Source organism: Rattus norvegicus, chromosome X (genome assembly GCF_021556685.1).
Source record: "Rattus norvegicus strain SHRSP/BbbUtx chromosome X, alternate assembly SHRSP_T2T, whole genome shotgun sequence".
NCBI lineage: Eukaryota > Metazoa > Chordata > Mammalia > Rodentia > Muridae > Rattus > Rattus norvegicus.
This window is the reverse complement of record NC_141554.1, coordinates 7,243,258-7,374,141: the sequence shown is the minus strand read 5'-3', so window position 1 is coordinate 7,374,141 and position 130,884 is coordinate 7,243,258. Positions and strand designations below refer to the sequence as shown.

The following is a 130,884-nucleotide window of genomic DNA, read 5'->3' as shown; positions in this document are numbered from 1 at the left end:
CATTGGATTGTGGCAAAGGGTATTTTAGCCCATGTGTTAGTTTCTAGACCTAGAAACACTATGCAGACCCAGAACTTCTCTGAATGAAGGGATGGCCAAGTTCCCCTCAGGAAGGACCTTGGTAAAATACCTAAATGTTTTACAATTAGCTTTTCCCCAGTCTTTCCTCAGAGGGGCCTACAGCCTTTTACATTATGGGAACTGTACACTTTGGGAGAAGTAACAAGCAGACTTTCTTGGGGCTATTAGATACTGGCTCTGAATTGATACTGATTTTAGGAGACCCCAAGAAACATAATGTTCCTCCCGTTAATGTAGGGGCTTATGGAGGTCAAGTGATTAATGGAGCTTTGGTTAAAGTCCTACTCACAGTTAGTTCATTTGGATTGTTGAACTCATCTTGTGGTATGTCCCAGAGTGTACAACTGGGATAAATATATTTAGAAGTTGGCAGAATTCACACATTTGTTCCCTGATGGCTATTTGGTTGGAAAGGCTAAATGGAAGCCTCTAGAGTTACCTTTGGCAAAGGAAATAGTGAATAAAAAATAGTACTGCATCCCTAGAGGAATTCTAGAAATTAGTGCCACCATCAAGGACTTGAAAGATGCAGGGGTAGTGGTTCCCACATCTCCCTTTAACTCTCCTATATTGATAATGCAGAAGACAATGGATTATGAAAATGACAGTTGACTATTGGAGACTTAATCACCTAGTAACTCTGATTGTAGTTCCTGTACCAGATGTAGTGTCCTTACTGGAACAAATTGACACATCTGGAACATGGATGGTATGCAGCTATTGATCTAGCAAATTTCCTTTTCTCAATACCTGTTCACAAAGCAATTTGCTTTTAGTCAGCAAGGCTAGCAATATTCCTTTATAGTTTTACTTCTTCAGCCCCGTGTCAGAAGGCATCATCATTGTCTCTTCTACAAAATATTGGTCCACTATATTGATGACAATATGCTGATTGGAACAAGTGGGCAAGAGGTAGCAACCACCTTAGACTCATTGTTGATATACATGTGTACCAGAGGATGGGAAATAAAACTAAAATTCAAGGGCCTTCTCCCTCAGTGAGTTTCTTAGGAGTGTTGTGGGGGCATGCAGAGATATTCCTTCTAACGTTAAATTATTGCACCTGATTGCTCCTACCACCAAGAAAGAAGCACATTTAGTGAGCCTGTTTGTATTCTACCAACATCACATTCCTCACTTGAGTGTGTTACTTCAGCCTTCATACCAAGGCTCTTCAACAGGTTCAGGCTGGCCTACCACTTGGAAAATATAAACCTGCAGACTCTACGGTACTTCAGGGTGTCAGTGACAGATGTGTATGATGTTTGGAGCCTTTAGCAGGCTCTGATAGATGAATCGTAGAAGAGACTTTTGAGATTTTGGAGCAAGACTCTACCATCATCTGCAGACAACTATTCTTTTTTGGAAAGATAGTTCTTAGCCTTCTATCGGGCCTTAGTGGAAACAAAATTTGACAGTGGGCCATCAAGTTACCATGTAACCTGAACTGCCCATCATGAACTGGGTGTTTTCTTATCCAACAAATAATATAGTATATGACATGTACAGCACCAATCTATTATCAAACGATACATGATCATGTCTGAGCAGGTTGTGAAGGTACCAAAAGTTACATGAAGGAGTTACCTAAATGTCTATGGTTTCTACTCTTGTTACAATGGCATCTGCTGCCAACCATGTACCTATAGCTTCATGTGGTGTGCCCTATGATTGGTCGATTGAGGAAGATAAGACTAGGGCCTGGTTTACAGATGGTTATGTATGTTATTCAGGCACTATCCAGAAGTGGAGAGCTGTAACATTATAACTCTTTTGATCAACCGTGTAGGGCACTGATGGAGGGAAATCTTCATAGTGGGAAGAACTTCAGGAAGTATACAAGACCATATATTTTTGTTTGGAAGGAGACATAGATGTGCTATTGTTCACTTATTCATGGGCTGTAGCCAGTGAGTGGTCAGGGACTTGGAAAAAGCAAGATTTTAAAATTGGTGAGAGACATTTGGGGAAGAAGTATGTGTTCAGATCTCTCCACATGGGCAAAGGATGTGAAGATAATTGTGTCTTGTGTAAATGTTCATCAAAAGGTGATTTCAGATGAGGAGTTGAATAATCAAGTAGATAGAATGGCCTATTCTATGGATAGTCAGCCTCTTTCCCCAGCCATGTCTGCCATTGCCCAACAGGTCCATGAACAAAGTGGCCAGGGTGCCAGAGATGGAGTGTTATAAATGGGCTTGGCAACATAGATTTACACTTACCAGGGCTCACCTGGCTATAGTTGCTGCTAAGTGCCAGATCTGTCAACAGCAGAGATTGGACCACTTCTTCCTTGAAAAGTACAATGCTTTGTCCTTGCTGGAATAGGTACTTCTTCTTGTTATGGAATTGCCTTTCTTGCAGATAATGATTCTTCCAAAACTACCATCTGTGGACTTAGAGAATGCCTTATTCGCCATCATACAATAAAACAATTGCTTCTGACCAAGGGACTTATTAGCCAGAGAAATATGACTTTGGGCCCATGATCCTAGAATCCACTGCCCTTACCATGTTCCCTACCATCCAAAAGCAGCTTGCCTGATAGAAAGATGGAATGACATTTTGAAGATACAGCTCCAGTGCCAATTAGGTAACAGTAGCTTAGAGAGCTAGGAAAGGCAGGGTTCTCAGTTTCTCTCATAACCAGGATCCACAGGTCCAGGAATCAAGGGGTGGAAAAGTAAACAAAAATAAATCACTGTCACCCCTAATAGCTCACTAGGAAAAATTTTGCTTTCTGTTCCTACAACCTTATGTTCTGCTGGTCTAGAAGTTTTGGTTCCAGATGAGGAAGCATTTCTGTAAGAAGCCACAACAAACATTCAATTAAACAGGAAGTTCAGACTTTCCTTGGCCACTCTGGGCTTCTATTGCCCTTAAACCAACAGGCTAAGAAAGGAATAACAGTGTTAGGAAGGGTGATAGATCCAAATTACCATGGGGAAATTGGATTACCTCTCCACAATGGAGGTAAGAAGAATTATGTCTGGAGTGCAGGGGATCCTTTAGAGTGTCTCTTGGTGCTACCATGTCCTGGGATTAAAGTCAGTGGGAAACTACAACAGTTTAATACAGTTAGGGCGACAAAGGGCACAAACCCATGAAGAATGAAGGAATGAGTCACTTCTCTAGGAAAAGAGCTAAGACCTGCTGAGGTACTTATAGAGTGCAGAGAAACACAGAATTGGTAGTGGAGGAAGGTAGTTATAAATACCAGTTAAGGCCAGAAATGAGGATTATAGTTGACATAAATGTTTCTCTTGTGTATTATTAAGCATGTATTTGTACCCCCATGGCAATGGGCAAACAAAAACTTTGTTCGTGGTATTGTTCTCATATCAGTCAGGGGAAGAGCAGATGGCAATCCTTTGTTCATCCTAGCTTGCTGGCCATAGCTGTTTCATGTATAGGGCACATAAAAAGTGTATTTGTAAAGGTATTTGTGGTTTTGTCCTCAATTTCTTTATTAGGTGATATAACATAAATTAAGAGAATGTCAACAACTATCATATTTAATTTTGAGATGCTAAAAATATCACTTGATCAAGCCAGCTCAGTCAGTCAACAGAGTATCAAAGGAGGGAACGAGAATTGAAAAGAAAAAAGACAATTAGACATTATAAAAGGACTTCAGCCAGTGCTGAGGCTGAAGTGTGTTTATTTTTTTCATTCTGCTTTTATACTGTTCTATGTACATGCAAAGAGTATAGTCAGTCCTAAGGCATAAACAGAGTAGTTAAGGAATAAGTGAAGCATAAACAAAGGTTCCATAATTACTGTCTTCAGAATCTTAACAAAACCCATCAAGATACAAAGAATACATTCCTCAGCTCTAATCATGAGCCTGCTTCCTAGTCCTAGCCCAATGTCAAATTCTTGCCTGAGCCTACTTCTGTGTCCTAGCCCACTGCCAAATTCCAGTTCTCAAAGCTCTCCACAATTCCTCAAGGGACATTGCCATCCATTCTAAATTTATAATGCATTTGCCTCATACAAATGTATGAGGGAAAGAAGGCTAGGGCAATTATTCCAGTACAGATGATAAAGTGCACAGGCCCATGAGGAATGAAGGTATAACATTGGTTATAATTATGACTTGGTTAAATATGTAATACAATTACAATTATATGTGGAATAGTTATGTTTAGGCATTTTATGAACCAGTTATTGTTTTCATTTGGAAATTAAGCATGACATAAAGAGATATGATTGAGTATCATGGGTGTCCATGCATGGAGGCTCAGAGTGGTTTTTGTACCAAGTTGTGAAGGTGAATCCTGGATTGTTTTGGAGACTCCAAGATATTGGAAATTCCTGAGTCATGGGATACCTGCCAAGGAAAGCTGCCAACAAGGTATAGACTTAGCCTGTGATGGAGGGAGGGAGGGTGGGAGGGAGGGAGGGAGGGAGAGAGAGAGAGAGAGAGAGAGAGAGAGAGAGAGAGAGAGAGAGAGAGAGAGAGAGACGTGATGCAGTCAACAAAGCTGGAAGGAGTTGGAAATCTGAAAACTATGTTGTTATAAGGCATAGAGATGCAGCAGGAGTTTGCTCTGCTGACTTTTAGACTAGCTTGGTCCAGTGTATCCTTACTATGCTCCTCCATACCCCTTTTGGGAATAGTAATATATATTCTATGCCATTGCATGTTAGAACTATGTGATTTGTTTTTTATTTTGATTTTACAGAGAGTCACAGTTAAATGATTACCATAAGTCTCAGAAGAGACTTTGAATATTTTTTCTTTTATTGGATAAATATATATATATATTTACATTTCAAATGATATCCCCTTTCCTGGTTTCCCATCCAGAAACCCCTTCATCCCATGCCCGCAACCCCTGCCTCCATGGGGGTGCTCCCCCACCCACCCACCCACCCACTCCCTACCACTTCCCTGCCCTGGCATTCCTCTATACTGAGGTACCAAGCCTTCACAGGACCAAGGGCTTTTCCTCCCATTGATGCCCAACAAGGCCCATCCTCTGTTACATAGGTGGCTGGAGCCATGGGTTTTGGAGTGGTGGTTTAGTCGCTGGGAGCTCTGGGGTGTCTGGTTGATTGATATTGTTGTTCTTCCTATGGGGTTGCAAACCCTCTCAGTTACCTCAGTCCTTTCTCTAACTCCTCCATTGGGGACCCCGTTCTCAGTCCAATGGTTGGCTGCTAGTATCTGCCTCTGTATTTGTCATGCTCTGGCTGAGCCTCTCAGGAGACAGCTATATCAGGCTCCTGTCAGCATGCACCTCTTGGCATCCACAATATTGCCTGGGTTTGGTGTCTGTATATGGGATGGATCCCCCAGGTGGGGCAGTCTCTGGATGGTCTTTCCTTCAGTCTCTGCTACAAATTTTTTTCTCCATATTTCCTCCTGTGAGTATTTTTGTTCCCCCTTCTAAGAAGGACTGAAGCATCCACACTTTTGTCTTTCTTCTTGAGCTGTATGTGGTCTTTAAATTGTATCTGGGGTATTTTGAGCGTTTGAGCTAATATCCACTTATCAGTGAGTGCATACCATTTTTTTTTTGTGATTGGGTTACCTCACTCAGGATGATATTTTCTAGTTCCATCCATTTGCCTATGGATTTCATGAAGTCATTGATTTTGGTAGCTAAGCAGTACTCCATTGTGTAGATGTACCACATTTTCTGTATCCATTCCTCTGTTGAAGGGCATCTGGGTTCTTTCCAGCTTCTGGCTATTATAAATAAGGCTGCTATGAACATAGTGGAGCACGTGTCTCTTTTATATGTTGGAGCATCATTTGAGTATATGCCCAGGAGAGGTATAGCTAGGTCTTCAGGTAATTCAATGTCCAATTTTCTGAGGAAACTCCAGACTGATTTCCAGAGTGGTTTTCCAGCTTGCAATCCCACCAGTAAGGAAGAAGTGTTCCTCTTTCTTTAGGTGCTTCTAGGCTATTTGATATTCCTCAGTTGAGAATTCTTTGTTTAGCTCTGTAGCCCATTTTTAATAGGGTTATTTGGCTCTCTGGAGTCTAACTTCTTGAGTCCTTTGTACATTTTGGATATTAGCCTTCTTTCTATCTGATGTAGGATTGGTAAAGATCTTTTCCTAATCTGTTGGTTGCCCTTTTGTCCTATTGAAAATGTCCTTGCCTTACAGAAGTTTTGCAATTCTATAAGGTCACATTTGTTGATCCTTGATCTTAGAGAATAAGCCATTGGTGTTCTGTTCAGGAAAACTTCCGCTGTGCCCATGAGGCACTTCCCCACTTTCTCTTCTATTAGTTTCAGTGTATCTGGTTTTATGTGGAGGTCCTTAATCCATTTGGACTTTAGCTTTGTACAAGGAGATAAATATGGATTGATTTGTAAGGATATGTCCCTCTTAAAGTCCTCTAACATCAACATAAGATGTGATTTTAAATTAGAATCTTGCTTTTCTGTTGTGTTGGGGTATCCAGGACTTGCTGTGGTAGAACTCAGTTCTGATGATGCCAAGTGGTGTTGCTTTTTTGTTGTTTGGATTCTTGCACTTGCCTCTGAAGAAATAAAGTTTCATAGATTCTGAAACAAGGTTCTGAAAATGTAAAAACAAAGTTTTAGTAGTCAGAATGACCAGGCAACTCTGACCAAGGCCAAGCTAAATTAAGACAAAATAATAACTGTTCTCAGAGAACCTCCCTACCCCTCCCTGTGGTAAATCCCAAGAAGAACCACAAGATGTCATCCTGACCCTGTCTGACCACCTAGTTCCTCCCCCACTTCTAAGAGACTTTCCAACTCAGTCCTTTCCCAGTGATTTTCTAAGGCCAGGTGCAGGGCTGGATGAGGAAAGTGACTAAGCCAAGAACAGCCCTTTGAGCAGGCCAGCCAATACCTGACAAAATCCTTTGTCCTGTGTTCCACCAATGAAAATAAGCCAGCTAGCCCTGTTGCTGAAGTCTGCCCTCTGTAAAGCATAAAAGTTGTGTGCTTTTTGAGTTTGGGGTTGCCTCTCCCTGCGTGGATGAGCAACCCCACGTATGTAGATCATTAAACCTCTTGCCATTGCATTGGCCCATTGTCAAATTGTGTTCTGTGGGTTGTGCACCTGAGCTAAGACCACCTCGAAGGTCTTACACCTCTAACCATCTGCTTATCTCTGGTGTATCAGCACACATGGGAGACTAGCTAACTCCCAGCGGGATTTGGATATTGAGAGCTGTGGCACAGGGTCAGCTCAGGGCGAAGATGGAAACCGTAAGGATCCTGTCTCAGACTGTCCCTCAGTTCCTGTGTCCTGAGGGCTTTTGGCAGGTCCTTCTGAACAGAAGTGGTGGTCTCACCTGTGCTCTCATGTGTGTCAGCACTCCTGAGAGACCAGCTCTCTCCTGGCGGGATCTGGGTCCAGAGAGCTGTGGCACAGGGTCAGCTCCGGGTGCAACAAGGGTGCACTTTCACTAGCAATGAATAAGTGATCTCCGTACTCTACATTCTTGAAAGCATGAACATCTACTTGTTATTTTTTCTTAGCTATTCTGACAGGTATAAGATGGAATCTCAAATCAGTTTTGATTTTTATTTCACTGTTGGCTAAGGGTGTTTAACATGTGACTCAGCTCTTCGTATTTACTTTATTGTGAATTATCTGTTTAGAAATGTACCCCATTTTTAATTGGGTTATTTGATTTCTTTATATCTAGTTCCTTCAGTTCTTTATATATTTTGGATATTAACTGTCTATTGGAGTTGTTGTTGGGAAAAATCTTTTCTATTCCATAGGCTTTCACTTTGTCCAAATGATGGTATCCTTTGTTGTATTTTGTTGTACAGAAATTTCTCATTTTCATGAGGTGCTCTTTATTAGTTGTGGACCTTAGTGTTCTGTTGAACAGAATACCTAATGTTGTTCTCTTCAGGAAGTTGTCTCCCGTGCTAATAATTTCAAGGCTATTTCCCAATATCTCTTATATCAGGTCCAGTGTAACTGGTTTTACATTAAAGTCTTTGATCTCTTTGGAGTTTGAGATAAGTATGAATCTGTTTAGATTCTTCTAAATTTAGCCATCCACTTTCACTAGCACCATTTGTTGAAGATGCTATTTTTTTTCTCTAGTGTGTATTTCCAGGCACTTTATTTTAAAAATCAGGTGTCCATAGGTATGTGGGTCTTCATAGGTTTATAGGTCTGGGTCTTCAATTCTATTCCATTGATCAACATATCTGTTTTTATGCCAATATCTTGCTGTTTTTTTTATTATATTTGAAATCAGGTATAGTGATACCTCCGGCAGTTCTTTTATTATTTAAGAGTCTTTTAGCTATCCTGGGCTCTCTGTGTTTACGTACAAAGCTGAAAAGTGTCCTTTCAAGGTCTGTGATAAATTGTGTTGCAATTTTGATGGGCACTGCATTGAATATGTAGATTCATCTTGCCAGAATGGCCATTTTTTACTATGTTAATCCTATTGATCCAGGACCATAAGAGATTTCTCAATCTTATGATCTCTTCAGTTTCTTTCTTTAAAGGCTAAGTTGTTTTTTTTTTGTTGTTTGTTTGTTTTTTTTTTATCATACAAGGGGTTCATTTTGCATGGATACTCCAAGGTAGTTTATATTATTCGAGGCTATTGTGAATGGTATTATTTCCATGATTTCTTTCTCAGAAATTTATCATTTGCATATAGGAGAACTGCTGATTTTTGCTGGTTCATTTTGCGGAAAGTGTTTAGCAGATCTAGGTCTTCATCCTGAAGATAGAATGAGCCAGGGAACGAGAAAGAGCCAGAAGATTAGAACAGATTGCCAAATGCAATCTGAAAAGTCAGTGGAATTTTAGGGCCACTATCATATCATCTGCAAATAAAGATACTTTAACTTCTTCCTTTCCAAATTGTAGCCCTTTTATCTCCTTCAGTTGTGCTACTGATCTAACTAAAACATAATGTACTACATTGAATAGGTATGGAGAGAGTAGAAAACCTTGTCTTATTCTTGATTTTAATGGATTGCTTTGAGTTTTTCTCCATTAACTTGATATTAGTTATGGCCTTGCTGTGTGTTGCATGATATTTGATAACACTCTGAACCCTGTGGTTGTGTTATTTACTGAAAAAATCTGTTCCTACTTGTGGTGTGGCTCAGCCTTAGCACACACTTTTAATTCCTTTGGTTGGGATCCAGATATGTCCTTAATACATACTTTAATCCCAAACATTGAAGGTAAAGTTTTGTTTGTAGAAGGAAGCACCCGTATTTGAAAGTGATGTCTAATTGAGTGGCAAACAAAGTGATGAATCGGAGAAAAAATTGACAGAATAGGATATGCCCAACTCACATGAGAGGAGAGAGGAAAGGAAAGCTACTTAAATGGCAGTGCAGAGAAGGAGGCAGTTTAATCAGGAGCATTTTAGAGACAGGTTGAAGTGAGAGAACAAGTGAGACACAGGTGAAGACAGAATGAACCAGGTAATGAAAAAGAGCCAGAAGATTAGAACAGATTGCCAAATGCAATCTGAAAAGTTATAGTCTGAGAGAGAAGCCAGATTGAATCAGTTAGAGTGGAGAGGAGTTTTGAGCCAGAACAGCTGAACTGACCATTCAGAGCTCAGAAAGAATAGGAAATTATTCAGCAGCAAGTCTCAGAGGCTGAGAACATTCTAGGCCTAGATTAGATTATATGGAGATTATTAGTTTCCAGGACTAGGCCTAGGTTAACAGAGACAGAAAATCTTGGAGATGACATTTACTTCAGGCAAATAAAAGATATGTTTACAACTGTGAATTGCCTTTATTATGTTTAGATATGTCCCTTGTATCTCTAATCTCTCCAGGACTTTTAATCATGCAAGGATGTTGCATTTTCTCAAAGACCTTTTCTACATCTAATGGTATGATCATGTGATTTTTTTTCCTTTTTGTTTGTTCATATGATGGGTTACATTTATAGATTTATGTATGTTGAAACCTGTCTCTATCTCTGGGATGAACTCTACTTGATCATGGTAGATGATTTTCTTGTTGTGTTTTTCTATCCAGATTGCACATATTTAAATGAATATTTTTGCATCTATGTTCTAATGGGAAATTGGTTTACAATTCTCCCTTTTGGGGGGGTCTTTTATGAGTTTTGGGTATTGTGGCAACTGTGGTCTTGTTAAATGAATTTGGCAGTGTTCCTTCTGCTTCTATTTCATGGAATGATTTGCTGAACGTTGGAATAAACTTTACTTGAAAGTCTGGTAGAATTCTGTGCTAAAACTATCTGCCCCCAGGATTTTTTGTTTGGTGGACTTTTAATGATTTACTTCTATTTCACTAAGAGTTATAGGTCTTTTTAAATTGCTTATCTGATCTTGACTTAACTTTGGAAATTTGTACCTATCAACTTTCTCTTACATATTCTAATTTGGTGGAGTATAGGTTTTCAAAGTACGTCCTTATGACTCCCTGGATTTCCTCAGTGTCTGTTTTTTGTCTCCCATTTCACTTTTGATTTTGTTAATTTGGATAATGTGTATACACCTTTTAGTTATTTTAGGTAAGTTTTTTTTCTCACTGATTTTCCCAAGTAACCAGCTCTTTGTTTCATTCTTTATATTGTTTTCTTTGTTTCTATTTTATTGATTTATTTGATTATTTATTGCAATTTACTCCTTTTTGGTGTGATTTCTTCTATAGTTTCCAGGTGTATTGTTACATTGTTAATATGAGATCTTTCCAGGTTTTTAAATGTATGCATTTAGTGATACTTGCTTTTTAGAACAGCATTCCTTGTGTTCCATAAATTTGTGCATACTGTGTATTTATTTTCATTCAACTCTAGAAAGTCTTCGACTTCTTTATTTCTGTATTAACTCATTTTTCATCAGTGGAGAGTTCATCAGTTTTCATAAGTTTGTAAGCTTTTTATTGTCTTTGTTTTTGGTGGTATCCAACTTTAATCCGTGATTTATAGGATGTAGGGAGTTCTTTCAATTTATTTGTTTCTGTTGAGTCTTGCTTTGTCTTTCAAATGGTCTGTTTTGGAGAACATTCTATGAAGTGCTGAGAAGAAGGTATATTCTTTTGTGTGTGGGCGAAATGTTCTGTTAAATAACTGTTAGGTTCTGTTATACCTGTTATAATAGCTTGTAACTCCTGCCAGATCCTGTCTTTCTCTGTTCAGTTTTATTTCTGGATGAACTGTTATTAATGAAATAGGATATTGAAGTCTCCCATAGTCACTGTGTGAAGGTCAATATATGATTTAAGCTGTAGCAGCTTTTATTTGTGTTTTAGAAATTAGATTGCTCTTGTGTTTGGGGCATAGATGTTAAGATTTGCAATGTCCTCTTCGTGTATTTTTTCTTTGATAAGTATGTAGTGTTTTTTTTTTTTTTTAAATCTCTCTCTTACGATCAGTTTTGGTGTGAAGTTTGTTTTGTCAGATATTAAAATGGCTACACCAGCTTGTTTTTTAGGGCCATTTGCTTGCAACACCTCTTTACAACCATTTATCCTGAGGTGTGTTTCTTGGATGCAGAAGAATGGATTTTGTTTCACATCCATTTGTTTATCTGTCTTTTCACTGGAAAATTGAAACTACTGATGTTGACAGATATCAGTGATCAACAGTTGTTGATTCCTATTATGTGTGCGTGTGCGTGTGCTTGTGTGTGTTTGTATATGTATGTATTTATTCCCTTCTTTTTCTGGACTGAGATTATTAATGATCTGTGTTTTCTTGTATATAGTTAACCTCTTTAGGTGGAGTTTACCTTTTAGCACCTTCTGCAATGCTAAATTTGTCAATACATGTCTTAAATTTGGTTTTATTATGGAATGTCTCATTTTTTCATATATAGTGATTTATAGCTTTTCTGGGCTGGCATTTGTGATCTCTTAAAGCCTGCAGCACATTTTTTCCAGGCTCTTCTGGCCTTTTGTATATCCACTGAGAAGTCAGGTATAATTCTTTACATGTTACCTGGTCTTTTTTTGTATACAAATTTTAATGTTTTGTCTTTGTTTTGTGTTCTTACTGATTTGATTATTTTGTGGTATGGGACTTTCTTTTTTGGTCCAGTCTATTTGGTTTTCTATATGCTTCTTGTGCTTTCTTAGGTATCTCCTTTTTTAGGTTAGAAATTTTTTTACAATTTTGTTGACAATATTTTTCTGCATCTTTGAGCTGGGATTCTTCTCCTTCTTCTATTCTTATGTTTGGTCTTTCATAGTGTTCCAGATTTTCAGGATATTTTGTGTCAGGAATTTTTTAAGAGTTACCATTCCCTTTTCTTTGACAGATGTATCTATATCTTCTATCTTATCTTTAATTCCTGAGATTATATCTTTCATGTCTTGTATTCTTCTGGTGAAGCTTGCCCCTGTGGTTCCTGTTCAAATTCCTAAAGATTTCATTTCCAGAATCATTTTAGTTTGTGGTTTCTTTATTTCTTTTCTTTTTTCTTTTTTTTTTTTGATGCAATACGCAGAGGTGAGGTTTATTATGGAGAGCTCTGGGTCGACACGTATACCACACAGGAGACAGAGGGATCCCTGAGTGATTGGGAGAAGGGCTATCTAAAGGAAGAAGTCACAAGTCCCAGGAGATGAGGGGATGTCAAAAGGAAATACCAAAAATGTCACAAGGGGAAACTCGGTTTCTTTATTTCTTATGAGGGCTATTTTCATTCAAACCACAATATCCATAGGGGCTGTTTTAAGCTCACTTTTTGTGCTTCGAATCTGTTGGAATATTCAGAACCTGTTGTGGTAGGATTGCTGGATACAAAATAAGACATTTTGTACTGTCTGTAATTTTGTTTTTGTGTTGGCATCTTGGATCGGGAAGATTGTAATTCTAGGTGCTGATACTCTGTTGGATGTGTGTTTTGTTCTTTAGTTTCTGTTTCTCTCTGGTTCTTAGGAGAGTATAGAAGCTATGGAAAAAATCTTCTGATGCCTTTATTGGCATGGAAGTTCCAGGGAAAATGTGCTTCTGGGTATTAAAACCTGAAACTTAGGAATTAGGATGTGCTGGGGATGGCATGGGGCTTTGCAATAGAGAGGAAAACTGAGTATTACATGGTGATCTGCTTAGTTAGTTCCCTGAGAATAGGGTCAGGTAGTAAGGAGAAAAGCAAAGCAAAAGGTCTGCTGAAACCTGGGGATAATATTGGGGGATTGCACTTAGAGGAGCGGAAGGTGACATGAGGAGCTTCAGTGAGTCTACCTGCTTCCTTGGGAGGAGAAGCCTGTGGGTTCCCAGGAGTTGGCAGTTGGGAAAAGGTAAGTAGTGGGGGAGGGAGGTCAGAAGAGGATGGTCTGTGAAATCAGTTGGAGGTGGGTGCAGGAAAGGGGGATGTAGCAGATACTCTGTTAGAGAGCTAGGGATGAAACTGGAGGATTTGATTTGGAGGAGCAGAATGAGAAGTGAAGGTTTGCAGTTAGTCTACCTGCTTCCCTGGCCAGAATGGTCTGTTTTTCTCATTTTGATTTTCTTTTCTTTCAGGTAGTGCCTGCTAGAGTTGTCGGTGAATGGAGTAAAGGAAAGAGTTGGGAGAGATGGATTAAAATGGGAAAATCTGTGGTATTTACTAGAGATGAGGCACAGAGCTGCTGTGGGTGCTCTGCCGATTTCTTGACAATTTGATAAGCAATTGTATTTGTTAGGGATTTAGTTTATAACCAGTTAATTGTGTGTGGGTGCATGCATGTGAGGATGCACCCTTATGGAGGTTAAAGGACAACTTGTAGGACTCTGTTCTCTCCTTCCACCATTTGAGTTCCAGGGATTAAATTAGGTTTTTAGGCTTGCTAGCAAGAGCTTTTACCCAGTGAGCTATCTTGCTGGCCCCTAGTGAAAACATTTTTTACTAACATGTATTAGTTGTAAATGATAACAGAGTTCATTAGGTATTTATATTCATGCACATAATATTCACTCATCAAATTCACATTCTTCTTAATCTCTAGTCATCCTTATTCTGCTTTCTAATTAACTTTTTAAGCTTAAGAATTTTGATTGTATCAATCATGAGCATCCCTGTTTTAATGCTGGCTCTTAGGTGTTATATCGAAGTGAGATTTAAATGGGCCTCAACAGGTGTGGTTCATTGCCTTATGTGATTTCCCACCATGGACAGTAACCAAGACCAGCACTAATCCAGAGCTCCCTGAGACAGGGCTTGGTGGACTCTGGATTAAGTCATCATGGTGCATGCCATCAGAGTATGTCATTTTGTATGTTTACTCTGGCATTCTGCAAGTAGCTGAACTCTTTGGTCAGCTAGTGTTTTCTGTTGAGTTGACACAGGAACTTATGAGACCTTATAACCACCCATTCAAAGTCATAGAAATCCCCACTAACAAGGCAGAGCAGACTATGTTCCAAATCCTCATTGGGGTAGTCTTTTTCCCTTTTGTAGATTGGCCAGAATGCTGTACTGTGGCTGGTACTATCCTCACCTGTGTTGTGGCAGCTCTGTCTGGTCTTTGAAGTGGGTCGAGCACCAAACTGTGAGTGGCTTCTGGTAAGAAGCAGTCTTTTTTTTTTTATATTTTTTTTTTATTAACTTGAGTATTTCTTATATACATTTCAAGTGTTATTCCCTTTCCCGGTATCCAGGCAAACATCCCCCTCCCCCTCCCCTTCCTTATGGGTGTTCCCCTCCCAACCCTCCCCCCATTGCCGCCCTCCCCCCACCAGTCTAGTTCACTGGGGGTTCAGTCTTAGCAGGACCCAGGGCTTTCCCTTCCACTGGTGCTCTTACTAGGATATTCATTGCTACCTATGAGGTCAGAGTCCAGGGTCAGTCCATGTATAGTCTTTGGGTAGGGGCTTAGTCCCTGGAAGCTCTGGTTGCTTGGCATTGTTGTACATATGGAGTCTCGAGCCCCTTCAAGCTCTTCCAGTGGTAAGAAGCAGTCTTAAGGCTCAGTATCCATCTCCTAGTTGAATGTAATAGGATACTCACTTCCATGAGTCCTTGAGTGGGCAGAAGTATAAGATCCCTTGAATCTAGTCTAGTTCATTAGCTGCATAACCCAAGTGTGTGATCTTGATAACTTACCGGGAGGTCCTCAAAAACATGATAAATAACTGAATGCTACAATAATTGTGGCTAGGTATGTATTGGTCAGGGCTTAGCCTAACAACTCTGCCTTACCAGCTCAGCTACCTTCCATTATGGTTCATAGGGACAGATATTCTTTCTTCTCCCAGTCCTCTATATCAGTGATCCTCCACACAGAGCTCTTTCTAGTATAGTCTGCTCTATGGTCAGGGTAGACCGCCCTCCAGGTTGGCATGTTGCCCCTCTCATGTTCATACCACAGGTCTCACAAGGTCCAGAACTAATATAATTGAAATTAAATGGGAGGCTAACCTTTTTCAGGTAGTTGGATACCTCAGACATCTAGCAACAAATCCTTATTGAGTGTGGATAGTAATGCCAGGAAGCTTGGTGGGTAGAGCTGGTTGAGACCCAGGAACTTGGTGGGCACATACTTGGGACCTAGGTGACTCCCCACTCCCTGCTAGATTCCTGGCCTGGAACACATGCCATGCTTCCTATGTTGGTCATGTAGCCAAAATCAGAGTTCTTCATGTTAGTAAGCTACCTAGAGGTCCTGAGGGCTTCCCATCCCAGATATTCCTCCCTTCAAAAGATATTTAATGTCAGGTCCACCCTGAGAGGTATTTGTATGCATCCATTTTCTGCCACGAATAGTCAATAAATAGTTTAGAACCATGGACTGTCTCTTCCAGCTACCACCACCATGGGGGAACATGCAGCATTGTTTACAGAGCCACAGCTTAAATCTCTCAAAGAAGGTCTAGAGGCCAGTCTTCAGCCTGCAGCCCCAACTCTATTCTCAGCTTTTCTGTGACTCCCAGTGGTGCCTGGATGTTTAAGAGTCAGAGAAACCAAAAGTCCTGTCCTCACTGCAGGTCCAGCATCCCTGAACCAGCCTGGATTTGCTCCTCATCTCAGATTGCATTTCCTACTCCTGGGGCAGCATCTTAGTGTTCCCCTGAAGTGCAGCATTGGGACACACAGTCAAACACTTCCAATGTTCTGCTACCCCAAGAGTGCCCAGTGGCTGGGCATATGCAGATCAATAACTGAGTGCTTTCACCCACATACTTGTCTTACTGGTTGACTGTTCTAGTGATATACAGAGGGAGTCCATAAAAATGGAGTGCAGCATGGTACATAAAAATGCCATGCTAACCTGCTACAGTAGTATTCTTAATTCTATTACCCTTTGAGTCTGTTTATTATCAACTTGCCAATTATTTAATGAACTGCATAGACCCCGTGCTACCAAAAATGCATCCTTGGGTGTTTGGCTTTCCACTGCAGAATAATCAACTTACCAGAGGCTAAACTCTTAAAAGAAAATAGACTTTCACTCTTTTGGTAGCTATCAACTGCCAATGGCTCCTCAGCTAGGCATGGGACATTATGCCTACTTCCTCTCTCCATGTTGGAATTTAGTTTTAAAAACCAATATAAGTTCTTATGTGCAACTGTCCTGCTGTATCAAGAAGTCACTGTTTCTTTGTTGTTATCTATGGCTCATTCTTCAGTGGAAGCCCACGCAGCCAAGAATATATGAAATTATCAAAGTACATTGTACAAAATTCTGTTAGAACTAGTGAAAAATTCAAAACAAAACATCTGTATGCAGTGTCTAGTGAATTTGAGGATTTCTAGCTGGTCAACCAAGAAATGTGATCTTGAGATATCAGTATTGCACAGGAAGTGTTTATTCCAGTTTTAATCAGATGCCCTTGATTTGTATATCATGCATTTCTAATACATTCATAATTTAAATATTTTAACACAAGAGTGACTTACAATAACAGAAATTGCCTGATTTTATTGCACTGGACGTAGACAAATGTCCCTGTGATTGGCTGGGCCTTTTTTATTTTGAGACAAGTCTCTCTACATAGCTGTTCTAGAATTCACCAGGTTGGTCCTGATCTCATGGAGATCCATGTGCTTCTGCCTCCTGAGTGCTGTAATTAAAGACATGTGCCACCATGGGAAGCTGGGCTTTTATTTATGATCTTCTACTTACTAAGTGACTAACTGGTAGAAGCTAATAACATGGAAATGTTTGATAAAGAGAAGGTTTATAGGATGGAGTAAAGTCTGATGCTGCTCAGAATAGTACTCAATTTAAAACAGTGCTTCTGGAACTTTCCATTTAATGTTTTCAGAACAGAGATGACAACTGAAAGAAATCTTAGGCTTGGTAAAAGGGACTATTGTATCCTGGTATAGCATAGGCACAACTACTCTCTTGTATTCTTCTTTGCATGCTTATCTTTCTCCATTTTGCCTACCTTTGCCTGCCTCTCATAGTTAAGACATCTACTTATCTTGGACACTGACGACAAGGCGTACAGTAGTAAAAACATTATCAGAGGAGCCGATATATGGGCCTTAGCTACTTTTTTGATATATGATGTTTTGACGCATGCTAAGTATAACCCACAAGGACATGGAGCACAGAGCTGACCTTCACTGAACACTGAGTTCAGAGTCCAAGTTGTTCCCATCTCACATACCTGTGTTCATGGTGGGGTACTTGGTTCTCACTTGGTTCTAGCATTACCCAAGACCATGTACCATAGATCCTTGTTACCTATGAGTACTCATCATTATTTCACTCCAGTGGTCTGCTTACTTTGATGACCCCATCAGTTTTCCTCTTTTCACTCACCTGTGTGGTTCTCTACTCAACTGCATCTAGCAGGATTATCGGTTATACCTCAACTTCTCTCACTTCCAATACAATCTTCTCTGTGCATTCACCCTCAAATCCACCCATGTTTATTTATGCTTATGTTCATGTAGTCTCAAGTACTCCACTGGATATTTCATATTTCCCCCCTTTCCCCTATTCAATCCCCAACTCTGCCCTTTACTGCCCCATAGACCCAAACTTATTGCTTTATTAGCCTTCTCTCTTTCCCTCTAAATTCAGCACATTTGCATCCTGTGGTTCATCCTCACACAATCCTCTTCAGCCTATGTCTCTGTCACTTCAGTTTGCCACATGCAGCTGGAACAAGTTGCCATCTGGTGCACAGGAAGGTGTCCCAAGATTCACAGGAAAGACACAATCTGAGCTCTCACCTTACTGCAAATTAACTTTAAATGGAGCTGATTTTCTATTGGTAAAAAGATCAAATAACTATTTCTGGTTCCCTTGGGTATCTTTAATGAAGACTGCACCAGGTATAAGCTAGCAGGCCCTATATTTTCTCTCCCTGGAAATGGATATATATATCTTATGGAGTCCCAAAATAAAGTGAAGATGCAGCAGAACATGGGAGCATTTCACATTTGCAAAGCCCCATGTTTGACCTACAGCATTAAAACATTGCTTCCTCCATCCTGAGCCTATTGCTCACATTTTCCCCCAGGATTAAAGCATAAAAACAGGCTTGAAAGATGGCTTAGACATTAAGAGAGCTTTTACAGAGGACCCAACTTTAAACAAGGTAAATACTTATACATTAAATATTGTTTGTCTCTGAAAGAGAGAATTATTGAGAGCAATTGTATTAAACTTTCTAAATATAATTTAGAAATCTATATAAAAGCAATTTAACTTCTTAGATTTGATCCTGGAAAACAAATATGAACATACACAGACAAAAAAGTTGGATTGTGACTCTCTGGGCCTCAACACACATATATACGTACATGAGTACATGAACACACACACACACACACACACACACACACACAGAGACCACATGCACACACTTAAAAATAGGTGGTCTAATCCCATGTAATCCCATGGGGAAGAGAGTTGAACCTTCAGTAGTATGGACACTCCAGAGAACTCAGAGTAAACAAGTACTTTCTGCCCATATTAATGACCCAAGAGGAAATTGCCTAGTGCCATTTGTGCCCTCTGGACACAGGGACCTAGGAGCAGTCAGGGGCAGGACCCTTCAGGTTTCTGCCTGCATCTAGAGTTGAAAGCCATTTGCCAAGATTGTCTACATACTTGAGAGCAGAGTTATCTATTCCCAGATATGTCTGGAAGAAAACAGGTGTACAAGAGTGCTGATACACAGGCGTCCAGGAGGGCCAAGCCACTTTCAGAGACACCAAGACAAGCTAACACCAGAGACAGCCTGATGGTAAGAGGTAAGCACAGGAACTCAAGCAACAGAAACCAAGACAACTTGGCAGCATCAGGGCCCAGTTCTCCCACCAAAGCAAATACTGGATAGCCAAACACACCAGAAAAGCAAGATTTGGATTTAAAACCACATTTTATGATGATGATGGAGGACTTTAAGAAGGACACAAATAACTCCCTTAAAGAAATACAGACAACACAAGTAAACAAGTAGAAGCCCTAAAGGAAGAAACACAAAAGTCCCTTAAAGAATTACAGGAAAACACAACCAAACAGGTGAAGGAAATGGATAAAATCATCCAGGATTTAAAAATGGAAATAGAGTAGTGTCAACTGAAAAAAAAAACAGGAAATAGAAACAATAAAGAAAGCATAAAGAGAGAAAACCCTGGAGATAGAAAACCTAGGGAAGAGATCAGGAGTCATAGATGCAAGCATCAACAACAAAATACAAGACATAGAAGAGAGGATCTCAGGGTCAGAAGATACCATAGAAAACATCGACACAACCATCAAACATAATGTAAAATGCAAAAAGCTCCTAGCCTAAAACATCCAGGAAATCCAGGACACAATGAAAAGATGAAACCTAAGGATAATAGGTATAACAGAGAGGGAAGACTCCCAACTTAAAGGGCCAGTAAATATCTTCAACAAAATCATAGAAGAAAACTTCCTAAACCTAAAGAAAGAAATGCCCATAAACATACAAGAAGCCTAAAGAACTCCAAATAAATTGGACCAGAAAAGAAATTCCTCCTGTCACATAATAGTCAAAACACCAAATGCACAAAACAAATAAAGGATATTAAAAGCAATAAGGGGAAAAGGTCAAGTAACATATAAAGGCAGACATATCAGAATTATACCAAATGTCTCACCAGAGACTATGAAAGCCAGATGATCCTGGGAAGATGTCATACGGACCCAAAGAGAACACAAATGCCAGCCCAGGTTACTATATCCAGCAAAACTCTCAATTAACATAGATGGATAAACAAAGATATTCCATGACAAAACCAAATTTATGCAATATCTTTTTACAAATCCAGCTTTACAAAGGATAACAGATGGAAAACTCCAACACAAGTAGGGAAACTACAAACTAGAAAAAGCAAGAAAGTAATTTCCTTACAATGACACCAAAAGAAGAGAGAGACACAAACATAATTCCACATATAACAACAAAAATAACAGGAAGCAATGATCACTATTCCTTAATATGGGTTAACATCAATGGACTCAATTCCCCAGTAAAAAGACATAGATTAACAGACTGAATACGAAAAGAGGACCCAGCATTTTGTGGCTTACAGGAAACACACCTCGGAGATAAAGACAGACACTACCTCAGAGTAAAAGACTGGAAAACAGTTTTCCAAGCAAATGGTCCAAAGAAACAAGCTGGAGTAGCCATTCTAATATCCAATAAAATAGACTTTCAAACAAAAGTTATCAAAAAAGATAAGGAAGGAAACTTCATAGTCATCAAAGGAAAAATCCACCAAGATGAACTCTCAATCTTAAATATCTATGCTCCAAATGCAAGGGCTCCTACATTCATAAAAGAAACCTGCACCTCACACAATAATAGTAGGAGATTTCAATACCCCACTGTCATCAATGGACAGATCATGGAAACAGAAATTAAACAGAGGCATAGAGAGACTAACAGAAGTTATGAATCAAATGGATTTAACAGATATTTATAGAACATTTTATTGTAAAACAGAAAAGTATACCTTTTTCTCAGTACCTCATGGTACCTTTTGAAAAACTGACCATATAATCGGTCACAAAACAGGCTGCAACAGATACAGGTAGATTGAAATAATCCCATGCATCCTATCAGATTACCACGGACTAAGGCTGGTCTTCAATAACAACAAAAACCGCAGAAAGCCCACATATACCTGGAAGACGAACAACGGTTTACTCAGTGATAAATTGGTCAAAGAAGACATAAATTAAAGCCTTTTTAGAATTTAGTGAAAATGATAGTACAACATACCCAAACTTATGGGACACAATGAATGCTGTGCTAAGAAGAAAACACATAGCTCTGAGTGCCTGTAGAAAGAAACAGGAGAGAGTATATATCAGCAGCTTGACAGCACACCTAAAAGCTCTAAAACAAAAAGAAATAAATACACCCAAGAGGAGTAGAAGGCAGGAAATAATGAAACTCGGGCTTGAAATCAACCAAGTAGAAACAAAAAGGGTCATACAAAGAATCAAATAAACCAGAAGCTGATTCTTTGAGAAAATCAACAAGATAAACTCTTAGCCAGACTAACCAGAGGGCACAGAGAGTGTATCCAAATTAACAACATTAGAAATGAAAAGTGAAACAAAACAACAGATTCTGAGGAAACTCAAAAAAATCATCAGATCTTACTGCAAAAGCCTATATTCAACAAAACTGGAAAATCTGGAGGAAATGGACAATTTCCTAGAAAAATACCAGGTACCAAAGTTAAATCATTATCAAATAAACCATCTAAACAATCCCATAACTCCTAAAGAAATAGAAGCATTTATTAAAAGTCTCCCAACCAAAAAGAGCCCAGGATCAGATGGGTTTACTGTAGAATTTATCAGACCTTCATAGAAGACCTCATACCAATACTGTCCAAAGTATTCCACAAAATAGAAACAGAAGGAGCAGTACCCAATTCTTTCTATGAAGCCTCAATTATGCTTACACCTAAATTACACAAAGACCCAACAAAGAAAGAAAACTTCAGACCAATTTCATTTATGAATATCGATGCAAAAATAACACAATAAAATTCTTGAAAACTGAGTCAAAGAACACTTTGAAACAATCATCCATCATGACCAAGTAGACTTCATCCCAGTGATGTAGGGATGGTTCAATATATGGAAATCCATCAAACTAAGCCACTATGTAAACAAACTCAAAGATAAAATCGACATGGTCATTTCATTGGGTGCTGAGAAAGCATTTGTCAAAATTCAACATCCCTTCATGTTAACAGTCCTGGAAAGATCAGGAATTCAAGGCCCATACCTAAACATAGTAAAAGCCATATACAGCCAACCAGTAGCAAACATCAAACATAATGGAGAGAAACTTGAATCAATTCCACTAAAATCAGGGACTAGACAAAGTTTGCCCACTTCTCCCTACTTATTCAATATAGAACTCGAAGTCCTAGCAAGAGCAATTAGACAATGAAAGGAGGTCAAAGGGATACAAATTGGAAAGTAAGAAGTCAAAATGTCACTATTTGCAGATGATATGGTATTATACTTAAGTGACCCCAAAAGTTCCACCAGAGAATTACTAAACCTGATAAACAATTTCAGCAAAGTGGCTGAGTATAAAATGAACTCAAACAAATCAGTAACCTCTCTCTACTCAAAGGGTAAATAGGCTGAGAAATAGAAAAATGACACCATTCACAATATTCCCAAATAATATAAAATACCTTGGTATGACTTTAACCAATCAAGTGAAAGATCTGTATGATAAGAACTTCAAGTCTCTGAAGAAAGAAATTGAAGAAGATCTCAGAAGATGGAAAGATCTTCCATGCTCATGGATTGGCAGGATTAATATAGTAAAAATGGCTATTTTGCCAAAAGCAATCCACAGATTCAATGCAATCCCCATCAAAATTCCAACTCAATTCTTCATAAACTTAGAAAGAGCAATTTGCAAATTCATTTGCAATAACAAAAAAACCAAAGATAGTGAAAACTATACTCAACAATAAAAGAACATCTGGGGGAATCACCGTCCCTGACCTTAAGCAGTATTACAGAGCAATAGTGATAAAAACTGTATGGTATTGGTACAAAGACATTCAGGAAGATCAATAGAATAGAATTGAAGACCCAGAAATGAACCCAGAAACCTATGGTCACTTGATTTTTACAAAGAAGCTAAAACCATCCAGTAGAAATAAGATAGTATTTTCAACAAGTGTTGTTGGTTCACCAGGAGGTCAGCATGTAGAAGAATGCAAGTTGACCCATTCTTATTGCCCTGTATAAAGCTCAAGTGGATCAAGGACCTCGACATCAAACCAGATATACTCAAATAGAAGGAAAAGTGGGGAAGAGTCTCAAACACATGGGCACTGGGGAACATTTCCTGAAAAATACACTAATGGCTTATGCTCTAAGATCAAGAACCAACAAACGGGACTGCATAAAACTGCAAAGCTTCTTTAAGGCAAAGGACACTGTCATTTGGACAAAATGGCAACCAAGAGATTGGAAAAACATCTCTACCAATCCTACATCCGATAGAGGGCTGATATCCAGAATATACAAAGAACTCAAGAAGTTAGACTCTAGAGAGCCAAATAACCCTATTAACAAATGGGGTAGAGAGCTAAACAGAATTCTCAGCCAAGGAATATCGAATGGCTGAGAAGTACCTAAAGAAATGCTCAACTTCCTTAGTCATCATAGAAATGCAAATTGAAACCTTGAGATTTCACCTCACACCAGTCAGAATGGCTAAGATCAAAAACTCAGGTAACAACAGATGCTGGAGACAATCTCACACTCCTCCATTGTTGGTGGGATTGCAAAGTGGTACAACTACTCTGGAAATCAGTTTGAAGATTTCTCAGAAAACTGGACTTTGCTATACCACTTGTGGGCATATACTCAAAAGATGCTCCAACATACAACAAAGACACATGCTCCACTATGTTCATAGCAGCCTTATTTATAATAGCCAGAAGGTGGAAAGAACCCAGATGCCCTTTAACAGAGGGATGGATACAGAAAATGTGGTACACAATGGAATACTACTCAGCTATCAAAAACAATGACTTCATGAAATTCATAGGCAAATGGATGGAACTAGACAACATCATCCTGAGTGAGGTAATCCAATCACAGAAAACCACACATGGTATGTGCTCACTGATAAGTGGATATTAGCCCAAAAGCTTGAATTACCCAAGATAAAATCCACAGACCACATGAAGCTCAAGAAGAAGGATGACCAAAATGTGAATGCTTCCACTCCTTCTTAAAAGGGATAACAAAAATTTCCATAGGAGGGGATAGGGAGGCAAAGTTTGGACCAGAGACTGAAGGAAGGGCCATTCAGTGCCTGCACCACACATGCTCCATAAATATACAGCCACCAAAACTTGATAAGATTGATGACGCTAAAAAATGCATGTGGTAAGGGACCGGATATAGATCTCTCCTTAGAGACACATCCAGAGCATGTCAAATAGAGACAAATGCTAGCAGCAAACCATTGAACTGAGAACAGGACCCCTGTTGGAGGAATTAGTAAAAGGATTGAAAGGTGAAGGGACTTGCAACCCCATAAGAACAACAATGCCAATCAGCCCGAGCTCCCAGGGACTAAACCACTACCCAAAGATTATACATGGACTGACCCATGGCTCCAGCTGCATATGTAGCAGAGGATGGCCTTGTTGGGCAACTAATGAAAGAGAAGCCATTGGTTCTGCCAAAGTTGGAAGCCCAGTGTAAGGGAATGTCAGGAGAAGTTGGGGAGAGGTTGGATGTGGTGGGGGAACAGCCTTATAGAAGTGGAGGGGCCTTATGGACTGGAAACCAGGAAGGCAATAACATTTGAAATATAAATAAAAATATCCAATAAAAAGGTTGTCTAGAAAGGCAAAAACCGAGTCAATTCTAATTCATCTGTTTTGATAAGTATACAACCAGCTGACCTCCAGTTTTCACAGTTTTGTATTGCCTATTAGTGCTAGACAAGAATACATGTCACCTGCAGAAGAGTGTTATTTGTAGGATGTTACTCTACCTCCTGTTGAATTGGTATTTTATAATTCTTGTAAAAATGCAGCAATTCAAAATCATTTTAAGACTTGAAAATATTTAAATGGATTTTAATAAAGTAACTTCCCACGGGTGTAATTGTGCATTCTAAATATGAAATATATTCTAGTTTTTGTTATTTTAGGCTTATGTAATATGGCATTTCCCACCTGTCTCACTGTGTACCCTAAATTGGAAATATGTTCAAGATTTTGTTATTTTAGACATATGTAATATGGTCCCAGGTGACCCCAGATTCACTTAAGGATTGGGAAAAATGTCTACATATCTTAGGAATTGATTGAATATTTTTGTTTCTCTGGTCGCCTAGTAATAACCCACTGAATTTGCTCACTGAAAATAAATTAAACTCTATTGCACTTACATACATTAATTCTTATGAATTTTGTATCTAGATTGACAATTAAAAGAATAAAATACAATTTTAAAGATTTATTTTTCAAACTGGTAGTACAACTTTCCAAAGGTATGAAAGAATACAAAGTTGTCTCCAAGTTTCATCTCCCTAGTCACCTACTGCCCTATTTCCTTTTGTAAAGTAGTAATAGTAATCACATTTTTATATTCCTTTCCAGAAACAGCTTATACATACAATCCATTCTGTACTTACAATTTTCCCCTTTTTATATACAAAGAGTAAAACATAATACTCACTTTGCTGTGCCTTGCTTTTCCTATCTAATGATGTAACTTGGAGATCACCTTAAATCACTAGTGATATCCATGTTTTGTTCCTTTTTGTCTCTGAGGAGTCTGCTGTAAGAACGTTATCAGTTTCAGGAGGCAGAATCCATGTGATGCAATTTCAATAGCTTCTAATCTTTAGTTTTCAAACAATACATCAACAAATACCTCTTTGTTTTGAGTATTTTACAAACATACCAGTATATGTATTTCTAGAAGTGGAAATGTATTTGTGGTTTTGATTACTTTTAAATGCTTTTATTTTGATGAGAAAAGTCATTTCTGGACTTGCTATTTTCCAAAAGTTCTTGTGAGGAACATACCATGATATCAGTTTTTTAAACAACTGAGACACCCCTTAACATATGTTAGTTCTTTCAGACTTTACTTTCTCTAAATCAGTAAACAAGGCCCAATCTCCCTCACCTCCAGCTGTTCCTCAAATCTGTCAGATTACTTTCTGTAAATGCAAGGTTTTTCTGCTCGTTTCTCCCCAGACCTCACATGATCTTTGTCATAGCTGTCTGTGGTCATGCACCTTAGAGTACAACTGAACCCTCAACAGAGCCCTTAACACTGCTGCCTCACTTCTGAAGCCCTTAAATCTCCTGCACTGGTGCTCGATTGCCGCTTCCTCTGGTAGCCCTATGATTCCAGTGGTTTCAAAGAAATTACACATCTAATTCTTTTTCAATTTGCATTAGGGTGAAAAAGATGAAAGGAAATGGTCTTTATCCCAATGATTAGGCTAGAATCCAAGTCATAGTTTTTAAACATTAAATGAATAGATTTTCCTTTGGAATGTATGAAAGACACTACTGCATAGTGGGCTTTGACTTGTGAGTGTGGCCTCTTCCATGGGCTTTCTTTCCTGTATGGGTCCTCTGATGTACAATAAGGTTGGATTTCTGGGTAAAGGCTTTCCCACATTCTGTACACTTATAGGGCTTCTCTCCAGTGTGAGTTCTTTGATGTACAGTGAATGTTGATTTTTCCCTGAATGCTTTGCCACATTCTGTGCATTCATAGGGCTTTTCTCCTGTGTGTGTTCTCTGATGGATAATGAGCTGTGACTTCTGGCTGAAAGCTTTCCAGCACACAAGGCATTCATAGGGTTTCTCTCCTGTGTGGATCCTCTGATGGATAATGAGTTTTGACTTTTCTCGAAAGGCCTTTCCACATTCATTACATTTGTAAGGTTTTTCTTCTGTATGGGTTCTTTGATGTATAATGAGATAGGACTTCTGGGAAAATGCCTTCTCACATTCATTGCATTCATAGGGCTTCTCACCAGTGTGGCCTCGTTGATGTAGCATGAGGTAGGATTTCTGAGAGAAGGCTTTTTCACATTCATTACACTCAAATGGTTTCTCTCCTGAATGAGTTCTTTGATGCACACCCAGATTTGATTTTTGGGTGAAAGTTTTCCCACATACATCACATTCATAGGGCTTCTCACCAGTGTGAGTTCTTTGGTGCACAATGAGGGTTGATTTCTCATTGAAAGACTTCCCACATTCAATACACTTATGAGGTTTCTCTCCAGTGTGAGTTCTCTGATGTATAACAAGGGTTGACTTATCACTGAATGTTTTCTTACACTCATTACATTCATGAGGCTTCTTTCCTGTGTGAGTACTATGGTGTATAATTAGGTCAAGTTTCTGTATGAAAGATTCCCCACACTTGGTACACTCATAGGTTTTTTCTCCTGTGTGGGTTTTTTGATGGACAATGAGGTTTGATTTCTGTGTAAAGGCTTTCCCACATTCATTACATTCATAAGGCTTCTCTCCTGTATGAGTTCTATAATGTATGATGACAGTTGACTTTTCTCTAAAGGCTTTGCCACATTCTGGACATGCAAAGGGTCTTTCTCCTGTATGAGTTCTGAGGTGTATAATGAGCTGAGACTTTTGGCTAAAGGCTTTTCCACACTCAGAACATTCAAATGGTTTTTCTCCTGTATGAGTTCTCCAATGGACAATGAGATGTGACTTTTTGCTGAAGGTTTTCTGACATGCAGTACATTCAAAAGGCCTCTCTCCATTTTTAATTCGTTGATGAAGGCTAAGGCCTTTCTTTTGCCTGAGGGTTTTTTCATATTCTTTATATCCATAGGGTTTCATCATGAAATTAGGATTTGCATATTCTGTATGGAAGAAAAATTTTGCACACCCAGTATCATGTTTATTTTCTGTAGAGCTTCTAGTAAGTAAGTTGAAATTGTCTACCATGTTATTTCCAAATGATTCAAATTGATGGGATCTTTGCATTGGAACAACAAGACTTGTGCTCACATGAAATGCATTTCCAAATTCAGTATGGTTCTGGCCACTCTTGGTAATTATTTTGTCATTAGGGAATCCAACTTGCATCAACAGATACTTATCTTGTTTATCTTGATGTTGCCTCTCAAATTGTTCATTAACTTGGCAGACTTCTAGAAAAAAATGCAATAAATTATGTTTATACTTTGTCAGTATGGAGAATAGAACTGCTGTGACCTCAACTGTTATTGCCATATTACTACTAACCACCAGAGATGCAGATCTAGCAGATCCTAGGTAGTGTTTGGCTCTTTCTAAGTGATGTGAGCCAGATGAGGTAATCGCATCATTTTATCAGAGTGGCAAGGGAGAGATAGGAACTTTTAGTATACACTCATGTTCTGCCAGTTTTATGACCAAGTTCTTAGTTAAAAGAACTTTTTTTTGACACAGGGTCTCACTATGTAGACCTGGCTGGCCTGGAATTTGTTACATAGAGTAGGCTAACTGATAGAGATCCATCTGCCTTAGCCTCCTGAGTGCATGTGTAGGAATGCTGATTCCTGTCTTAGCTATATGAACTTCTGACTACACATGATTTATATAGTATTTCCCTCTAGGGAAAAATGTAGCGCTGTGCTTCCTAAACTCAATATTAATAATCCAGGATCCACATGACAGAAAATCTATAATAATGAGCTCAACAAAATCAAAATTTACTCAATCTGCATTCACAAGTGTATCTCCTTAACACATATACAGCTTTTCAACACCACTGTTTCTGCTGTCTACTTTATTTCCCTTACAAACTGTGCATAGTTTAACTCAATGACTTTTATGATATTTCATTATCTATATTACCCTCCCTTCTTTTATATTTTGCTATATTCCAAATCTATATGACTTTTAAAAGGCAGTTGTATCATTTTACAAAAAGCTTATTCTGACCTTCCTATATACTTTAAATTTTGATTAACATCTAATGTGCTTAATGTTAATAATCTGTACTACTTACTTAGACAATTAAACTACAAACTTGTCTTTAATTTCATATTTCATTCTCTATAAAATATTTCATATTTTAACAACTCTAAATCCAAATATAGCTTAAAATCAATGCTGCCAATATGCCATAACTTAATTAGTGGCAATATTTGGTGGCACAACTTAAAATAAATGGTGTCTTGAATCTAACCAAATACAACTCTATTATGCACATAAATATAAATTGTTTTTTTAGTTTACTTAAATATGAATTATTTTTTAGTTTACTTAAATATTTTAGATTTAATCATTTTATGTATATAAGGTGTTTTGCTTGCATGTATGTTGCCTGGTACCCATAGATGTCAGAATAGGGAGCCATACCCCTGGAACTAGGATGGTTGTGAAGTACCATGTCAATGTTGAGAACTGAACCCAGGTCTTTTACAAGAGCAATACAAGCACTCTTTTTTTTTTTTTGGTTCTTTTTTTCGGAGGTGGGGACCGAACCCAGCGCCTTGCGCTTCCTAGGTAAGCGCTCTACCACTGAGCTAAATCCCCAGCCCCACAAGCACTCTTAACCATTGAACTACCTCTAAAGTCTCTGTAATTTCTAAGATTGTATTATGAAAATCTTCAAGCATAGAGAAAAGATGAGACAAGTAGACTACAACTACTACTCAAGTTTCTAATTGGATTTCATAGCGTAGGATTTACTATAGTAGCGATGAATTTTAAAATAGGTCCTATGGTTGTGGTTTCCCTTTCTGTGACTTCCTTTCTCTAGATAGAAAAGCACGAGTTCTTAGCAAGAGATGAACACTGAGTCATAAGAAGAGGACCCCCCAGTGCAGGGGAATGTGGGGGGGCAGTAAGGGAGATGGATGGGGGGGGGAACACCCGTATGGGGGAGGGGGAGATGGTGGGGGTCTTATGGACAGGAAACCGGGAAAGGGAATAACACTTGAAATGTAAGTAAAGAAATATATCTAATTAAAAAAAAAAGAAGAGGTCTCACAAGTTGCATTTAAAAAGAGTCAAACCACATCTAGGATCTGCTAACTCTGAACCTCCTTAGGTGGTCAGAAGTAGTAAAATGTCTGTGGTTTAGGTCATGTGGATTATCTAGACCAGGAGTAAATCATGACTCAGCTTTTCACTTGATCTAATCTATTTGTATTATAAAATAAGAAGCAATACTGTACTCAGGTACATAAAATAAAAAAAAAGGAATCTTAAGGAAAAGGAATAATGAGTTTATATACACAAATATATATTTGTTATGTTCTCAGAAAGTGAAAAGGGACAAAAATGTGCATAGGAGCCAAGTTTGGTGGTTCACATCTTTAATCTCAGCATTTCAGAAGCATATGCAGGAGAGGAGATTTCTGTGACTTAAAAGGCCATATTGGTCTACATTGTGAGTCCCAGGCCAGCCAAGGCTAAACAATTGGACCCTGTCTCAAAAACCAAATCAAACCAAGCCAAGCCAAACCAAACCAAACCAAACCAAGCCAAACCAAACCAAACCAAACCATAGTACATAGCAGAGTAAAATTTTAAAGAATTAGATCAATGTTTAAATGTTAATATAGGGTTATGATGTAAGAAACCAATGAGAAGATAAACCTTTAAATTCCACAAATGGTTGCCCGTGAGAAAAAGAAGACAAGAAAGGGAAAGGGAAGATGCTAGGCTGATATTTTTACATTTTACATTTATTTATTTATTTTGTATGTTATGTGAGCTCACATACCATAGCACATATGTGGTGGCCAGAGGACAACTTGTAGGAGTCAGTTCTCACCCTCTACCCTGTGGGTTTCAGGAACTGAATTCAGGTCAACAGACTTGGCAATAAACATTTTATCTCCAGAGTTGCTTCCTCAGCCCTGAGCTGTTCTTAGTAACCTGGTTTTCTAGATTTCATTTCAGAACCATGACATCTTATAAAATCATCAGCAAAACTGAATAAAAAATTTCCCTAATATTGGTAGATACCTTGTCATTTCTATTTCCCAATGAGAAGTTTCAATTTTCAGAGATACCAACATCATTGCTTCATTTGACTCCATACACTCTGTGTGCGTAGCAGACTCAGAATGATACTTTCAGATGAAAAATGAATCAAAACATGACCTTAAACTATCCATGACCTTAGTTTAATCTAGGGATCTGCAAGGTAAAAGAAATGAGGGGACCCAGCCTTGTAAAATTTCTTTTGACTATCAAACAAATGCTGGGGCATTCATGCATGTGCATCTAAGAACACATACACAAATGTACACTAAAATCTAATAAAATAAAAACTACTAGAATTTGATGTAGAAATATCAATTTGAAGACATAGGTCTTTCCTTTAAAGAATTTTATACATAATCTCTACCACCTATGAATGAAAATGTTTAAAAGTGATTTAATAATTAATCAATTTGTGGCACCTTTTATAATGGCCTGAAATAATATCAAAAACCTTAGGATAACTCTAATCAACAAATGAAAGCCTTATATGATAAAAACTTTGAGAAATTATAGAAGCTACCACAAAACGGAAATATCTCTGATGCATGTGGACCATTAGGATTAATAGAGTAAAAATGGCCATCCTACCAAAAGCAATTCCCATGAGAATTACAACATAATTCTTCACAATCTTCAGCTTCATGTGTAAACACAACAAACTCAGGATAGCTAAAACAGTCCTGAATAATAAACAAACTGCTAGAGGTCTTATGCTTTTCAATTTTAAATTGTACTACAGAGCTATAGAAACATAAACAGCATGGTATTGGCACAAAAACAGACACATTAACCAATGAAATTTAATTGAAGACCAGGCATAAATCCACATATCTATAGACACCTGATTTTTGATATTGAAGCCAGAAATGCATGTTGGAAAAAAGACAGCATCTTTGACAAATGGTGTTGGTGAAACTGGATGTCACCATATAGATCCATACTTATCATGCTGCACAAACTTAAGCTGAAATGGATCAAAGACCTGAACATAAAACCAGATACTGAGAAGGGCAAGTAAGTGGTGGAGAAATGGAAGAGAAAGAGAAATAAGGATGTAGGCACAATGAAGACAGGTAGAACTGGAGACTCAAGGGTAGTAAGGAGCAGCCTGATGGGAATAGATACCACCTGGAACCATGGTGGGGTCCTGGCCTGTGCTGACATCTGAGCTGTTGCTCAGGGACACTAATGCCTGAGGGCTGTGCAGAAATGGCCCCACCCCTTACCTGGGAGTGCTGGCCCTAGAGGCATGAAAGCAGGAAAGCTGACCCCTTAGCCAGCTGCAGTACTCAGGACAGTGGCCTACACCCTGTGGAAGTTGCAGGTGAGCCAGCCCTACCCCTTGTTTCCCTGTGGTGGTGTGGGCAAGGGAGAGATAACCTCTTCCCACATCGCCCTCACCATCTCTGGCAAACAGGAGATCTGGACCTGGGGTCATGAGAACAGGGAAGATGGGCATAGTATTCACCAGCTGCAGCACTTGGAAGAGCAGGCCCAACACATCACCTAAACAATATCATAGAGCTGTCCATTGATGTGTGAGTTACAAATGAGCCATCCCAAAGAGTGTGAGTATGGGAGAACCAGCCCTACCTCTTGTCTGCTAAGTGATGGCTTTGGTAAGGGATAGATCCCCTCCCTTCCCTTTTGCTCTTGCCACTGGAGGCAGACAGAGGAGCTGGCCTGATGGGGTCATGAGAGCAGGAGAGCTAGTCCTTCCCCTCACATGCTGCAGCATTTGGGAGAGCAGGTGCTGTACCTTACCTGGGCAGCAAAGTAGAACTAACCAAGATGGCAGCAGGGGTGTAGGTGAACTGGTCCCAAGGGTGTGAGTGCAGGAGAGCTGGCCCTGCCTCTTGTCTGCTAGGTGGTGGCATTGACAAGGGAGAAATACCCTCCTCCCCTCCCTCATCCCTCACCATCTATGGCAGACTGGAGAAGTGGCCCTGAGATTATGAGAGTAGGAGAACTGGCTGTGTCCCTTACTGGCCACAGTACTTGGGAGAGCAGGCCTGGGACCCTACCTGGGCAGCAGGGTAAAGCTGGTTGTGGTTGTGGGGGTTGTAGGTGAGCAGTCCCCAAGTGGGAGAGAATGTGAGAGCCTGTGGGCTGATCATCTCTGGGCTTTGGATTGGCCCACCCTAATATCTACCACCATTGATAGACTGAAATATATGAAGGAACATGCTTTCCAGGATCTCCATGGCTCATGGCAAAACTAGGGTATCTGAGAGGAATCTCAGTTCGGTTCCAGTATTGATAGAGTAGTATAAGACAGAGGCCTAGTACCAGACCAAGACATCATTGCAATGAACATTTTCAAGCAAAGAATTATGGACAAAAGTGAATACTTTGGGACCCATTATGATATACAAAAGCTTCCATAACAAGATTTTTTTCTCTGTGTGTATGTGGGGAGGGGTGGGAGGGGTTTGCAAGGATGGAGGGTGGGTATGAGGGTAGGGAGAGAGGAATGGGATTGGAGTGCATGATGTGAAATTCACAAAGAACCAATAAAAACTTTTAAAAAAATCAGGTATACTGAACCTTATAGAAGAGAAACTGGGGAGTAGCCTTGAACTCATTAACACAGGAAAAGATCTTCTGATAGCACAGATACAAAGATTAACAATTAATAAATAGAACCATATGAAACTAACAAATTTCTGTACAACAAAAGGATACTGTCATTTGGAAAAAGTGACAGCCTACAGAATGGGAAAACATTTTTTACCAACCATACAACTGACAGAGTGATAATTCCAAAATATAGTGGAGCAGAGACTGAAGGAAAGGTCATCCCGAGACTGCCCCACTTGGGGATCCATTCCATATGCAGTCACCAAATCCAGTCACTACTGGGGATGCCAAGAAGTGCATGCTGACAGGAGACTGATATAGCTGTCTCCTGAGAGGCTCTGCCAGAGTCTTACCAATACAGAAGCAGATGGTTATAGCCAACCATCGGACTGAGCGGGGAGGGGGGGACCTCAATGGAGGAGTTAGGGGAAGGACTGTATGAGCTGAAGGGGTTTGCAACTCCATAGGAAGAACAACAACATCAACCAACCAGACACCCTAGAGTTCCCAGAGACTAAACCACCAACCAAAGAATAAACATGGAGGAACCTATGGCTCCAGCTGTATATGTAGCAGAGGATGGACTTATCTGGCCTTAACAGGAGGGGAGGCCCTAGGTCCTGTGAAGATTCATTTCTCCCAGTGTAGGGGAATGCTACGGTGGTGAGGCAGGAGTGGGGGGTGGGTGGGTATGGAAGAACCCTCATAGAAGCAGGAGGAGGGGGAATGGGGGATGTGATAGGGGGTTTGTATAGGGGAAACTGGGATGGGGACAATATTTGAAATACAAATAAATAGAATAACCAATAAAAATAAAAAAGAATTCAAGAAACAGATATCAAGAAAACAAATAAAATGGGCTACAAATCTAAACAGAGAATTCTCAATTGAGAAAACTCTTAAAGAAATATTCAGCATCCTTAGCCACCAAGGAACTACTTTGAGATTTCATCTTATACCTGTCAGAATGGCAATGTCTAAGGTCCAAAAAAAAAAAAAAAAAAAAAAAAACCAACCAACCAACCAACCAACCAAACAAACAAACAAACAAAAAACCCACCCAAATCCCCAAACCACAATTGACAGCTCATGCTGGTGAGGATGTAAAGCAAGGGAACATTTCTACATTGGTGGGAATGTAAACTTGTACTACTTCTATGGAAATCAGCATGGCACTTCCCTGGGAAGAGGGTAATTGATCTATGTCAAGAACCAGCTGTATCACTTTTAGGCATATACCCAACTGATGCTTTATCCTACCCCAGCAACACTAGCTCAATCATATTCATTGCTGTTCTATTCATAATAGTTAGAAACTGGAAACAACCAAGATACCCCTCAACAGAAGAATGGATAAAGAAAATGTGGTACATTTATTTATACAATGGAGTACTACTCAGTTTAAAAAACGAAATCATGAAATTACAAGTAAATAGATATAACTAGAAAAACAATCATCCTGAGTAAGGTAACACAGATCCAGAAATATTGATATATATTTGCTGATTACATGATTATTAGCTGTTACATAAAGGTGTAGTCTGTAGAACTATGGAGGTCAGTTATGGAGTGTGTGTGTGTGTGTGTGTGTGTGCGCGTGCGCACGCGTGTGTGCATGTAGATCTCTCTAGGAATGGGAAATAGAATAGATAGTTATGGATGGATGGTGGAGGGGTGGGGAAGACTGGAACAGGGGGATCAATTGGAGGGGTGAAGAAGAGAGAGAGGAGAGGAAATATGGAGAGACAGTTAAAATTAAGGTCCATTTGAAGGGTAGTATGGAAATCTAATACAGTAGAAGCTTCCTAAAATACATGAAAGTAATCTAAATGAAATCACCAAATTATGGGGGGAGACAGCCTCAACTGACCATCTTTTATTATCAAATGAAGCTTCTACTACTGGGATTGGATTATAATTGAGTTGTTGGCCAAATAGGTTCTATGGGAAACCCCAAACAATTCAGCCTGTTGCCAAGACTATATGTAGTTCTCCACAAATGGACTTGCTGAAGACAATACCTACACAATTTATCAAACATGGAGAATTCCAGCTGGTGCCTACACAGACTTCATTCCTATGTGCGGTGGTATCTTTAGTATAGGAAGATACTCTGCATATTACCAAAAGAGAAGTGTAAACACCAAACCAGCCAAATCCCCTCTAATAATGGTACTCTGCCTGTAAGATATGCTAGTGTAATGGTGGTAAAAAGCTTCTGGGAGTAACCAACCAATACCTGATTTTACTTAAGACCCACTCCCTGAGATGTAACCCCTATCCGACACTGCTTGGAGTGATCAAGAACTTCTGCCTGAAAGATGTGCTGGGGTAAAGGTGTGCAGAACTTGGAGTGGCCAACTGGTCCAACTCAAGACATACATCATGAGAGGAAGCCCATACCTGACACTGCCTGGATGGTCAGGAACCAGAGGCTGGATAGCCCAGATACCTAGGATAGAACCAAAACACAACTGGCAAAAAAAGTCAATGAAACAATTCATAATTGACCCACATAAATGACCCACAGCCAAATGTTAGATGGCACTCTGGGTATCCTGCAGAAAAGGGGGAGAAAGAAATGTAGGAGACAGAGGGGACAAAGACACCACAATTAAACCCATGGAATCAACTAACCTGGGCTTATAAGGGCTCACAGAGACTGAACTGACAACTAGGGAGCCTATGTGGGTCTGATCTAGGCCTCTGCACATGTTACATTTGTATAGCTTGGCCTTCTTAAGTGACTCCTAAAACTATGGGAGCACGGGCTGTATCTGACTCTCCTCCTACTGCATTGCCCAGTCCAATCTTGATGTGAGGGTTTGTGTCTAGACTTAATGTAACATTTTATGCTGTGTTCATTTGATATCCTTTGGAGTCTTGCTCTTTCCTGAAAGGAAATAGAGGAGGAGTAGATCTAGGGGGTGAGGGGAGGTGGGTGCAGGGATTGGGAGGAGAGGAGCGAGGGTAACTGTGACTGAGATGTAATATATGAGAGAAGAATAAAAGAAAAACAAAACAAAACCTTATACTAGATAGACCAGAGACCTAGCATTAAAACCAAATAATACTGTTCTCAAAAAAGGAGCAATAAAATGACCATAATGGCATTCTGCTATACTCATACTCACAGTGCCCTGTTAAGCCATCATCAGAGAATCATCCTTCTATAGCAGATGAAAATAAATACAGAGACTCACAGCCAGATAAGCGGAGAGTGAGAGATCTTGGAACACTAAGCCCTAAATAAAATCCCTCCCCTCAGAGCTCAGGGAATGCCTTGGTTGAAGAGGAAGAAAGAGTCTAAGAGCTAAGCACATCAACAAGGCCTTATAAATCAATAAGAGCAAAGCTCATATGAAGCCACAGAAATTGAGACAGCCTGCATGGGGCCTACATGTGTCTGCACAGTTGGGGTCCTACAGCTGAAAGGAGAAGTGGACACATCCCCTTTCCCTAACCCACAAGCAATAGCCAAGTGATAACCACTTACAAATAAAAATTTAATTTTCCCCAAGGGAATCTCAGTGGGGAAACAAACTACTCTTAAGAATAGGCTAAACGCCCAGAAGTACAGGGTCAACAGAAAATGAACTCAGTGGCATCATTGGAGGTTTCTTGTTCCAAACTGTCATGTTAAGCTATCTCTTTTCTTTTTTAAAAATTTATATTATCTTTATATTTATTCCTGAGTGTGTGAAAGAGTGGGTCTCTGTTTCTTGTGCCTTCTCTTGGGCTCTTTTCTGCTGTTTATTTTGTCCAATTTTGATGTGCTCTTTTTTGTTTTATCTTATTTTATTACATTATTTTATTGTTATTCCATAGAAGTCTGTTTATTTTCTAATGAGAAACAGAAAAGGAGTGAATTTGGATGGGAGGGGATGAGGGGAGTAGTTACAAGGAGTAAAAGGAAGGGAAACTATAAATCAGGATATATCATGTGAGGAAAACAATCTATTTCCAATAAAAGGAAAATAAGATTCAAATTGTGGTCATAAAACACTATTTTCCACTAAAAGGAAGGAGGAATCCTTGAAGAAATAGCAATTATAGATTAGAGAGAAGAAATGTAACAAATCTTAAATTTTAACCTCAGCAGCACACTTGGTGGTTAGTTTGAAGGGTTTTCATTAACTAAAGGTGGGATAGTTTGACTCATAAGAATTCTAAGGCAATTTCTTATAACAAAAATGTTTGGCCTGTCGTGGTGAGTCATTCCTGTAATCTAAGCATTGTTAAGGCTGAGACAGGAATAGTATAAGTTTTAAGCTATCCTGGACAAAACAGTGAGCACCTGCTATCACAAAGGACTTAAAAATGCTATACCTATAAAGGTAAAAATACTACACAGAAAACGATATAACTTGGCTATTTATCCAAAGAACTCCAAATTAACATATCACATATCACTGAGGTCCTTGCCACTGTAGTAGTACTCACAATAGCTAAATTATGAAATCAACATAGGTAGAGAGAGGGTAAAGAAAATAATGTTATATATACACAAAAGATTTTTTTCAGTTTTAAACAATGGGTTTGTGTCATTCCTAGGAAAAATGGAGGCAACTACAGATAATCACATTAAGTGAATTAAGCTGGATAGTTTTATGTCAACTTGACCAGAGCTATAGCCATCTGAGAAGAGAGAACCATGATTGAGAAAATGGCTCCATTAGATCAGGCCACAGGCAAGCCTATAGGGAATTTTCTTAATTAGTGGTTGATGTGGAGTGCTCAGCCCATTGTGGGTGGTGCCATCTCTGGTGGTCTTGGGTTCTATAAGAAAACAGGCTGAGCAAGCCATGGGAAGCAAGCCAGAAAGCAGCATCCCTCCAAGGGCTCTGCATCAGCTTCTGCCTCCAGGTTCCTGCCCTGTTTGAGTTTCTGTCTTGACTTCCTCTAGTAATGAACAGTGATGTGGAAGTATAAGCCAAATTAACCCTTTCCCCTAATTTGCTTTTGCTCATGGTGTTTCATCACAATAATAGTAATCCTAACTAAGAAAGAAGGGAAATATGTTCAACATACAATATATATACTTGAATGAAAATTTTAATTAAAAAGGATATAACTTGTTGGTCACTTTCAGATGATGTTTAAAACCATTTTAAAATGTCTTAAAACTTACTTTTATTTATATCAATGTGTCCATGTGTGGGTATGTGCACATGAGTTTAGGTACCCACAGAGGCAAAAAGAGGGTTTTGGATTCCTTGGAGCTGGAGTTACAGGTGTTTGTGTGTCTACTGATATGGGTGCTAGGAAAACAATCTCAATTCTTCTAGAAGAGTAGCAATTGCTATTAACTTCTGAGCTATCTTCCAGCCCCACTAAAATTATCTTGAAGAATGATAAACAAAACCTTAGTCATTCTACAGAATATATAACTCATGCTAACCAAATAATAAATGACAGACAACATCTCTCCCTCTGTTCTTTTTTTCTCTCTCAGATTCACAGAGATCCTCCTGTCTATGCCTTCTGAGTGCTGGGATTAAAGGCAGGTGCCACCATCCCAGGCCCTGACAATTTCTCTTCATAGAAGTATTCTAGCTAAATAATAAATGATAGAATTAAAATCTCATTCTTGAATCATGGGAGTCCTACTAGTGGCCATATTCTCAAAGAGCAAATCTCCTTCCAACCAATAGTTCATTAGTAAGGGGTGACAGTCTTGTGATCTTCTATTTTCTATCTATGCTGCAATTTGGGCTGGTTTTGTCTTGTGCATGTAACAACTGCTTTGAGTTTCCTCACATTAATGAACACATGGACAGCACTAACTGGACTTGGTTGTAAGAAAAAGAAAAGACACGAAGTTGTGAGAAAGATCTGTTGATGGGATGATGGGAGGAATGGGAATGTGAGGTGGGAAATGGTTGGGTAAGTGTGATCATATTTCATTGTATATGTGTATGAATTTCTCAAGCATAAAAAATTAAAAATTTTTGGTTGTGAGACTAGCCTTTGATGACTCAGCCAAGTACAGGATAACCATGCTATAATCCATCGAAGCTGAGTAACAAGGAGGATCCAAGGGAGGATCCTTGAATCTCACTCAGAATGGGATATAAAACAGACATTGGATGTTGATAGAGGAAGGGAACAGGGTGGGAGAAAGGGTAGAGATGGGAATATGGATGGGGAACAGGTATGGGGAGAGTAGGGGTTGGGGTGTGTGTGAAAGGGCTGAGAGAATGGAAACCAGAAGGGGGTCTCTCTGGGACAAGCTGGAGACCAGGGATGGGGGAGGCTCCTAGGAGTCTATGGGGGTGAACCTAGCTGAGACTCCTAGCAGGGTAGATATGGAGCCTGAAGTGGCCACTTCCCAGAGCCAGGCGGGACTCCCAGTGGAGGGATAAGGAAAGCAACCCACACACAAATACTTCGACTCAAAACATGTCCTACCTACAGGGGCAAAGATGGAGCAGAAACTGAGGGAATGGCCAACCAATGACAAGCCCAACTTGAGATCCATACAATGGTAGAGAACTAACCTGTGACACTATTAATGATACTCTCTTATGCCTGCATTCAGGGGCCTAGCATCACAGTCTTCTGAGAGGCTTCATCCAACAGCTGATGGAAACAGATGCAGAGACCCAGAGACAAACATTATGTAGAGGGAGTCTTATGGAAGAGTGGGGAAGGGGTTGGGGATTTGGCTCAGTGGTAGAGCGCTTGCCTAGCAAGCGCAAGGCCCTGGGTTCGGTCCCCAGCTCTGGGGGGGTGCGGGGGAGGAAGAGTGGGGAAAAGGATTGAGGGAGCCAGAGGGATCAAGGACACCATAAGAAAACTTGAGGAGTCAACTAACCTAGGCCTATGGGGGCTCGCAGAGACTGAACCCAAACCAGAGAGTTTCTTTGGATTCCCTTCCCCTAGCTGGGTTGCCTTGTCTAGCCTCAGAGAACGAGGAACAGCTTAGTGCTGCTGTGACTTGATGAGCCAGGGTGGGTTGGTACCCATGGAGTTTTTCTTCTCTGAGGAAAAGAGGAGGGGAAATTAGGGGAAGGGTTTGTGTGGGTGGAACTAGAAGGAAAGGAGGGAGGGGCTGTGTTGTACAGTGAATAAGTGAATAAATTAATTAACGAAAAAATGATATGGTCATCATTTTGTATTTATTAGTGAATTAGACTAAGCAGCAATTACCAGTAACTAATAGCATAAAACAGACAACTGTGCCAGACAAAATACCTGATGGAAATAATTAGGAAAGAAAAAGAGAAAAAGAAAGCCCTGAATCTGATCTAGCTTAAAAGAAAACCAAGACAGAGGGCTGTTTTAAGATACTACCTGGAAAGCTCCAAACTGGAATTTCCACATCTTCTGGGTTTGGTTCTTCTACCTCCAGCTTGATAATGAGATCAGGCTTAGTAACCTGCTGTTCTGAGGATGATAAATGATAGGTACTTCCTTGTTCTTCAGAGCCTGAAACAGCACAAGTTGGAGTTTGGGGTCAGCAGAAGGGACCTGTCACTTAACACAAACCATTTAACCAATATTTTGTGTTTCCTTTAAGAAGAGGAAAATGTGAAGACAAGCAAGCAAAGCTCCCGTGCCCTTACTGGATACAATAACCATCAAAAATTACCTGTGGAAGCCACTTTGCCTACAGAAACGAGGTTACTATAGGTTTCAAGCATCACGTCTCGGTACAGAGTCCTCTGTGGAGAGTTCAAGTATTGCCACTCCTCCTTCGTGAAATCCACAGCTACATCCTCAAATGTCACTAGTTCCTGTAAATGGCAAACTTCTTTTATTCTAAAATGCTGACCACTGAATGATAAGGATATAATGTGAAAAAACTACTAATTGAGCTCCCAGTTCAATCCCTGGTTTACAGGCCTATCTGTTGTGCATTTTCTTAATTGCTAGTTGATGAAGGAGGCCTGGCCCACTGGGGCAGTACCATCTCTTTGCAGGTGGGTCTGGGTCTTGGAGAAAAGTAGCTGAGAAAGGCAGAAAAAGCAAGCTCATAAGTAGCATTACTCCACAGTCTCTGCCTCAGTTCCTGCTTAGTTTCTTGAAAATTTGTATTCCAACAAGTGATTTTGCAGCATAAAAATAAGCCTCTAAATGCATCACTGACCGAAATGTAGTATCTAAACCCATAGTATTTGTAGGGAAAAAAGTATTGAATAAAGTCCCTTAAATCTGGATGAGCCAAGTATTTTTCTGTAACCAAAAAAATTCCAAAGATATTCACTCTTTTTTGTTTTGTTTTTGATACTCTTAAAGATAATGAAAAGGTAAGTCACAGAACAATAGTAAATATTACATCTTAGATATATGATAATATAAAAAGTACTATTAAACTATTGGAGTATAAAAACTAAAATAAAAGAACTTTCTGCAAATACAAAACAAGAAGCGGAATATTTCACCAAATAAGACAAATAAATGGAAAATAAATACAAACAAGGTTGTTCAACATCACTAGTCATCATGGAACTTCAAATTAAAGCTACAGTGAAATGAGGTGCCACCACACATCTCTTAGTATAGGAAATCTTACAGTATCTAGTAGTATATATATATGGAACAGCTGGATCACAGACATGAAAGAAGAAATAGTACTGGCCTTTGGAAACAGAGTTCCAAATGTTTGTGAAGTTAATCATATACTACTTAACAATCCAACAATCATGCTCCAATCATATTTATTCCAGTGAAATGAAAATCTCACAGTCCCCAAAAGCTTATAAATAAATATTAATTTTTAATCACCCAAACATGAAATAACCTAACCACTTTTTAGTCAGCAAATGGCCAAACTTGAAAAACTTGAATCCATATAATGTCATAATATTCAATAATACAAACAAAAGACAATAAATAACACAGATGATAATACAGATAGTAAATGTACTGTGCTAAATGAAAGAAGCCAGGATCAAGCAGCTATATTGTTCCACTTATATAATAAGTAATGGGACAGTAAAAACTGCAGAGAGAGAATATATACAAGTGGTCAGAAGACAGGCATGGGAAGGCCTGACTACAAAGGGAGTAACAGAACTCTTGCTTCCATTGTGGTGGTGCTTATACAGCTATCAGTTAACAGAACTATGCAGTAAAAGGATCTATTTTATTGTATGTAAATTATAACTTGGATTCCTAAAATTAAAAGTAAGGAGCTTTCAAGTAGTTTAGAATGAACACACTTGTGTAAATCAAAATATTTCCATATAGGGGCTTGAGATATAACTTTGTAGCAGGGCACTTACATTAGCATGCAGAAAGGTTTGGGTTAAATCCTTAGCATTTTCAAAGAACTCGACTTAGTAAAAAATCCCTCAAATCTCTCCATAAACTTCCCAATAAAATATACTAATCAACCTATCATATACTACACATAATCAATACGTTTAGCACAATGTATAAGTTAGAGACTAATACAGAATGCTCTAATTACCTACAAATGAAAAACTAACAAGCAAGCAACCAGAACACAAACATCCAGGTTAGCTGTCTTTCAAACTCTTGCAATGAACTGTTTAGGAAAACAAGAGCAGTCTGAAAAGCCAGAGCAGAGGGGGTAAGGGAAGCTGAGATCATATATAAAAAGAGGCCTAGTGGACTGCCATCTACTGGTATGAAAGAACTGAAAAAACTGATCAGCTCTCAAGAACTGCTAGCTGTAGGAACAATGTGCAGGGCACAAAGTGAGTCATAAAGTGCATCATTTCTGAAGGACAAAATGGAAACAAAAGAACTAGAAGCATTTGAAGGTTGGGTAATGGTGGGAGAAAGACTGAAGGGGAAATTAGGGTCATATATGTTATGATTAAAATATGAAATGTACTGCACAAAGCTTTGAACATTTGCTCCTTAGCTGGTGGCACTGTTTTGAGAGGGTATGGAGCGTTTATGAAATAGTATCCGAGGAAAGGAGGACCAAAATGTGGATGCTTCACTCCTTTTTTTAAAAAAATATTTTATTAGATATATTTCTTTACTTACAATTCAAATGTTATTCCCCTTCCCGGTTTCCTGTCCATAAGCACCCATTCTCACCCTTCCCCCTCCCCCATACGGGTAGTTCTCCTATATATCGCCCTTATTGCCCCCCATATTCCCCTGCACTGGGGGTCCAACCTTAGCAGGACCAAGGTCTTCCCCTTCCACTGGTGCACAACAATGCTATTCTCTGCTACATATGCTGTTAGAGCCCTGGGTAAGTCTATGTATAGTCTTTGGGTAGTGATTTAGTTCCTGGAAGCTCTGGTTGGTTGGCATTGTTGTTCTTATGGGGTTGCAAGATCCTTCAACTCTTTCAATAGTTCTTCTAATTCCCCCCAAGGGGGTCCTGTTCTCAGTTCTGTGGTTTGCTGCTAGCATTGACCTCTGTATTGGACATGCTCTGGATGTGTCTCTCAGGAGGGATCTATATCCGGTCCCTTTCAGCATGCATTTTCTAGCTTCATCAGTCTTATCTAGTTTTGGTGGCTGTATATATATGGGCCACATGTGGGGCAGGCTCTGAATGGCCGTTCCATGAGTCGCTGCTCTAAACTTTGCTTCCATATCCCCTCCTATGGATATTTCCCCCCTTTTAAGAAGGAGTGGGAGAATCTGCATTTTGGTCATCCTTCTTCTTGAGCTCCTGCGGTCTGTAGATAGCATGTTTGGTAATTCGAGCTTTTTGGCAAAAATCCACTTATCAATGAGTGCATACCAAGTGTGTTTTTCTGTGATTGAGTTACCTCACTCAGGATATTTTCTGGTTCATTCCATTTGCCTATGCATTTCATGAAGTCATTTTTTTAATCCATTCCTCTGTTGAAGGACATCTGGGTTCTTTCCACCTCTGGCTATTATAAATAAGGCTGCTATGAACATAGTGGAGCATGTCTTTGTTGTATGTAGGAGAATCTTTTGGGTATATTCCCAGGAGAGGTATAGCTGGATCCTCAGGTAGTGCAATGTCCAATTTTCTGAGGAACTTCCAGACTGATTTCCAGAGTGGTTGTACCAGTTTGCAATCCCACCAACAATGGAGGAGTGTTCCTCTTTCTCCACATCCTCACCAGCATCTGCTGTCACCTGAGTTTTTGATCTTAGCCATTCTCACTGGTGTGAGGTGAAATCTCAGGGTTGTTTTGATTTGCATTTCACTGATGACTAAAGATGTTGAACATTTCTTTATGTACTTTTTGGCCATTTGATAATCCTCACCTTAGAATGTTTTGTTTAGCTGTGTACCCATTTTTAATAGTGTTATTTGGCTTGCTGGAGTCTAACTTCTTGAGTTCTTTGTATATTTAGGATATTAGTCCTCTATCAGATGTAGGATTGGTAAAGATCTTTTCCCATTCTGTTGGTTGCCGTTTTGTCCTAATGACAGTGTCTTTTGCTTTACAACAGGTTTGCAGTTTTATGAGATCCCATTTGTTGATTCTTGATCTTAAAGCATGAGCCACTGGTGTTCTGTTCAGGAAATTTTCTCCAGTGCCCACGTGTTCGAGACTTTTCCCCACTTTTTCTTCTATTATTTTGAGTGTATCTGGTTTTATGTGGACATCCTTGATCCACTTGGACTTCAGCTTTGTACATGGTGATAAGAATGAATCGATTTGACCCAGGAGTACAGATATCTTGAGACGGCAGGACAGACTGCCACCTCTGCACACCTCGACCCACATCCCTGGTCCAAGGGGAAACTGCACATTGCCTCTGGACACAGGGGTAAAGGAACAGACAGCCACTGGTACATGTGGTTCTCGTCTGAGCCCAGGACCAAACTGATCTGGCCAAAGAGCTCCCTGCACCCAAATCCCGTGCGGGAGAGAGCTGGACCCTCAGAAGTGTGGACACTCCTGAGAAGTCAGAGGAGAATACGGTCTGCCCACAGTCCAGACCCAAGAGGGAATCGCATAGTGCAAACTGTGCCTGCTGGGTGCAAGGACCTACGAGCAATCAGGGGCAGGACCCTTCGATTCCTGCCCCCTGCCTAGAGCTGGAAGACATCTGCAGGAGCACTGACACACCTGAAATCTAGAGCACCTGTTCTCAGGAAAGGCTGAAAGAAAACAGGAAAAAAGTTCTACAGGAGTGCTGACACAGAGGCCTACAGCAGGGTTAAGTTAGGCTCGGAAACAGCAAGACAAACACCAGAGACAACCCAATGGCTAGAGGCAAGCACAGGAAACTAAGCAACAGAAACCAAGACTACTTGGCATCATCAGAGCTCAGTTCTCCCAACAAAGAAAATACTGGATATCCAAACACACCAGAAAAGCAAGATTTAGATTAAAATCACATTTTTTGATAATGATGGAGGACTTTAAGAAAGGCATAAAGAACTCCTTTAGAGAAATGCAGGAAAAAAAAGTAAAGAAGTAGAAGCCTTAGAGAGGAAAACCAAAAATCTCTGGAAGTATAACAGGAAAACACAACCAAACAGGTGAAGGAATTGAAAATGGAAATAGAAACAATAAAGAAAGCACAAAGGGAGAGAACCCTGGATATAGAGAACCGAAGCAAGAGATACAAGCATCAATAACAGAATACAAGAGATAGAAGAGAGAATCTCAAGGGCAGAAGATACCATAGAAAACATTGACAGAACTGTCAAAGATAATGTAAAATGCAAAAAGCTCCTCGCCGAAAACATATAGGAAATACAGGACACAATGAGAAGATCAAACCTAAGGATAATAGGTATAGAAAAAAGTGAAGATGCCCAACTTAAAGGGCCAGCAAATATGTTCAACAAAATTATAGAAGAAAACTTCCCTAACCTAAAGAAAGAGATGCCCATACAAGAGGCCTACAGAATTCCAAATAGATTGGACCAGAAGAGAAATTCCTCTCGTCACATAATAGTTAAAACACCAAATGCACAAAACAAAGAAAGACTATTAAAAGAAGTAAGGGAAAAAGGTCAAGTGACATATAAAGGCAGACCTGTAAGAATTATACCAGACTTCTCACCAGAGACTATGAAAGCCAGAAGATCCTAGACAGATGTCTTACAGACCCTAAGAGAACACAAATGCCAGCCCAAGTTACTATATCCAGCAAAACATTCAATTAACATATATGGAGAAACAAAGATGTTCCATGAAAAAACTAAATTTACACAATATCTTTCTATAATTCCAGCCCAACAAATAGATGGATAATAGATGGAAAACTCCAACACAAGGAGAGAAACTACACCATACAGAAGGCAAGAATATAATTTCCTTGCAATGAAACCAAAAGAGAGGCAAACAAACATAATTCTACCTTTAACAATGAAAATAACAGGAAGCAACAACCACTACTCCTTAATATCTCTCAACATCAATGGACTCAATTCCCCAATAAAAAGACATAGACTAACAGAATGGATACATAAAGGGGACCCAACATTTTGCTGCATGCAGGTAACACACTTTAGAGAGAAAGACAGACACTACCTCAGAGTAAATGGGTGGAAAACAACCTTCCAAGCAAATGGCCCAAAGAAACAAGCTGGAGTTGCCATTCTAATATCAAATAAAATTGACTTTCAACCAAAAGTCATTAAAAAAGATAAGGAAGAAAACCTCATAGTCATCAAAGGAAAAATTCACCAAGATCAACTCTCAATCCTAAATATCTATGCTCCAAATGCAAGGGTAACTACATTAATAAAAGAAACCTTAATAAAGCTCAAAGCACACATTGCACTTTACATGATAATAGTAGGAGATTTCAACACTCCACTGTCATCAGTGGACAGATCATGGAAACAGAAATTAAACAGAGACGTAGAGAAACTAACAGAAGTTAGGAAATAAATGGATTTAATAGATGTTTATAGAACATTGCATTCTAAAATAAAAGGATATACCTTCCTCCCAGCACTTCATGGGACCATCTCCAAAACTGACCATATAACTCATCACAAAACAGGCCACAAAACAGGAAGATAGAAATAATCCCATGCGTGCTATCAGACCACCACAGGCTAAAGCTGGTCTTCAATAACAGTAAGGAAAGAATGCCCACATATACATGGAAGTTGAGTAATGCTCTACTCAATGATAACCTGGTCAAGGAAGAAATAAAGAAAGAAATTAAAGATTCCTTGGAATTTAATGAAAATGAATGTACAACATACCCAAACTTATGGGACACAATGAAAGCTCTGCTAAGAGGAAAACTCATAGCTCTGAGTGCCTGCAGAAAGAAACAGGAGAGAGCATATGTCACCAGCTTGACGGCACACCTAAAAGCTCTAGAACAAAAAGAAGCAAATACACCCAGGAGGAGTAGAAGGCAGGAAATAATCAAACTCAGAGCTGAAATCAACCAAGTAGAAACAAAAAGGACCATAGAAAGAATCAACAGAACCAAAAGTTGGTTCTTTGAAAAAATAAACAAGATAGATAAACCCTTAGCCAGACTAACCAGAGGTCACAGACAGTGTATCCAAATTTACAAAATAAGAAATGAAAAGGGAGACATAACAGAATCTGAGGATATAAAAAAATCATCAGATCCTACTACAAAAGCCTATATTCAACAAAACTGGAAAATCTGGAGGAAATGAAATGTTTTCTAGACAAACACCAGGCACCAAAGTTAAAACAGGACCAATTAAACCATCTAAACAACCCCATGACTCCTAAAGAAATAGAAGCAGTTATTAAAAGTCTTCCAAACAAAAAAGAGCCCAGGTCCAGATGGGTTTGGTGCAGAATTCTATCAGAACTTCATAGAAGACCTCATACCAATACTGTCCAAACTGTTCCACAAAATAGAAAGACATGGAGCGCTACTGAGTTCCTTCTATGAAGCCACAATTACTCTTATACTGAAACCACACAAAGACCCAACAAAGAAAAAGAAATTCAGACCAATTTTCCTTATGAATATTGATGCAAAAATACTCAATAAAATTCTTGCAAACTGAATCCAAGAACACATCAAAATGATCATCCATCATGTTTATGTAGGCTTCATCCCAGGGATGCAGGGATGGTTTAATACATAAAAATCCACCAATGTAATCCACTCTATAAAAAAAAATCTCAAAGATAAGAACCACATGATCATTTCATTAGATGCTGAGAAAACATTTGACAAAATTCAACACCCCTTCATGATAAAAGTCCTGGAAAGATCAGGAATTCAAGGCCCATATCAAAGCATAGTAAAAGCCATATACAGCAAACCAGTAGCTAACATCAAACGAAATGGAGAGAAACTTAAAGCAATCCCACTAAAATCAGGGACTAGACAAAGCTGCCCACTCTGTCCCTACTTATTCAATATAATACTCGAAGTCCTAGCCAGAGCAATCAGACAGCGAAAGGAGGTTAAAGGGATACAAATTGGAAGGGAAGAAATCAAAATATCACTATTTGCAGATGATATGATAGTGTACTTAAGTGACCCCAAAAGTTCCACCAGAGAACTACTCAAACAGATAAATAAGTTCAGCAAAGTGTCGGGGTATAAAATTAACTCAAACAAATCAGTAGCCTTCTTCTACTCAAAGGATAAACAGGCTGAGAAAGAAATTAAAGAAATGACACCCTTCACAATAGTCCCAAATAATATAAAATATCTTGGTGTGACTTTAACGAAGCAAGTGAAAGATCTGTATGACAAGAACTTCAAGTCTCTGAAGAAAGAAATTGAGGAAGATCTCAGAAGATAGAGAGATCTTCTATGCTCATAGATTGGCAGAATTAATATAGTAAAGATGGCCATTTTGCCAAAAGCAATATACAGATTCGATGCAATCACCATCAAAATACCTACTCAATTCTTCAGAGAGATAGAAAGAACAATTTGCAGATTCATTTGGAATAACAAAAAACCCAGGATAGTGAAAACTCAACAATAAAAGAACTTCTGGAGGAATCACAATCCCTGACTTTAAGCAGCATTACAGAGCAATAGTCATAAAAACTGTATGATATTGGTACAGAGACAGGCAGATAGACCAATGGAACAGAATTGAAGACTCAGAAATGAACACACACAGCTATGGTCACTTGATCTTTGACAAGGAACTAAAACCATCCAATGGAAGAAAGATAGCATTTTCAGCAAATGGTGCTGGTTCAACTGGAGGTCAGCATGTAGAAGAATACAAATCGATCCATGCTTATCACCCTGTACAAAACTTAAGTCCAAGAGGATCAAGGACCTGCATATTAAACTAGATATACTCAAAGTAATAGAAGAAAAAGTGGGGAAGAGTCTCAAACACATGGGCACGGGGGGAAAATTTCCTGTACAAAACACCAAGGCTCATGCTCTAAGATCAAGAATCGACAAATGGGACCTCATAAAACTGCAAAGCTGTTGTAAAGCAAAGGACACTGTCATTAGGACAAAACGGCAACCAACAGAATAGGAAAAGATCTTTACCAATCCTACATCTGATAGAGGACTAATATCCTAAATATAAAAAGAACTCAAGAAGTTAGACTCTAGAAAGTCAAATAACCCTATTAAAATTGGGGTACAGAGCTAAACAAACATCCTCAGCTGAGGATTATCAAATGGCCAAAAAGCACCTAAAGAAATGTTCAACATCCTTGATCTTCAGGGAAATGCAAATCAAAACAACCCTGAGATTCCATGTCAGATCAGTCAGATTGGCTAAGATAAAAAAAACCTCAGGTGACAGCAGATGCTGGCAAGGATGGAGGAAAGCAGAACTCTCCTCCATTGTTGGTGGGATTGTAAACTGGTACAACCACTCTGGAAATCAGTCTGGAGATTCCTCGGAAAATTGGACATTCCATTACCTGAGGACCCAGCTATACCTATCTTGGGCATATACCCAAAAGATGCTCCAACATACAACAAAGACATGTGCTCCACTATGTTCATAGCAGCTTGGTTTATAATAGCCAGAAGCTGGAAAGAACCCAGATGCCCTTCAACAGAGGAATGGATTAAAAAAATGTGGTACATCTACATAATGGAGTACTAGTCAGCTATCAAAAACAATGACTTTATGAAATTCAAAGACAAATGGAATGAACTAGAAAGTATCATCCTGAGTAAGGTTACTCTATCACAGAAAAACACACTTGGTATGCATTTATTGATAAGTGGATATTACATTAGTCAAAAAGCTCGAATTACCCAATCCACAGAACACAGGAAGCTCAAGAAGAAGGGTGATCAAAATGGGGATGCTCCCACTCCTTCTATAAAGGGGAAAATATGTATAGGAGGGGATATGGAAGCAAAGTTTAAAGCAGCGACTCAAGGAATGGCCATTCAGAGCTTGCCACACATGTGGCCCATATATACAGCCACCAAAACTAGGTAAGATTGATGAAGCTAAAAAATGCACGCTGAAAGGGACCGGATATAGATCTCTTCCATGAGACACATCCAGACCATCTTTAATACAGAAGTCAACACTAGCAGCAAACCACTGAACTAGGAACAAGACCCCCTTGGGGGTAATTAGACACATATTGAAAAAGTTGAAGGAGACACTTCCGGTATTTAGCGGGAGTCCCAAACCGGCGGATCCCTGCCCGCAGCAGCTCTCTGCTCCCAAACCCCTTGGGAGAGAGCGCTCACCACCTGGTCAGGTGGCTCCTGAGGCTGCAGAGCGGAAGAGACCACCAACACTGCCCACCCATGCCCACATCCCCGGCCCAAGAGGAAACTGTATACGGCCTCTGGGTTCCCGTAGAGGAGGGCCCAGGAGCAGCAGGTCCGCTGCGTCTGAGACACCGACAGAACCTGAAGGGACCGACCGGATAAACAATTCTCTGCACCCAAATCCCTTGGGAGGGAGAGCTAAACCTTTAGAGAGGCAGACACGCCTGGGAAACCAGAAGACACTGCACTCTGCACACATTACTGATTCCAGAGGAAAACACCAAACGCCATCTGGAACCCTGGTGCACGGAAGCTCCCGTAAACGGTGGCGCAGATCTTCCTGGTGGCTGCCACCGCGGAGAGCTCATAAGCAACACCCCACGAGCAAACTTGAGCCTCGGGACCACAGGTTAAGACCAACTTTTCTGCTGCATGCAACCTGCCTGGTGAACTCAAGACAGAGGCCCACAGGAAGAGCTGAAGACCTGTAGATAGGAAAAACTACACGCCCGAAAGCAGAACACTCTGTCAACATAACTGGCTGAAAGGAAACAGGAAAACAGGTCTACAGCACTCCTGAAACACAGGCTTATAGGACAGTCTAGCCACTGTCAGAAATAGCAGAACAAAGTAACACTAGAGATAATCTGATGGCGAGAGGCAAGCGCAGGAACCCAAACAACAGAAACCAAGATTACATGGCATCATTGGAGCCCAATTCTCCCACCAAAGCAAACACGGAATATCCAAACACACCAGAAAAGCAAGATCTAGTTTCAAAATCATATTTGATCATGATGCTGGAGGACTTCAAGAAAGACGTGAAGAACTCCCTTAGAGAACAAGTAGAAGCCTACAGAGAGGAATCGCAAAAATCCCTGAAAGAATTCCAGGAAAACATAAATAAACAAGTAGAAGCCCATGGAGAAGAGTCACAAAAATCCCTGAAAGAATTCCAGGAAAACATAAATAAAGAAGTAGAAGCCCATAGAGAGGAGTCACAAAAATACCTGAAAGAACTCCAGGAAAACACAATCAAACAGTTGAAGGAATTTAAAATGGAAATAGAAGCAATCAAGAAAGAACACATGGAAACAACCCTGGATATAGAAAACCAAAAGAAGAGACAAGGAGCTGTAGATACAAGCTTCACCAACACAATACAAGAGATGGAAGAGAGAATCTCAGGAGCAGAAGATTCCATAGAAATCATTGACTCAACTGTCAAACATAATGTAAAATGGAAAAAGGTACTGGTCTAAAACATACAGGAAATCCAGGACTCAATGAGAAGATCAAACCTAAGGATAATAGGTATAGAAGAGAGTGAAGACTCCCAGCTCAAAGGACCAGTAAATATCTTCAACAAAATCATAGAGGAAAACTTACCTAACCTAAAGAAAGAGATACCCATAAACATACAAGAAGCCTACAGAACTCCAAATAGACTGGACCAGAAAAGAAACTCCTCCCATCACATAATAGTCAAAACACAAAACGCACAAAATAAAGAAAGAATATTAAAAGCATTAAGGGAGAAAGGTCAAGTAACATATAAAGGCAAACCTATCAGAATCACACCAGACTTTTCGCCAGAAACTATGAAGGCCAGAAGATCCTGGACTAATGTCATACAGACCCTAAGAGAACACAAATGCCAGCCCAGGTTACTGTATCCTGAAAAACTCTCAATTAACATAGATGGAGAAACCAAGATATTCCATGACAAAACCAAATTTACATAATATCTTCCTACAAATCCATCACTACAAAAGATAATAAATAGTGAAGCCCAACATAAGGAGGCAAGCTATACCCTAGAAGAAGCAAGAAACTAATCGTCTTGGCAACAAAACAAAGAGAAGAAAAGCACAACATAACCTCATATCCAAATATGAATATAACAGGAAGCAATAATCACTATTCCTTAATATCTCTCAACATCAATGGCCTCAACTCCCCAATAAAACGACATAGATTAACAAACTGGATACGCAACGAGGACCCTGCATTCTGCTGCCTACAGGAAACACACCTCAGAGACAAAGACAGACACTACCTCAGAGTGAAACACTGGAAAACAACTTTCCAAGCAAATGGTCGGAAGAAGCAAGCTGGAGTAGCCATTCTAATATTAAATAAAATCAATTTTCAACTAAAAGTCATCAAAAAAGATAAGGAAGGACACTTCATATTCATGAAAGGAAAAATCCACCAAGATGAACTCTCAATCCTAAATATCTATGCCCCAAATACAAGAGCACCTACATACGTAAAAAAAACCGCACTAAAGCTCAAAACACACTTTGCACCTCACACAATAATAGTAGGAGATTTCAACACCCCACTCTCATCAATGAACAGATCATGGAAACCGAAATTAAACAGAGATGTAGACAGACTAAGAGAAGTCATGAGCCAAATGGACTTAACAGATATTTATAGAACATTCTATCCTAAAGCAAAAGGATATACCTTCTTCTCAGCTCCTCATGGTACTTTGTCCAAAATTGACCATTTAATTGGTCAAAAAACGGGCCTCAACAGGTACAGAAAGATAGAAATAATCCCATGCGTGCTATCGGACCACCACGGCCTAAAACTGGTCTTCAATAACAAGAAGGGAAGAATGCCCACATATACGTGGAAATTGAACAATGCTCTACTCAATGATAACCTGGTCAAGGAAGAAATAAAGAAAGAAATTAAAAACTTTTTAGAATTTAATGAAAATGAAGGTACAACATACCCAAACTTATGGGACACAATGAAAGCTGTGCTAAGAGGAAAACTCATAACGCTGAGTGCCTGCAGAAAGAAACAGGAAAGAGCATATGTCAGCAGCTTGACAGCACACCTAAAAGCTCTAGAACAAAAAGAAGCAAATACACCCAGGAGGAGTAGAAGGCAGGAAATAATCAAGCTCAGAGCTGAAATCAACCAAGTAGAAACAAAAAGAACCATAGAAAGAATCAACAGAACCAAAAGTTGGTTCTTTGAGAAAATCTACAAGATAGATAGACCCTTAGCCAGACTAACGAGAGGACACAGAGAGTGTGTCCAAATTAACAAAATCAGAAATGAAAAGGGAAACATAACTACAGAATCAGAGGAAATTCAAAAAATCATCAGATCTTATTATAAAAGCCTATATTCAACAAAACTTGAAAATCTGCAGGAAATGGACAATTTCCTAGACAGATAGACACCAGGTACCAAAGTTAAATCAGGAACAGATAAACCAGTTAAACAACCCCATAACTCCTAAGGAAATAGAAGCAGTCATTAAAGGTCTCCCAACCAAAAAGAGCCCAGGTCCAGACGGGTTTAGTGCAGAATTCTATCAGACCTTCATAAAAGACCTCATACCAATATTATCAAAACTATTCCACAAAATTGAAACAGATGGAGCACTACCGAATTCCTTCTATGAAGCCACAATTACTCTTATACCTAAACCACACAAAGACCCAACAAAGAAAGAGAACTTCAGACCAATTTCCCTTATGAATATCGACGCAAAAATAGTCAATAAAATTCTGGCAAACCGAATCCAAGAGCACATCAAAACAATCATCCACCATGATCAAGTAGGCTTCATCCCAGGCATGCAGGGATGGTTTAATATAAGGAAAACCATCAGCGTGATCCATTATATAAACAAACTGAAAGAACAAAACCACATGATCATTTCATTAGATGCTGAGAAAGCATTTGACAAAATTCAACACCCCTTCATGATAAAAGTCCTGGAAAGAATAGGAATTCAAGGCCCATACCTAAACATAGTAAAAGCCATATACAGCAAACCAGTTGCTAACATTAAACTAAATGGAGAGAAACTTGAAGCAATCCCACTAAAATCAGGGACTAGACAAGGCTGCCCACTCCCTCCCTACTTATTCTATATAGTTCTTGAAGTTCTAGCCAGAGCAATCAGACAACAAAAGGAGATCAAGGAGATACAGATCGGAAAAGAAGAAGTCAAAATATCACTATCTGCAGATGATATGACAGTATATTTAAGTGATCCCAAAAGTTCCACCAGAGAACTACTAAAGCTGATAAACAACTTCAGCAAAGTGGCTGGGTATCAAATTAACTCAAATAAATCAGTAGCCTTCCTCTACACAAAAGAGAAACAAGCCTAGAAAGAAATTAGGGAAACGACACCCTTCATAATAGACCCAAATAATATAAAGTACCTCGGTGTGACTTTAACCAAGCAAGTAAAAGATCTGTACAATAAGAACTTCAAGCCTCTGAAGAAAGAAATTGAAGAAGACCTCAGAAGATGGAAAGATCTCCCATGCTCATGGATTGGCAGGATTAATATAGTAAAAATGGCCATTTTACCAAAAGCAATCTACAGATTCAATGCAATCCCCATCAAAATACCAATCCAATTCTTCAAAGAGTTAGACAGAACAATTTGCAAATTCATCTGGAATAACAAAAAACCCAGGATAGCTAAAGCTATCCTCAACAATAAAAGGACTTCAGGGGGAATCACTATCCCTGAACTCAAGCAGTATTACAGAGCAATAGTGATAAAAACTGCATGGTATTGGTACAGAGACAGACAGATAGACCAATTGAATAGAATTGAAGACCCAGAAATGAACCCACACACCTATGGTCACTTGATTTTTGACAGAGGAGCCAAAACCATCCAATGGAAAAAAGATAGCATTTTCAGCAAATGGTGCTGGTTCAACTGGAGGGCAACATGTAGAAGAATGCAGATCCATCCATCCTTGTCACCCTGTACAAAGCTTAAGTCCAAGTGGATCAAGGACCTCCACATCAAACCAGACACACTCAAACTAATAGAAGAAAAACTAGGGAAGCATCTGGAACACATGGGCACTGGAAAAAAATTTCCTGAACAAAACACCAATGGCTTATGCTCTAAGATCAAGAATCGACAAATGGGATCTCATAAAACTGCAAAGCTGTAAGGCAAAGGACACTGTGGTTAGGACAAAACGGCAACCAACAGATTGGGAAAAGATCTTTACCAATCCTACAACAGATAGAGGCCTTACATCCAAAATATACAAAGAACTCAAGAAGTTAGACCGCAGGGAAACAAATAACCCTATTAAAAAATGGGGTTCAGAGCTAAACAAAGAATTCACAGCTGAGGAATGCCGAATGGCTGAGAAACACCTAAAGAAATGTTCAACATCTTTAGTCATAAGGGAAATGCAAATCAAAACAACCCTGAGATTTCACCTCACACCAGTGAGAATGGCTAAGATCAAAAACTCAGGTGACAGTAGATGCTGGCGAGGATGTGGAGAAAGAGGAACACTCCTCCATTGTTGGTGGGATTGCAGACTGGTACAACCATTCTGGAAATCAGTCTGGAGGTTCCTCAGAAAATTGGACATTGAACTGCCTGAGGATCCAGCTATACCTCTCTTGGGCATATACCCAAAAGATGCCTCAACATATAAAAGAGACACGTGCTCCACTACGTTCATCGCAGCCTTATTTATAATAGCCAGAAAATGGAAAGAACCCAGATGCCCTTCAACAGAGGAATGGATACAGAAAATGTGGTACATCTACAGAATGGAATATTACTCAGCTTTCAAAAAGAACGAGTTTATGAAATTCGTAGGCAAATGGTTGGAACTGGAAAATATCATCCTGAGTGAGCTAACCCAATCACAGAAAGACATACATGGTATGCACTCATTGATAAGTGGCTATTAGCCCAAATGCTTGAATTACCCTAGATCCATAGAACAAACGAAACTCAAGACGGATGATCAAAATGTGAATGCTTCACTCCTTCTTTAAATGAGGAAAAAGAATACCCTTGGCAGGGAAGGGAGAGGCAAAGATTAAAACAGAGACTGAAGGAACACCCATTCAGAGCCTGCCCCACATGTGGCCCATACATATACAGCCACCCAATTAGACAAGATGGATGAAGCAAAGAAGTGCAGACCGACAGGAGCCGGATGTAGATCTCTCCTGAGAGACACAGCCAGAATACAGCAAATACAGAGGCGAATGCCAGCAGCAAACCACTGAACTGAGAACGGGACCCCCGTTGAAGGAATCAGAGAAAGAACTGGAAGAGCTTGAAGGGGCTCGAGACCCCATATGAACAACAATGCCAAGCAACCAGAGCTTCCAGGGACTAAGCCAGTACCTAAAGACTATACATGGACTGACCCTGGACTCTGACCTCATAGGTAGCAATGAATATCCTAGTAAGAGCACCAGTGTAAGGGGAAGCCCTGGGTCCTGCTAAGACTGAACCCCCAGTGAACTAGATTGTTGGGGGGAGGGCGGCAATGGGGTGAGGATGGGGAGGGGAACACCCCTAAAGAAGGGGAGGGGGAGGGATTGGGGGATGTTTGCCGGGAAACCCGGAAAGGGAATAACACTTGAAATGTAAATAAGAAATACTCAAGTTAATAAATAAAGAAAAAAAAAGGGGCTGGGGATTTAGCTCAGTGGTAGAGCGCTTACCTAGGAAGCGCAAGGCCCTGGGTTCGGTCCCCAGCTCCGAAAAAAAGAACCAAAAAAAAAAAATTAACAAATTGCCTTGGGTTTCACTTATTAATTTGCATTCATTATCCCAATATGTGTGCAGGTTTTTCATATCTGTTACAAATTCCTTGTCCTATGTTTTGATTATTTTGAAATGAAGCATTTTCTTTGGTTAGCAAATGTCTATGTTAAAGCATCACATTTTCTGAGATTTAAAACCTTTACTTAAAGGCTTGTACAGTTAAACATTCAATAAATAAGCAGAATCAAAAAGAAAAATTTGAAGGAGCTTGCAACCCCATAAAAACAACAATGCCAACCAACCAGAGCTTCCAGGGACTAAACCCATGGCTCCAACTGCAAATGTAGCAGAGGATGGCCTTGCTGGGCACCAATGGAAAAGGAAGCCCTTGGTCCTGCCAAGGGTGGACCCCCAGTATAGGGGATTGTGGCGGGTGGTAAGATGGGGTTGATGAAGAGGGGAACACCCTTATAGAAGAAGGAGATGTGGAGGGGTGAGGGGGCTTATGGACAGGAAACCTGGAAAGGGAATAACATTTGAAATGTAAATAAAGAAATATATCTAAGAAAAACACATATATAGAAGAGAGTGAAGACTCCCAACTTAAAGGTCTAGTAAATATGTTCAACAAAATTATACAAGAAAACTTCTCTAGCCCAAGGAAAGAGATGCCCATAAACACACAAGAAACATACAGAACTCAAAATAGATTGGACCAGAAAATAAATTCCTCCTGTCACATAACAGTCCAAACACCAAATGCACAAAACAAATAAAGAGTATTAAAAACATCAAGTAACATATAAAGGGAAACCTATAATAATTATACCAAACGTCTCACCAGAGACTATGAAATCCAGAAGATCCTGGACAGATGTCATACACACCCTAAGAGAACACAAGTGCCAGCCCAGGTTACTGTATCCAGCAAAACTCTCAATTAACATAGATGTAGAAACCAAGATATTCCATGACCAAACCAAATTTACACAATATCTTTCTACAAATCCAGCCCTACAAAGAATAATAGATGGAACACTCCAACACACGGAAGGAAACTACACCTTAGAAAAAGCAAGAAATTAATCTTCTCGCAATAAAACCAAAAGAAAAGAGACATACAAACATAATTCTACCTCTAACATAGCAAATAACAGGAAGCAACAATCACTATTCCTTAATATCTCTTAACATCAATGAACTCAAATCCCCAATAAAAAGACATAGACTAACAGACTAGATATGTAAAGAGAACCCAGAATTTTTCTGCATACAGTAAACACAACTCAGAGAAAATACAGACACTACCTTAGAGTAAAAGTCTGGAAAACAAATTTCAAAGCAAATGGTCTTGAAGAAACAATCTGGAGTAACCATTCTAATATCGAATAAAATAGACTTTCAACCAAAAGTCATCAAAAAAGATAAGGAAGGACACTTCATATTCATCAAAGGAAAAATCCACCAAGATGAACTCTCAATCCTAAATATCTATGCCCCAAATACAAGGGCACCTCCATATGTAAAAGAAACCTTACTAAAGCTCAAAGCACACATTGCACCTCACACAATAATAGTAGGAGATTTCAACACCCCACTCTCATCAATGGACAGATCACAGAAACAGAAATTAAACAGAGACATAGAGAAATCAACAAATTATGAACCAAATGGACTAGAACATAGAATGTTATAGAACTCAAAGTCCTAACCAGAGCAATCAGATAACAAAAGGAGGTCAAAGGGATACAAATTGGAAAGGAAGAAGTCAAGTTGTCACTATTTGCAGATGATATGAGAGTGTACTTAAGTGACCCCAAAAGTTCCACCAGAGAACTACTAAGCCTGATAAACATCCTCAGCAAATTGTCTGCATTTAAAATAAACTCAAACAAATTATTAGCTTTCCTCTACTCATAGGATAAACAGGGTGAGAAAGAAATTAGGGAAACGACACCCCTCACCACAGTCACAAATAATATAAAATACCTCAGTGTGACTGACTCTAACCAAGCAAGTGAAAGATCTGTATGACAAGAACTTCAAGTCTCTTAAGAAAGAAATATTCATGGTTTGGCATGATTAATATTGTAAAAATGGCCATGTTGCTAAAAGCAATCTACAGATTTAATGCAATTCCCATTAAAATTCTAACTCATTTTTTCATAGAGTTACAAATAGCAATTTGCAAATTCATTTGGAAAAGCAAAACACCAGGATACCAAAAACTATTCTCAACAATAAAAGATGTTCTTGGGGAACCGCCATCCCTGAACTCAAGCAGTATTACAGAGCGATAGTGGTAAAATCTGTATGGTATTGGTACAGAGCCAGGCAGGTAGATCAATTGAATAGAATTGAAGACCCAGAAATGAACTCACACACCTATGGTCACTTGGGCTTTCACAAGGGAGCTAAAACCATCTAGTGGAAAAAAGATAGCATTTTCAACAAATGGTGCTCATTCAACTGGCAGTCAGTGTGTAGAAGAATGTAAATTGACCCATTCTTATTTCCCTGTACAAAGCTCAAGTCCATGTGTATCAAGGACCTCTATATAGAACCAGTTTATGTATGGGCAACTGGGATAAGGGATAACAGTTGAAATCTAAATAAAATATCTAATAAAATAGAAAACTGTAACAAAATCAATCTAAACCACTGAAATAAAAAAAAAAGAAGAGTAGAAGCTCTAGAGAGGGAAGTAGGAAGACACCTGTTTTATGAAGAAGGAAATGGGAAAAATGAGTTGAACTTTAACAGCGGAGTTAGGAGGAAGGGCAGTACAGAGGGAGAAGTGGGAAAGAAAGGTAAATACTACTAAGGAATTTTGAAAAAGCTACAGGGAATCATTTTATATTTACTTAAAATTACATATTTATATGTGTACACATATATAGGTACATACATACATGCATACATACACACACACTCTTTACATAAAGTTATGACACTTGAGATGACAATATTCAATATTTGCCCCCAAAGTAATGGACTAACAGGTGCCAGGCAAGGGACACCTCTTTTCAAGTGGCTGGTCAGAGGAGTTCTAGAGACCTCTTAAACAATATAGGCTATTGTGTTCGTCTTTGATTGTCTCTTAGAGGATATTCTATCACAATGGATAACCCAAGATTGTGCTATTTACTGCAAAAGCCTGCTTTTATTTGTGGTGTGAGACAATGTCTTAGCACAATTATGAAATCTCAATAATATGGCTGCCTAAATATATCTTTAAAAAATGAGACATTAATTGGCATGTCAACGTGGTTAGGGGAAATTTCACAAAGCCCTATCCCTAAATGAAGAGCTATAGGCAATCAGTGGCCACTGAGAGAGGGAAAACCAGTATTCTCCAGGAACAAGGTCCCTGATTTGCCAGTCCCAAATGGTCAGCCCTAAACACATATACAACAACTGAACAATACTAAAGAGACTCAGCAGGTTACATTTTAAAGTTTATGTATATCATTATAATAATATATAGGATATGTAACAGTATTAATTAAAGAATAAAAGACCATAAATTTGAGAGGGAGTTAGAGTTTATGGGAGGAGTTGGAGGGAGGAGAGGGAACGGGGAAATGATGTAGATACAGTACATATGTAGATATGTGAAATTCTACAAAAAATAAAAATAAAAGAGATAAACATGGGCTGAAGCTATAGTGGTGGTAGCATGGACAAAGTCTTGGCTTCAATTCTCAGCACTGCATAAACAGAGAGAAAGAAAGAAAGAGAGGGGGAGAGGGAGGGAGGGAGAGAGGGAGAGAGGGAGAGAAAACAAGAGAGACAGACAGGCAGAAAGAGACAGAGAGATCCTGACATCAGAATTCAAGCCTCAAAGCCAAAATGCATTAAACAACACAAACACCAAATTCCCAATGCTCAACTTTACAACACACAAAAAACATTTATGAACATCCATGCAAGGAGAAAATGTACCAAGGGGCTACTTTCAATACAAGTTAGATGATGTAGACAAAATGGATGAAGACCTAAGCTACATATTCAGTAAGGAAGATTTTATAATCTTGGACAGGATTTCACTTGTGAATCTCCTAAATAAACAGAGTAAGATCATAGTAATACAATAACACAACATGACTAAATGAAATTTATTCTAGGAATACAATGATGGGCCAACAAAAGAAACATTTATTAGTATAATTCACTATTTAAATAGTTAGAGAGTGTCTGAATGTGTAGCTCAATGGTAGAACATTTGCTTACTATGTGTGTGGTGGTTTAAATAAGAATGGCTTCCATAGGCTTATATATTTGAATGCTTGGTCATCAGGGAGTGGCACTGCTTGGGAGGAGTTAGGAAGTATAACCTTGTTGGAGCAGGCATGACCCTATAGAAGGAAGTGTATCACTGGGAGTGGGCTTTGAGGTTTCAAAAGCCCAAGCAAGGCTTAGTGTCTCTTCTTGCTGCATGTGGACCCAGATGTAGAAATCTCGGTTCCTTCTCTAGCACCATGTCTGTCTGTATGCCACCATGCTCTCCACCATAATGATAATGTACTAAAACTCTGAACATGTAAGCCAGTCTCAATTAAATGTTTCTTTATAAGAGTTGCCTTGGTCATAGAGTTCTTAACAGTAATAGAGCACTGAGTAAAACAGCATGTGCAAGGCCCTCAGTTTGATCCTCACCATCACAAATAAGAGAAAATTTGTAAGATTAACTTTAAAATCACAGAGGAAAAATGCTGAAATGGTGCTTAGAGAGTAACATATTTGCCACAGAAATGTGGTGCCCTGAGTTTAATCCCTAGAACCCATGTAAAGGTGGAATGAGGGAAGTGACTTCGAAAGCTGTCCTCTCACCTTTCCATGAGTGCTGTGATATATGCCTCTTCCCATAATAGTCATTCTTATTTTTTAAGAAAGAAAAAGCTGAAAAGATCCTCAGTAGGTAAAGGCACTGGCCATCAAGCCTGATGATCTGACTTTATCTATAGGAGCCACACAGGATAAGGAGAAAACCAATCTTAATTTTTTTTTTCTGGCCTCCAAATACACACTAACATTTTAAAAAGAAAATTACTGAAGTGAACTTATCACCATTTTCCATTTTAAAAATATCCCAAAATAGGACTAGCATTGAGAACAATTTCCTTAATATAAACAAGGTTTATTTTACACTTATATTGACTAATTTCATGCCAACTTTGCACAATCTATAACCATCTGGAAAGAAGGAATCTCAACTGAGAAAATGTTTCTCTAAGACTGGATGATAGGCAAATCTATGGGTATTTTCTTGTCTGACGCTTGGTGTTTGAAGGCCCAGCCCATTGTGGGTAGTGGCATTCCCCGGGCTGGTGTATTTGGATTCTTTAAGAAAGCTAGCCAAACAAGCCATAGGGAACAAGCAGATAAGTAGTACCCTCCATGGCCTCTAGTTTAGTGTTTGCCTCCAGGTTCCTGCCTTGAATTTCTGCGCTGATTTACCTTTGATGACAGACTGTGATGTGGAAGGATAAGATACAATAACCCCTTTTATCCAGAAGTTGCTTTGTATCATGTCATTTTATCACAACAAGAGGAGCCCTCACTAAGAAAACACTCAATCTATGACCTTTCAAGGAAGGTTAAATATATAAGTCAATCCTGAAGTCAACATTTCACTTAATGGAAAAAAATCTCCACTAACATCAGGAACAAAGCAAAATATAGTCACCATTGTTATGAAATATGGTATGGTAGGGATTAGCTAATGCACTTAGATATTAGAAAACAAATGAGAATCAAAAATAAATAAACTTGTACTTGTAAGCTATATGTGAGTATATCCAAAAAATATAGTATAAACAATGCTAAACCATTACTTGAATTCAGAAAAGCACGATATAAGAATCAATATTTTCCATATGTGCAAACAAATGCTAGTTAATGATATAAACAGCAGAAAAACAGCAAAAGAGAAGAAAAAATATTTAGAGGTCTTTTACAAAGAAATGTGAAAAGTCTTTATGGTAGAAAGTTGAAAAATACTTCATATAAACACAAATGATAATGACATCCATTTTTAATAGTAAAAATAATTCAATGTTTTCAAAACCTTGTCTGCTTTGGTCCTTGGCTTCTTGGAGGTAATCTTAATTTCATGCCCATATGAAATTAAGTGTCTTTGTTCATATGAGAGCCCTGTTCACATGGGTAGTATATTATAATTTAGGCTGGAGGCGTTGGGTCATTACCAAAGGGGTTGAAGGTAGGGACCTGCCACAGGAACAATCATGCCTACATAATGAAGCCATAATAAAAATTCTGAACACTAAAACATACTCAAGTTTCCTAATGGGAAATACTCCCTGAGTACTATTGCACAGTCCTGTCAAAAGTAGTGTTCTGACTCCATGGGGAGAAGACAATAGGAGCTCTGCTCTAAGTGCTTCTCATGGCTATTCTAATTAGTAAGCTTTCTGCACAAAAAGCTGTGCATGTCTATGAGTTCTGATGTACCCAGTGACTTATCAACTCCAAAAGTGGTTTTGGTATTCTATAACTTTCAGTGTGAGAAGGGAGGGTAGCTTCTTATAGGGATTATCCCCTCTAACATGACAGAAAAACACATCACAGAATGATGCAAAGTCACAAAGATGTAATTATCCTTAATGTAATTTATAAATGTAGTGAGGACCAAATAAACAAGCTTTTTAAAAGGTGCTAAAGAAGAAGGTAGCACTGGATGGGATGTAGTTCTGTGGTAGAGTGTCTGTTTAGCATGTGTAAGGTCATAACTTCAACACCCTATAGAAAAAAAGGTCCTATACAAATATAAAAGTATATAAAAATAAGGGCTAGGCTGAGTGTGGTGATCTGCATGGTAGGCCCAGAATTTGAGAGGCAAAGGCAGGAGGATCATGAATTTCAGACAGTATGGCTATATATATGGCACATAAGATGCCAGGCTGGGATAAACAGACTCTATCCATTTTATTTTTTAAAATATTTTCATTTATTTATATGTCTGTATGTACTGATACATGTTTATAAAAATATCTGACTACTAAAAGACTATTTTTGACTTTAAAGCCAGGTTAAAAATATGCCTTGAGATCATTTAAAACTATGTACTGAATTTGCTATCCCACTATGTACTTAGCCCCTTTTAAGTTTAACCTGTCTTTAAGAGAACAATGTAACTGACTTTACTATGTCTTGGACAATCTAAGCTAAATGCAGGCATAGTTTTAACCTTAAATGGTGTACTTTTCTATGTTCCTGACCCAGTCAATTTATGTGTGTGTTTGTATGTTATGGTAATCATTTGCTTAAAACAGCTGACAGGTTGGAAGCAACCTTAATCCTGTAAATATGGAAAGGAAGATATGGATATAGGTTGGTAATGTCTGTCTGCCGTGTTGAGTGCTATCAGGAGTCAACTGGAGTCAGTAAATTAACTACTCCCTTTGTAAAATTCTGTTAAAGATTTTTATAGAGAATTCTTTGTTCCTTTTCCATACCATGTTTTCTGTGGTGCTCAAAAATACTGAGCAAAGTTCTTTGATTGGGTCAGACAGATCAGACACAGAAAACAGATAGGGCAGTAACCACAGATTACAAACTACTGACTCATTTCTGTACCTCCAAGTCTCATAATGAGTCTCTCACTAAACTTGGAACTCGTGATTTTTCTGGTGAACAATTCACAATATATCTGCCTGTTTTCCCTATACTGGGGTTATAGACATTTATCATAGTAGCTGGCTTTTAGCATGGGTGCTGGGGATCTGAACTCAGGTCCTCATGGTTATGCAGCAAGCATTTTATTCTTCTTTAAAATTTTTCAGATTTTTACTTAAAATGAAAAAATATTGAACATGTATGTATGCAGCAATGGGGGATGGGGAACTGGGAGGGTAGTCACCAGAAAATCCCAGATGCCAGGAAAACAAGAGGCTTCCAGGACCCAATGGGGATGAGGTTAACTGCAATGTCCAACAACGGGGAGGGAGAACCTGAAGAGACCATATGGATCCAGAGGTTAGGCAAGACCCCCGGTTGGGGCATGGGGCAACCCACTCATCTCCAAGTTTTTAACCCAGAATTCCTCCTGTCTAAAGAGAGTATGGTGACAAATTGGAGCAGAGACTCAAGGAAATGCCATCCAGAGACTGTCCCACCTGGGAATCCATCCCATATGCAGACACCAAACCCAGACACCATTGCAGATGCCAAGAAATGCTTGCTGACCAGAGCCTGATATAGCTGTCTCATGAGAGGCTCTGCCAGAGCCTGACCAAAGCAAGATGCGGATGCTTGCAGTCAACCATTGGACTGAGCATGGGCATCCCAATGGAACACCTAGGGAAAGGACTGAATGAGATGAAAATAACAAAACTGGATGTTTCAAAGGCAGAGTTAAAATGGAACAGAAGTAGAACAGATGGAGAAATGACATTCTTTGTCTTTTTGTATAATTTAAAAAAATACATTAAGGGGTCGGAGAGATAGCTTTTAAGAACCCTAGCTATTCTTGCAGAGGATCTGAGTTCCAGTCCCAGCACCCATATGGTTTGTTATTATGGTTCCAGTGTATCCAGTGTCCTCTTCTAGTCTCCTTGGGCACCAATCACACAGTTGATGGACAGACACACACACACACACACACACACACACACACACACACACACACGGAAGCAAACACCTGTGTACATAAAAATTTAAAAATCATATTAGTATTTTATATTCAAACTTATAAATTAAATTTAACTGATTATGTTGGAATGAAATAAAATCTAAACATAATACAAAGCAAAAATTTGAATCGAACAATATAATAAATAATATAAGGACATTGAGTAGAAGAAAATGGGGAAAACTAGTCTAAGAAACCTTGAAAACAAATATTTACTCAACCTGTCTACATTGTAGATAGAAGGCATTAAGACAAATCATATACTCTACTAAATAAAGTATCTTTCTGCAGTGATATAGGTGCAGAAATTCTGACTCTAGTTTTTGTATATTATTGAGCAAACAAGTCAATATATTGATGCTAGGAGTCAACTCTCACTGCTAGTGAAGGGAATGGTGAGACACAAACATGAAATAAAGGATAACCAGAAAGATTCATGTAATACTGTATGAGCTAGTTCATATATTGTATAAGTGTGCTATACATATAAGCAAGAAGTCAAATTAAAATAGAAAGATTACATGCTTCATAATCATATATTTACATTAACTATAATTTAGTCAAAATTCTCATCTATCAATTTATTTATTTATTGTTATTATTAGTAGTGGTATACAGATGTGTGAACAGCAAGATTGCAGACATCACCAAGATAAGAAGAAAGGTCTCACCAGAAAACATCCCTGAAAGCACCTTGATTTTGGACTTTTAGTCTTCAGAATTGTGAAAAAATATATTCCTGTTTAGACCATAATCTTTGGTGCTCTTGCTATTATAGTCTGAACTAATACAGGTTGAATATCCTTACAGGAAATGCTTGGGATAACAAGAGTTTTAGAATATTTTCCACATATATAATGATATCTTGGGGATGAGACCCAAGCCCAAATATAACATTATTTTATGAACACACACACACACACACAGAGGAGGGCACTCATATAATATATCATAAATAACTGTTCTCAGAGCCAAGTAACTACCTTCTTTGGGAGTTTGGCAGGGACTCCCCTCTTGTAAAAGATTGTCCCAGGTAGGGTGGTTGATGGTTTATACTTCCCCACAGAGGTACAGAGAAGGGCATGGGAGAGATTCTTGCCTGAGTATTCAACTGTTTCTTACTACCTGGGGGCTCTGCCTTGGGCCTGGGGAAAGGGGTAGAGTATATAGAAGAAGAGAAGACTAGATAGAGCTGGGTATCAGGAAGCCCTCATCCCTCTTTGAGTAAAGCTTTCCATGTGTGGTCAGTGCCCACATTCCTATAAGTAACCCCTCACCTATGCTCTGTAAGTAAGCCAAATAAATTCCTTGGTGCACCAAAAGTAAACTGGAGCAGTATCTTGATTTGCTATTGTGATCTTGGGAAGAGCCTCAGGGAAGGAATTTTAGCAGCATAGCCTGAAAGTAAATTTCTGCTGTATTTTTTGTGTATATGCATTTTGACTTCGAGCCATTATATCACATGAGATCAGATATGGATTTCTCTACTTTTGTAACTCAAAAATGTTAGATTTTATAGCATTTCAAATGCCAGATTTTTATGTTAGGGATGTTCAACCCATTTGCTAGTCATATGCAGTTACGAAGGAAAAGGTATTTCTCCAGTGTATTGTGGGAAGATGCCTTCACTCTAGTTACTCAATAACTATGTTAACTATAACTATACAAGAGCACACCCTCAAAAAGCAAAAAAGAGAAGTGGAAAGTAGTCTGGTTATGAATCCAAGAACTTCACAATAGTGCCAGAGTGTATGATGACTGCCTGTCCCCAACAACAGAAGGCACACAGTCCCATTGTCTCTCAATCCTATACCAAACTGTGTAGGTATCTAAGCCTTTCCACACACTAACAGGTGGCTCTCTAACATCAAACAAAAAGGGAATACCAGCAGGTGAGATCAGCTGGGAGTTTGCAGCAGAGAAAATGCTTTTGTTCCCCCACTGAGTCTGCCTGGGCTGGTGAACAGGCAACACTTCATGGGAATAAGCATAGAACAAGCATCCAGATGGGAAGTGTTATTTTCCTGCTAGCCAAGGGACCTATCTCTTATTGTGCCCAGGCATAGATCCTACAGGGGTAAATCTGACATAAGAGAAGCCTAGCTTAGAAAGCCTGGCTTCTCTTCTGAGTAGAAAATTCCTATAATTTTATGGTTCCTGAATATCCATTTTGACCTTCTTATAACGGAAACAGAGTTCAGTCACTTTGCATGGTTTCTAGTTCTATAGCTCCCCTTGAGATCATCAAGGCTAGCAATGCAGGTCTACTTTACCCCTTACCTTACTTTTTAGTGGCCAACCCCTCAATGGTACAGCTAGGTACAACCTACTGGACTCAACCCACTGACCACCACATAATTTATGGACTTCAGATATACTGTTGTGACCACCTCTCAGTATATGACTCCAGAAACCTTATCCCTGTTTGCTTTGAATCTCCAGATTGAAACTCTGGAGTAAAACCTAAGTAGATAATACCCTGAACCCTAATAAAGGCTAACTGCAGCATCCTCACTTTCTCTTGTACAGCACTTGACATATCCCAGATGGCCCTTCCTTTCCTGTTGATGTTGGGAGGTATTTTATGCCTTCTTCCAAGTTCCACTTCCGTTATGTCATAGGGGCATTGTTTAACTTTCTTTTTGTGTCTTACTTGACTGGCACACTTGAATATAACTTCTCCCACTCATGAGGATATCTTATTTGGAATATACTACATGGGTCAGATAAGAGCCACAGGGTGCCTACCAGTAATAATAAATTTCCTGGACTAGAGGCACTGGGTAAGAGCAAAAATTGAACATTAAGCTATCCACCAGGGTAAACCAGCACTTCATGAAGGGTGCATCATAATCATCTACTACCATAAACCCTGGGACCTGCTCACAACAGGACTTGGGTTTACAACTACTCTTGTGAGAAAGAACTCAAGTTCAAATTAAAAACAAACAAAAAACAATAGTACAACACCCTGTAGCATATTTTTTAAAAAATGCATTTGTCTCCAGTTGCTGGTACAGAGACCTGCCACAATCCCCCAATATTAGAATTTACTAGTGGTAATGAGAAGACTCGTGGATGTCTTCAGAACTTCAAAATAGATTCTCTGGTTACCATACAAACCAACATGGGATTGTTGAAGGTAAGGATTTTTGGCCCTGGCCTAGAACTCTGGAGAAGGGCTAGACACTGGGTTGGTTATCATTGGCTAGTAATTTAATCAATTGTACTTATGTAGCAACCCTAAGTGATAAATTCAAAGTCAGGAAACATCTGACTTAAGTCAACACTGAGGTACTGGGAGAACAGCATACCCAAAGGCTATGGAAGGAAGCTTTTCACCTCCATGTGCTTTATTCTGTATCTCTACCATGTGGTTGTTCCTGAGTTGTACCCTTCTTCTAGCTTGGTTCTTCCGTTGCTGTAATGTACACTATAACAGAAAGCAGCTCAGGGGAGGAAAGGGTTTGCCTTCCACATACTGACCACAGTCCATTATTGAGGAAAGTCAGGGCAGGAAACCAACCAGGAGCAGAAATCATAGCCCAGGAGTAGCATGTCCACAATGAGCGGGGTCTTCTCACATCAATCAATAATCAAGAAAACTGTCACATAGGTATGCCAACAACCATTACCTTTCTGAGTTCTCTGAGTTATTCAAGTACATTATTGAACTTGCATAGGATAATGGGCAGTTCCCTTTCCAGTCCCATGTTAATTACTGTGGCTTGTCTACTTGAAATGCCTAGCTCATTAGTGAGGCACACCTTTGGGTATGTTCATGAAGACCATTCCAGATTTGATTAACTGAGGAGGAAAGGCACCACCCTAAATGTAGGCACCACCATTCAAGGGCTGGGATGCCAAACTGAATAGAAAGGGAACAAAGAAGAAAACCAAGCTGAAGTAAGCACCACTGAACCCTTCACTGTTTTCTGATCTATGGGGAAGCAGTCTTCATGCTCTATGACATTGCCTGTAGGATGGAATATAACATAAAACCATGAGTTTCTTTGTTTATTAAGTATTTGATCACAAAAATGAGAAAACTATATAGTATACCCCCAAGTTTACAAGTGGGTAGGCAGAGGTATAAAATAACTCAGGAACCCATTTTTGGCTGGTGTCTGAAGTCAAGAAACTTTGTGGGAATACTGTGTGGTTTCCACTAATACTGGTACAAAAAGTTCCTAACTCAAAATATCCACAAAATTTGGGCCACAGTGAAAAGACCAAACCTAAGAATAATAGGTATAGAAAACAGAGATTCTCAGCTCAAAAGGCTAGAAAACATCTCCAACAAAATCATAAAAGAAAACTTCCCTAATCTAAAGAAAGAGAGGCCCATAAACGTAAAAGAAGCCTATAAAACACCAAATACATTGGACCAGAAAAGAAAATCTTCCTGTCACATAATAATGCATAAAACATTGAATGCACAGAACAAAGAATATTAAAAGCAGTAAAGGAAAAAGGCCAAGTAACATAAAAGGCAGACCTATCAGAATTACTGCAGACTTCTCAACAGAGACCCTAAAAGCCAGAAGATCATGGACAGATGTTATCCAGACACTAAGAGAACACAAATGCCAGCCCAGGCAAAACTCTCAATCATCACAGATGGAGAAACCAAGATATCCTATGGCAAACCCAAATTTAAACATCTTTCTACAAATCCAGCCCTACAGAGGATATTAGGGGGAAAATTCCAACAAAAGAAGGGGAACTCTACCCTAGAATACATAAGAAATCAATAATTTCACAACAAACCCAAAAGAAGAGAAACACACACACACACACACACACACACACACACACACACACACACCCCTCTAACAACAAAAATAACAGGAACTAACAATAATGGGTCTTGAAAAATCTCTCAGCATCAATGGACTCAATTCTCCAATAGAAAGACACAGGCTAGCAGGCTAGATACATAAATAGGATCCATTATTCTGCTGCATATAAAAACATACCTGGGCAACAAAGACAGACACTACCTTAGAGTAAAGGGCTAGAAAAAGTTTTCCAAGGAAAGGGTCCTAAGAAACAAGCTGGTGTAGCCATTCTAATATCCAATAAAATAGACTTAACCAAAAGTAATAAAAAAAAAGATGGGGAAGAACACTTCATACTCACCAAAGAGAAAAATCCACCAACAAGTCTAAATTTAGAATATCTATGCTCCAAAGGCAAGGACACCCACATTCATGAAAGAAATTCTACAATAAGAAGACATAGGCTAACAGATTGGATGTGTAAATAGTACCCATCATTTTATACATACAAGAAACACGCCTCAGCAACAATGATAGACATTACTTCAGAGTAAAGCCCTGGAAAAAAGGTTTCCAAGCAAATGGAAGCAAGAAAAAAGCTGAAGTAGCCATTCTAATATTTAATAAAATAAACTTTTAATCAAAAGTAATCAAAAGAGATAGAAAAAGACGCTTCTTACTCATCAAAGTAAAAATCCACCAAGATGAAGAGACTACACTCTGCCCACATTTCTGACTCCAGAGGAAAACACCATATGCCATCTGGGACCCTGGTGCACGGGGACTCCTGAAAAGGGAGGCGCAGGTCCTCCTGGTTACTGCCCTCTCGGAGAGCTCATAAGCAACACCCCACGAGCAAATCTGAGCTTCGGGACCACAGATAAGACCAACTTTTCTGCTCCAAGTGACCTGCCTGGTGAACTCAGGACACAGGACCACAGGAACAGCTGAAGACTTGTAGACAGGAAAAACTACATGCCCGAAAGCAGAACACTCTGTTCCCATAACTGGCTGAGGGAAAACAGGAAAACAGGTCTACAGCACTACTGAAACACAGGCTTATAGGACAATCTAGCCATTGTCAGAAATAGCAGAACAAAGTAACACTAGAGATAATCTGATGGCGAGAGGCAAGCTCAGGAACCCAAGCAACAGAAACCAAGACTACATGGCATCATCGGAGCCCAATTCTCCCACCAAAGCAAACACTGAATATCCAAACACACCAGAAAAGCAAGATCTAGATTTAAAATCATATTTGATCATGATGCTGGAGGACTTCAAGAAAGACATGAAGAACTCCCTTAGAGAAATGCAGGAAAACATAAATAAACAAGTAGAAGCTTACAGAGAGGAATCACAAAAATCCCTGAAAGAATTCCAGGAAAACACAATCAAACAGTTGAAGGAATTAAAAATGGAAACAGAAGCAATCAAGAAAGAACACAGGGAAACAACCCTGGATATAGAAAACCAAAGGAAGAGACAAGGAGCCGTAGATACAAGCATCACCAACAGAATATAAGAGATAGAAGAGAGAATCTCAGAAGCAGAATATGCCATAGAAATCATTGACACAACTGTCAAAGATAATGTAAAACGGAAAAAGCTACTGGTCCAAAACATACAGGAAATCCAGGACTCAATGAGAAGATCAAACCTAAGGATAATAGGTATAGAAGAGAGTGAAGACTCCCAGCTCAAAGGACCAGTAAATATCTTCAACAAAATCATAGAAGAAAAATTCTCTAACCTAAAAAAAGGGATACCCATAGGCATACAAGAAGCCTACAGAACTCCAAATAGATTGGACCAGAAAAGAAACTCCTCCCATCACATAATAGTCAAAACACCCAATGCACAAAATAAAGAAAGAATATTAAAAGCAGTAAGGGAAAAAGGTCAAGTAACATACAAAGGCAGACCTATCAGAATCACACCAGACTTTTCGCCAGAAACTATGAAAGCCAGAAGATCCTGGACAGATGTCATACAGACCGTAAGAGAACACAAATGCCAGCCCAGGTTACTGTATCCTGAAAAACTCTCAATTAACATAGATGGAGAAACCAAGATATTCCGTAACAAACCCAAATTTACACAATATCTTTCTACAAATCCAGCATTACAAAGGATAATAAATGGTAAAGCCCAATATAAGGAGGCAAGCTATACCCTAGAAGAAGCAAGAAACTAATAGTCTTGGCAACAAAACAAAGAGAAGAAAAGCACACAAACATAACCTCATATCCAAATATGAATATAACAGGAAGCAATAATCACTATTCCTTAATATCTCTCAACATCAATGGTCTCAACTCCCCAATAAAAAGACATAGATTAACAAACTGGATACGCAATGAGGACCCTGCATTCTGCTGCCTAGAGGAATCACACGTCAGAGACAAAGACAGACACTACCTCAGAGTGAAAGGCTGGAAAACAACTTTCCAAGCAAATGGTCAGAAGAAGCAAGCTGGAGTACCCATTCTAATATTGAATAAAAACAATTTTCTACTAAAAGTCATCAAAAAAGATAAGGAAGGACACTTCATATTAATGAACGAAAAAATCCACCAAGATGAACTCTCAATCCTAAATATCTAAGCTCCAAATATAAGGGCATCTACATACATAAAAGACACCTTACTAAAGCTCAAAACACACATTGCACCTCACACAATAATAGTAGGAGATTGCAACACCCCACTCTCATCAATGGACAGATCATGGAAACAGAAATTAAACAGAGACATAGATAGACTAAGAGAAATCATGAGCCAAATGGACTTAACAGATATTTATAGAACATTCTATCCTAAAGCAAAAGGATATACATTCTTCTCAGCTCCTCATGGTACTTTCTCCAAAACTGACCATATAATTGGTCAAAAAACGGGCCTCAACAGGTAGAAATTATCCCATGCATCCTATCAGACCACCACGGCCTAAAGCCGGTCTTCAATAACAATAATGGAAGAACGCCCACATATATGTTGAAGTTAAACAATGCTCTACTCAACGATAACCTGGTCAAGGAAGAAATAAAGAAAGAAATTAAGGACTTCTTAGAATTTAATGAAAATGAAGGTACAACATATCCAAACTTATGGGACACAATGAAAACTGTGCTAAGAGGAAAACTCATAGCTCTGAGTGCCTGCAGAAAGAAACAGGAAAGAGCGTATGTCAGCAGATTGACAGCACACCTAAAAGCTCTAGAACAAAAAGAAGCAAATACACCCAGGCAGAGTAGAAGGCAGGAAATAATCAAACTCAGAGCTGAAATCAACCAAGTAGAATCAAAAAGGACCATACAAACAATCAACAGAAACAAAAGTTGGTTCTTTGAGAAAATCAACAAGATAGATAAACGCTTAGCCAGACTAACGAGAGGACACAGAGAGTATGTCCAAATTAACAAAATCAGAAATGAAAAGGGAGACATAACTACAGAATTAGAGGAAATTCAAAAAATCATGAGATCCTACTACAAAAGCCTATATTCAACAAAACATGAAAATCTGCAGGAAATGGACAATTTCCTAGACAGATACCAGGTACCAAAGTTAAATCAGGAACAGATAAACCATTTAAACAACCCCATAACTCCTAACGAAATAGAAGCAGTCATTAACGTCTCCCAACCAAAAAGAGCCCAGGTCCAGATGGGTTTAGTGCAGAATTCTATCAGACCTTCATAGAAGACCTCATACCAATATTATCCAAACTATTCCACAAAATTGAAACAGATGGAGCCCTACCGAATTCCTTCTACGAAGCCACAATTACTCTTATACCTAAACCACACAAAGACCCAACAAAGAAAGAGAACTTCAGACCAATTTCCCTTATGAACATCAATGCAAAAATACTCAATAATATAAACAAACTGAAAGAAAAAACCACATGATCATTTCATTAGATGCTGAGAAAGCATTTGACAAAATTCAACACCTCTTCATGATAAAAGTCCTGGAAAGAATAGGAATTCAAGGCCCATACCTAAACATTGTACAAGCCATGTAAAGAAAACCAGTAGCTAACATTTAACTAAATGGACAGAAACCTGAAGCAATCCCACTAAAATCCGGGACTAGACAAGGCTGCCCACTCTCTCCCTACTTATTCAACATAGTTCTTGAAGATCTAGCCAGAGCAATCAGAAAACAAAAGGAGATCAAGGGGATACAGATTAGAAAAGAAGAAGTCAAAATATCACTATTTGCAGATGATATGATAGTATATTTAAGTGATCCCAAAAGTTCCACCAGAGAACTACTAAAGCTGATAAACAACTTCAGCAAAGTGGCTGGGTATAAAATTAACTCAAATAAATCAGTAGCCTTCCTCTACACAAAAGAGAAACAAGCCGAGAAAGAAATTAGGGAAACGACACCCTTCATAATAGTCCCAAATAATATAACGTACCTCGGTGTGACTTTAAGCAAACAAGTAAAAGATCTGTACAATAAGAACTTCAAGCCTCTGAAGAAAGAAATTGAAGAAGACCTCAGAAGATGGAAAGATCTCCCATGCTCATGGATTGGCAGGATTAATATAGTAAAAATGGCCATTTTACCCAAAGCCATCTACAGATTCAATGCAATCCCCATCAAAATACCAATCCAGTTCTTCAAAGAGTTAGATAAAACAATTTTCAAATTCATCTGGAATAACAAAAAACCCAGGATAGCCAAAACTATCCTCAACAATAAAAGCACTTCTGGGAGAATCACTATCCCTGAACTCAAGCAGTATTACAGAGCAATAGTGACAAAAACTGCATGATATTGGTACAGAGACAGACAGATAGACCAATTGAATAGAATTGAAGACCCAGAAATGAACCCACACACCTATGGTCACTTGATTTTTGACAGAGGAGCCAAAACCATCCAATGGAAAAAAGATAGCATTTTCAGTAAATGGTGCTGGTTCAACTGGAGGCCAACATGTAGAAGAAGGCAGATCGATCCATGCTTATCACCCTGTACAAAGCTTAAGTCCAAGTGGATCAAGGACCTCCACATCAAACCAGATACACTCAAACTAACAGAAGAAAAACTGGGGAAGGAACTTGAATACATGGGCACTGGAGAAAATTTCCTGAACAAAGCACCAATGGCTTATGCTCTAAGATAAAGAATCGACAAATGCATCTCATAAAACTGCAAAGCTTCTTTAAGGCAAAGGACACTGTGGTTAGGACAAAACGGCAACCAACAGATTGGGAAAAGATCTTTACCAATCCTACAACAGATAGAGGCCTTATATCCAAAATATACAAAGAACTCAAGAAGTTAGACCGCAGGGAGACAAATAACCCTATTAAAAATGGGATTCAGAGCTAAACAAAGAATTCACAGCTGAGCAATGATGAATGGCTGAGAAACACCTAAAGAAATGGTCAACATCTTTAGTCATAAGGGAAATGCAAATCAAAACAACCCTGAGATTTCACCTCACACCAGTCAGAATGGCTAAGATCAAAAACTGAGGTGACAGCAAATGCTGGCGAGGATGTGGAGAAAGAGGAACACTCCTTCATTGTTAGTGGGATTGCAGACTGACACAACCATTCTGGAAATCAGTCTGGAGATTCCTCAGAAAATTGGACATTGAACTACCTGAGGACTCAGCTATACCTCTTTTGGGCATATACCCAAAAGATGCACCAACATATAAAAAAGTCACGTGCTCCACTATGTTCATAGCAGCCTTATTTATAATAGCCAGAAGCTGGAAAGAACCCAGATGCCCTTCAACAGAGGAATGGATACAGAAAATGTGGTACATCTACACAATGGAATATTACTCAGCTATCAAAAACAACGACTTTATGAAATTCGTAGGCAAATGGTTGGAACTGGAAAATATCATCCTGAGTGAGCTAACCTAAACACAGAAAGACATACATGGTATGCACTCATTGATAAGTGGCTATTAACCCAAATGCTTGAATTGCCCTAGATGCATGGAACACATGAAACTCAAGACGGATCATCAAAATGCGAATTCTTCACTCCTTCTTTAAAAGGGGAACAAGAATACCCTTGGCAGGAAATAAGGAGGCAAAGTTTAAAACAGAGGCAGAAGGAACACCCATTCAGATCCTGTCCCACATGTGGCCCATACATATACAGCCACCCAATTAGACAAAATGGATGAAGCAAAGAAGTGCAGTCCGACAGGAACCGGACGTAGATCTCTCCTGAAAGACACAGCCAGAATACTTCAAATACATAGGTGAATGCCAGCAGTAAACCACTGAACTGAGAACAGGACCCCCGTTGAAGGAATCAGAGACAGGAATGGAAGAGGTTGAAGCGCTCGAGACCCCATATGTACAACAATGCCAAGCAACCAGGGCTTCCAGGGACTAAGCCACTACCCAAAGACTATACATGGACTGACCCTGGACTCTAACCTCTTAGGTAGCAATGAATAGCCTAGTAAAAGTACCATTGGAAGGGGAAGCCCTTGGTCCTACTAAGACTGAACCCCCAGTGAACATGATTGTTGGGGGGAGTGCTGTAATTGGGCGAGGATTGGATGGGGAACACCCATATAGAATGGGCGGGGGAGGGGTTAGGGGGGATGTTTTCCCGGAAACCGGGAAAGGGAATAACATTTGAAATGTAAATAAGAAATATTCAAGTTAATAAAGAAAAAACGGAAAAAAATCCACCAAGATATCATCTTAATTCTGAGCAAGTATAACTCCAAATGCAAGGGCACACACTTTTGTAAAAGAAACATTCCGAAAACTTACATCACACATCAAACCCTACACACTAATAGTGGGAAAATTCAACACCCCACTCTCACCAATAGACAGGTCATCCAGACAAAAACTAATCAGAAATAATGAAAATAACTGACATTACATGTAGAGTGGACTTAATGGGTATGTACAGAATATTTCTTTCAAACACAAAAGAATATACCCCTTTCTCAGCACCTTATGGAATGATCCTTGTCCAAAATTGACCATAGAGTTGGTAACAAAGCAAGCCTCAAGAGACATAAGATTCAAATAACTTCTTGTAATCTATCAGATTACCATGGATTAGAGCTGGACTTTAGCAATAACAGAACCAACAGAAATCCTATAAACTCATGGAAACTGAACAACTCTCTACTCAATGATTACTGGGTCAATGAAGAAATAAATGAAGAAATAGACTTTCTAGAATTCAGTGAAAATGAAGGCACAACATACTTATGGGACACAATGAAAAAAGTGCTAAGAGGAACGTTCAGAGCACTAAGTACTTCCATAAACAAATTAAATGGTTCTCATACCAGCAATTTAAGAGTACATCTGAAAACTTTAAAAAAAAGAAAAAAAGAAGCAAGCACACTCAAGAGCAGTAGAAGGCAGGAAATAATCAAAGTCAGGGCTGAAATCAATAACTCATAAACAAACAAAAACAAAACAAAACAAACAAAAAATGCAAAGAATCAATAAAACTAAGAGCTGATGCTTAGAGACAATCAACAAGATAGACAAACCATTACCCAAACTAACTAAAAGACATAGAGATAGTATCCATATTTGCAAAATCAAAAATGAAAAGGGAGACATAAAAGAAACTGAGGAAATTTTAAAAATCATTAAATCTTACCTCAAAAGCCCGTATTCCACAAAACTGGAAAGTTTAATGAAATGGATGACTTTCTAGACAAATACAACTTACCAAAGTTAAATCAAAATCAGGCAAATTATCTAAACAGTCCTATAACCCCTAAGGAAATAGAGGCAGTCATTAACCCGCCCCCCTCAAAAAGAGCCCAGGGCCAGGTAGTTTTAGTGCAGAATTCTACCAGACCTTCAAAGAAGAGCTAATACCAATACGCCTCAAACTATTCCACAAAGTAGAAACAGAAGGAAAAGTACCTAATTCATTCTATGGGGCCACAGTCACCTTGACACTTAAATCACACAAAGACTCACCAAAAAAGAGAACTTCAGACCAATTTGTCTATGAACATTGATGTAAAACTACTCAATAAAATACTCACAAGCTGAATCCAAGAGCACATCAAAAATATCATTTACCATGATCAAGTAGGTTTCACCCCAGGATGCAGAGATCGGTCAATACATGAAAATCCACCAATGTAATCCATTATATAAACAAACTGAAAGAAAAAGTCACATGATCTTCTCATTTGCTGTTGAAAAAGCCTTTGACAAAACCCAACACCCCTTCATGTTAAGAGTCTTGAAGAGATCAGGGATTCATGGCACATACCTAAACACAATAAACGCAATATTCAGCAAAACAATAGCCAATATTAAATTAAATGGAGATAAACTTGAAGTGATCCCACTACAATCAGAGAAAAGGCAAGACTTCCCACTCTTTCACTATCTATATAGTACTTAAAGTTCTAGCTAGAGTGACAAGACAACAAGAGGACATCAAAGTGATATAAATCAGAAAGGAAGAAATCAAAGTATTATTCTTCATGAATGATAAGATAGTATATAGGAGTGATCCCCAATATTCTACTAGAGAACTCCTATGGCTGATAAACAACTTTAGTGAAATGGCTGGTTACAAAATTAACTCAAGAAATAAGTATCCTTCCTTTATATAAATGATACATGGCCTGAGAAAGAAGTTATGGAGATAACAGCCTTCACATTACCTATAAATAAAATAAAATAAATTGATGTAACTCTAACCAAGCAAGTGAAAGACCTGTATGACAAGAACTTCAAATCTCTGAAAAAAAGAATTGAAAAAGATATCAGAAGGAAAGCTTTCTCATGCTCACTGATCGACTGGTATGATTAACACAGTGTAGGCCATCTTACCAAAAGCAATCTATAGATTTAATGCAATTCCCATCAAAAATTGAGCACAATTCTTTAGACTTTGAAAGGGCAATTTTTGAGTTCATATGGTAAAATAATCCTAAAAAACAAAACAAAACAAAACAAGACTTTTGGCGGTATTACCATCCCTGACTGGGTGAGAGTGGGGATGGGGAAGGGAATGGGGTAGGGCAGGGATCAGATACAGGGAGAACTGGGGAGAGAGAATGGAAATAGGTGATTGCCAAAGACCTGTGATAGCGTGCAGGCCCCAGGGAGACTCCTAGCTAGCTGAGACTCCTAGCAGTGGGGGATATAGAGCCTGAAGTAGCCACATCCTATAACTTTAAGGCAGGACTCCCAGTGAAGGAATACAGACACCAACTCACCCACAAAACTTTCTACCTAAAATGTGTCCTGTATACAAGATGTACAGGGACAAAGATGAGGCAGAGAAGGACAGAATAGCCAACCAATGACTGCCCCAACTTAAGACCCGTCCCAAGGATAAGAACCAATCCATGATATTATTAATGATACTCTGTTATGCTTGCAAACAGGAGCCTAGCATGGCTATCATCTGAAAGCTCCACCCAACAGCTGATATAAATCAATGCAGAGACTCACAGCCAAACATTAGATAAGAGCTTGGGGAATCTTGTGGAAGAGTTGGGGGAAGGATTGAGGGACCTGAAAGGAGATAGGGACATCACAAGAAAACCAATAGAATCAACTAATTTTGACCCTTGGGGCCTCCCAGAGACTGAACCAGTAACCAAGAGCAAGCCTGGGCTGGACCTAACCACCCCCTCATCCCCATTATGTAGCAGATATGCAGCTTGGTCTTCATACAATTCCTCCAACAACAGGGGATGTCCCTGATTCTGTTGCCTGCTTATGGATCCCATTCCCCGAAATGAGCTAGCTATCTCGGCTGGCCTTCATGGGAGAGGATTTACCTAGTCGTACACTTGATCTTAGCCAAAAGGCTGAGGAGCGATGGATTTACCTAGTCCTGCAGTGACTTTTTGTAACAGTGTGGAGTGATATCCAGGGGACCTTAACCTTCTCCTAAGGGGGCAGGATTTAAATGATAGATTTCTCATATAAGGAGGTCAGGAAGAAGCAGTCCTAACACTTTTCAAACGCTAAAAGAAACACAATGTTTCAACCACAAACCGATATTCTTCAGGAAAGAAAATTAAAATATTCTCAGATGAAAAAAAGTAAAAAAAAAAGTTACCTATGATTAAAAACAAAACAAAACAAACCATGCCAAAACCAGGGCTGGGAGAACCTACTGTAATTTTAGCAACTTGGAAGGCCAGCCCAGAAGGACTACTTAGGTCAAGAGTTTAAAGGCCAGTCCAGGAAACATGGTGAGACCTCTATCTAAAACCAAAACCAAACCCCCAATCTAAGAGGATTATTTGTAGAACACCAGGAAGAACAACAATGAACAAATCGGAAAGCTGACTGAGTGGATACAAGCACAGAGGAGGACAATGGGAGGAAGCAGAGGTGGAGAGCCATGAATAAGGTTATATATAAATAACAGACTTCTTTGGAGAGATTAACCAAACCATAAAGAGAAGTGTTCTCTAGAGGATGATTTCTTAAATCACTTATAGCTTTTGATATTCACATAACTTTTGCCTTCCTGAGTAGTTAAGATTTTTTGGTAGGGCTCTTCTATTGTATTCATCATAACTAAGGTTTCTATCCTCTTAAAAGAGAAAATGCCTAGGATCAGAGATCTCTCACAATGGAAAGTAGAATGAAACAGACAATATCAGTACTCTCACTGCTTCCCATATGTGCCTAGCAGTTTAGCAACACAACAGCTGAGAGCAGTGATCTATGCATGTACTTAGAATATATAGGCATGTTCCCACAGACAGTGGGCAGCATAGTGCACTGTAACTTTGGGATCTATGCTTCCAAGTAAGATGGAGTACGTATATTCCCGCTGCGTTTCCCTCCTAGTACAGACATGAAACCTAGACAGAAGGCAAGAAAGAGCAGTTAGAAGAATCTAAAAAAGAAAAGAGTACCAGGAAGATTAAGGAAAAGGAAAGAACTCATAAATGATGAGTTTCTACTTTTCACTGGTATTCCCTGACCCAGGTTCAAGGTAACATAGCTAAAAAGCTGGTATGGACACAGACAAAGATCTCTAAGGGTGACTTTCCTGTTTGGCTTTAAAAGAATAGAACCTTTAATGTTCATCCACTTGTTTTTTCTTCCATCCTTTTTCTTATACCTCAGGCAACAGAAGCTTTACCAGAATACACAGCATCAACGGAGTTTAGGATAGTCCCCCAAAACCCAGAGAAGAAACCAGCAAGATGGCTCAGCAGAAAAAGTCACTTGCCAACAAGCCTGACAACTTGAATTTAAGCCCAGGATTCACACAATCAGAGAGGAGAGGGGACTGAAGAGGAGAAGAAAGGAGATGGGAGGGGAGGAAAGGGGAGGGGAGGATAGAAAAGAGTAAGAAAGCTTCTGGGTAAATCAATAGAAATTGTCCAATTTGAAAAATGGGGGAAGGAACACTAGGGTGGTTGAGGGAAAAAGAACAGCATCTCTGAGACAATGTCAATTTCAGACAATCAGAGTTCTAGAAGCACAGGAGAAAGAGGCTAATTCAGAAATGTGTTTGAAGAAAGAAGTTCTCATTGTGTCCCAAATATGACAAAAGGCATGGATCTGTAGGCTCAGGAAGCAGAAGAAACCTGAAACAGGATAAAAAAAAATCAAAGGATTCCATACCCAGAAACATTATCATAAAACTGCTAAAAACTAAAGGCAAAGGAAAAAATAATACATATATGGGAATTAACTATTCAAATGACTGTGAATTCTTCACCAGAAATCACAGAACACAGAGGGAAGAAGTAGAACAACATTGTTGAGATATCAAAAAGAATGATAATTCAGGCCAGTGAGATAGCTCAGCAGCAAGGGTGCTTATTGTCAAGCCTGAAAGTTTGAGTTCAATCTTCAAAACCTACATAGTGGAAGGAGAGAACTGACTTCTGTAAGTTGTCTTTGGCCTGAACATGCACAAATGTATGAACACACAAATGTATGCACATTTATGTTTATAAATAAAAGTAACAAATGATAACTACACTGAAAAATCTATGTTATAGAAATTTCCGGTGTTTACCAGGAGTCCCAAACCCGCGGATCCTGGCCCGCAGCAGCTCTCTGCTCCCAAACCCCGTGGGAGAGAGACCTCACCGCCTGGTCAGGTGGGCACTCCTGAGGCTGCAGAGCGGAAGAGACCACCAACACTGCCCACCGCTGCCCACATCCCTGGCCCGAGAGGAAACTGTATACGGCCTCTGAGTTCCCGTCGGGGAGGGCCCAGGAGCGGCAGGACCCCTGCACCTGAGACACCGCCGGAACCTGAAGGAAACAGACCGGATAAACAGTTCTCTGCACCCAAATCCCGTGGGAGGGAGAGCTAAACCTACAGAGAGGCAGACACGCCTGGGAAACCAGAGGAGACTGCACTCTGTACACATCTCTGACGCCAGAGAAACACACAACGCCATCTGGAACCCTGCTGCACGGAGGCTCCCGGAAACGGTGGCGCAGATCTTCCTGGTTGCTGCCGCCGCACAGAGCTCGTAGGCAGCACCCCACGAGCAAACTTGAGCCTCGGGACCACAGGTAAGACCAACTTTTCTGCTGCAAGTGACCTGCCTGGTGAACACCAGACACAGGCCCACAGGAACAGCTGAAGGCCTGTAGATAGGAAAAACTACACGCCCGAAAGCAGAACACTCTGTCCTCATAACTGGCTGAAAGAAAACAGGAAAACAGGTCTACAGCACTCCTGACACACAGGCTTATAGGACAGTCTAGGCACTGTCAGAAATAGCAGAACAAAGTAACACCAGAGATAATCTGATGGCGAGAGGCAAGCCCAGGAACCCAAGCAACAGAAACCAAGACTACATGGCATCATCGGAGCCCAATTCTCCCACCAAAGCAAACACTGAATATCCAAACACACCAGAAAAGCAAGATCTAGTTTCAAAATCATATTTGATCAGGATGCTGGAAGACTTCAAGAAAGACATGAAGAACTCCCTTAGAGAATAAGTAGAAGCCTACAGAGAGGAATCGCAAAAATCCCTGAAAGAATTCCAGGAAATCATAAATAAACAAGTAGAAGCCCATAGAGAGGAGTCACAAAAATTCCTGAAAGAATTCCAGGAAAACACAATCAAACAGTTGAAGGAATTAAAAATGGAAATAGAAGCAATCAAGAAAGGACACAGGGAAACAACCCTGGATATAGAAAACCAAAAGAAGAGACAAGGAGCTGTAGATACGAGCTTCACCAACAGAATACAAGAGATGGAAGAGAGAATCTCAGGAGCAGAGGATTCCATAGAAATCATTGACTCAACTGAAAGTGAAATAAAGATACAATAAAGGAAAAATATGTTGCCAACAGACTTAATCTGAAAATAATTACTAAAAGCAGTTTACAGACAGACAACTGAAAAGGAAACAGACAAGGAAATCTGAATTATCAACAATGAAGGAAGAACACCGGACATTTTTTTTAAAAAGATAAATAAAATAATGTCATTTCTCTTCAATTCTCTAAAATATGAAGATGTTGAAACTATAATTAAAACATTGTAAAGACAGATGTAGTAGTACATGTCTGTGCCACCTATTCAGGAGGCTGAGGCAGGAGGATCAAATGAACCTAGGAATTTGGGATCTGAGAAAAAAATATAGTGAAACTCCACATAAAAGCAACAACACCCTAAACCAAGGAGAGACAAAGACACTTTAAGAGTGTTCAATATAACTTTCAATGCATGTAGATATATAATAGCCAAAACAGAAATGGGACCAGGTAAGGAAACTTATACAAGTTCATACAAATGAGATAAAAATGTTAATATTAATCATATTTTATAAAGTTAAGTACACATGATAATCTCTAGAGCAAACACAAAAGAAACTATAGAAATAGATATAGTCTAACATATAACCAAGGACCAAGCATGGTGGTACTTATACTGCAATCTCAATGCTTAGGAAGCAGAGGACAGCCTGGGCCATATATCATATGTTATCATGTAACAGCCTGAAATTGAAAGAACAAGTAGATATAAAATCAATATAGGACTTTAATCCCAGCACTCAGGAAGCAGAGCAGGCAGATCTCTGTAGGTTCAAGGCCATTTAAGAGCTACATGGGGTGGTTAGGACAAAACAGCAACCAACAGATTGGGAAAAGATCTTTACCAATCCTACAACAGATAGAGGCCTTGTATCCAAAATATACAAAGAACTCAAGAAGTTAGACTGCAGGGAGACAAATAACCCTATTAAAAAAATGGGGTTCAGTGCTAAACAAAGAATTCACAGCTGAGGAATGCTGAATGGCTGAGAAACACCTAAAGAAATGTTCAACACCTTTAGTCATAAGGGAAATGCAAATCAAAACAACCCTGAGATTTCACCTCACACCAGTCAGAATGGCTAAGATCAAAAACTCAGGTGACAGCAAATGCTGGCGAGGATGTGGAGAAAGAGGAACACTCCTCCATTGTTGGTGGGATTGCAGACTGGTACAACCACTCTGGAAATCAGTCTGGAGGTTCCTCAGAAAATTGGACCTTGAACTACCTGAGGACCCAGCTATACCTCTCTTGGGCATATACCCAAAAGATGCACCAACATATAAAAAAAGACACGTGCTCCACTATGTTCATAGCAGCCTTATTTATAATAGCCAGAAGCTGGAAAGAACCCAGATGCCCTTCAACAGAGAAATGGATACAGAAAATGTGGTATATCTACACAATGGAATATTACTCAGCTATCAAAAACAATGACTTTATGAAATTCATAGGCAAATGGAGGAAACTGGAAAATATCATCCTGTGTGAGGTAACCCAATCACAGAAAAACACACATGGTATGCACTCATTGATAAGTGGATATTAGCCCAAATGCTTGAATTACCCTAGATGCACAGAACACATGAAACTCAAGACGGATGATCAAAATGCGAATGCTTCACTCCTTCTTTAAAAGGGGAACAAGAATACCCTTGGCAGGGAATAGGGAGGCCCATACATATACAGCCACCCAATTAGACAAAATGGATGAAGCAAAGAAGTGCAGACCGACAGGAACTGGATGTAGATCTCTCCTGAGAGACACAGCCAGAATACAGTAAATACACAGGCGAATGCCAGCAGCAAACCACTGAACCGAGAACAGGACCCCCGTTGAAGGAATCAGAGACAGGATTGGAAGAGCTTGAAGGGGCTCCAGACCCCATATGAACAACAATGCCAAGCAACCAGAGCTTCCAGGGACTAAGCCACTACCTAAAGACTATATATGGACTGACCCTGAGCTCCAACCTCATAGGTAGCAATGAATATCCTAGTAAGATTACCAGTGGAAGGGGAAGCCCTTGGTCCTGCTAAGACTGAACCCCCAGTGAATGTGATTGTTGGGGGGAGGGCGGCAATGGGGGGAGGATGGGGAGGGGAACACCCATGTAGAATGGGAGGGGGAGGGGTTAGGGGGATGTTGGCTTGGAAACCGGGAAAGGGAATAACAATCGAAATGTAAATAAGAAATAGTCAAGTTAATAAAGAAAAAAAAGAGAGAGAGAGAGAGAGAGAGAGAGAGAGAGAGAGAGAGAGAGAGAGCAAGCTGAGCAAGCCAGGGGAAGCAAGCCAGTAAGTAACATCCCTCCATGGCCTCTTCATCAGCTCCTGTTTCCTGACCTGCTTGAGATCCAGTCCTGACTTCCTTTGGTGATGAACAGCAATGTGGAAGTGTAAGCTGAATAAACCTCCCCCCCCCACAAAAAAAAAGAGCTACATGGTGAGACTATCTTAAAACCAATACAAGTCAAACAAACTAAATAACACTATCAACTACCTATTTGCTGACACATATAGAATACCCATTAAATTTCAATTTAATGTAATTGAAATCACTGGGCTACATAGCAAGACATGATAAACACAAGATACTCAGTGGTGAATTATGTTCATCATATCAGGGTTCTGGGTTCAATTCTCACCACATACAGAGAGATAAATAAGTATGTAATATAAAAAAGCAAAACAAAACAAATGTTTAATTTTTAAAGGCAGCAAAAGGAATCAGTACCAAATAAAATGGGGAAAAGAACAGTGAATGAACAATGAAATGTGACGCCTAAATCCAAGGGTATCAAGAATTCCATTTAAAGTGAAAAGACTAAAATGCACCAATTAAATGAAAATTTCCAAATGGATTATAACTATTACCTAGTCTGAGGGATTGAAATTTATGATTCATATATTAGAGTCCAATTCTTATACTATATTTGGAGATAGGACATTCATAGAGAAAATTAAAAGTAAATTGAAGGGCCGGGACTGCAGATCAGTGGTAGTAGTAAGCATAACACTAATTCCCCAGTTCAATCCCCAGCACTGTCATAAAAGAAAAAGGAAAAGTTAAAGAAAGATATTAAAACAGAGCCAATAAAGAATGGTATAAGAAGAGGAACAGTATGAAGACAATAGCAAGGTCACAGTATGGAGACCACCTGCAAATAGAAAGCAGGCTCTAAGGCTGGAGAGATGCCTGAGTTTAATTCCCAGCAACCACATGGTGGCTCACAATCACCTATAATGGGGATCTAATGCCCTCTTCTGGTGTCTGAAGACAGCTACAGTGTACTCACATAGATGAAATAAATAAATAAATCTTAAAAAAAAAAAAGAAAGAAAGAAAGCAGGCTGTAACCAAACAATATGTCAGAGAAGAGAGGACTTTGATCTTGGAGTTCTAGACCTGTGCAAAGAGAAAGTTTGATTATTTAAGGCATCTAGTCTGTGGTACTTTGTGATGATAGTTCCAACAGTCTAATGAACTCAACTGTACGTTATCTACAAGAATATGCTTCAAACGCAATTAATACTAGTTGTATAAAAAGTAAGGATGAGTTACGTGATGTGCTACTTACCTGCAATTTCAGCATTTGGCAGTTGGAGACAGGAGGATCTTGAGTTTCAGATCACCCTGGGCTAAACAGTGAGCTTGAAGTCAGCCAGGACTGCATACAGAGAGACTCTGTGTCAACAAAAAAGGGATGAGTCTGGAGAGATGGCTTAGTTAAGAATGAGGTTAAGGTCTTTTAGAGGACCTGGTTTCAATTCCCAACCATTTGTAACTCCCCTTCTAAGGAATCTGATGCCTTATTCTGGCTTCCATGGATACAAGGCATGCACATGGTACACAGATATAGATGCAGATAAAACACCTGTACACATAAAATATATAAAGGAAAAAAATTTTTAAAAATTTTAAATGGAAAGATATTATTGAAATACTAGTCAAAGAAAAGCTGGAATGATTATATTCATAACAGCAAACATAGAACTTTGAGTGAGAAACTAGACACTGAGAATAGAATCACTCAGGAGAATGGCTGACAATATATAAGGGTAACAAGGTCAATTTACAAAACAAAACAAAAAGCCAACACTGGTTGTACATTCCTGTAATCCCAGTGCTAGGGAAGCCAAAACAAAAGGGCTATCAGTTCAAGGCTGCTTAAAGGACACAGGGCCTTTGAGGACAATCTAAGTTACATAGTAAATCCTGTCTAAAAACATACCACCAACAATACTACTTCTGAATTCTGGCTCTACATGCATATGCACACAGAGGCACCCACATATGTGAATACATATGCATAAATACACACACACACATACACACACACACACACACACACACAGATTATCTGAAAACTGACAGGAGAAATAGGCAAACTTGACACCTCAATGTTTCTTTTGTAGGAACTGACAGAGCCAATAAATAGAAAATGTAACAAAGATATAAAATTAAATAATACCATTAACTATATGTAAATAACATATAACACTCCACTAAAAACAGAAAACAGACTTTTTAAAGTATATGTGGCTTATTAACAAAAGAGACTCTATCACAAAGCAAGCTTTAACTAACTTAAAATAACTGAAATCATACTAATTATGCTACCAGATCAGAAAGAAATTAAAAAATAACAATAGTAGAAAGATAAAAGGAAAATTTCTACACACTTGGGAATTAAATACCATTCTTCTAAAAAAAAATAGTCTGAGCTTTATGGCAAGACCTTGACTCAAAAAACAACTACCACTCTGAAAAGTGTATGTACATAAAAAAGACAGGTAAAATACATGAAGTAAAATCACAAAGAATATTAGAGGATATTTTGAACAGAACAAAAATGAAAACATAAAAATGTATGAGAACATAAAAAAACTGCTAATGTGCTTAGAAGAAATCTTATGACACTAAATGAAAAAAAGTGATTTTTTGAGACAAAATCTCGCATACTCTAGACTGGTCCTCAAGTCTTGATCTTCCTCCTTCTACTTCTCAAGTGCCGCGGTTACAGGTATGTGCCACAATATCTTGTTTTATGTGGTGCTAGGGCTCAACCCAAAGTTCATGAATACTAGGTAAGCAAATACTTTACTAACTCAACTATCCTTGAAAAAAATTTATACTTAAAAATATTGAGTTGGAACTCTCCTTCAATTATGAAAATCTCAGAAATTGAACTCAAGTATCAGGCTTGGCAGCAGGTGCCTTTACCTACTAACCACTAAACCATTTCACCAGCTAACCCTTGAAAAAACTGTTTAAATCGAATAATCTAAATATATCCCTTAAGAAAGTTTAAAAAAAAAACGAAAATTAACCCAAAACAAACTGAAGAAGTAATGAAAAAACAACACAGACAAATCAATAAAGAAAGAATGATTATTTTAAAAGTATCATAATGGGCTGGAGAGATGGCTCAGTGATTATAAGCACTTGCTGTTCTTATATGGAACCCTCATTTCAGGTCCCATGTGTGGGGTTAGAACTGTCTGTGACCCAGTTCTGGGGATCTAATACCTTCTTCTGACCTTTGTAAACTCCAGGCAGGCACATGGTATGCATACATAAATGCAGACAAAGTACCCATACACATAAAACTTAACAAAATAAATCTAAAAGGATAAACACTTTACTAAGCCTTAGCAAGACTGGCAGAGTATGGAGTCATAAATTGCTAATACTAGAAATAAAATAATAGATATTGAGAGGCTATGACATCTGAAAAAACTTTATATATATTATATATATAATTTTAAATTTATAAATGGAGTAATTTTTCAGACACCAAAGCTTGTCCAAGATGAAAAAAGAAGTTAACATGAATATATCTGGAATAGTAAAGAAGTTGAGTATTTATTTATTTATTTTGTGGTACAGGCATATAACCTAGGGCATTATACCATTAGTCATCTATTACAGCTAGGTATCTAGGTATCACTGTGCCATATCTTCAGTCCCTGGAACTGAACTGTTTAGTTAGCCTACACACACACACACACACACACACACACACACACACACACACACACACACAAACCAAAAAACCACAGTTCAAACACTGTCTATGAAATATTTAAAATAGAATCGACTCTAGTTCAAAGTAGTTCCCAGAAAATAGTAGTGAAAGAAATAGTTTCAATCTCATGAGGTATTACACTGATAAAAACTAAAAAGAAAAACAGTGTAGTATGTGGATATATTGGCACACACCTTTAATTCTGGGAGGCAAAGGCAGGTGGATCTCTGAGTTCAAGGCCAATCTAATTTACACGTGGTTTCAGGACAGCCAGGGCTGTCCCAAAAACAAACAAGCCAAAAACAGTCATATCTATCACAAGAACTGTGACAGTTAAAATGTTAGTAGTTTGGATTTACAAATATCCAAAAGGAATAATACACTACGACCAAGTAGGATTCATTTCAAGTACCCTATGGTCCTATATTTAAAATTTAATCAGTAGAACTGCACTACTGTTGCTTCTTGTAAAAAAAAAAGAAGCATCTCTGATCAAAAATAACAGAAGAAAGAATATATGAGGATAAATATAAGTACTTAGAAGTCAAACTGACAGGTGTATCACATCCATTTAACAAAACTGCTATAGTTTACCTTCTAGGGCCTATGACTTTCCCAGGTTTTTGAATGGGCTAATAATACCACATAATCATGTGTTTTCATATATAGATATGTGTGCATGTTTGTGATGGTTTGCATATGGTATATGCCTGATCCAGGGAGTGGCACTATTAGAAGTTGTGGTCCTGTTGGTGTAGGTGTGTCACTGTGGATGTGGGCTATAAGACCCTCATCTTAGCTGCCTGGAAGTCAGTATTGTGCTAGCAGCCTTCAGATGAAGATGTAGAACTGTCAGCTCCTCCTGCACCATGCCTGCCTGGGTGCTGCCATGCTCCAGCCTTGATGATACTGGACTGAACCTCTGAACCTGTAAGCCAGCCCCAATTAAATGTTGTCCTGTTGTCCTTTATAAGAGTTGCCTTGGTCATGGTGACTCTTCTCAGCAGTAAAACTCTAAGACTGTGTGTGTGTGTGTGTGTGTGTGTGTGTGTGTGTGTGTGTGTGTGTGTGTATTTCATTTTTAAAGTGATTGTAATAGTTTTTGTTTTTAAATGTTTATTTTCCAATAGTCACTATCGGTATGTAGAACTGTAACTGATTTTTGTCTATTGACCTTCAATTCTGTGCTTTGGCTGAGCAACCTTAATAGCCTTAGATAGTCCTAATCATGCATTTCCTGACATGGAGATAGTTGTTTTTTTTTTTTTTTGTTCATACCTTTTATTTCTATTTTCCTGCACATTTGGATGGACTTCTTTCCAAGCCTAATATTTAGTAGCACTGGGGGAAAACAAGCATGTTTGAATAGAGACTTGTATCATTCAATTTTATGTTTTCTTTTTAGAAATTTTAAAGTCTTTTTTAAAAACCTGAGCTCAGAAAGTTTCTTCTTTTTCTAATTTTCTTTTATCACTCTTTAACCACTTCTTTAACCACTCTTGAATTTTTGGAAGACTTTTCTGTATCTGCTGACGATCCTGTGGTTATTCACTGGGAATATTTTAATAGTTTTCTAGGGGGAGGGACTAATGAGATCCACTTCCCTCTAAGAATCTATAGGTAGGTAATGATCTCTGGGGGGAAATGAGGCATTTTCTTCAGTGGGGTACCCACTAGTAAGGTGTTTTTAATGTTGCCAGTAAATAATCTCTGAACTCTGCTCCTGTAAACAACCTTAATGAAACTCAATGGGTGACCCCCCCCCCCAAAAAAAAAGACATGAAAGTATCTGAGAATCAGATTCTCAGTATACTATCTGAGAATCTGGGAAGAGTAAAAACATTGGGAGAAGTGGACAAGTATAAAGGACAGTAAAAACGATCAAAATAACCCTATCCACAACAATGTATAAGTCTATCAGTGTGGACTGAAACTGTGTCCTTCAAAACATACATTTAAATCTTAATCCCTAGTGTGCTTTGGTTTGGGGTGCAGATTAAGGAGATAGTAAGGTTAAATGAGGTCAGAAGGGTAGGGCCTTCACCTGATAGGAGTCCATAAGAGGAAGGACAGCAAATCAAGTTCTCTGCCTTCCTCTTACCATATGATATACACATACGAAAGGCCATACTCAGAAAATTGGACATAGTACTACCTGAGGACCCAGCTATACCACTCCTGGACATAAACCCAAAATATGCCTCAACATATAAAAAAGACACGTGCTCCACTATGTTCATTGCAGCCTTATTTATAATAGCCAGAAGCTGGAAAGAACCCAGATGGCCTTCAACAGAGGAATGGATACAGAAAATGTGGTACATCTACACAATGGAATATTACTCAGCTATCAAAAACAATGACTTTATGAAATTCATAGGCAAATGGAGGAAACTGGAAAATATCATCCTGAGTGAAGTAACCCAATTACAGAAAAACACACATGGTATGTACTCACTGATAAATGGACATTAGCCCAAAAGCTAGGAATACCCAAGAAACAACTCACAGACAATATGAAGCTCAAGGAGAAGACCAAAGTGTAGATTCCTTTTTAGAAAGGCGAACAAAATACTCTCAGGAGGAAATACAGAGATAAAGAGTGGAGCAGGGACTTAGGAAAAGGTCATCCAGAGACTGCCCCACCTGGGGATCCATCCCATATGCAGCCACTAAACCCAGTTACTATTGCTGATGCCAAGAAAGTGCTTGCTGACAGGAGCCAGATATGGGTGTCTCCTGAGAGGCTCTGCCAGAGCCTTACTGACACAGATGAGGGTGCTCGCAGCTAATCATGGACTGAGCACAGGGACCACAATGGAGGAGTTAGAGATAGGACTGAAGGAGCTGAAGGGGTTTGCAACCCTATAGGAAGAACAAAAATATCAAACAACCCCCCCAGAGCTCCCAGAGACTAAATCACCAACCAATGAGTACACATGGAGGGACCCATGGCTCCAGCTGCATATGTAGCAGAGGATGGCATTGTCTGGGATCAATAGGAGGAGAAGCCCTTGGTCCTCTGAAGGCTTATTTCCCCAATGTAGGGTAATGCCAGAGTGCTGAGGTGGGAGTGGGATCATCTTCATAGAAGCAGGGCGAGGGGGAAGGGGATAACATTTGAAACGTAAATACATAAAATATCCAATAAAATGAAATAAATAAATAAATAAAGGACATAAAAAGGCAACCATCAACAGTCAAGAAAGCACTGTACCAGAAACCAACCCTGCTTGCACCCGATCTTATACTTATAGTCTCCAAGGCTATACAATGGTAAGTCTATATAGCTTAAGCCACCCAAAATGAAGCTTTTTTTAAATCTTTTTTTGTGGTATTGATGTCTGAATTATACCTTTATCAACTATGATATCCTTTCATGGTGACCTAAGCTGAACAAAATACATACGTAGGACCTGTATGCTGAAAACAATATAACATCAGTGAGATGACCAAAGATTTAAATAAATGAAGAGGGTATACTGTATCCAATATTATTTAATTCATTCACAGTCCTAGCAAAATATTTTTAAACATATAAGCAAGATTTATGCAAAAAGTCAAAAGGAAAGGAGCACACATAGGTTAACAATTTGACAAGGTAGAATAAAGACTTCATACTATCTAATTTTAAGATTTATTATAAAGGTACATCAATAAAGGTACTGGTGTAAGACACATACACAAATCAACAGAACAAAATAGACAACTTCTAGATGGAAACACAGGAACTGGCTATGGTGGTGCATGTCTATCAACATAGCACTCAGATGCCAAGAGGCAGGAGGGTCAAGAGTTTCTGGCCAAAAAAGGACTATACAGTCAGTTTCTGGTCAACCTGGGTTACATATCAAAATTATGAAAAAAAATTAAAAATCCCATGAGTAAAACACAGCATCAGTCTAGGCAATAATTGGTTTGGGATGTGATCCCTAAGGCTCAACAAGAGAAATAATAATAGGTAAGTAGAATTAAATGAAAAAACTTCTGCATAAGGAAAAAATAGCTAAGATAGCAAAGAAGCAATCCTGTGGACTGGGAAAAATATTTAAAAGTTATATTTAAATCATTTTTAATAAAAAAGATTATTTCTGATAAGGTATTAATAGCCAAAAAGTACAATAGCAAGTAAACAACTCCACTTGAAAACAATCAAGGAACCTCAACAGATTCTTCTAAGAAAAAAGACACAGGCAAGCAAACACCTATAAACCTAGCACTTGGAAGGCAATCATAAACTACATAGGAAGATCATCACTAGCCTGGGGCACTGTCTCACTTACATGTAGAATCTAAATCAAACTCAGTAGTAGTAGAGAGCAGAATGGTAGATACCAGACAAAGTATAGACTATTTCAGCTAGACAGGATTAAGTGATAAGTATTTGAAGTGACAGATCTAAGCATTCCTCAATATATAAATAGCATCATTTTGTGTGGCTTCTTATCACTTTCTTTCTTATATAACCCAGGACCATCTGCCTAGGAGTGGCACCATCCATTAGGGGGCTGGGATTTCTCACAGCAACCATTAATCAAAAAAAAATCCACAAGGCCAATCAGCTAGAGGCATTTCCTCAATTTCCTTCTTCCCAGGTGATTCTAGTTAACAAACATACTTAGTCCTCACAGTATCCAACTATATACAACTGCGCTGAATATTCTTTTTTAAAAATCAGAACAAGATGGATACCACCAATAATTTTTTAACATTGGGAACTGAGCCCGGGGTCTTGCCCATGCTAGGTAGATGCTCTACCACTGGGCTACATCCTCAACATTTGTATTTTAGGGACAGGATCCTGCTATGTAGCGCAGAGTAGCCCAGAACTCATGGTTCTTTTTTTTTCAGCTGAGAGTACAGTTATATGCCATCCTGCCGGGAAGGTAACTGATTTGAAGTGAGAGGGCAGACAGGGTTTTATGTAGCCTGAGTATCTGTTTCTTAGATGATTTCATATAAATCATATGAAATAACCAAACTCCTGAAATAAGAGAACAGATAGGTGTTTCCAGCAGACTAGGTCTGGGGTGGGGCTGGAGGATTAGGGAGAAGTGAATGTAGCCTTGAGGAAGCCTGGAAGTGATGCAATATTTTGATCATGTTAATGTCAATAAACTGTCTGTAATATTATACTATAGTTCTGAGAGATATAATGGGTATACAGGCCCTTTTGTATTATTCTTTGAACTATATGTACATATCTTCAAATGTATGTAAATCAATAATCTTGAAAGCAAATATATAATTTCAAACTAGGGTTATAAATATGTGACCCCATTTTATATGACACACTTGAGAAAACAAAACTGTAATGACACAGAATAGATCTATAGTTCCTTTAGTCTACAGGATGGGATACTATAAAAGAACAGCAGGAAATAGCTTTTGGGGAAGATGAAACTATTCTCCATCTCCCTGGTCAGCTGGTTACATCAATTTACTTGTGTTAACATTTATCAGCTTGTACAACAGCAAGATTTCACTGTAATTAAAAAGAAACTGAACACTGAACAAAAAGGTTGGTAAGTTTTACATATCTTGGGGAATTTGTCTTTTGGATGCAAGAGAACTGAAAATCCAACTGAGGAAATGATTGCAGAAAAATCATTTGAAAGAGAAGAGATTTCATTCCCAATGTCTCCCTTCCCTCTAGGGAATTTTGTGAGAACTAACTGCAAGAAAGCAGGGAAACATTTTATCAGTCTATTACTGAAGACTACATGAAGTAGTCTACATGAAGACATAGCTAAAAAATGCCCCAAAATACAATTCCAGAAAACCTTGGTTTACCCTGAAGCCTTGGTATACACTATCCTAATGAAATAAGGCAAGTCAAGGCACTGCTTATACTACCATATAGCTGCCAGATGATTCAACAACAAACTGGAACCTTGAAGATAATCTTAACTAAAGAATTAACTTTGTTTTAACTTAACAATGGTGCAAAAATAATGTGAACTGAATAGAAACTATAATTCAAATTTTGATTTTTCCTGGAATAAACATAAGTGATACTCTATTGTCTCATGACATAAGGCAGCAAGCAGCACTGAGCAACAGCTCCCAGTAAGCAATGTCATTATGGCCTATACACACCACAATATACCATGTTGCCATGATGTTTAGTGAAATAAAGGTATTAAATGAAATTTCAACTATGAATTAACATAACTCCAAAATATGACATAATCATAAGTTAAGAAACATCTGCTACCCTTACTTACTCAATGCATCAACTATCTAACTTGACCTTATTTGGTTATTTTTCATTTTCTCTTATCCCTGTAATTTATAGTTTCCTACTTTTGCAGTGCTGATGCATATATATCTCATCACATCTATGATAAAATATAGAAATGGACCACATACTTACCTGGAGTTTTGCCATTTCCTGCTTTTCTTGAGAAAACAGATGTATGAAAGCTGAGCTGGAATTAGCAGAGTAGAATATAAGAGTAGAAACCATTAGATTTGAGGTGCTCAGAATCATCTGCCCAAAAATCCCCTTACGTGAGGAGAGGCCACTTTCTGAAAGAGTATGGACAACTATAAGGTTTTTTTTTTTTTGTTTGTTTGAGAAAGATCTCTATGTGGTCCTGGCTGGCCTTGAACTCAGAGATCTTCCTATCTCTGCATTCCAAGTACAAGAAAATTAAACGTTTTCTTGTAGTATTGATAGAACCTATTCCTACAGCCTTGTGCATACTAAGCCAGTACTATACCACTGAGATACACAGAACAGATTTTAATAATGCCAAACTAAAGCAATCATAGAAAATGTATAATATGATAATAAGTAGAAATTCAAGATGAAATGCTATACAGTTGTTAAAATAATGTATGGAACTGTACACTTATTATCTACATGTTTAGAAAATGTTAGAAAATTTAGAGTTTAGAAAATGTTACAAATTAAATTTCTAAATAAAAAAGATATAAAACTTCAGGCATACATTTTTAATATGTAAATAAAATGTTAACTATTAAGTTATAGCCCTTGAATGTCGAAGATGGACATTTAAATAAGAGATAAAGTTAGTTCCTATTTTCTTCCCCTCTATCTTCAAATTCATTCATAACTCAAATATTATTTATTAAATTCTAAAAAAACAAGCCTCTACTTATTATTCAAATGGTACCTGTTATCCCTCCTCAGACCTCAAAATGTCCAAAGGTCGGTAAGGCTCTAAGATGTTATTTTTCCTCTTCTCTCACCTCACTGGGGCCGTCTAGCTCAGGCACTGTAAAGAAGCCTTTGAATGCTGATTCAATCCAGCACCCTTCAATGCAGCACTGTTCCCCACGACTCCCACGAGCGGTACACTGTTAGATGGAGACAAGGGGGGCCATCTAAAGAGGGGAGATCACTGTGCTAGAAAATGTGTATAAGCCACAGATTAGTAAGACTCACTTAATCCTATCTAGCCTCATAACTTTGTCCACTATTAGGTCCGCAAGACCCCCGTTCACTGCTCTCTCAAGCCCCCATCACCCCATCTCCCAGTCTCTTGCATTAATGACATAACAAACCTCTTTTCACTCATCCCCCTCCACCCCCGAACTCCCAACCACTCAGCTCATGACCCTAGGTGTTAGACCCTCAACCTTACTCAACCAGATTTTTTTCGGGCTGTTGGGTAGGTAGACCTTTCGGTGAACGGCCTGGGAAAGCACTTCCGCATCGGACCTAGTAGCTGTCTCTGCCGCCTAAACTGGGAAGGCGGCTTGTTCTACGCATGCTCAGGTTTGCTTTTGAGACAGCATCCGCCAATTATCAACATGGCGCGCAACGGCGACCAGGCTCAACGCAGGCGCGGAAGGTAGCAGACCGCGTCGGTGATGTCACCGATAAGAAAAAAAAAAATCTGCATCCACTGTTTCTTTTAAGCTCCCGAGTGACTTGGCAAAGCTGGTGTTTATTTCACAGAGGTTAGCTCTTCTAAGGACTTCAGGCGCGCCATTTTTTTTTTTTTTTTTGGATAGGGTGAAAAGGGGAGTGTCCAATTAAGAAAATTATTCCAACAAGGGCAAATTTAGTGTAGTGAATTCAGAAAACAGCCACAGGGTTACAGGTGTAATTAACAAGACAATGCTGGGACCCCGAAGGCTTTAAGTAATTTGAATAACAGTTTAGGGAGAAACCACTGGCTGCATTCTTTTGTCTAGAACTGGGAGTTTGCCCTCTAGCATCAGAAAGACCCGTGGACTTTTTAAAAAACAGCGGAAGAATTAACTGCCACAAGGGGGTCACACAAAGAAAAGCACAATACTTAAGTGGGGGCTGACAGTGCCTTCACCTTTCCTGTGAAAGCAGTCATTGTGCTGGGAATGAGTAGGTGTAGGTATTGACTACAGGACTTCATATTTTATTTATTGAAACAGATGAAGCAACCTGACATTGTATACTGAGCTTAAAACTACATATAAAGCTACAAGCAGTTAGTTACTGCCCACTTCACTACTCCCCTGCAGTGTACTCAATAATAATATACTCTTTTTAAATGGTGCAGGATAGCCCAAATAAAACTCTCACCCCTTTTTGTTACCCAACAGCTGGCTGGGAGCCTTTTCTGAGACAGGATTAGTGGACAGGCTAAAAGATTTTCAGTCACTGGTCTTTGGCAATTTTTTTTAATTCCCTGTTTGGTGGCAAGTGGTGGCTGCAGCAGGTGGCAGCACAACCTCAAATGGCTTAGTTGGGAGTTTGTACCACAGCTTTGGCTACCACAAAACTTGGAGAACTCAAGAACACCCTGCAACTTGAAGTGGAACATTTCCTTTCAGCTGGCCTAGGCGAGGGACTGCTGTTGAAAGAAAAATTATACGAATTTAAGGTTTAAAAATACAAAATAAAAGAGTAAGCCCTGCCACCAGGACTAGCAGGCCATAAAGATAAAGGAATGCAAGAAGCACTGCCCAGGCAGGACTAGCGGGCCATAAAAGAGTAAACCCCAAAAGCCACAGACTCAGGGCTGAGCCCTGCAGCCAGGACTAGCAGGCCATAAAGATAAAGGAGCACAGGAAACACTGTCCAGGCAGGACTAGCAAGCCATAAAGATAAGGAAAAGGAATGCAGGAACCAGCCCGAGTTAATGGGACTGATTCATGGGACATCTGGCAGGAAGACATCTCCCCCCAGCTCACTCAGGGCAATACTTTAACTAGGTGTCCTCCAGACCCTGATAACTGACTGACTTCCAGCTCATGCTCTTTCTGCTTTGTTCTCACTGCTATGTTTAATGAACCAATTGTATGTAACTGGGCCAAAACCCCATACCTTTCTCTATATAAACCTCTGACTTTTGAGTTTCGGGGTCAACTCCTCTGTCTCCTGCGTGAGACACGTGTTGGCCCGGAGCTTCGTTATTATTAAACGACCTCTTGCTTTTACATCAAGACCAGTCTCTCTTGTTTCCTGGGGCGTGCCATCCTGAGACTTGAGCTAGGGTCTTTCACTGTCACTGGTCCTAAAGAGGCAAGGTTGTTCAAATAGGAGTCTCAAAAGCTCTGATTGGTGCTAAAAGGCAAGACTAGGGTTGTCTAAAGCATATGGCTGTGATTCATGCTGCTACTTATAGAGCTAAGGGTCCACATACCAGAAGCCTACACAAAGGGACCACCTTCTCCTGCCGCCACCTGCTTATTCCTAACAAATGTTGAGGTAAACACCACCTTCTAAAGAACAGTGCTTGAAGAGATGCTCCTCACCTGCTTTCCTTCTCTGATTTTTTTGTACGTTATTGGCTTTCACTTTTATTAGTAGGCCTAAGTATCACAGCACACTGTGAGCCAGTATACAATAGTTCTAATAACTGTGTTTTGATTGCACCCACATGCATATAATATTATATATGCATTTAAATGTCCTCAGATACTCTTCCACGATGGGGACATTACTTCACCATGACCAACCTGACATATCTTCATTCACTAACATTGATTTAATTAGCACTGGTTCTGATGGTCTTTTCACCTTACTCAAGAATTTTTTTTCCATCTTTATTAACTTGGGTATTTCTTATTTACATTTTGATTGTTATTCCCTTTACCGGTTTCCAGGCCAACATCCCCATAACCCGTCCCCTTCCCCTTCTTTATGGGTGTTACCCTCCCCACCCTCCCCATATTAACGCCCTTCCCCCAACAATCACGTTCACTGGGGGTTCAGTCTTAGCAGGACCCAGGGCTTCCCCTTCCACTGATGCTCTTACTAGGATATTCATTGCTACCTATGAGGTCAGAGTCCAGGGTCAGTCCATGTATAGTCTTTAGGTACTGGCTTAGTCCCTGGAAGCTCTGGTTGCTTGGCATTGTTGTACTTTTGGGGTCTCGAGCCCCTTCAAGCTCTTCCAGTCCTGTCTCTGATTCCTTCAACGGGGGTCCTGTTCTCAGTTCAGTGGTTTGCTGCTGGCATTTGCCTCTGTGTTTGCTGTATTCTGGCTGTGTCTCTCAGGAGAGATCTACATCCAGTTCCTGTCGGCCTGCACTTCTTTGCTTCATCCATTTTGTCTAATTGGGTGGCTGTATATGTATGGGCCACATGTGGGGCAGGCTCTGAATGGGTGTTCCTTCTGCCTCTGTTTTAATCTTTGCCTCCCTATTCCCTGCCAAGGGTATTCTTGTTCCCCTTTTAAAGAAGGAGTGAACCATTCGCATTTTGATCATCCTTCTTGAGTTTCATGTGTTCTGTGCATCTAGCATAATTCGAGCATTTGGGCTAATAGCCACTTATCAATGAGTGCATACCATGTGTGTTTTTCTGTGATTGGGTTACCTCACACAGGATGATATTTTCCAGTTTCCTCCATTTGCCTATGAATTTCATAAAGAAATTGTTTTTGATAGCTGAGTAATATTCCATTGTGTAGATGTACCACATTTTCTGTATCCATTCCTCTGTTGAAGAGCATCTGGGTTCTTTCCAGCTTCTGGCCATTATAAATAAGACTGCTATGAACATAATGGAGCACGTGTCTTTGTTATATGTTGGGGCATCTTTTGGGTATATGCCCAAGAGAGGTATAGCTGGGTCCTCAGGTAGTTCAATGTCCAATTTTCTGAGGAACCTCCAGACTGATTTCCAGAATGGTTGTACCAGTCTGCAATCCCACCAACAATGGAGGAGTGTTCCTCTTTCTCCACATCCTCGCCAGAATTTGCTGTCACCTGAGTTTTTGATCTTAGCCATTCTCACTGGTGTGAGGTGAAATCTCAGGGTAGTATTGATTTGCATTTCCCTTATGACTAAAGATGTTGAACATTTCTTTAGGTGTTTCTCAGCCATGCTGCATCCCTCAGCTGTGAATTCTTTGTTTAGCACTGAACCCCATTTTTAATAGGGTTATTTGTCTCCCTGCAGTCTAACTGCTTGAGTTCTTTGTATATTTTGGATATAAGCCCTCTATCTGTTGTAGGATTGGTAAAGATCTTTTCCCAATCTGTTGGTTGCCGTTTTGTCTGAACCACAGTGTCCTTTGCCTTAAAGAAGCTTTGCAGTTTTATGAGATCCCATTTGTCTATTCTTGATCTTAGAGCATAAGCCATTGGTGTTTTGTTCAGGAAATTTTCTCCAGTGCCTATGTGTTCTAGATGCTTCCCCACTTTTTCTTCTATTAGTTTGAGTGTATCTGGTTTGATGTGGAGGTCCTTGATCCACTTGGACTTAAGCTTTGTACAGGGTGATAAGCATGGATAGATCTGCATTCTTCTACATGTTGACCTCCAGTTGAACCAGCACCATTTGCTGAAAATACTACCTTTTTTCCATTTGATGGTTTTGTCTCTGTTGTCAAAAATCAAGTGACCATAGGTGTGTGGGTTCATTTCTGGGTCTTCAATTCTATTCCATTGGTCTATCTGTATGTCTCTGTACCAATACCATGCAGTTTTTATCACTATTGCTCTGTAATACTGCTTGAGTTCAGGGATAGTGATTCCCCAGGAGGTCTTCTTATTGTTGAGGATAGTTTTAGCTATCCTGGGTTTTTTGTTATTCCAGATGAATTTGCAAATTGTTCTGTCTAACTCTTTGAAGAATTGGATTGGTATTTTGATGGGGATTGCATTGAATCTGTAGATCGCTTTTGGTAAAATGGCCATTTTTACTATATTAATCCTGCCAATCCATGAGCATGGGAGATCTTTCCATCTTCTGAGGTCTTCTTCAATTTCTTTCTTCAGAGGCTTGAAGTTCTTATTATACAGATCTTTTAGTTGCTTGGATAAAGTCACACCAAGTTACTTTATATTATTTGGGACTATTATGAAGGGTGTCATTTCCATAATTTCTTTCTCGGCTTGTTTCTCTTTTGTGCAGAGGAAGGCTACTGATTTATTTGAGTTAATTTTATACCCCGCCACTTTGCTGAAGGTGTTTATCAGGTTTACGAGTTCTCGGGTGGAACTTTTGGGATCGTTTTAACATAGTATCATGTCATCTGCAAATAGTGATATTTTGACTTCTTCTTTTCCAATCTGTATCCCCTTGATCTCCTTTTGTTGTCTGATTGCTCTGGATAGGACTTCAAGAACTATGTTGAATAAGTAGGGAGAGAGTGGGCAGCCTTGTCTAGTCCCTGATTTTAGTGGGATTGCTTCAAGTTTCTCTCCATTTAGTTTAATGTTAGCAACTGGTTTGCTGTATATGGTTTTACTATGTTTAGGTATGGGCCTTGAATTCCTGTTCTTTCCAGGACTTTGATCATGAAGAGGTGTTGAATTTTGTCAAATGCTTTCTCAGCATCTAATGAAATGATCATGTGGTTTTGTTCTTTCAGTTTGTTTATATAATGGATTACATTGATGTTTTTCCGTATATTAAACGATTCCTGCATGCTTGGGATGAAGCCTACTTGATCATGGTGGATGATTGTTTTTTTCTTTTTTTTTTATTACCTTGAGTATTTCTTATTTACATTTCGAATGTTCTTCCCTTTCCCAGATTCCTGGCCTACATCCCCCTAGCCCCTCTCCCTCCCCTTCTTTATGGGTGTTCTCCTCCCCATCCTCCCCCCACTACCACCCTCCCCCCAAAAATCACGGGTCATGATGTTTAATCATAGCAATAGTAGCCCTAACACTGTAAAGGTCTGATAATCACTGAAGGGAGACCCCAGACTTAGATAGTATGCAGAGACAAAGAGCATTTATTCTGCAGAAACATCTAGCATGCAGTGTGTGTGTGTGTGTGTGTGTGTGTGTGTGTGTGTGTGTGTATGGTGGGAAAAATCAACCATTCATTGAAATGGCAACTTCATACAAAGGTATACTGACCTTCTAGTAGGGAACCAGAATAATTCTCTAGAAGTATTATGTAATCTCTAATGTGGTTGGCAGGGGCCAAAGCAACAACATTACTATAACTTTGATTGGCTACTATGTTAGTTCTTCTATATATAGTGGGTTAGGCAATCTAAAATTTCATTGGTGAATGCTGGGGAGGTGCAGGGATCAGCTTCTGGTTGGCGTGTGCCAGGTAGTCAGTGGTCTACATCCTATGTCATGAACATTTAACTACAGGTTGAGATCAGATTGACTAGCACAGATAACCCATCCTGGGATAAGATATTTTCCTGTTCTTGTGGTTATCCCCAGACTGTTTTTTGGGAAGGGGTTTTACAATCTTATTCTAGATCTTATGGTCTGTCCTTGGAGCTGGTGCCTATGGCCTTCTTTTCAGAATCAGGCCTGGTCCTTAAATGGAGACAAATAGGGTTTACATTGTCCTTTCAAGACAACTACCAAAATAGCTTGCAGAAATTAGTTCACTCTAATCCCCCTGCCTTCCACCAAGTGATAATAAGGTAAGAAAACACTCATCAAATACTGTCATTGTAATATTGGACTTATCAGCCTCCAAAACTATAAGGAAATATATTTCTGTTCTTAATGAATTACATAGTCTCAGGTATTCTGCTATAGCAGTACAAACAGACGAAGCCCATGAGTTACTAAAGGTAATCAGGGGTAGCCAGAGGACACGGCAGTCATATTCTGCACAACCTAAGGAATTAGAGGTGACAGTAAACACAGTGTCTGACCACTCAGCAGAGTGGGTAATAGACTCAACAAGCATCTGCATGACTAGAGGAGGTAGCCAAGTGGCAAAGAATGATTAGCAAGGATAGAACAAGGTAGGACAATATTAAAAAATGTAGAAGAATGTGGGTCTACTGTAAGGATAAGTATTCAAGTTCCATACATCTTTTGTGTATATCCAATCTTTCTCCCTGCATCTTTCTCATATTTCCGAATTTCTCCCTGTATTTATCTCCCATCATTATGTGTGTATATGTTAGTGTTTTTCTTTCTCTTAGTATTTAACAGAGTTTGTATTCAGGAAAGTGGTTCAGCCCCCAGCCATGTAGCCCATATGTTCCAGAATCTATCGTTCAGACTTGTGCTCATAAAGCCTAGCATTCTAGAATGCTATTCCCTATTCCTGATCATCACTGGATCTGAGGCAAGGGACCATATAGAAGGGTTTTTGGCTGCCATGCAGTTCTGCAGTACTGTGGTGGTGATCTTGGCCACACTGTTGCTTGCCACAGTGGATGCCAAGATTTATGAACGCTGTGAGCTGGCAAGGAAGCTGGAGAAAGCTGGCCTCAATGGCTTCAAAGGCTACACTGTTGGAGACTGTAAGATTCCCATTGCCCCAAGTCTTATCCACCCAAATTTACCAATTTCACTCAGAAATTTACCCATTTCACTGTCAACTTGTACATTTTTCATCCTTTTTTGGGGCAGGGACACAATCTTTTCAGTCACCATCTGATTATGATGACTAGTTTAATTCAACTATAAAGTCATTGTCATCACTATCTTCACAATTGTTAGTTCTATTATTAACACCACCACTACCATCAATATTATGTTTACCACCATTCACCACTAGCATCAGCAATACATCACCAGAATCAACACCATATAGCCAATCCAAGATCACCATGTTTACAATTAAGATGAGAGTCAAATCCATCGTTTCCCCTCTTCTCCTAGCTTCCTTATTCTTATGCTTATGCCCACCTTCTAACTACCCTCTTTGTCCTAGGGCTGTGTGTGGCACACTATGAAAGTGGTTTTGACACCTCTTTTGTGGACCACAATCCAGATGGCAGCAGTGAATATGGCATTTTCCAGTTGAACTCTGCTTGGTGGTGTAACAATGGCATCACACCCACTCAGAACCTCTGCCACATGGATTGTAATGGTAAGGCATTCCTGTGGACACACAGAACTGTCTGCCACCTGCCTCCCTTGTCATACATAGAAAGCAGTGTCTTTTGTTGTTGTTTTGAGATAGGGTCTCTCTCCAGGCTGGCCTTAAACTCAAGAGATCCTCCTGCCTCTGCCTCCTGAATGCTACCACATCTGGCAGCAATGTCTTTTAAATCTTAATCTTTTGCTGAAGGATAAAAATAACAAGAAAGGAAGAAACTCTCCAAGTTGATGGAGAAAGCATCCTGAAGTCTACACCAGAGGTTATTTGGGTCAGAAGTAGTGCAAATGCCCATTACAACCCCAACCTCTTTTAAAATGCAAGCTGCAGTTTTTTTTTTAACATTTTGGAAACAGGAAACTTTGCCCCATGTGAAATAGAGAATAATGTGCTATCTAGGCCCTGAGGAAAGATGCGTAAGTATAGAAATATGAACAAAACCAAACAACCTGAGGGATGAAACTTTCCAGGCATGCATATATTTATATATATCTATATATATGATTTTCAATTGAAATTTCTCTTAAGTTTAGCCACAATGATGGCTAAGGTTATCTACAACAGGCTAAAATGGAGACTATAATTATCTGAAGCCAGGCCGAGTGGAGGTTGAGATCATCTGTCTTGAATACATGACAGAAGTAGTCATCCAAGAGTGGCAAGATTGAATGAAGGTTGAGGTTGTTTAGAACTTCAGATGAACTTAGATAGGGCAAATGAATAATGAGTTTTTACTTGAGTAGGTAAAATAAAGATTAAAGTTGTTCAGTTTGAGATAACATGACCAGTAAGGTCATTTATAATTGGGAACCTACTTTCTTTCCATATGGGTCAGTCCTGATGAATTCAAACCCTATGTGATTAGATCCTTGATAAGTTCAGCTTCTATCTGAGTGTTATGAATGAGCTCAATCAGGAATTCAAATCAAAATGAAGGACAAATTACAGCTAGTCACATTTGTAATTATGATTATCTAGGGAGCTAGAAAGATAGCTCAATGGTTGAGTGTTTATTGCTCTTCCAGCAGACCCAAGTTCACTTCCCAGCACTCATGTTAGATGACTTATAATCCCTTATAAATCCACTCTAGGGGATCTGATACACTCTTCTAACCTTCCTGGGTACACCTATCCTTGTGATATACACCCATACATACATATAAATAATAAAATAATAAAATAAGACTTTTCAGGACTGGTCAGCTTGGTGGTTGAGAATACTAATTAGGCAAGTGGTAAGTAAATGCCATCCTGGCCTAGTTAACATGGCAGTTCAGATCATGTAGAACTATGTAGTATGATGGGTGAAACTCAATGTAGCTGGCCAGTATGAAGATTAAAGTATTTTTTTTTATTTTTAAAAGATGTATTTATTTACATTTTATATGTATGAATATTTGATGGGCATGCTTATATGTGTACTATGTCTATGCCTCATGTCTGTAGATGGAGCAGAAAAGGTGTCAGATTCCCTGGAATTGGAGTTAGAGGAAATGGAATTCCCTGGAAATGGAGTTACCACGTAGGTTCTAGAACCGAACCTGGATCTTCTTCAAAAGAAGCAAGTTATAACTCATAACTGCTGAGCTATCTCTTCATTCCTGATTGAGTTCATTCATAACACTCAGATAAAAGCTGAATTTATCAAGGATCTAACCACATAGTGTTTGGATTCATCAGGACTGACCGATATGGAAAGAAAGTAGGTTCCCAGTTAGCCACATTGTAGTTGAGGTAAAGCTAGATCAGCCAATATTATAGTTGACATCATTCAACCCTATACATGATGACAGTTGATGTAATCTGGAACTGACCAGTGTTGAGTGGAGGATGTCCAGGACCTCATTATGGTGGTTGGAGTTATTCAAAAGTCAAAGTCATGATAGTCAAAGTCAAAAAGATCATTCAACATGAGTTAAGATTTTATAGCACCAGTCAACGGCAATTGAAATAGTTCATGATTATCTAGCAAAGAATTTGGGTCATTTACAATTTGCCAAAATCATAGCTAAGATTATTTAGGCTTTAAGGAATCCAGAAACCTTAGGCCCTTCAAATATTTTACTATGTCACTAATGCATCGCATCAGCTCATTCTTCTTTTCCCATTCCCTAGACCTACTCAACCGCCATATTCTGGATGATATCATGTGTGCCAAGAGGGTTGTATCCTCACATAAGAGTATGAAGGCCTGGTAAGTTTGTGAGCATGGTCTGAACCTTGAACAGCACAAATAGCATTGCTACTAACTTGTCCATTTCATTTTCCTTTCCTCCTTTTATTTCCCAGGGATTCCTGGACCCGGCACTGTGCTGGTCATGATTTATCTGAATGGCTCAAGGGGTGTGATGTGCCTCTGAAAGCTGACTCAAACTATGATGACTGGTGACTCAGATTTTATAAAGATAGAAATTCCATTTTATCTTTTGTGGGTTTAATAAAAGTTGGCATATATAAATAATGCAAGATGTATTACCTGCCAGATTCTTTGGCTTTCTTCATGTTTCTAATGCCTCAAAGTACTCCCAGTCAATCTTTGCTCCACAAGTTCATAGATCTAATCTGGTGATACAAGATCACTTGGATGTTGGGGAGGATAGTATAGAAATCAAGAGCACAGTTTCCCTTTGATGTATATATGCTATCTACCACCTACTAGTTATGCTTCCTTTAAATAGACACTGAATTTTTCTCTGTTTCTAAAACTGAAAAACGAGGAAGATAATGAGAGCAGTAACTCATGGGGTTTATTTGGATAATTTAATGAACTGATATTTGGAAAATGCATACAGTGCTTGGCATAAAAATTTTCTTAAAGATAAGTATGTGGCAGCACATACTTTGCCACTCAGGTGACAAAGGCAGAAGATCACAAGCTTAAGGCCAGCCTGGCCTACATAGTAAGATCCTGCCTCAAAAAATTCAGTTACATATTTGGAGATAGAGTGGTTGGGTATATGAAAGATGTCTTATCTTTAAAAGCATAATTTTCATATTAGGTCATCACAGGGTCTTTATTTAAGACATTTGCGGTCTCTTCAGGGGAGAATTAAATTAAATAGAGCTTACATAGTGTGAACTGAGAGTTTAAAATAATCACATTCTTCCATATACTCTAACATACTACCCTTCTAAGCTCCAGCTTCCTGTTATCTCTTTCATGATTTAAATCTAAAGTTGAAAATGACAGACTTGGAATTTAGGTAAAGAATTCAAAGGACACACAAAATAATAATTTCTTTTTACAGAATGCCTGGGTTTCAGGCTATGTCAAGACACATCTCTTAAGAACTTGCTATTTTCTCTCATTTCACTGGGCAGTCCCATTGGAAACAGCTATTCTGATGAAGTAGTTCCTCATGTTGTTTGTAGTCTATGGTCAGGGCCCAGTTACCCAAAGCCTTACTTTCAGCATTCATCAAAAATAAACACAAATGATCATTAAAACAGCTAGTTGCTACTGTATGACCAGGAGAGTTCAAGACCTCTTCTTAAATGTTAACTGGAATTTCCCATTATTTCACCCCAGCCAGTATAGATAACCAAATTTCACATCTCTCTGGCAGTCCATAAAGGATGCTATTATGCTGGCTATTGACAAAATTCTGAATGTGGTAGGCATTCATTAAAAGCAGCAGAAAATAACTCTGGTGAGTTTGTCTCAAAAACATGTCTTCTAAAGCCTATTAGGCAGCTTATAGTCCTTCTTGGAAGCTTATAGTCCTCCCAGATCAGGTTAGGAAGAAAACATTGGCATTATCAACTGTTGTTACTGCTTAACATTGAATTTGATACACTAGTAGTATCTTCTTGCATTATTCTGATTATTAAAATAATTTGGAATTTTATAATATATTCTTTGTTGTTCCTTTAATGGTTATATTTAAATCTTTAACTTAAAATTGTCTGGTAAACTACTTTTTCTAATAAGTTCTTTTTATGTTTTCTATAAGTTTTTGATATTAAATTTGGAAACACAGATTCCCTTTACTTCACTTCTGAGGAACTATACTTATTTAAATTAATTAATTGAATTCTTTTTATACTTATGCCCACATTTATGATGAGGTTTGTTTTTCAATTAACAGATTTCATACATTCAAGACTTGAAAAGATTTCAGAACTGAACAACCTCTTTGATTAGAAATGATAATTCAATAGATTCATGATGCAAAAGTACAGAGGCCAAGTTCTTTTCCTTAAGAAAGTGGAGCTTCCTATTTCTTTGACTCAGAATGCTCCTCTCCCAACATGGCTGGTTCTGGTCTTTAAGCCTAAGTGTCATATGTTCAGAAAAGCACCTTAGCTACAGCACAATTTCCCTATCAATTTTTACAGTTCCCTTTTCTTTAACTTTACTATGACCGATTTTCTATTTTCAGTTCTTTGTTTTCTCTCATCTCTAAATTCTCTAATCCATGAGGAACTTTGATCTCTGGAAAGTTTCTTTCCAATTCAGAGCAGTCATAGGGTTTCTCTCCTATGTGCGTTCTCTGATGCACAGTGAGTTTGGACTTCTCTCTGAAGGCTCTGCTACACTTATCACATTGATATGGTTTCTCTCCTGTATGGGTTCTTTGATGAATAATGAGATATGACTTTTGGGAGAAAGATTTCTCACATATATTGCACTCGTAGGGTTTCTCCCCTGTGTGAACTCTCTGGTGAATAATGAGATATGATTTCTGGAAGAATGCTTTATCACATTCATTGCATTCATATGATTTCTCAAATTTTTCTCTTGTATGAGCTCTCTGATGTAACAGGAGGTATGACTTCCTGGAGAAGACTTTTCCACATATAGTACATCCATCTGTTTTTTCCCCTGTATGAATTCTCTGGTGAGCACTGAGGCTTAGCTTAAGGGTAAAGGCTTTTCCACATTCTGAACACACATAAGGTTTTTCTCCTGTATGAATTCTTTGATGTCTGCGAAGTGTTGACTTTTCTCTGAAGGCTTTGCCACATTCATTGCATTCGAAAGGTTTCTCTCCTGTGTGTCTTCTCTGATGTACACTGAGGTGTGCCTTTTGGTTAAAGGCTCTCCCACATTCCAAACATTCATAGGGTTTCTCTCCTGTGTGAGTTCTCTGATGTATAATGAGTTTTGTCTTTTCTCTGAAGGCTTTGCCACACTCATTGCACACATATGGTTTCTCTCCTGTATGAGTTCTTTGATGTATATTCAAAGTTGATTTCTCTCTGAAGTACTTGCCACAATTGGTACATTCAAAAGGTTTTTCTCCCGTGTGTGTTCTCTGATGTACATTCAGATGTGCCTTTTGGTTGAAGGTTTTCTCACAATCTGTACATTTATAGGGCTTCTTGCCTTTGTGAGTTCTCCTATGTATGATAAGATTTGTCTTTTCTTGGAAAGCACTGCCACACTCCGTGCATATATATGGTTTTTCACCTGTATGTGTTCTTTGATGTATATGCAGTGTTGACTCTTCTCTGAAGGATTTGCCACATTCATTACATTCAAAAAGCTTGTCTCCCACGTGCATTGTTTGATGTAGACTGAGGTGTGCTGTGTTGTTGATTGCTTCTCTGCATCTTGCCCATTCATAAGGCTTTTCTCCTATGTGAGTGATCTGATGAACGAAAAGGAGTGAACTTGGGCCGAGGGTTATTCTACACTCAGGACAGTCATAGGCTTTGTCTCCAAGTTGAGTTAAGTTGTCATGATGAACAAAGTTATAAATATGCTCTTTTCCATACATATTATACTCATGGGACTTCATTCCGTCACTTATCTCATGTCTGCCAGGAATTAATAATTTCCTACATTTATTACATTCATAACATTCCTGAGATGCAAAGTTCAGACTACTAGGATTGAGTAAACCTAAATTATCTTCAATACTTTCCCCAAATAAGTTATTCATATAGGGTGTCGGTCCTGAAGAAATTGCCCATGTGTTCTGGGAAAGTGGGCTTACAAATCCATCACATTCATAACTTCTTTCTTCAGTCACATTTTTCTCAATAACGGATATAGTCTGTTCCAGGGGCATATTTTGTTTTTTCTGATTCCATGCCAGGTTGTATTCAGCTTGCCCATCTTCTGAAAAGAAAAGTAATAACCCAAACTCTGTAAATACAGCCAGTCAGAAGCAGGCTTCTGATGATGTTCATTTTTATTTTGTCCTAATGCTACGTATTTTCCAGAAAGACATTCCAAGCATGTGTCTCTCTTATACTAAGAGTCTGATGGAGCAAACTACAAGGTGACCCAATGGACATTGAAACAAGAAAATAACAATAAATATAAGAAATATGACCGAATATTAGGTTAAACATGGAGAAACTAAAAATAGTTTCAGAGGATCATGAATAAGAAAAGGGATCCTGGAAAGACACTAATTTGGGATTGGGGGTAGAGATACCCAGAATCCTAAGATCCTTTCAGAAAGATTGGAGATGATTGAATGAATGGAAAAAGAAGCAGAAGGAATAAGCCAGAGTAGAGTACAGTTTCTTTCTTAACATCTCACTCAAAGGTTACTATTAGAAAAGTCTACTAAAGTAACAATTTGGAATGAGGAGTAACAGTGTATATTTAGGAAGATATTTTTTAGATCTTAAAGATGGAAAACCTTCACCAGAGCATCTAGGGACTTTTATGCCCATCCTCCAATTCTCTCTTCTTACCTGTGCAATTTGAACTTGGGATTTCTTTCTTTATGATCCCAAGGATTCCTTGCTCTAAAGAGCTGATCACTTCTGGTTTGGTTATAGGATACCCTGTAATGGGAAATAATACAAAATTTGGGTACTGTGTGTGACATTCAGCCTTCCAAAATTAATAAGGTATGTTTTAAAAAGGATATGTTTCACATAGGCAACTAACATCTTCTGTATCTAAGAGGAAATAAGAACTTTGGTCCCCAGAACCCAAGGTATTGAAACTTTAGAAACAGAAAGTCACATTATTAAGGAAACTATAAATTACTCAACAGACCATCCTCACCCAAAGAGACAAGATGGCTATAATTCTCTAGCATCACGTCTCTGTATAGGCTCCTCTGAACAGGGTCCAGTTGATTCCATTCTTCCTGAGTGAAGTCCACAGATACATCCTCAAATGACACTGATCCCTGTAATTGTATACTTTTATTCAATTAGTTTTGAAAAAGTAACATGATTTCCAAATATTAGTAAATCTTTAATTTAATACTTTAAAAATTGACAAATTATATTTGAACATATTTATGGAGTATGTATGATGTGTGTGTATGTGTTTGTAAGAGAAGGGGGAGGGCAAGACATACACAGAGAGTGGGGAGAGAGAGAGAAAGAGAGAGAGAGATCAGACCAAGCTAACTGAAGTGATAATGCTCTTTATTATAAAGGAAATATACTTCATATAGAAGATGTTGTTTTACCATTTAAAAAAATCCTTAGGGACTCTAGAGTTATAGCTCAGTTCTAGAATACTTGTCCAGCATGTATAGGTTCTGAACTCCATTCTCAGCACTGCAACAGTCTTCTTCAAGATTTGCAAGATCTAATCAAAGCAAAGGACCTTCATACTATAGAAACAATTAAGAACTAATGGTATAAATATTGATAGTCCAATAGTAAAAGGAAAAATGTTCAATAGATGTTCCACAAAAGATGATATGCAAATAGTGGATACACATACAAAAAGATGCTTCACAACACTACTCATCAGAGAAACACAAACATAAGCCTCACTGAGATACTAGTGTTTTCTAACAGAACAGTTAAAATTAAGTCTAACAACCTAAATGTTGTAAGTGATGTGGAACAACACAAATTTTCATACCCTGCCTAGAGTAAAATGGTACAAACACTTTGGAAAATGGCTTGGTAGAATTGTTAAAACTGAAAATACTTCTATAAAGTTTCAGCCTTACTCTTTGGTATGTATCTAAAGAAAATATGCACACAGGTTCATCAACACATGAACAAGAATATTCACAGAAATACTATTTATAATAGCAAAAATGTAAACATTTATTAGCAGTTGATTTGAAGAGTAATTGTGAGATTCTTATGCAACAGAATGTTACACAATATCAGAGTAACAAGGTTGTAAGTATATTTAAAACATGATGAGTGAGAGATATAGCTCAGTAGACGAGTGCTTACCTAAAATTTGTAAGGATCTGGGTTCTAGTCCCAGCTTCACAAAATTTCATGACTTGTAAAAGAAGTCAGGTCCAAAAATATAATTTGTATATTTCCATTTATGCAAAATTCAAAAAGAGAAAAATAATTTGTGATGATAGAAATGAGAAAGCTGTTAAGATAAATCAAGAGTAAATAATTGGAAATGGCATGGAAGCTTCTGGCAGCCATGCTATTTCCTCCGCTTTTTTGATCCAAGTACTGTTTATGCAAGGGTTTTTAAACTGTAGAAGTTCATAAAACTGTATACTTTATAGGCTTTTTTATTTGCTATATTTTAATAAATCTACAAAATTTATATTCTACAAAATGTTAAAAATAGGAAGAAAAAGATTTGAAACTCACTTTAAAAAGGGGTATTTGGAAAAAACAATTCACAAAAGAAATAAGAAAGAGAAAAACAAAGTTGTTGAACCATGTTGATAAACACAAACCAAAACATAAGATATGTCCAATTATCATATTGCAAATCTTTGAACTATGACAAGAAGATTCACAAAGATCTTTTCACTAATTATCAGGAAAGCTATCAACTTGAAAAAACATTTCAAAAGGCAGTTTGGTAATATTTATGCACATTCACAACAAACCCACCTCTTCAAAGAGACATTTTAGAAGCCAGAGAAATCAGAGAGTGAAAGGAGGTCAAAAGGATACAAATTAGAAGGGAAGAAATCAAAATATCACTATTTGCAGATGATATGATAGTGTACTTAAGTGATCCCAAAAGTTCCATCAGAGATCTACTTAACCTGATAAACAAGTTCAGCAAAGTGTCGGGGTATAAAATTAACTCAAACAAATTAGTAGCCTTCCTCTACTCAAAGACTAAACAGGCTGAGAAATAAATTAAGGAAATGACACTCTTCACAATAGTCCCAAATAATATAAAATATCTTGGTGTGACTTTAACCAAGCAAGTGAAAGGTCTGTATGATAAGAACTTCAAGTCTCTGAAGAAAGAAATTGAGGAAGATCGCAGAAGATGGAAAGATCTCCCATGCTCATGGATTGGCAGGATTAATATAGTAAAGATGGCCATTTTGCCAAAAGCAATCTACAGATTCAATGCAATCCACATCAAAATTCCTACTCAATTCTTTATAGAGATAGAAAGAGCAATTTGCAAATTCATTTGGAATAACAAAATACCCAGGATAGCGACAACTACACTTCACAATAAAAGAACTTCTGGGGGATTCACCATCCCTGACTTTAAGCAATATTACAGAACAATAGTTATAAAAACTGTATGGTATTGGTACAGAGACAGGCAGATAGATCAGTGGAAGGGAATTGAATACCCAGAAATGAACCCACACACCTATGGTCACTTGATTTTTGACAAAGGAGCTAAAACCATCCAATGGAAGAAAGATAGCATTTTCAACAAATCGTGCTGGTTCAACTGGAGGTCAACATGTAGAAGAATGCAGATGGATCCACTCTTATCACCCTGTACAAAGCTTAAGTCCAAGTGGATCAAGGACCAGCACATCAAACCAGATATACTCAAACTAATAGAAGAAAAAGTGGGGAAGAGTCTCGAACACATGGGCACTGTGGAAAAGTTCCTGAACAAAACACCAATGGCTTATGCTCTAAGATCAAGAATCAACAAATGGGACCTCATGAAACTGGAAAGCTTTTGTAAAGCAAAAGATACTGTCATTAGGACAAAATAGCAACCAACAGATTGGGAAAAGATCTTTACCAATCCTACATCTGCTAGAGGGCTAATATCCAAAATATACACAGAACTCAAGAAGGTAGACCGAAGAGAGCCAAATAACCCTATTAAAAATGGGGTACAGAGCTAAACAAAACATTCTCAGCTGAGGATTACCAAATGGACAAAAAGCACCTAAAGAAATGTTCGACATCCTTAGTCATCAGGGAAATGCAAATCAAAACAACCCTGAGATTCCACCTCACACCAGTCAGAATGGCTAAGATAAAAATCTCAGGTGACAGCAAATGCTGGCGAGGATGTGGAGAAAGAGGAACACTCCTCCATTGTTGGTGGGATTGCAAACTGGTACAACCATTCTGGAAATCAGTCTGAAGGTTCCTCGGAAAATTGGATATTCTACTACCTGAGGACCCAGCTATACCTCTCCTGGGCATATACCCAAAAGATGAGCCAACATACAACAAAGACATTCTCCACTATGTTCATAGCAGCACTATTTATGATAGCCAGAAGCTGGAAAGAACCCAGATGCCCTTCAACAGAGGAATGGATTCAGAAAATGTGGTACATCTACACAATGGTGTACTACTCAGCTATCAAAAACAATGACTTCATGAAATTCATAGGCAAATGGAATGAATTAGAAAGTATCACCCTGAGTGAGGTTACTCTATCACAGAAAAACACACTTGATATGCACTCAGCGATAAATGGTTATTAGCCAAAAAGGTTGAATTACCCAAGATGCAATCCACAGACCACAGGGAGCTTAAGAAGAAGGATGATCAAAATGCAGATGCTCCCACTCCTTCTTAAAAGGGAAAAAATATCCATAGGAGGGGATATGGAAGCAAAGTTTAGAGCAGCAACTCAAGGAATGGCCATTCAGAGCCTGGCCCACATGTGGCTCATATATATGCAGCCACCAAAACTAGATTAAGATTGATGAAGCCAGAAAATGCATGCTGAAAGGGTCTGGATATAGATCTCTCCTGAGAGAAACATCTAGAGCATGTCCAATACAGAGGTCAATGCTAGCAGCAAACCACTGAACTGAGAACAGGACCCCCTTGAGGGAAATTAGAGGAAGGACTGAAAGAATTGAAGGAGCTTGCAACCCCATAAGAACAACAATGCCAACCAACCAAAGCTTCCAGGGACTAATACACTACCCAAATATTGTACATGGACTGACTCAGAGCTCCAACTGCATATGTAGCAGAGAATAGCCTTGTTGGGCACCAGTGGAATGGAAAGCCCTTGGTCCTGCCAAGGTTGGACCCCCAGTGCAGGGGAATATGGGGGGGGGGTAATAAGGGCGATATATAGGGGGAATACCCGTATGGGGGAGGGGGAAGGGAGAGAATGGGTGCTTATGGACAGGAAACCGGGAAGGGGAATAATGTTTGAAATGTAAGTAAAGAAATATATCTAATAAAATTAAAAAAAAAAGAAATGCCTATCCATGAAAATAAAGATGACAGGTCATCACCATGTCATTACCAGAAATTACACAGAGTTCCTTCAACATGAAGTTCATCAATAAATCATGATGTATGAATACAAGAGAAAAATAAAACTATAATATTCCTATGTCAGCTGAGGCAGGAGAATCCCACCTTCAGGATCAGCCTGGGTAATATATGTGTGAAATCCTATAGCAAAACTAAAATAATCAAATTAAAGAAAACAAAATAATATATCTCTGAGCAAGGTGTTTCACTCTGTAGTAGAATGCTTGTCTAGCATATAAGAGGTCCTGGATTTCATCCTCTGTATTGATTTAAAAAAAACCCACAAAGTACAAAACAGTTCTGTGTCCTGATATTGAAACATCTGTAAACAAGTATTCATTTTGTAGGGACTATCCCAGTTGTGCTAGTGATCAGGTGTGTAAATCTTATTTACTCTGTACCTCAGTCCCTCACCTCTAATATGTGAATGATCACGGTGTCTATTTCATAATGTTATTATGGGGATTAAAGTTGCCTATGCATATAAAGTATTTCTTCAGTAGAGTGCTGCGCATAGTGTGAGGTTGTTTGCTACCACTTGTACCATTAGCACCACCATCATTACTACTACAGATTGTGCAGTTTTTATCGAAAATGCATGAGACAAAGAAGTATTTTAGATTTAGGATTTTTTGAATATTCACATATTAAGATATTGTGAGGGATAGATCCAAATGTACACATGAAATTTATCTATCTATTTCTATCTATCTATGTACCTCTCTCTCTCCCCACATATATATAAATATATATATAAATTTATATATATAAATTTTATAACAGTGTATATTTATATATACACACTGTTTAAGGAAATTTTAGAAAATACTTTCAGAATGCCTGCATTTTGGCTATGATCCATCATCATATCTATCTATCTATCTATCTATCTATCTATCTATCTATCTATCTACATACTGTTAAGGACATTTTACAAAATACTTTCAGAATGCCTGTATTTATGATCCATCATCATATAAGGTCATTTGTGAATTTTTCAACTTGAGGTATCATGTCTACAAACACAAAGTTGCATGAACAATTTACAAAGTAGCTTTGAACAATTTACATATTCAGATTATGGATTCTCATTTTGTATTGCTGTGACCAATATTATATTGTAAAGAGAAAACAGAGTTGCAAAAGTTTTATTTAATGATACATTTTAATAAAAGGAATGCATGTTGAAAACGGCGGCACAGGTCTTCCTGGTTGCTGCCGCTGCAGAGAGCCCGTGGGCAGCACCACACGAGCGAACTTGAGCCCCGGGACCACAGGTAAGACCAACTTTTCTGCTGCAAGAAAGCTGCCTGGTGAACTCAAGACACAGGCCCACAGGAACAGCTGAAGACCTGTAGAGAGGAAAAACTACACGCCCGAAAGCAGAACACTCTGTCCCCATAACTGACTGAAAGAGAGGAAAACAGGTCTACAGCACTCCTGACACACAGGCTTATAGGACAGTCTAGCCACTGTCAGAAATAGCAGAACAAAGTAACACTAGAGATAATCTGATGGCGAGAGGCAAGCGCAGGAACCCAAGCAACAGAAACCAAGACTACATGGCACCATCGGAGCCCAATTCTCCCATCAAAACAAACATGGAATATCCAAACACACCAGAAAAGCAAGATCTAGTTTCAAAATCATATTTGATCATGATGCTGGAGGACTTCAAGAAAGACGTGAAGAACTCCCTTAGAGAACAAGTAGAAGCCTACAGAGAGGAATCGCAAAAATGCCTGAAAGAATCGCAAAAATCCCTGAAAGAATTCGAGGAAAACATAAATAAACAAGTAGAAGCCCATAGAGAGGAGACACAAAAATCCCTGAAAGAATTCCAGGAAAACATAAATAAACAAGTAGAAGCCCATAGAGAGGAGACACAAAAATCCCTGAAAGAATTCCAGGAAAACACAATCAAACAGTTGAAGGAATTAAAAATGGAAATAGAAGCAATCAAGAAAGAACACATGGAAACAACCCTGGATATAGAAAACCAAAAGAAGAGACAAGGAGCTGTAGATACAAGCTTCACCAACAGAATACAAGAGATGGAAGAGAGAATCTCAGGAGCAGAAGATTCCATAGAAATCATTGACTCAACTGTCAAAGATAATGTAAAGCGGAAAAAGCTACTGGTCCAAAACATATAGGAAATCCAGGACTCAATGAGAAGATCAAACCTAAGGATAATAGGTATAGAAGAGAGTGAAGACTCCCAGCTCAAAGGACCAGTAAATATCTTCAACAAAATCATAGAAGAATACTTCCCTAACCTAAAAAAAGAGATACCCATAGACATACAAGAAGCCTACAGAACTCCAAATAGATTGGACCAGAAAAGAAACACCTCCCGTCACATAATTGTCAAAACACCAAACGCACAAAATAAAGAAAGAATATTAAAAGCAGTAAGGGAAAAAGGTCAAGTAACATATAAAGGGAGATCTATCAGAATCACACCAGGCTTCTCGCCAGAAACTATGAAGGCCAGAAGATCCTGGACTGATGTCATACAGACCCTAAGAGAACACAAATGCCAGCCCAGGTTACTGTATCCAGCAAAACTCTCAATTAACATAGATGGAGAAACCAAGATATTCCATGACAAAACCAAATTTACACAATATCTTTCTACAAATCCAGCACTACAAAGGATAATAAATGGTAAAGCCCAACATAAGGAGGCAAGCTATACCCTAGAAGAAGCAAGAAACTAATCGTCTTGGCAACAAAACAAAGAGAATGAAAGCACACAAACAGAACCTCACATCCAAATATGAATATAACGGGAAGCAATAATCACTATTCCTTAATATCTCTCAATATCAATGGCCTCAACTCCCCAATAAAAAGACATAGATTAACAAACTGGATACGCAACGAGGACCCTGCATTCTGCTGCCTACAGGAAACACACCTCAGAGACAAAGACAGACACTACCTCAGAGTGAAAGGCTGGAAAACAACTTTCCAAGCAAATGGTCAGAAGAAGCAAGCTGGAGTAGCCATTCTAATATCAAATAAAATCAATTTCCAACTAAAAGTCATCAAAAAAGATAAGGAAGGACACTTCATATTCATCAAAGGAAAAATCCACCAAGATGAACTCTCAATCCTAAATATCTATGCCCCAAATACAAGGGCACCTACATACGTAAAAGAAACCTTACTAAAGCTCAAAACACACATTGCACCTCACACAATAATAGTGGGAGATTTCAGCACCCCACTCTCATCAATGGACAGATCATGGAAACAGAAATTAAACAGTGATGTCGACAGACTAAGAGAAGTCATGAGCCAAGTGGACTTAACGGATATTTATAGAACATTCTATCCTAAAGCAAAAGGATATACCTTCTTCTCAGCTCCTCATGGTACTTTCTCCAAAATTGACCATATAATTGGTCAAAAAACGGGCCTCAACAGGTACAGAAAGATAGGAATAATCCCATGCGTGCTATCGGACCACCACGGCCTAAAACTGGTCTTCAATAACAAGGGAAGAATGCCCACATATACGTGGAAATTGAACAATGCTCTACTCAATGATAACCTGGTCAAGGAAGAAATAAAGAAAGAAATTAAAAACTTTTTAGAATTTAATGAAAATGAAGATACAACATACCCAAACTTATGGGACACAATGAAAGCTGTGCTAAGAGGAAAACTCATAGCGCTGAGTGCCTGCAGAAAGAAACAGGAAAGAGCATATGTCAGCAGCTTGACAGCACACCTAAAAGCTCTAGAACAAAAAGAAGCAAATACACCCAGGAGGAGTAGAAGGCAGGAAATAATCAAACTCAGAGCTGAAATCAACCAAGTAGAAACAAAAAGGACCATAGAAAGAATAAACAGAACCAAAAGTTGGTTCTTTGAGAAAATCAACAAGATAGATAAACCCTTATCCAGACTAACGAGAGGACACAGAGAGTGCGTCCAAATTAACAAAATCAGAAATGAAAAGGGAGACATAACTACAGATTCAGAGGAAATTCAAAAAATCATCAGATCTTACTATAAAAACCTATATTCAACAAAACTTGAAAATCTTCAGGAAATGGACAATTTCCTAGACAGATACCAGGTATCGAAGTTAAATCAGGAACAGATAAACCAGTTAAACAACCCAATAACTCCTAAGGAAATAGAAGCAGTCATTAAAGGTCTCCCAACCAAAAAGAGCCCAGGTCCAGACGGGTTTGGTGCAGAATTCTATCAAACCTTCATAGAAGACCTCATACCAATATTATCCAAACTATTCCACAAAATTGAAACAGATGGAGCACTACCGAATTCCTTCTACGAAGCCACAATTACTCTTATACCTAAACCACACAAAGACACAACAAAGAAAGAGAACTTCAGACCAATTTCCCTTATGAATATCGACGCAAAAATACTCAATAAAATTCTGGCAAACCGAATTCAAGAGCACATCAAAACAATCATCCACCATGATCAAGTAGGCTTCATCCCAGGCATGCAGGGATGGTTTAATATACCGAAAACCATCAACGTGATCCATTATATAAACAAACTGAAAGAACAGAACCACATGATCATTTCATTAGATGCTGAGAAAGAATTTGACAAAATTCAACACCCCTTCATGATAAAAGTCCTGGAAAGAATAGGAATTCAAGGCCCATACCTAAACATAGTAAAAGCCATATACAGCAAACCAGTTGCTAACATTAAACTAAATGGAGAGAAACTTGAAGCAATCCCACTAAAATCAGGGACTAGACAAGGCTGCCCACTCTCTCCCTACTTATTCAGTATAGTTCTTGAAGTTCTAGCCAGAGCAATCAGACAACAAAAGGAGATCAAGGGGATACAGATCGGAAAAGAAGAGGTCAAAATATCACTATTTGCAGATGACATGATAGTATATTTAAGTGATTCCAAAAGTTCCACCAGTGAACTACTAAAGCTGATAAACAACTTCAGCAAAGTGGCTGGGTATAAAATTAACTCAAATAAATCAGTTGCCTTCCTCTATACAAAAGAGAAACAAGCCAAGAGAGAAATTAGGGAAACGACACCCTTCATGATAGACCCAAATAATATAAAGTACCTCGGTGTGACTTTAACCAAGCAAGTAAAAGATCTGTACAATAAGAACTTCAAGACACTGAGGAAAGAAATTGAAGAAGACCTCAGAAGATGGAAAGATCTCCCATGCTCATGGATTGGCAGGATTAATATAGTAAAAATGGCCATTTTACCAAAAGCAATCTACAGATTCAATGCAATCCCCATCAAAATACCAATCCAATTCTTCAAAGAGTTAGACAGAACAATTTGCAAATTCATCTGGAATAACAAAAAACCCAGGATAGCTAATGCTATCCTCAACAATAAAGGGACTTCAGGTGGAATCACTATCCCTGAACTCAAGCAGTATTACAGAGCAATAGTGATAAAAACTGCATGGTATTGGTACAGAGACAGACAGATAGACCAATGGAATAGAATTGAAGACCCAGAAATGAACCCACACCCCTATGGTCACTTGATTTTTGACAAAGGAGCCAAAACCATCCAATGGAAAAAAGATAGCATTTTCAGCAAATGGTGCTGGTTCAACTGGAGGGCAACATGTAGAAGAATGCAGATCGATCCATGCTTATCACCCTGAACAAAGCTTAAGTCCAAGTGGATCAAGGACCTCCACATCAAACCAGACACACTCAAACTAATAGAAGAAAAACTAGGGAAGCATCTGGAACGCATGGGCACTGGAAAAAATTTCCTGAACAAAACACCAATGGCTTATGCTCTAAGATCAAGAATCGACAAATGGGATCTCATAAAACTGCAAAGCTTCTGTAAGGCAAAGGACACTGTGGTTAGGACAAAACGGCAACCAACAGATTGGGAAAAGATCTTTACCAATCCTACAACAGATAGAGGCCTTACATCCAAAATATACAAAGAACTCAAGAAGTTAGACCGCAGGGAAACAAATAACCCTATTAAAAAATGGGGTTCAGAGCTAAACAAAGAATTCACAGCTGAGGAATGCCGAATGGCTGAGAAACACCTAAAGAAATGTTCAACATCTTTAGTCATAAGGGAAATGCAAATCAAAACAACCCTGAGATTTCACCTCACACCAGTGAGAATGGCTAAGATCAAAAACTGAGGTGACAGCAGATGCTGGCGAGGATGTGGAGAAAGAGGAACACTCCTCCATTGTTGGTGGGATTGCAGACTGGTAAAACCATTCTGGAAATCAGTCTGGAGGTTCCTCAGAAAATTGGACATTGAACTGCCTGAGGATCCAGCTATACCTCTCTTGGGCATATACCCAAAAGATGCCTCAACATATTAAAGAGACACGTGCTCCACTATGTTCATCGCAGCCTTATTTATAATAGCCAGAAAATGGAAAGAACCCAGATGCCCTTCAACAGAGGAATGGATACAGAAAATGTGGTACATCTACACAATGGAATATTACTCAGCTATCAAAAACAACGAGTTTATGAAATTCGTAGGCAAATGGTTGGAACTGGAAAATATCATCCTGAGTGAGCTAACCCAATCACAGAAAGACATACATGGTATGCACTCATTGATAAGTGGCTATTAGCCCAAATGCTTGAATTACCCTAGATGCATAGAACACATGAAACTCAAGACGGATGATCAAAATGTGAATGCTTCACTCCTTCCTTAAATGAGGAAAAAGAATACCCTTGGCAGGGAAGGGAGAGGCAAAGATTAAAACAGAGACTGAAGGAACACCCATTCAGAGCCTGCCCCACATGTGGCCCATACATATACAGCCACCTAATTAGACAAGATGGATGAAGCAAAGAAGTGCAGACCGACAGGAGCCGGATGTAGATCGCTCCTGAGAGACACAACCAGAATACAGCAAATACAGAGGCGAATGCCAGCAGCAAATCACTGAACTGAGAATAGGTCCCCTGTTGAAGGAATCAGAGAAAGAACTGGAAGAGCTTGAAGGGGCTCGAGACCCCAAAAGTACAACAATGCCAAGCAACCAGAGCTTCCAGGGACTAAGGCACTACCTAAAGACTATATATGGACTGACCCTGGACTCTGACCCCATAGGTAGCAATGAATATCCTAGTAAGAGCACCAGTGGAAGGGGAAGCCCTGGGTCCTGCTAAGACTGAACCCCCAGTGAACTAGACTGTTGGGGGGAGGGCGGCAATGGGGGGAGGGTGGGAGGGGAACACCCATAAGGAAGGGGAGGGGGTAGGGGGATGTTTGCCCGGAAACCGGGAAAGGGAATAACACTTGAAATGTATATAAGAAATACTCAAGTTAATAAAAAAAAAGGTAGAAAAAAAAAGGAATGCATGTTAACTATTATGTTTAGAAATATATGTACATACAGAAAGAACAAGGCAGAGTAGCGCAAGTTAATCAGATTCAAATGATTTGCAATGTTTGTTGATATAATGAAATATTTTGCCTTTTATTTTTATTTTATTTATTATTATTGTTTTCCTGGGAGAACAAAGGGTCTTTTGAACATTCTCGTCAAATGAACTACATGTAAGTCTAGACTGCAAATTCCTCAAGAGCACTGAGGATTGAATCCAAGGCCCACTGAATGTTAGAAAACTACCACTGTGCTACACCCTCGGTGTGCTCTCTCTATCAATTCCCACTCGGCCCTCTCTCTCTCCTGTCCCTCCCTCTTTTTCTCTGGGGGGTGTTGAATTAACCCTTGATTTCTTTTTGATACACAGTTTGTTACATAGGCTGGACTGGAACTCACTAGGTAACCAAGGCTACCCTCAAATTCTGGATCGTCCTGCTCCAGTCTCCTGCAAGCATGTGTGATTACATTTATTAAATAAGTTTGAATTTTTGGTGCCATTCCTATCCTGCTTTTGTATGAAGAAAAGAAGTTTAAAGAGTAGACTTGCAAAAGAAGGGCAGAAGAAGAAGAATGTAAAATATTGAGGGATGTTATGAATTTTGAGACTAAAAGTAAAAGGACAATCCTATGGGTTCTGGAAAAGAATATGAAGGACATATGGCTTGTATCGTCTTCTTGGCCATCAAGCTTTTATTCACATGTAGTCCAGAACGTGTAGGCTTGGCTTGGCATTCCTGAACAGTCACATTCTTTTTAGTTTTGTTTTAGCAAGACACCTTTAGTTGACAGGAAAATAATGTAAGTCACAACAGAGCAATATTAGCCCTGTGTTTTCTAGTAAGGACTTGAAGGACCCATCAGAGGACTGTCTGATCAACATTAGAAAATCTGCGCATCCATGGGAGCAGCTTACTGTTTCTTTAATAATGAGATACAAGTGAAAATGTTTCATTCCCTTTATGTTATGGTTTACAGAAAGCTCAGAAAATTAACTGTATCTTAACATAAAATATAAAGTCCTTTGACACACTCACACTCTTGTTGGTTTTGTTTTATATCCTTAAGTTTTGTTTATACATATTCGCTTTATAGAATAAATAATAATACAATAATTCATATACTCACATAGAACGTTTATTATATATGTATCAAAGAGTTGTTCTAAACATATATTAACTCAATGACTTTCACAATCACTATGCAAGGTAGATATTATTATCATTATCATCTTAACCATTCCCATTTCACAGTTAAGAAAATCAAGGCACAGAGAGCTTTGTTAAGCTTATAATGCTGTTAAGAGCAATTAGCTGCAGATTCTACAGTTTTAACCACTAGACAATATTGCTTCTACCCTAATATGGGCAGAGGGTAACTGGGAGAAGCAAGTAAGAACTTACCTGGGACTCAGTCATGACTGACTCTTGTGGAGAGAAGCCAAAAACTTATAAAGGCAGAACTGTTGAGAGGGAGAAGAAAAAAGAAGAGTTTCAGATGGCAAGGATAGCCAGACTGAAAGTTCACCTATCACCATGCCAGAAATTCACAAATGCCAGCAGGTAAAATGACCACGATATAGCTAAGAAAAAATGGGAAAGGAATTTGTTTTCCCTCACGGATCCCCATTATCCAACAACATATCTCTATCAAGGACCTCATGAAGGCTACTGCACATTTTATCACGGATTCCCCAACGCCGATTTAAAACCCCGAAGCATACACTCCACAGAGCCTAACATCTCTTACACTACTGACCCTATCATTTCTACTGCACGCTTATCACAAACCCCAAATATTCCCATCATTCACTCCACAGCCCGCCTTGATCAGACTCCACAGATCACTCATTCAACAAATCTCCATCACTCTGCTTGCAGCCTCCTGCCCACATTTTCAATTCTCATCTTTGAGCCCCCTCCCCACGTACTCACCGAATAAATTCGCGTCTTTGCAGAGTCCAAACTTGCCTGTCTCACTCCGCCTGCAGAGTGCCAGCCCTCTCACTTCCGCTCTGAATGAACTCTGCAGTCCTTCATTCTCTTCTCCGATCTTAAAATCTGAATTCTTCTGCCGGCAAAGTCTCTTTAATATTTCCCGAATCAGTCATAACTTCCTGCAATAACCACTTTTTAGTCCTTTTCCTCTCCTTAGTTACTGGGAAATCACTAAACTTGCGCGTGCGCAGTAGCCCTTCTGGAATCTGTCAGCGCTAGCAGACCTAAATATTTTGATTACCACAGGGATTGAATTTGCAGTCAGAAAAAAAAATGGATGCGCCAATAAGCCATGTTTTTAGGGAGCGGACATCTTTATAGCCTTTCCATTTCGTACAGCGGAGAAAAATCTGCCTCTTAATGTTTAAAGGAGATGAGATTTTGTGAGGAATTTGAACACTCGGTGATAAGAATGGGCCTCTTGCACAAAGGCACACTAAGACCGGCGACTTTTAGAGATAAAAGGGCTACAGCCCCAGCTTCGCATCCCCACCCCCACCCCTGGGCAGGGAGATACCAAGAGGAGATGGGGGAGATCTGGAACTCTACTACCCTTCCTGGGAATGGTATGGGGTAAAAGGGAATCAGAGCAGAGAACATTGCGTTCCTCTAAAGAGCAGCACCATTATGGACATGGGGAAAAATCATGGAGTTAGTGGTTCTTTCAAGGAAATACCACTAAAGAGGTAGGTACTTTTAGGCTAGCTGTGAAGAAGACTCAGATTGGTATGATCCTCTGTGGGAAAAACCAGTATGCTGACGTATGCAAGTCCAGAAGTAGTAGGAATCTGAGCTCAGAGAAAGGGACACTGAAGAAAGTGACTCCAGTAAACTCAGGTGCAGGGAAAATCGGAGACAAAAACGAAGGCAGGAAGGAAGCCCAACGTTGTTGTGGCTTAGAGATGAGGAGGAGAATCCACAAAGTCCTGACTCTGACACCCCCGCCCCCACCCCCGCATGCCACATTCCTGGGAACAAGTGGCAGAGAGATTTGGGGGAGTGCCTGTGCCAGGCTTTGGGTCCTAAGGAACCCAACCCAGGTCTTCTACAATCCTGAGGAACCAACAGGAAACTGACCCATCTTTGGACTTCAGACACTGCTCATTCAGACATTTTACCATGCGAAAAGCAACATAACATGCAAGGGTCAACTAAGTGATATTTTTTTCGTGGCTGTTGCAATAGAGACATTTTTATTAATGAGAAATATACTAAAGACAAGGAAAAAGGGTTAGGATTTTTATAGAGACATAATAAAGCAGTCATCCTTGAGTCATGAGGCTGGATGATTTGGATCTTATTTCAGAATATGGAAAAAGCATGGTGAATGCTTTGTATACCCTCCCAAAACCAATGTGTTGAAACCTTAACCGTCAATGCAATATTATTTGGAGATGAGGTCTTTGGAAAGTAATCAGAGTCAGATAATGTTATTAGGGTGAACCCTGCTCCAATGGAATTGGTGGCCGAATAAAAGACACTCAACAGTTTACTTATTTTTTGTTCACACACAAATTAAGTCAGATGACGATGCAGCAATACATAGCTGTTTGTAAGCAAGAAAGACAACCTTTACCCCACAACCAAATCAACTGACTTTGCCCTTCCCAGCCCCCAGAACTATGAGAAAGCAAATTCCTAATGTTTATGCTGAAATGTTGCTGTGGCAGCCAGGGCCAGAAGAGACTCTTATCTTTTCTCTACAAGTAGTCTTTTGCTGGAACACAAAAACAAAAAGGTTCATAGTCACCCCTGCTTTCCTTGAGTACAAGACTCAAACTGATATTTTCACCTGCATTTCAGTTTGCTATGCTCTCATGATTCTCATTTCTTCACATTCTGCCAACTATTCTAATTCATCCCCATTTCAGATGTACTGTTACTAACATACTATTCATTCTGCTTCATGACCGGTGTTCACATTTGCTACCTCATATGCAAACTGTGCACAACTCAGTGGCAGCAGAAGCTTACATTCATACCATGCAAAGAGTTTTGCTTTTGATTACCCCCACAAAATCCAAAGAAACATTTAAAGACAAGTAAGCCTTTATTTCCATGTTTCTTACATAAAGTCGGATAAGTTGCTTGTTTTTGGATGACCAAGTCCTGTATCCTTGTCTGATTCCTCTAGTTCTTGTCTTCAACCTTGGCAGCAGCAGCAACAGAAGAGGTTGTATTAGTGGTAGTAGTCACAGGGAAATGAGCCACAAAGGCAGAAGGCCTTGATCTTTTCAGTAAATGGGAAGGTATACTCAGTGTCCTCAGTTAGGACCGAGTTATGCCCATCTATGATAAAATGTGGCACTGAAACAACAGTACCATAACCAAAGTGCAGATAAACAGTGGCAACATTTATGGGTACCTTTCAAGAAACAAGAATGAAAAGATAGATTAGAGATATAAAAGACTTTGTATATAAAGCCACCAGTGCCTCCTTGGTGAACACAAAACCCACATTACCCTGAATATAAGGAAACAGTTTCTACAGAGTTGGCTTCTCTTCCAAATGCCTCATGAAACATGGTGTTCTTGTCTATCAGCAGCACAATCTTCCTTCCAAATCTATTTGGAGTCCACATTGTTCACTCCCACAATGAAGCATTTAGGATAATCATCATTTAGATCTCCCTGACTTTCCTGAGCACCATGGTGGAGAGCCAGGGATTATTATGCAGGATTTAATGATGATGTCACTCTAATGAGGATTCCTGGGGGAAAGACAAACTTCTTTATTTGAAAAAAAAATTATAACATGAAATTTACTATGTTATCCATTTTAACACATTCAATTCAGTGTCTTTTACTGCATCTATGATGCTGCACAAACATTTTTACTATCTAGTTCCAGACTGTCTTTGTCTAAGATATTCCACAGCCATCAAACAATCATTTTCCACCCTTCCCTGATCCCAGATCCTAGCTACCACATACTTTTTTTTTTGCTGTCATGGGTTGCTTATTGTGAACATTTCATAAAAGTAGAACTGCACATTAGCTTTTGTGTTTAGCTTCTTTCAACTTGTCTAGAATCTTTGTGTTAGTACATTTCTGTCATAATAACAGAATAATGCAGACTGGATAATTTTAAATGATAGACATTTGGAGGCCAAAAAATCCAAGACTGTAACATAGCAAAAGGGTATTATGCACATTTCAGGGGAAGAAAGAGAAATCAGGAGACATAATGGTTTTCTTTCTTTTTTTTTTTTTTTTTTTTTTTAGACTTTTGTTGTATATTATTTTACTTGAACATTTTTTTTAATCTCTCTGGTCTTTTGCTTGTATATTATGTTTTCCAACTCTGTGTTTTTTTGGTGCCTGTTCCTTTGTGGTTTTTTCTTTTTTTTTTCTTTTTTTTTTTTTTTATTAACTTGAGTATTTCTTATATACATTTCGAGTGTTATTCCCTTTCCCGGTTTCCGGGCAAACATCCCCCTAATCCCTCCCACTCCCCTTCTTTATGGGTGTTCCCCTCCCCACCCTCTCCCCGTTGCCGCCCTCCCCCCAACAATCACATTCACTGGGGGTTCAGTCTTAGCAGGACCCAGGGCTTCCCCTTCCACTGGTGATCTTACTAGGATATTCATTGCTACCTATGAGGTCAGAGTCCAGGGTCAGTCCATGTATAGTCTTTAGGTAGTGGCTTAGTCCCTGGAAGCTCTGGTTGCTTGGCATTGTTGTACTTTTGGGGTCTTGAGCCCCTTCAAGCTCTTCCAGTTCATTCTCTGATTCCTTCAATAGAGGACCTATTCTCAGTTCAGTGGTTTGCTGCTGGCATTCGCCTCTATATTTGCTGTATACTGGTTGTGTCTCTCAGGAGAGATATACATCCGGCTCCTGTCGGCCTGCACTTCTTTGCTTCATCCATCTTGTCTAATTGGGTGGCTGGATATGTATGGGCCACATGTGGGGCAGGCTCTGAATGGGTGTTCCTTCTGTGTCTGTTTTAATCTTTTCCTCTCTATTCCCTGCCAAGGGTATTCTTTTTTTTTTTTTTCATACAACCACAGAAGAACAATTTCTTTATTACCAAGGCTTCAAGGCCACCTAGAATATTGTCAAAATACAACAAATATGAGAGAAGTTATTTCAAGTTATTTTCCTGATCATAATGCTTATCTACCTTATCCAAATAAAGAATGACACACCTATCTAACGACTATAGCTACTTTCTTATCTATGACATCTTTCCATAGTTCTAATACATGAAAAAATGCTATGTATTCTGGGTATAACTGTAAGTTCAGATATTTTTTTTTAATTTTTTTTTTGCTTTTCTTTTTTTTATTTTATTTTATTTTTTTTATTATCTTGAGTATTTCTTATATACATTTCAAGTGTTATTCCCTTTCCCGGTTTCCGGACAGACATCACCCTCCCCCCTCCCCTTCCTTGTGGGTGTTCCCCTCCCAAACCTCCCCCCATTGCCACCCTCCCCGCATAGTCTAGTTCACTGGGGGTTCAGTCTTAGCAGGACCCAGGGCTTCCCCTTCCACTGGTGCTCTTACTAGGATATTCATTGCTACCTATGGGGACAGAGTCC

The 130,884-nt window shown here is 39.0% G+C and overlaps 3 protein-coding genes across 53 annotated transcripts; 1 reads left to right on the top strand and 2 right to left on the bottom strand.

Moving 5' to 3' along the window:
• Window positions 1–25,430: 25,430 nt before the first annotated feature.
• On the bottom strand, window positions 25,431–99,439 carry Zfp182 (zinc finger protein 182). Of its 50 annotated transcripts, none has more exon segments than NM_001401241.1 (8): window positions 25,431–28,140; window positions 35,957–36,005; window positions 40,850–40,984; window positions 41,148–41,292; window positions 87,932–88,038; window positions 96,759–96,813; window positions 97,525–97,708; window positions 97,996–99,439. In NM_001401241.1, coding segments are annotated over 3 exon segments (1,707 nt in total). In that variant the 5' UTR covers window positions 40,880–40,984; window positions 41,148–41,292; window positions 87,932–88,038; window positions 96,759–96,813; window positions 97,525–97,708; window positions 97,996–99,439; the 3' UTR covers window positions 25,431–26,512.
• A 5,440-nt stretch (window positions 99,440–104,879) lies between these two features.
• Window positions 104,880–108,064, top strand: Spaca5 (sperm acrosome associated 5). Its single transcript, NM_001108058.1, is given in 4 exon segments — window positions 104,880–105,024; window positions 105,438–105,596; window positions 107,721–107,799; window positions 107,895–108,064. Coding segments are annotated over 4 exon segments (483 nt in total). The 3' UTR covers window positions 107,995–108,064.
• A 266-nt stretch (window positions 108,065–108,330) lies between these two features.
• Zfp300 (zinc finger protein 300) lies at window positions 108,331–126,840 on the bottom strand. 2 transcript variants are annotated; one of them, NM_001433052.1, is made up of 5 exons: window positions 126,276–126,840; window positions 125,745–125,803; window positions 112,579–112,705; window positions 112,260–112,352; window positions 108,331–111,672 (listed from the first exon to the last, which is right to left on the bottom strand). In NM_001433052.1, the coding sequence occupies exons 2-5, from the start codon at window positions 125,757–125,759 to the stop codon at window positions 109,964–109,966; spliced, it is 1,944 nt and encodes a 647-aa protein (NP_001419981.1). In that variant the 5' UTR covers window positions 125,760–125,803; window positions 126,276–126,840; the 3' UTR covers window positions 108,331–109,963. The 2 variants fall into 2 exon arrangements, with proteins under 2 accessions (NP_001419981.1, NP_001419982.1); NM_001433053.1 differs by having other exon boundaries at window positions 108,331–111,669.
• Between the last annotated feature and the right edge of the window lie 4,044 nt (window positions 126,841–130,884).

Excerpts from the sequence above, each read along its gene's own strand:
- Zfp182 (XM_087598852.1), bottom strand. Across the intron at positions 40,985-41,147 it reads AGGCAAAGTGGCTTCCACAG|GCTCTGAAGAACAAGGAAGT; the intron begins GTAATTTTTGAT and ends GTGCTGTTTCAG. Across the intron at positions 28,141-40,849 it reads TCCAGTTTGGAGCTTTCCAG|AAGTCTGCCAAGTTAATGAA; the intron begins GTAGTATCTTAA and ends ATTTTTTTCTAG.
- Zfp300 (NM_001433052.1), bottom strand. Across the intron at positions 112,353-112,578 it reads TAGCCATCTTGTCTCTTTGG|GGTATCCTATAACCAAACCA; the intron begins GTGAGGATGGTC and ends TTCCCATTACAG. Across the intron at positions 111,673-112,259 it reads CCCAAGTTCAAATTGCACAG|AAGATGGGCAAGCTGAATAC; the intron begins GTAAGAAGAGAG and ends TTTTCTTTTCAG.